This window comes from Dermochelys coriacea, chromosome 25, assembly GCF_009764565.3.
Source record: "Dermochelys coriacea isolate rDerCor1 chromosome 25, rDerCor1.pri.v4, whole genome shotgun sequence".
In the NCBI taxonomy this organism is placed as follows: domain Eukaryota; kingdom Metazoa; phylum Chordata; order Testudines; family Dermochelyidae; genus Dermochelys; species Dermochelys coriacea.
This window is the reverse complement of record NC_050092.1, coordinates 5,252,166-5,374,061: the sequence shown is the minus strand read 5'-3', so window position 1 is coordinate 5,374,061 and position 121,896 is coordinate 5,252,166. Positions and strand designations below refer to the sequence as shown.

Genomic DNA, 121,896 nt, shown 5'->3' with positions numbered 1-121,896 from the left:
CTTCTTGGCTGCAGAGAAAAGCTTGAAAATGTGGCTCTCTAAAGGCCCAGAAACTATAAAAGACTAAAAAAAAAAAAAAAAAGCTTTTTTTTTTTTTAAATCGTGTAATTTTTTAGGCCTGACTCATGAATTTTTAACACTTGGGGTTGGCCATACCCTGAATCAGCTCGACACTTTTAAGAGTGATCAATAGCGTAAGTGACAAGTTAGTTTTTCAACATGGAAGAAAATCTAATTTACTTTTTGATGGTTGATTAAATTTTTGCAGGTTGCTCAACTTGAACCATCATTGATTATTATTAGGGCTGTTGATTAATCGCAGTTAACTCAAGCGATTAACTCAAAATATTATTTGTGATTGAAAAAATTAATCGTGCTTAATCGCACTGTTAAACAATGGAATACCAATTAAAAATTAAATATTTTTTCTACATTTTCAAATGTATTGATTTCTATTACAACACAGAATACAAAGTGTACAGTGCTCACTTTATATTATTTTTTATTACAAATATTTGCACTGTAAAATTATAAACAAAAGTAATAGTATTTTTCAATTCACCTCATACAAGTATTGTAGTGCAATCTCTTTATCGTGAAAGTGTAACTTACAAATGTATTTTTTTTGTTACATAACTGCACTCAAAACCAAAACAATGTAAAACTTTAGAGCCTAAAAGTCCACTCAGTCCTACTTCTTCTTCAGCCAATCGCTAAGACAAACAAGTTTGTTTCAATTAACGGGAGATAATGCTACCTGTTTCTTATTTACAATGTCACCTGAAAGTGAGAACAGGCATTCATATGGCACTTTTGTAGTCAGCGTTGCAAGGTATTTACATGCCAGATATGCTAAACATTCGTATACCCCTTCACACTTCGGCCACCATTCCAGAAGACATGCTTCCATGCTGATGATGCTCATTAAAAAAATAATGCACTAATTTAATTTGTGACTGAACTCCTTGGGGGAGAATTGTATGCCCTGTTCTGTTTTACCTGCATTCTGCCCTATATTTCAAGTTACGGCAGTCTCGGATGATGACCCAGCATATGTTCGTTTTAAGAACACTTTCAAAGCAGATTTGACAAAACACAAAGGTACCAATGTGAGATTCCTAAAAATAGCTATAACATGCAACCCAAGGTTTAAGAATCTGAAGTGTTGTCCAAAATCTGAGAGGGACGAGGTGTGGAGCATGCTTTCAGAATTCTTAAAAGAGCAACACTCCAATGCCAAAACTAAGAACCCAAACAACCAAAAGAGAAAATCAACCTTCTGCTGGTAATATCTGACTCAGATGATTAAATGAACATGTGTTGATTTGCACTGCTTTGGATTGTTATCGAGCAGAACCCGTCATCAGCATGGACGCATGACTTCTGGAATGGTGGTTGAAGCATGAAGAGACATATGAATCTTTAGTGCATCTGGCACGTAAATATTTTCCGACGCAAGCTACAACAATGTCATGCGAATGCCTGTTCTCACTTTTAGGTGACACTGTAAACAAGTAGAGGGCAGCATTATCTCCTTCAAATTGTAGCCAAACTTGTTTGAGCGATTAAGTGAAGTAGGAATGAGTGGACTTGTAGGCTCAAAAGTTTTACATTTTTTATGCTGTTTTTTTTTGTACATAATTCTACATTTGTAAGTTCAACTTTCATGATAAAGAGATTGCACTACAGTATTTGTATTAGGTGAATTGAAAAATACTGTTTCTTTTGTTTTTTACAGTGCAAATATTTGTAATAAAAATAAATATAAAGTGACAACTGTACACTTTGTATGCTGTGTTGTAACTGAATTCAATATATTTGAAAATGTAGAAAACATCCAAAAATATTTAAATAAATGGTATTCTAGTATTAACAGTGCGATTAATTGTGATTCATTTTTTTTTTACTCGCTTGACAGCCCTAATTATTATCTGTCTTGTGGTTGGGGCTAGAGATCCCAACAAGGCAGGGCCATCCAGAGGATTCAGGGGGCCTGGAGTCTTCGATGAAAGGGGTCCTTCCGCTCCGGGTCTTCGGGGCATTTCGAGGAAGACATGGCGTGGAAGGACCCCTGCTGCTGAAAACTCTCCTGGGGGTCCCTGTGGGGCCTGGGGCAAATTGCCCCACTTGCCCCCACCCTGGGCAGCCCTGCAACAAGGTGAGGACTCTACTGTGCTAGGCGCTATCCAGACATGTAGTAAGTGACAGTCGCAGCCCCAAAGAGCTTCCAGAACACAGCATGAATAACTGAGTGTACTAAGATCCAGCAGAAACTTTTTAGAGGTCCTCATGGCAATTCACTGCTCGTCAATTTTGTAGTTTGTTTCTAGTCAGTTTCAAGAACCGTTTCTCATGCACAAACCCGCTCTTATCTGGGTTTTCAACACTTCAGGCATCATTTAACCTCCCACAACACTGCTGTCTCTGTCTATTTTACATTTAGTAGAGAAGATTTCTGTTCATATTTGGGTCAGCAAAACATTTGGCTTTTCAAAATCTAATTTTATGACCTAAGCCACTTGACATTGTCCCTGAAAGCTTGAATATTTATACTACTGCAATTTTGCATGTGTAGATTTCAAGGCAGCTTCCCCAGGTGGGTCAGCGCTCTGGGGGGCAGGGCTGCCCGGTCTGGCAGATCAGCGCGATGCGTGTCTGGCTCAGACATACTGCCCTGAGTGGCGCGTTAAGGGTGCCGGGCCAGGGCCGAGGGGTTTGATAAGGGGCAGAGGGTCTCGGGGGGCAGTCAGGGGACAGGGAGCAGGAGGGATTGGATGATTCAGACGTTCTGGGGGTGGGGTGGTCAGAGGACGGGGAACAGGGACGTTGGATAGGGCATGGGAGTCCAGGGGGGCCTGTCAGGGGGCAGGGGTGTGGGGTCCTGGGGGTGATTAGGGATGGGGGGGGTGTCTGGAGGGGTTAGTCAGGGGACAAGGAATGTGGGAGGTTGGATGGGTCGGGAGTTCTGAGGGGTCAGTCAGTGAGCAGGAAGTAGGTGGGAGTCGGATAGGGGGCAGGGCCAGGCTGTTTGGGGAGGTACAGCCTTCTGTACCTGGCAAGTTTGATATAACGCGGTTTCACCTATAACACGGTAAGATTTTTTGGCTCCCGAGGACCGTGTTATATCGGGATAGAGGTGTAGTATGAGACAGTTCCTTTCCCAAAGAACGAACAATATAAATTGGCAAAGCATGCAAAGGTCAGAGGGGAAACAGGCAGGAAGGGACTTGCCCAAGGTCAAACAGACGGTCAATGATGGAGTCGTGGGAAAGAAAATGTTGCCCCAATTAGATTATTATACACTCCACCACCCTGACTGTATTTGGCCCCATCACACGTGCTGAAGGTCAGGAAGGCCTGAAAAATATTAGAGCCATAACCTGTTAAGCAGATGCAAGACCCTCCTGGCAGTAAAAGGCGATAGTTCGCCCAGTCCTCAAGAAGCCAACACTCCACCCAGAGGATCTCTCCAATTACTGTCTCGTCTCCAACTTCCTGCTCCCGAGCAAAATAACTGAGAAAATAGTAACCACCAAGCTCCAGCAACTTGACTTCAGCCAACATCCTGGACACCTCATGATCAGGTTTCAGACAAGAGCCAGCTCTAGTGCCAGTAAACATGACGTCCTCATGGCCGTGGACACCGTTAAGACCTCCATGCTCACACAGTTGGAGCTCTCTGCAGCCTTTGACAGTACACCGAAGGTACTGCTAAACATGACATAGCAAGAGCAGACAGCCCAGCACTGCAGACTCCATTTGTTCCTCTCCTGCATAACTGATGTGGTGACGGGTGACTGCTCCTCCTCTCCAAAGGGATCCTGCAGAGATCTAAACTATCCCCGTTTCTCTTTGATATCTGTATGAGATCACTGGCAGAAACAGTGAGACATGGGCCTAGCTGACAACAGGTTTCTGATGACACTCCACTGTCTCATTCTTACCTGATGCAACCACCGCCACTGGTAAAATCTTGGAAAGACTAGAGGAGATCAGGTCTTGGATGAAGAGCAGCTAGCTCAAGCTGAACCCAGGCAAAACCAAAGCAATGCCGGTTAGAAAGGGGGAACACTTCAATGAACTGGTGACAACGTTATCTCCACCTTCCATTGAAGGTGCAGAGCCCCCATTTGTCAAAGTGGGGTGAAGTCTCAGGGTCCTGTAGGACTCATTGCTAAGCTTGGATGACCAGGCAGCATCAAATACCTTCTTTCAAGTCCAGCATGTTAGGAAACCTCATCCCTTTCTCCCAGCTGAGGGCCTGCCCACGCTGATCCATGCATTCATTACCTCCAGGCTCCAGCAGGTACAGAATGTGACTGCCTGCCTTCTCCATGACTCCAGCTGCCACGAGCACATCAGACCTCTGCTCTGATCCCTCCATTGGCTCTCAGTCAGTTTCTGATGCCAGTTTAAGGCCTTGGTCCTAATCTTCAAAGCAATTAATGGATCAAGCCCCAGCTACCTCAGAGACAGAATTTAGTTCTATTAACCACTGTGACAGCTGCGCTCTTCCAGGACAATGCGGATCTCAAAGCCCAGAGGACGCATGTGAGAGTTGGGGACCTGGACTCCAGAGTCTGATTAGCTTTAGGAACCAAGGGTATCCTCTGAGAGAGTCTTTCCACCATCAGTGACGCTCACAATTTGGACACCCCTTTTATTCCTAAAACCCTCCCAACTCTTCCCTGGGAAAAAAAACACCCTATCCCAAGCAGAGTTTGATCTTGAAAAGTTGCCAGGGCCTACGACTCCATGAAGTCTGCTTGAGACTTCTCTATTGCTATTGATATTACATGGAGGTGCTCAGCCACTATGGGGACGGGTGGCAGTAGAAAACCCTAAAATGAATAGACAGAAACAGAACCCAAGTCTCCTAAATCCCAGGCCACTGCTCTATCCACTAGGCTACCCTACCTCGGGATCATACACTGTGTCAGTGGCAGAGCTGGGAAATAGAAGGCAGAACTCATGACTCCAGTCTTGTGTAAAGTCTAAATGATCACAAATAGTCCTGTTTTATTGTGTAATCAAGACATTGTGCCTGTTTTATTATGTAACTCACACACTCTGACTCTCTCTTATACACCCATCAATCAGTTTCAGAGTTTACTCTTGATGGAGGTCATCAACTATTATGCAAAATATCCAGTTTATGGAAGGAATACTTTAGGGACATAAACATGGCTACTAAGAAATATCCTACTGAAGACTCACTCTAGGCCATGCCAAGCTGTTAGAAAATTCTGAATGTTCTGGGTGCTCCTGTAGCTCATTAACTGTTAACATGTTGCAAGTGGGATCAGTAATCTATTTGTGAAATTCCTACAGGGGGTGGAAGCCACACAGAGGACTGAGGTCAATCGTGTAATATATTTAGTGAATAATCATAATGTAAATGGAAAAAAAGAGAGGAGGAGAAAATCCATTCCCTGGCTAGGAAGTTGATAGATGCTTTAGAGCTAGGGAACAGACAGCAGAGTTGAGTGTGGGATTGAAAGGCGTTTTTATCGTTATTTTCCATTTGTTGCAGATACTATGCTCAGTGAATAAAAGTCTGTAGGGAACTCTGATGGTAGGTGTGAAGGACTGGGGCAGTAGGCAGACGAAAGAAGACAAAAGGATCTGGTCCATACATCACTGAAAAGCCAGATACAGCTTCCAGGCCATACAGTCATAGTGCTGTACCCTTGAACACTGATTTAAAAAAAAATGCTGATTCACAAGAGCAGGGATCAAAAACAACAATTAAAAGATGCCAATTCCTGAAAGTGAGGCTCCAGAATGCAAAAGGCTGATTCACGAGAGCGAGGGTATAAACAGCTGATCCATTACAATGGAGACTCCAGAACAAAAACCACAACAAATTGTTCAAAATTAGGTTCTGGAACAAATAACACTGATTCATTAAAGGAGGGTCCGGAATACAAAATGGTGAATCATTTGGAATTGCCTTTGGTTCACTTGGAAGACCAGAAGCCCCTAACGTCAGTTCTCCCCCTGCCCTTCCCTGCTGGGTATCTTGTCTCCTGTTTTGGCCTTTTCAGTCCTTGCACCTTGCTGCTGCCGCCCAGCAAATGGATTTGGAACGGAGACCTGGAGTGGACGAGAGCTTTAAGCACCAGGTTCAGAATACTCTAAATGCTGGCGGGACTGACTCAGAACGTCATCCGTCTCAGGGAAATTAGCTGAGTTCCAGGCAGTTTAAAGATCCAATGGCATTTTTTGCCCCAGAAGCCTTAGCTAAATTCACCCCTCCCACTCATGCTGGTTGTTTGGAGGAGTAGATGCAAAGTGATCTCTTTGTGCATACGGTTTGTAAGGCCCCACTGGAAGGAACTATGGGGTTAATCCAACTCCTGCTGAAGTCTAATGATCAGTTAGTGTATTACTGTAGAACCTAGGAACCCGGCCATGGACTTGGACCCTACTGTGTCAGGGGCTGTACAAACACAGAAAACAGGAGTCTTTCCACTCACTTCAGGGAAGCTAGTTCGGGCCCTGTGGTGCTATATATTAAATGGAATTTCCACATACATCATCATGGATTACTTTCAATGGGATGTATGTTCCTAAATTCTTTAGGTGCTTTTGAAAGTCCCCCCTGAAATACCCACTGTAAATGAGGTTGTGTCCTGGATAAGAGGTACATTTTGTACACAGCCCCACGGGTGCTGCAGTGGTGAGAGATGCCCAGATTAGGCAAGTTGGCATTTTTCCTGTTTGAAAGGCTTGCTCAGAAGGATGATATTTTTCATATCCTTTGTCTCTATAAATAATTCCATGTGCCCACCATTACAGCAAAATCCGCTTGCACTGCAATAAGGCACGGACGGGATATTTCCATTATTTCCTTGGCCTTGCAAGAGGTTTATCAGGAAGGAAGGAGAGGCTTGTGGATAATGCCCAGAACAGGTACTTAGATATAGTCTATCCCTGATGCTCCCGCAGACTGGCTGTGTGACTTGGCGAGTCTTTTCACCTCACTGACTCTCACATTCAGAGCAGGTCAGGAAATTATTTTTCCCATGAAAGAAACTGAAAAAGTTCTCTTAAGTTTTTGATTTAATCAGAAATGTTCACTGAAAAACCTAAATCCTGACAATGGAAATTTTACTTTCAGCAACTGGAATAAAGATGCTGAAATCCAGTATTTCCATTTGGCCACAAAAGGCTTTATTTTTTGTAACAAAGTTCCAAATGAAGCCTTTCAACCAGCTCTCCCCTGTTTTCCCATCTGCACAATGGGCCTGGCAGCACTCATCACTGGGAACTTCTGAGGCTTAACTCAGGTCTGCTAGAGATGAACACTATGGAAATGACAACACACAAAAAAATAATTCAGCCATAAAAACTCCCTCCTTATGCTAACTTCGTAAATGAGATCACAGACTAGAGGAATGTTTCCTGTTTATCAATGATGCAAGAATCACTGTAGGCCTGTCATTTTAAAGCTGTATTTTGTACATTAACAGATTTCCAACAGATTTCCAAGGCCAGAAGGGACCATTATGATCATCTAGTCTGATCAAGGACAGAATCATCAAGGAAAATTTTCCATCAGTCCCACATTTAAAATATAATAACCGGATTCACTTGCTTTGATTTAAAAAAACAGAACCAGCTTCTCCCCCAAATGGATCTTTCCAAATGGCACTCTACTCATTATTGATTAATTTTAATAAATTAAATCTCCCCACGGTAGGACTGTTCTTCAAAGGAAAATTGGGTTTTCCATTAACTGAGTTTTTTCATGAAAAGTGTCTGCTTTTGAAAGAAAATTTCCATTTTTTGTTAAAAAATTAAAATATTCAGGTTTGGCTATTCTGCTGCAGTGCCTCATGGGATTTGTAGTTCAGCCACTTCATGTTCCCATTCTCCTCTATGGTTCCGGATCCCCAGTCGTACTCTCTCTCTCATGAGACACCATGACCAGGAACTCCCAGGATGCAATGGTATCCCTCCCCATGAGGGCAGATAGTGGTGCATCATGGAAGGTGTAGTCTGACTAGTCAGATGTACTCAGGCTCACATGAGGCACCATAGCCACATTCTCAAACAGAAATACTTTGGAGGTTTTTTTTGCCAGAAAGTTGCAATTTTTCATGGGGGAATAAAACCCCATTTTTCAACAAGCTCATTTTTTAAAAGGTCTAGCACACATATTAAGCACTTACTTTTCCAAAGATTCTTTTTGTAATTACAGTAATCAACTCACATAAAGGGTCTTTTATCCAATGATCTCAAACCATTTTACAAAGGGGGGTAGATATCTGCATTGTCCAGTTGGCGGAACCGAGATCTAGGGGAAGGGACTTGCATGAGGACCTCAGCAGGTCAGCGGCAGGGCTAGAAATAGAACCCAGAGGTCCTGTGCCCCCCAGTGATATGCCTGCTGGGTCATGCCTCCTTTACTAAAAATTTGCCCAAATACGTAGTCTCAAAATGGAGCTTTAAGACTCCCAATGACAGTTACAAGTATATTACCTTCTTAAACTGATGGAACTGGCCAACAGCTCTGGCACAGCACTTCCCTTGCCGCTTGCAATAGTGCTTGTTTCTCTGCTCCCTGGACTTGTCTTGAGCAGAATTTGCCACAAGCCTTAAATCACCTCAGTCCTGGTTATGGTTTCCAGCTGGGACAACTGTCTAGCTGTGACCAGGCTGAGAGGCCAAACTCATTCCTGTGTTTCTTGACACTGCAAGCCTACAGTCCTCAGACAGCAAACACTCCCACTGACATGACTCTTGCCCATGCCCATGTAAGGTATGTCTACACCTGCCCCTGGCCTGTGTCAGTTGACTGGGGACTTGGGCTACAGGGCTGTTTTAACTGCAGCAAAGACCCATGGGGACCCAGAGCCTGGCTCCAGCCTGAGCCTGAATGGTCTACACCTCAGTTAAACAGCCCGAGCTTGTCAGCTGATACAGCCCAGCTGTGGGGTTTTAACTGCCGTGTAGACACACCCCCTAATCATCACCTGCTCCAGAGATCAACAGGGAAAGGCCAGCCTGAGACACTGTGTGAACTCCTCTCTCCCCCAGATTGGGGAGGCCCATTGGAGTTGCCTGGTGGGTGGGAGCATCTACCTGATTTTTAGCTGAACCCAGACAGCAGTTTGGAGCTGACTGCAGGACCTAATTCCCTGGCTCAGGTCTCCACCAAGCCAGCCTTCCCCAGCCTTCCTCACTTTTAGCAGGTGCCCATCCCTGGGTCTTCACCCACAGGCTTCAGCTGACGGATTCCTTCCCCTGCTTCCACCAGAGCACCTGCTAGATAAGGCCACCACTCTCTCATGCTGTGGACTCTCTTGAGTGTGAGTGGTAGCCTGAACCACTCCACCACACGTGATACAAGGGTGGCCAGTCCCAGTTGTTTGCCTAGGGTGCACCAGTTTTTTCATAGAGGAAGGGCACATTGCTGACTCTGCTCCCTTCCCTGGCTCCAGGTCTTGGGAGGAGGGTGATAGGTCTATTCTCATACCAAATCTCCTCTGCTCTTCAACAGCATCTCTCCAAAGTGGGACAGATGCTGCTCCTTCTCTTCTCCTCCCCAGTTCTTGAAAGCAAATGCAACATATGACTGGGGTCAGGGAGTGTCTAAGCAGAATCCAGCGAGTTATGTCTGCAGTGGACACTGCACTCCCATGTCTCTGCCTGGCCTGCTGAACAGGGACTCCTGTTTCCCATGGAGCTTTGTTCATTCTGCCCCAGGAGATGGTTTCTGCAGCCATTGCTGTAGCCAAGCAAGCTCAGTCCCTGTTTAATTTATTATTATAGATATGCATGCTGAGTAATCAAATCTCATCCCCCAGGGCATAAGAAGATTGGTGCATGGGGTGGAAAGGATGTCCCTCTGTCCCTGTACAGTACTGCACAACTAGCCCTCTCCCTGTTCCTTTGAGTATCATGACACCCCAGAATACTACTGCAAGCACCTCCCATCCAGCCAAATGTCCACCGTCTTCAGCAGGTGTTCCTGCAGGCTCCTCATGTGCACCAGGCCCCCACCCAGGGCACTGGAGGAGATGGACTAGTGCTCTGAGCTGATACCACAAAACATCCACTACGTTCAGACACTTGGCTCGAGAGCTTAGACTGTTCACTGGAGTTGAAGACAGGAAAAGCAACACAGTTTGACTTTTATTCAACTAGAATGCTCCAGCATGCTGTAATTCAGTATCAAATACAGTAGCGTGAAAGGGCAGCACACAGACACATAGTGTAGAGATCAATACAATTCATGCTCTATATCCAGCGTAGCATTAGTAAGCTAGTTATAAAAGCTACTGTATTACTGTTGAAAAACATACATCTGCTAACCCTCTACTCATCCCGGGGTGGGGAGAACGAAGTAGGGCTAGTTCATAAGCAGAGAATACAAAATCCACCAATTTAAAAGCAGAGGGAAAAAGCAAACTGCTCAGCCAAGTTTAATCTTTCTGTTACAAAGCATTCATGTTCTGGGCTCAAGGAAGATGCACACAGGCATTGAGAACATGGCAGCAGTGAGGCAAACAAGCAGGTACACATTTTCACATGAGCCAGGCCCACACAGAGAGGCTTGATCTTCCCCAGCTGTAGGGCATGAGTGTAATGTAACCACCGCTGAGAGGGAGAGTTAGTTGGGAACCCCGATCCCACAGGCAAGCTCCTTGGGGCAGGGACTTTTAGTTCTCTGTTTGTACACACCTAGCACAATGGGGTCCTGGTCCATGCCTAGAGCTCCTAGGCACAACTGCAACACAAATAACAGGAGCATGACTGGGTGGGTACCAAGTCACACCTGCCCCAGCTGGAGGGAGACCTGAAGGGGGAGCATCTGAGTTCATCAGTAGCACAATGAAGGCCATGGTCATGCCTGCCTCTCAAGACACTGCCATCTTCTGCCCACACACGACCCTCTGCTCTTGTGTACTAGGGAGTGAGTGCACAGTGGTGCCTGCTGCAATACCACTCATTGCAAGGGACTATGACAATCTATGCTTGGCTTGGGGAGCGGCCTCCTTGTGACACTTGTGTTCCACGCAAGGATTCGCAAGATCGATGCCCGAGAGGAGAGTTTATCCCTGTACACTGAACCAAGACCTGTGAATGAAAGTCCACCTCACAGCAGCAAGCCACCATATGAAGCAGCTGCCATTTACTACCATTAACAAATTGCTAACAGTGCAAAGAATGCACTAGGAGCAATATTCCCTACACCCCCATGCAGGTAGTTCACACAAGGCCCCACATGCTATTTACACCCCACTTAAATGGTGCCTATGGCCTTGTGCGAGTCCCCCAGACCACAGTGAATTTCACCCTGGGGCCAAATCCTGCTTCCACTAAGTCAACTAGAATTGCAAAGCTGTCACTGACCTCCTGAGGCCAGAATGTAGGCCTAGTGACACACCAAATGGGTCTGCACTGTTGACAGAAGACATCCACTTTCATCTGCTCTGCTAAGTGCTTTTCTGGCTCTGAGTGAAACGGCTAAAAGTTAAGCAACCTTGAGGAGGAGCCATTCATTTCAGGATAATATTAAGAGGTGTGTGTAGGGAAACTTGACTGAATTCAGCATAAGCCTGTTTAACCCAAGGCTTATCAATACCCCTCCGCCCCCAGCCGTAACTCATACCAGGTGAAATTCATCTACGTGCAGAGGACCAGCTTGAATCCTAAGTGCTACATAGGAAAGGCAGTGCTATCCAGTGGAGAGAGCTCTGGACTGGGACTCAGAAGATCTTGGTTCTTTTCCCAGCCATGCTACTGGGCTTCTGGGTGATCCAGGCACAGAGAGAAGTGTCTTGTCCAGTTTCCCCATTTGCACAATGGGGATAACAATACCTCCTTTGTAAAGAACTTTGCAAAGATCTAGATTTGAAAAGCGCTAAAAGAGGATAAATTAATAGTGAATATGCCTTGCACTAGCTTCCAGCAAAGGGGTGAATTTCACCCACAATGCATTGTTCCTTTACTTGTCCAAACCCCCATTTCCCAGAAGCTTTGGAGTTTTCTAAGAGAGGAAAATACTGAACAGGATAATTAAATCTCGCTATTTTCTTCCAACCATTATGACTACATACACACCTCCAAGGTAGCCAGGCTCTTCTCATTGAGCATAGAATGAGGATTTATTTGACCCCTGCAAGGAAACAACAAAGAACTCCACAGATGACACAAAGCATCCCACATAACATGATGCAGACAAAAATTAAAGTTGGCTAAGTCCAGGTTAACAATTCTCCAAAACATTGATAGTTCCTTAGAAATCTAATGTAAACATTACATTTATAAAATATAGCTATGATTCCAAAAATAAGCCACAACATTCTGGCAGCACATTGATAGAGTCAACTTTCTGGAATTACGACTCACCCGCAGTCACCCCATATTGAAAAGAATGGCCAAGAGGAGCAGAAGATATTCCACACTTTCAAGGATGAGGTTAGGCAGGCATGCTATGTTTAGGCTTCCCAGCGTGGCAAATTACAGGCAGGACTCCAGTTTTCGTTAACAGGATCCAAGCACTGGGAATTTTGACCCATCCCCTGGGCAGCATGTTCATATTTCCAGGGAGTTAAATGACAGGCAGATCTCTTTCACCACCCTTTCGATGGCAAGAATGCAAAGAAATCCACACAACACATTGCACAAGATGAAGGCAACTAAAAGTTTGGTAACATGATTGGACTGTATTCTGTTAGCAAAGCTCCAAGCATCTGTCCTTGTATTTATGAGCAAATCTCTCACACACACACCCCCCCCCCCCCCGTGTTAGGAATGTGATAGAAAGATATTTTGAGAGGCCCAGTAAAGGGCTGGCTTTGCAGCAATGGGAAATGTTGCTTTTAAACTGAAGTTCAAGGAGGCTTTGGTCTCCAGTGTTAATTAGTTGCTTTGGTTCACCTGATAAAGATGTCACACAAATCCCATGGTACATTTCACTTACTTAATATTTACAATATATGCATATAGGGAAAAATTAAGACTAAACAAAATGGGGCACTGGGGAAGAAGAACTCTCCCCCAGGAGCTAATATATTATTGAATAGGCACTTGTATATTGAGACCATTTTCAAAAGATCATTTGCAAATGGATTCCATCCAGCTTGGAGACCTTTTTTAAGCCTTTCAGGAGCAGATTCCGTTTCCAGTTACTCAGTGTAAATTTGGCATAACTCCACTGTTAGCTATGGAGTTACTCTGGATTCACATCAACACAACAGAGCAGAATCCAGCACTAGTCTGCAGATCTGAACAAATACCAAACCTCCCTCATGTCTCTTTCCAAAATTGAAGGCTTTTAGCACCTCACAGGATCTTTAGCAGAGACTTTCAAAGCTGCTGAAGGGTTTTGGAGGTTCAATTCCCATAAAATTAATGGAAATCGGGCATCCAAATCTCACAGCTGATTGGAAAAAAATCTCAACATTGAGTAGCAGATTTTTAAGGAGAAACGAGAAACTGTAGCTTGTACTGCGTGGGTTTATAGTAAAAATGGAAAGGAATTAGACTGTTCTGCCTACAGATTCCAGTACTTGTGACATGAAAATCAATCAAAAGGATGTGAAGTCAGCACTATGACACATACTATGGCCAGTCTACACTACAAAGTTTTGCCAGCACAGCTAAGCTGATGAAGATGTGAAACAAAACAATTCAACATCCCCCCTAGCCAACATAGCTAAGTCAGCACCGCCCCCCCCCCCCCAAGTACAGACACAGCTCATCAGCTTAAGAGTGCTTCTGTCGATATAGCCGATGTCATTCAGCGAGGTGGTGTTACTGGCCACAGAAAACTTCTGTCACCATATGCTACGTCTACACTTGGGTGCTCTGGTTGTTACAGCTATACCAGAAAGCATTTGTAGTGTAGACAAAGCCTAGTTCTCAGCAGGAAAAGACCCTCTCAACAGAACCCCTCTCTTCCCCTCAACCAACTTCTTAGGGAAAGACAATATCACCTCTCTCTGCCTGCATGCTGCAGTAGAGAGAAGAGCTGTACAGCTGGCTATATACCAGGGGAGTGGTCCTGCATGACTAAATAAAGGATCGTTTACAAGACTATTAAGCATTTTGTATAACAGGTGACATATTGGAGGAGAACAATTCACAAGCATATAAGAAACTTTATCGATTCGATCTAATTTATGCCAGAATAATCAGGGATTAATCCATCCATTTTAACGGAGTTACTCCCATCATTCTTAGTATTCAGATTTAGAGTTATCTACCACCTAGCTACAGAACTGTAGCCGGAAGATTATTTACATTTTTAGGGTTTGTCAGTGGGGTGAGATTCATCAGGAGGAGGTGATACGTGGGGCCAGCACAAAATCTAGACATTGCATAAGCGGGACTTAAATGGTGCCTACGTCCTGTGTTGCTGTCTACATAAGAGTGACTATAACTGATGCAGTCTGAGCCAAAGCCCACTGAAGTCAGTGATTCCACTGGGCTTTCAATCAGCCACAAGCAAGCAAGGGTTATAGACAAGTGAGATGAAGTGTTACTTTCAAAGCATGTAGATTCTATCATAGAAAAAACCTTTGGGGGTGGGGAAAATGAATTGTAACAGTATAATACCTCACCAGCTGAATAGAGGTTCTGCTCATCGATGCAACGTCCAGCAATTACTCACTGTGAGCAAGTTATCTAAAGCATTTTCTCACTACAGAGATTCAGAGAAGGTTTAGACCTTCAAGGGCTTTATGAACAAAAAGGGAGCCCTGGCTGCCAATTTCAATCTTATGGAGGCACAAAATAAAATAGATGGAGACATTTCCCTTCGAGAACAGAAATTCCAGAAAACTCATCAGGAGATACCAGTTGATGCCCATTTCCATTGCGTCCCCTGCTTAGTAACAGGAAGATGGTGGTGGTGTACTGTACATCTGATAAGAATGAAGAGGGCAGGGAAGAGCATCTTAAAGTGTTCTTCGCAGAGGGCAAATCAGCCTTTTCCACGTACTGATCATTGAGGATTCCCCCAAGCAAGGCAGCGAATAGTTCCTCGGTATGCAGCAAGGCAAATACTGGCAACTGTGCACAAAATAAAATGTTCCAACGAGACGGGCAAATCCCTGAGGCAGTACATGCTGAGTGCACAGATTTTCTGCAGTCATGGGAGAAGGGAATTAAAAAACCCCAAAAATGACGGGGGAAAAAAAAAACCAAAAAAACCAAATTATAGTAAACAATTTATTTCAAATAATAAAACTAATATGATGAAGCAAAAAAAAAAAAAAAGATAATCCGGCAGTTTGACAGCTGTTGCTGCTTAAGGCCATTGATTTCCTGTGGGATAGTTGGGCACCGTGGGATACTGTGGCAGACTGTTTCCAGAAAAGTTATTGTACTGAGCTTCCCTGCTCGGGGGGTCCCTCCATGCCGCTGTTCCATTCATCCTGGGCTTTCTGAAAGCTTCCGCCAGCCCCTCGGTAAATTTTATGTACCTAATAGGTAATCAAGAGAGCACGGAAGAATCAGCAGCAAGTATCTAGTTCCCTTTCCAACAGGAGCTACCGTCACTTTGTTAATGCCCAATATACTAGACACTTCCTAGTGCCGTCCCATGTATCTGGTAACATCTCTGTTAAAGTGTCCACATTCCAAAGGAACAAGGGCACTATAACAGAAGTGCAGCAGATGGCAACAGAGACAGCTAGATAAGATCTACATAGATCTTTTAACCTACTGCAGCATTATGACTAACTCAGGTTGGGGAATTGCATAGTAATGATGTTAGAAGCAATTCATCCAAATTAGGTCATTTACCTATAATTCAGTATTACTGAAATTGCTGCATCCCAGACTGGCAAAGCTTGGGTACGCAATAGGAGAATTATATAGCTGGGCATATAGATGCAGGAGGAGCGACTTTCTTCAGCCACCCTACCACACAGATGCCACCAACGTGTGATCTCAAAGAAAGCAGTATGGTCCCATGTTCCAGAGGTAACCGTCCTGATGGCAGCTGCTTTGTGGGTAGAGAACTTTGCTGGACTGGTCAGCTTTGGCATCTTCTTATGTGACATATGCAACAGAATACTGTGGTGAAGTCTCTCCTGTTTATTCCCTAGGACAGTGGCTCTCCACTTTTTCTTTCTGCACCTCACTTTAAGGAAAAGATCCTCCCATGAATCTCCCTCCCCTACCCAAATTTGTAATTGTGGGTCTCAAAGATTTAATTCTCAAATCATGGTTGTCCTGGATTCATGCTGGGAGGACACGGTTGCATTGCATGGAGAGAACTCCATTGTGCATTCAACCTTTCATCTAGATTTGTCTTGGTCATCTTGGCAGGGGGATAACCCCCCCTCACAGTTTATACTCTCAACTTTATAGGATGCGAGTGGTTACAGTGATCACTGAGCGGATGATTCACTTTGCTTTGATGCACAGAACTGACAGATACTCCATGTCAGAAACGCAATTGAATCACTTACCCTTAGGAGTAGAAGGACATCGCAACCGCTGACATCGTAAACATTATGGCTGGAAACAGCATGAACACAGCACGCAACATTGGTAGTGAAAAAGTAGTGGCTGCCAACCATCCACTGGAAGAAAGCGAAACACACACGTCACTGTTTGTTTTTTACCGCCACCTGAAACATTTGCAAGATTGTAAAGTTCCGGATATGCACGGAAACTAGGGCAAGAACCAGCTGCAGCACAGTAGGTACTGCCCCCTGCACATCTCTGTTAAGGCACATCAAGTCTTGACCTGCAACATCCCCTGCTATTTGAATTCCAGCACTAGAGAAAGCCAGTTGAATGGTGAGGTTTTAGGAGGTAACAAATGTCCATAAGGGAACCAATTATTTTCACTTGTGCAGTAGGTCGGCTAGTGTAATAAATCTGGGGTTTAAGAACCAGGAATCAGAGTCCCCTTGACCTAGCTCTGAGTCTCCATTCTCCCACAGGTCTTCATACTGTACCTCACTGGTTACCCTGAGGAGCAGTGTTTAAACAAAGCACTCTGTGTAGCACTTTTTCCCCCCGTATTCTAGCTTCAGGAGGATTTGCATACCAGGGCTCCTAAAGATGGCGAGTTAAATCATCAAACTTTCTGTGACCCTAAACAGGGAAGGTCAATAACATACCCTCCAATTATTATATTAAGGATGAATGTTGGGACTCTAGCTTTGTAGACTGAGATGAAGTGAAACTTATGTGCACGGGAAAGATGGGTAAGAAAGAATAAGATGTCTTGATCTCCTCACTCACACCCCCACGAAGCTAGGTTGGAACGTCGCTGCAAACTCACGGGTGGCTTCTCCACTGCAAGGTGCGGTCATATGGAGGGAGAAATGGTTATTTATTGATAGGGTCCTACCAAATTCATGGTCCATTTGGTCAAATTTCACAGTCATATGATTTAAAAATAATAAATTAACAATTTCAGTTATTTAAATCTGAATTTCATGGTAGTGTAATTGTTGGGGGTCCTGACCCAAAACAGGAGTTTGTGGGGGGTCACAAGGTTATTGGGGGGGCCCTGCGGTTCTGCTACCCTTACTTCTGTGCTGCTGCTGGCGGTGGCAACTTCCTTCAGAACTGGGTAGCTGAAGAACAGCAGCTGCTGGCTGTGAGCCCAGCACTGAAGGGCAGTTTGCTGCCAGCAGCAGCTTAGAAATAAGGGTGGTCTGGTCATGGTCTTTGCCATCCTTACTTCTGCACTGCTTGCTGGCAGGGTTCTGCCTTGAGACCTGGGTGCCCAGCCAACAGCTGCCGTTCTGCAGCCACCCCGGCTCTGAAGGCAGTGCAGAAGTAAGGATGTCATATTGTGACCCCTCCCCCCATTCCAAATAACCTTGAGACTCCCATGCAACTCCCTTTTGAGTCAGGACCCTCAATTTGAGAAACGCTCATCTCCCCCGTGAAATCTGTATAGTGTAGGGATTCAATAAGCACTACAAAAGACCAGATTTCACAGTCCATGGTTGTGAAACTGGTAGGGCCCTATTTATTAGGGTGGGGAAAACATGTAGCCCTGAGGAACAGAAGGATGAAAATCCTATGCTGGCTCAAATCATGTAACATATTCAGTCATTACACTTAGCAAGGGTGAGAGGAGTGGAGACCATGCCCTCACTCCAACCAGGAACCTTTCTTCGCCAACCCCTTCCCCTATCATCTCCCCCAACCTCTCCACATTTTCACTCATTAAATGTGGATGTTTGGGGGTGGGGAACATAGGCTGAATCTATGGGACAAAAAAATCTCTGCAGGCTAGACAGAGAAGACACGGACTGAGTGCTCCATTCAAAGACAATGGGAGCATACTGCTTACCATGCACCCCAGCTGGAGATACCGATCGCTTGTATGACAGTCAGAATAAACTGGGCACCAAAGATGAAGAAAAAAGCCATGAAATTAAAAGAGCTGTCAGACCTGTGAAATAAGAGGGATTTAGGGAGAATGCATGGGGTTTATCACCTTGTACTGTACCATGTTACTGTGTCCTCACTCCCTCCATACACACTTTATCATGAAACAATGGATCCCCACTCAGTTTTGTACCTTGAAGACTAATATTCCCCGCCCCCCTTTCTCAAGGGCTGGAAACTCACAGGTCTCTGCATCATCAGGACTTATCTCCCTCAATAAACCTAGATCCTGAAATTGATCTAAAACTAATACATGTATGACTATCTTCAGAGATGCATGTTTCCACCATACCTCAGCAGCCTCTTGCAGAAGAAAAAGCACTTGCTGCGTTATCCTGACTGCATGTCTAAACTCAAAGCAGTTTGGACACCTGTGCTTTCATAATGCAAACCCATCTGTTTGTGAGCAGGCACAAGACCATGGGAACACATAGGTACAAGTGCTGGCAGCCAGACAATCCTGTTTTGTGCATTACATGCATTATTGAGAACAAGAATCCTAGCTGTGAATATCCCAGTGGCTGTTTGGTCAGCAATTACACACCTGTGGTTAAGTGAGCGAGCCACTGATACCCAGCTCGGGATGGATTAGGAAGAAAAACAGCTCTGACCAGCCATGTACAGAGTGCATTTGAGCCTCATGAGCTGGGTGGAATGCTGCCTGGGGAAAGAAAGTGTGTTCAGAGGCAACACTGCTTTTTGTAACTCCACAGCACCTCTGCCTTTTGGCTGGCTAGTCGAGGCAAGGTGCAAACTACTGAACAAGGTCAGTAGAGTTATGTTCATGGTCCAGGTATGCATGGTGGCTACCAAAACTAGGTATGGTCAATGGCCTCTCCATCACAAGTATGTACTGGGGGTCAGCATAGCTCTAGCCATACCATGCAGCAATAGTAGCACAGATGGGTAACACATCAGATGCAGTGTCTTCATCTACCACCCCCCATATTAGTCAGCCATTCTTTGGCAAGGAATACTGGTATTTTAAACGGAAGTTTAGCTCTGGACCCACTCATACCTGATGACATTAATAGTGCAAATTATTGACATCAAATCCATTGAATCACAAACAGGGAGGTGGTGTGTTCAGGGCCAGATGTACAAAGGTATTTAGGCACCTAGAGATGCACAGAGGAGCTTTTTAAAATCCCCAAGGTGCCTAAGCAGGATAGGTACATAACTCGCATTGAAAGTCAACTAAATGAGTTAGATTCTTAACTCCCCTTGAGTATGTAATTCCTCTTAGGTGCCTATCTGCACATTTAAGCACCTAAATACTGCTGTAAATCTGGTACTTAATGACGAGAGCAAATGAACGGGACTGACCTTGGGCAGTTGGAAACCCTCAGGGACTTGATTCTCTCTTGCTCTTGCACCTTCTGCAGTCATTTACACCAGTGCAAAATGGGTGTAAAGTTGCATGAATACCGACACAAAGGGCAGGTCAATGGAAGATGTGGCCTCTGTCTCCAATAGTATCGTTACCTCACAGGGGTTGTGGTGAAGAGACTGGACATCCTGGGTTGAACAATGCTACAGAATAGCAAAATGCTACCATCATGGCATTGTCCTTTGAATACTGGATCTGAGTATAGCACATTTACTGTGATAGAATTACCTTAACCATGGACTATTTGTCCAGTACTGAAACCAATCACAGTGAAAGAACAACGTTCCAGGCAGGACCTTTAAATGGACTCTCATGACAATGACCTGGCATAGTGAAGAAATCTCAATTTGAAGGGGTGTATGGGAATCAGCTAGAGTGGTTTCAGCCTGTGGTCTGTGGACCCTGGGGATCTGCAGGACTATACCATTCTAAAGGGTCCAAACCTCCATTTGAAATTGTTTAGGGATCTGCAAATGAAAAAAGGTTGAATACCACTCAGCTAGAACATGTGGAAAAGGTGAATTCTGATCCACCTTTCCGCTGGAAGTTTGCCACAACTCCGCTCTCATGCCAAGTCTCTGCACCTAATTTAACTTTGGACGTGGACATATGGTGAATGTTTCACAAAAACATCCATGGAGTATGCTATCCCAATATCTACCATGGCTGTAACATCTGGGAATAAGCATAGCAAGTGGGTCTAACCTGACTCTCTAGAAGTCAGACTGACTGTAATGAATCTGGCTACAGTATTCCTTTCCCATAAAAAGATTTCCCCAATTACACCGCTATTTTCTTTAAAGTCTCCTCCAAACTAATTGCTCTGTGGCTGGCTGGCCTGTCCCTCAGGTATTTATTTTATAGAGAAGTATTTACACAGGGTAATCTCAAGGGCCTTTCAGCATTCTGTTGCACAAACATATACAAACAGCATTAAAGAAATAATTAGAATCTTAGTCCACAAAGCCCAGAGGAAAGCATTGTGGAGGAGTAATTTTCCCCAGACTTTGAAATAGAAAGTGCTCTTTGAACAGAGTTCTGCTTGTGACTTGGAAACCCCTGGGACTTCTGAATTAGGAAAGGGGAAAAAAACCCACAGCCCAACAGAGTAACACTTCTCAGATTTCATTTTTCACTTCCTTTAAGAATTTCAGATGATTCAATTGCTTTGCTTTTCATATCCTTTTAGAAGTTCTCCTTTGAATTCTATAACCGTAATTAATTTAGATGCCTATGGTTTTAATCATCTCCACTACATTAGCACACATTTTGTTAGTATTTGAGGTGAGCATTTAGATGCAGATTCAGGAAAGCACTTGAGCACATGCTTAGAGTTAAGCACTTGCGTAAGTCCCATGGCACACGCTTAAAATTTAGCATATACTTGAGTGCTTTCTAGAATCAGGGCCTTAGTCTGTCTGCTTCTATTCCTGTCAGCTGCTTCTGCTTTTTTCTAAATTAACTTCTTACCACAGAATTTGATGATTAACCAATTAAAAAAATACACTGGTTGTGAAAGAAGGGAGAGAGGGTTTCTAGGAAACTGGAATGAAAGAGTCCTGTCAGCTCTGCTAGTGACTTGCTGCATGACCTCGGGAAAATAACTTCTCTTCTCTACGCCTCAGTTTCCCTATGCAAAATGGAGATTAAACACAAGTCCCTCAAAGAGATGCGAGTCTCAATGCACTAATGTTTGCAAAGTGCTTTGCAACTCCCAGCAGGCACTAGAGACAGGCAAATGATTACTACTTAAAAAAAAAAAGTAGGATTTTAAATATATTTGTGCAGTTTGAGAAGAGACCTGGTCTTTGCGGGCTGCTTTTATTTAAATACTCCCTCCCCGTCCCCATATGCGTAACTAGATGCTATGCCTAGAGACAAAAAACAGAACAGTTCTTAGCAAGCTCTTTCTGTACAGTTTTCCCATAAAGAACCGAGAAACCAAAAAATCACAACAAGCTTTTTGAAGAATGTCTCCCATACCATTAGTGATGTGAAGCTTAGGTAAATCCCAGGGATATTTAATAATCAGCAATACATTAACAATTTTAAATTTTTAAAATATGGATTTCATGCTTGTGAAAGTGCCAAACCAATCAGTGCTGCAATGACCACAGAACAGGTCAAAAAACCGCATGGTCATCAGCAATGCAATATCTTGTTGCAAGCCCCCCTTCACCAATGTGAATCAGCCTGGTTCTGAAGGAACCCTTTATGCGGACAAAGAGAGACTAAGTTTCTGTGCCTTTTCAGGCCTGGACCTCTCTGCAACAGGGGCCAGTTTGTGTCAAGGGTGGTGTTTTGTGGGCATGGATCTTCTCACTAGTCATTGTATTCTTCACTGAGCTCATATGTACTTGTAGACTGTATCCTTCCCCACTACCTCCATCCTTTGTCTATCTTGTCTATTTCAACTGTAAGCTCTTCAGGGCAGAGACTAGTTTTTAGTCCATATCTGTATAGCACTAGAACAATCGGATCCCTTTAACCACTATCATAATGCAAACAACAAGAAGCAGACCAAACAGATGAGCAGCAACTTTGAGTCACTCTCTACCTGGGCTGGATTCAAACCAGCCACCCAGAGATGGGAAGCCCTATAGCTTCATCTATAAGCGCCTGAGCTTGCCAAACTTTCTTAATCAAATATTGTTGTACTGATATTCCATTTACTTTCTCCTTAATCTTTGCCCTGACAGATAACAGCTTGCGGGCATTGTCTTCTGATCACGTTACTGAACGAACCTCTCAGAGGAAACCCTTTGATCAAAGGAAGAAGGTAAGCGTCTACTTACCGAAAACCTTGTTATGCAGGCCGGAACCAGCATATGTAACTGCAGGGGCTGAAGAGAAAAAGCCAAAGGATGCCAAGCCAAAATTAACGCCATAACCACCACCAATCCACCAGGCCAGCAGCCAATTAGATTCACCACTAGTGTGATGCAGTAAACTATAAAGAGAGAACAGGAGAGGGCATAAGTAGTGCTGTTTGCTGCCTTCAGAAAAAGAAGCAAACTGTTTGTATTACAATACAAGGGAGACCTGTTATGGGAGGAATTATTAGCACAACGAAGTGATTGGGGTGGACGTTATCAACACGCTGACCACGAGGCATGGCTTCTGCTGTAACTTGGAAGAACGCTGCTAGGGATCGTCAGTTTTGGAAATGGGGCAGATATCAGTAGAGGAATCAAGGGACTCATCTGTGAGCATACGTTAGTGGAAGGAAAACTGGGTGGATAATTCTGCAAGTGAAGGGATCAGTTGGAAGATCAGGATTTGGACCTCTATTGTTACAAAGAGAAATTGAGTTGCCAGATTTTTATTACATCAAGGTCCCTTTATGCCCCAAGAATGGTACAGAAGGGTCTTTAAAGAAGTGGAATCATCCCATTGAAAAAAAAAAACACCCCCTGCACAAGTAGTCTTCCCTGGCTAGCACATGGAGTCCAAGTAAGGGCTCTAGGGTGGGTTTCCCCCACACCATTGTCCCCCATCATGCCAGGGGTCTGGGCACCCTATTATCCTATACCAGGATCTCCCAATTGCCCTCCATGGCAGGACTCTGTGTGCCCCTCTTTCCCCCAACTCCTGTAACAGGATTCCACATCCCTCAATGCAGGGTCTGCACAGGTCATCTCCCACCTGCCTCAAACATTATTTTACTTCTTCCTGCCTAGGAGATGCATCATTCAAGGTTTCAACATGTTTAACTCTATTGGGAGGATGAGCAGAGATGAGATAAGGTATTAAGCTGGAAAGTTTTAATAGCTTCCATCAAGTGGCTCTTCAATCTAAAGACAATTACAGAGGGGCTTGAAGCTGTGGCTATGCTAAACTGATGCCAGGAACTCAGTGTGATGCCATTTCCACCTTCCTGTTTTCCGATTCCCCCCCACAATATCATTGAGTTCTGCACATTGATACCTGGGGAAAATTCCCAGAAATTTTAGAATGGATAGGATGGAGCATTAAAAAGTTATGTAGAATCATAGGACTGGGTAGGGACCTAGAGAGGTCATCAAGTCCAGTCCCCTGCACTCATGGCAGGGCTAAGTATATCTAGACCTCCCTGGGCAATTCATGTCCAATGCTTAACCATCCAAAAAGAGATACCTTATACCATCAAGTTGAGTGTCTCTCAAGCTCAGCCAATTATATGCCACCTTCCTAACCCACTTTGGGGACACTGAGTAATTAATAAAATGATTGTGTACTAACATCATACTGGAAGATAAACAGCTGAATCTTTATACGAGAGATTTCTGATTATTCAGGGCATTTAAGTTAATGGGGGTTAACATCAAAAAACAGTTTTAATTAAAAAAATCCATCAGTTATATCATGGAAGTGAAACCTGCATAAGTTAACTGTAAAAGGTTAACAAAAGACTTGCTTTAAATGCCCTGGTTTGCAGATGCCTTAAGATTTAGCAAAGGGAAAACTCACTTTTAAAGTTAAATCCTATTTAAAGTGAATAACTGGAGAGTCTAGAATTTTTAGTTTGATAACTCGTGGGCTTTTAAATCAATGGTGCCTATAAAGCTGTAATGCAAAAGAGGTTTGTCATGTGATTTACACAGGCATTTGTTCTCCAGTAGTGGGAGCTCTGGTACAGGATTCCCCAAATCTCAATACACCTTTTGTTATTAAATGTTCAAATCCAATTAAAATAATGACCCCTCAGCCTTCTAGTATGTATTTATTTTAAATGTTGTCATCTTCTCTTTGGATCCGTTTCTCTCACCTTTATCCCCCACCCACCCAAAAACCAGAATGACCCAAACAGAAAACGTGCAGCAGATGGAAATCTAAAATGCCCAGTGGAAAGCCCAGGACTGCTCAGACACACATGTGGCCCAGTTGCCTAAATGGCTGGCACCTTTCCATTTTTCTACTAAATTGAATGAGGGACGCTTTGTTTAAAAAAAAAAAAAAAAACAAAAACACACACCCCCAAAAAACCCACGCACAAACAAAAGCAGCTTTACAGCATGCAACATTTAACTAGTCAGTCTGGAGGAAACAAGCAGTTTCTTCAGGAAAGAAAATTAGAGCTTTTTTCAGCATCTCTGAATAACGAAACAATGAAGTGACAGATCATCCTATTGTTTACACACACAAATCTCACACTCGCAATACATTTGGAATAAAACCTACAGCATCAAGTGTGTATTGTGTCCCTCAGTGAGAAGTTATTCCCATAACTGGAAGGGAAGCTGGGATGACAGGTATTTTGGGAGGAAAGGGTTGGTAGGGCAAAGGGATTTTCTTCATCTTCAGGAGCAGGGTTTCTCAAACCGGGGGTCCTGACAAGGGGGAGGGTGTTGCAAGGCTATTGTAAGGGGGGGGGGGGTTGTGAAAGTGGTAGCTGCTGACCGGGCACCCAGCTCTGAAGGCAGCGTGGCCACCAGCAGCAGCAATGGTGGTTGAAGCATGAAGGGACATATGAATCTTTAGCGCATCTGGCATGTAAATATCCTGCGACACCAGCTACAACATTGCCATGAGAAAGCCTGTTCTCACATTCAAGTGACATTGTAAACAAGTAGTGGGCAGCATTATGTCCTGCAAATGTAAACAAACTTGTATGTCTGAGCGATTGGCTGAACAAGAAATAGGACTGAGTGGACTTGCAGGCTCTAAAATTTTACATTGTTTTATTTTTGAATGCAGTTTTTTTTTTTTAACATAGTTCTACACTTGTAAGTTCAACTTTCATGATAAAGAGATTGCACTACAGTACTTGTAATAGGGGAAAAATACTATTTCTTGCTTTTTTACAGTGCAAATACTTGTCATCAAAAATATAAAGTGAGCACTATACACTTTGTATTCTGTGTTGTAACTGAAATCAGTATATTTGAAAATGTAGAAAACATCAAAATATTTAAATAAATTATATTCTATTATTAACAGTGCAACTAATCGCTTGACTGCCCTAGTTACTTTTGAAGTAAGCTTTATGGGACAACAGATTAAAATTCAGGCACAAACTACATCACAGCATCCTAGAAGGAGGTTTTTGTTCTTGATAAGTGAACAGAAGTGAAACTCTAAAATGTGTAATACATGGGGATCTCCTCTTTATAGGTTGTTGAGTCCAATATGTAAAATTTCTCAAAAAATTTCACTTACAGATCCATAAATGGTAAATTCTCTTCACCAGACTCTGATAGTCTATGGGAATTTCATCGGCAAAGTTCTGGTAGAAGCACGGTTTCAGAGGAATAAACTTGGGGAGCGGAGGGAAGTTATTCACTTTCTCTACAAAAACAAAAACATACACAGTTTAGCTAACTCAGACGTATTCTCTTAAATTAATGAATCATCATCATGACATGCCCCCTCACCCGCACTTTCCCAGCATGGAAATACTCAGAGGAAGCACAGAGAAGAGTGTGGAAGCCTGGAACTATCCTGAAAAACATGCCCACCATTAGGACAGAAGAGGATCCCTAGTTCATGGTATCCAGTTTATTTACTCAAATGGGCCAATATCAGCACTTATTTTCACCCTAGATATTTAGGGCTCATTCTCTGTTGCTTTGTAGCCTGTGTAGTCATTTACCCCAGTGCAAGCCAGGGGAAAAGCACCACCATTCTGATTCAGTTGTGTTTCACTAGCATAAAAGACCACAAAAGGTACAGCGAAACAGACTCCAGACTCAGCTCACATAGATAGTAGCTTAGATAGGGTAAGAGAGGCCAGCTAAGCAGGTCACTAGCGGCATCTAGTGGTGGCAGCCCTTGCAGGAGGATTTTATCTAATCCATTAGGGCACAAAAGCAGTGGTGGATATTGGTTTCCCAGACCAATCAAATCAGATGAAAAGCAGGGATTCTCCTCTCCCACAGGGCAGAGAGACAGATGGAGGTTTGCTTGCAGAAGAGCCTACATTCTCAGTGGAGTTCTTTCTGGGTACAGCGATCAGGCCTTGTGGCCTGCAGCTGATATGGTCTCATGACAATGAAAGCGGTGACTTTAGGAGAACAGTCCTCTAGAAATATGTTATACTAAAAGGATGCCATCCAGTCAAAGGGGAAAATGAGTCCATGAAGAGTTAGTGTGACTATCTGCCCTGCAGATATCAGGGAAGTTTTTACTGTTATGAATTTCATAAGTCATGGCCTTCTTGCCTTCCAAATCCAACATTACTATTTTCATTCAGCCCTGCCCCTAGCAAACCAAGCCATAAATTCAGACACCGTTATACAGACAGTAGGGACAGCCACATGACAAGGAGCAGAGAGATACCTACCTTCTTATATGCATTTTATTTTTTAAACCTCTGATTTTTAAAATTTTTTAAATAAGTAATAGGACTCTTTAAATTGTGTAATCCAAACTGCTGTTAGCTGCTGGGAAGATACGCACATGTGAATATCTAATATAACCATGTGTGCATTTTTACATATTTGGGAATATTTGTTCTTGCCTTTGAGTGCTGATTAAAGTTTGATTCCAGGGCACTGTGACTAATTGTTTCAAGTCTTCAGCTTCAGTAAAACAGAATTAAAAACAATCAGAGGAAGAGAAGAAAAATGTCCTGCGAAAACTTCCAAATGACACAGAAGATAAGGCAAGTGTCTTAACATGATCTTTCAGGCCCAGAGAGTTCCCCCTCTCTTGCCATCATCTCTGTGTGAGAAGATAAAAAGCTGCTCTGGCAAAATTAACTGCCCTCTATAGAAACACCAGCAGTAAGAGCAGCCACGCTGTGATGCTAAACGAACAGTCTGGCCACAGCCTCTTTATCAGGGTGCTGCTAGCCCCTTCTTTGTCCCCCCTCCAAAAATGTAGTTGCAGCCACTTTATGTTACTGCAGATCCCTCTCTCCTTCCCTCCCCTCAAGGGGGTCTCATTCACCAGTATTTCCGTGACTGCAAGCCACCAGTTCATCTGGCCTATAGATTTCCTAGAAGCACAGGTTCAAAACCTGGCACATTCAGATAAGCCCTCCAGCTCTCTAAGGTAGATACATTTAGTACCATAATGTTTGCTTTGAATTTTGCACTGCCTGGAAATTAATGATCCCATGGTAACTGGCGAAAGGCATTTGTCAGTGGCCAAAATTTTCTCTTCTATTGTTGTGTACCAAGCTGTGTGCCAGTTGGCTGCTAACCGCCCACCCCAGAGTTGGCTGCATTTTAGGATTGCTGTGCATATACAATTTTAAACTGTTTGTGGTTTCTTTGGCGGAAAGACAATAGAAATGTAAGAAAATATTCTCTCTTAGATCTGATCACGTGCCCCAGAGATTTCTACAATACTCACTTTTGCTCTAGGACAAGACTGTTAGACTACAGCAAGCACAATGTTTGCTAAAAAACACTGTCAATTTTAGAGGATGTATAAACTGAGGACTCGTTCCAGCTCGCAGTGAAGTCAATGGGAGTTTTGCTATTGTTTTCAATGGGAGCAGAATTAAACCCTTGATTAAAGTTCATAATGCAGGTAGGAGTGCTGTGGAAGCAGACGTTTAATTTCTGTAGGAAGGGACTGCAGTGACCAATTTCCTCCACACAAGCATCTAAGTCACATCCAGCCTTCTATGACCAGGATGGGGACCTAAGTTAATGACCTTGAGGACAAACAGTGTAAAATAGGAGTATCTGGAAGGGAGGAAAAGGGAAGCAGCCAGAAGGCTCTACAAGGGATGCAAAGGGCCGATGGAGAGAAGAAGAAAAGCTTGTCATGCCTAATCCACTATGCTGATCACTGTACATTGTTGAAACATTATCTGCCATCATTTTTGTTTCTCCATATTTAGTACTGCTCTTTACCTGCCATTTCTGCTAGAAATGTTCCTTGGAGAAATTTTGAAATCAGACAGCAATGAATCTATTAAAGAAAGAAAGAAAAAGAAATCAGATCAATAGCATACAATTATAACCCATATTCACAGAAACTACAATTTTAAAGGCATTTTTACAATATTCAACAAAGTCCACATTTTTTCAAAAATTCATTATACTAGCTCTGGACTGTCAGCGTAGCCTTTCCAGTGCAAACTGTTTCTAACTGTACAGAGTAGGCAGGCTCAAACAGTATCATTAAGAGAAATATGAATTTGTATTAATGGGATGCTACATTTGAAGGCTTAATTACAACCTCACGGTCAACAACTTTAGCAGCTTTACTACTAAATGTACCTGGCACAGTCAGAGGTTGCACAGGAAACTGCTGCCAGAACACACGCACATTCCAGCTGAAAGCAGACAACAAGTTGAAACAAATGAGCCTGGTTTGGACTCAGGTCCAAGCAAAAAAAAACCCCTCAGAGGGGAAGAAACTGGTGCCAGACCAGCAGACAATGATTTGACTGTTCCCCAGCTGACCATGGCTCTTTCAAAACTGAGTATGCTTAAAACGCTACAGCAGCACTTCACCACCGCAGTGCTTTGATGTAGACACCACCTACGCCGATGGGAGAGGTTCTCCCATTGGAATAGGTAGTCCACCTCCCCAAGAAGTGGTAGCTAGGTTGATGGAAGAATTCTTCTATTGATCTAGTAATGTCTACACCAGGGGGTTAGGTCAGTATACCTACCTCTCTTGGAGGCGTGAAAATTTTTTCACACACAGAGAGGTAGTAATTATACGGATACAATTTCCCACTAGTAGGCCTTAATTATTAACCCATTGTTTGCTAGGAAAAACATTCTCCCCCCCCAAAATAAAAGTCACAGATGCAACACAAACTGACAACATAGTTTATCTTCACAGAGAATTATTTTACATAACAGTTTGGCAGGGAACCAGACTGCAATACAGAACTCCCATGGAATTCACATATCCATCATTAATTTTTTTTTTTAAAAAATCATGCAAAAATATTCAGAGACTTTACAAATAAAGATTTAATAGAGAGAGAGGGTGGAGAACCATTCTTATTATTGCAATTCTTGGAGGACTCAATCATGCAATCCTTATTCTGCTCAGCAATTCCACTGACTTCAGTGGAATTAACCATGTGAGTACAAGCTGCAGGTTTGAATCCTGAACCACAGATAGCTGATTCTATCTCCTTGATATTTAAAGACAGAAAATGTGTGCCAATGCTTTCAGTAAATCCCAAACTGAAAACAAAGAATCCTTTAAAAAAAAAAAAAAAAAACACCGTTGTTTTGGCCACAGTTCTAAACCAGAATTTTAAGTACCAACAAAAATAACTAGTAAAATGAAAGAAAAAAAAAAGTCAGCCCTTACTTTAATCTGACAAAAAGACACGTACGAAGTTCCACCTCACACTGCAGCATGATCTCGAGACTAGGAAACTGAACTTGTGAGTAAGAACCACCACTAAATTGTTGTGGCTTGAGGCAATTCACTTTACATCTCTGACCCTCTGTTACTTCTCCCACCCTTTGTCTTGTCTACCACTTGGTCTGCACACATTTTGCACCAAAAACAACGAGAAGTCCTTGTGGCACCTTAGAGACTAAGAAATTTATTTGGGCATAAGCTTTTGTGGGCTAAAACCCACTTCATCAGATACATGGAGTGGAAAATATAGTAGCAAGTATATATACATAGTACATGAAAAGATGGGAGCTGCATTACAAAGTGGCGGGGCGGGGGAAGGGGGGGGTCAGTCTAACGAGACAATTCAATTAACAGACTACCAAGGGAGGAAAAAATCACTTTTGTAGTGGTAATGAGGATGGCCCATTTCAAACAATTGACAAGAAAGTGTGAGTAATAGTAGGGGGAAATTCGGTTTTGTAATGTCCCGGTCATTAGAAAAACCTAATTTCCCCATATTAAGGTGCCACAAGGACTCCTCGTTGTTTTTGCTGATACAGACTATCATGGCTACCACTCTGAAACCTGTCATTTTGCACCAGTATATCAATTTTGCTTAATGATATGATTTTTTTTGGAGGGGGGAAAACTGATCTAGTTATACTGGTACAATCCTTAGGCTATGTCTACAGTAAACACCTTACAGTAACGATGCAGCTGCACTGCAGTAAGATCTCCCATATAGCCGCTCTATGCTAACGGGAGAGAGCTCTCCCATTGACATAATTAAACCATCCCACCCCCATCTCCTGCCAACAGAGCGCTGTCCACACCAACACTTCTGTCGGTGTAATTTATGTCGGTTGGGGTCACACCCCTGAGCAACATAAGTTTTAACGACGAAAGTTAAAGCTAGTGCTGACATAGCTTTAATGTGGACAGTTATACTGGTACAAAGATGACTCGTACTGGTATAGCTTATTCCTCTTCCCATCCAGGAAGAGAGCTATGGGGTATAAGGCACCTTTATACTGGTGTAACTGCATCCTCACTAGGGAGGTTGCATCACTAACTATACTGGTTAAGTTTAGCGTAGATGAGACCTATATAAATTGTAAGTCTTTCAAGACCTGACCTGTCTCTTACTATGTGTTTGCACAGTGCCTGGCACAATGGGACCCCAATCTCAGTTGGGGCCCTAAGGACTATCACAATACAAACAACCAGCCACTACTGCCTTTTCACACTCTGACAGGCATTTTAAACTTAAAATATGATTCATAAATTGAGGCTTATTTTTTTGCTTTGCCTTGTTCCTTTTGTACTGTTTAAACAGGAAATAAAGCATGAAGACAGAAGTTCAAATTAAATTTGGCCCTACCACACACAGCTGCTTTTGACAAAGAACATAACATTTTTTGGAAAGAACAAGTTACATAATTCAACCAATTACATTAAAATGTCAATAGAAAGAAAAATCTATTACCGAAAGAAAGATCAGTAAACAAAGGGGGTCATTTTTTCAGGCTAGAGGGATGCAGATAGTGTGCTCCCACTCTAATCAGTCCTTAAAAGTCCTAACGGGAGGGGGAACAGTATAGTGCTTAGAGCATGCAACCGAGGAGAATTCCTGGATTATATCCTTGGCATTGCAGAGAGCCATGTCACAACATCCCAGAGTTTCAGTTTCCCCATATATTGTTTTCACTAAAAAGTGTTATAATTAATTAAAAGTATCTAAGAGAAGACAACTCTTCATCCTCATTAACCTTCCTAAGGTATATCTGCACTATGGGGACTATACCAGCATAGCTATGTCATTATAGCTATGCCAGCGTAACCCCCTAGTGTACACATTGTACGCTGTTGGATGGGCTTTTACCATTAGCATAGAGTAGACCACCCCCTCCCTGAGCGAGGTCAATAGAAGCAGTCTTCTGTTAACACAGCAGCATCTACACTGGGCATTAGGTCGGCATAGCTATTACACTCAAGGGGCGGGAATTTTTCATACCCCTGATTGAGGTAGCTATGTCAATCTAAATTTTAAGTGTAGACCAGGCTCAAATTCTTACTAAATCTCGCATATGATTTTATACCACTGCACATGAATGAATACAGCGGCCTGCCCTGTTCTGCAACACTTACTTACTTGGTAATCTCACTGAAGTCAGTGTTTTCACTCCAAAAAGGGTGTTTTTTTGAAATAGTAATTTCAATATAAAAAAAAACAAAATAAAAAAAAACCACCACCTTTTTGCAAGGAGGACAAAGCCAATGAGCAAGTTAAGCGTTGCAGGATCAGGTTCCACAATTTATTTAGATTCCTCTCATTTGTTCGCTTTGCCATGGACTTCAGTAGAAGCAAGTTCAAACTCTTTGTATGAGGATATGCACTTACATTGTTGGCTTGGACCTTGAAGTATTTTTCTTTAGTGCTCTGAAATGGCTTGGTAATTGAGTCGTTATTACACACTCCCAACTTGTCATTTATTTTGCCAGGGACTCCTGCAAATACATGATTGCATGTTAGAGGAGAAGACACCTTAGATTTATGATAAAACATTAGAAAGATCCTGCTCCTGCAAGATGACGTTACTCAGTTCCCATTGACTTGAACATATTATATATATATATATATATATATATATATATAGCCCATAAATGTTATATTTCTATTTGAAGAAGTCTTAGCCATCAGTGAACTCCAGCTGCAAGATACAAATGTAGTGAAACAGCTGCACTGCAAATATTGATAAGCAGTTAAGCAAGAAGAGATACGGATGAGCAGTTAAGTCAGTTACAATATCTATGTGCAGATGCAAGTCTTGTGATGCAGTTGTACGAAAGATACTAACAAACATAAGTTCTATTGTACATTCATGTAGAAACTTTAAGTCAACTGAAAAGAGCAGATTAAAAATGCATCACCCCACCACTCTCTGCAGCCAAGACTTTTTAATTAAAATCCATCTTGCTGGGGGGAAACTAAAGGAAACCTGGATGTAAAATGCACTTTCCTTTTCCACTATGCTCATAAGCAAACATGAATAACTCAGTTTACAGTCCAATTCACATGACTCACAAAACCAAGATGGGGTTCAATGAAAGCTGCTACTGTCTCCATTTCAAAAATACAAAATGCCCTTGTATCTTGTTGAGGGCAACATTTTCTGTTTTAAAAATGCAAGAAACAGGACACTTGTCTGCACTGGAAGCAGGCAACAAACTACATTAAAGGGATACATCACGTTTAAAATCATATGTCATAAATACATATGAACAGCATATGAAACACACAGGGGTGTTGAGTGGATAAATACATTAAAGATTGTGAGGCACTCAGATAATGGGGGCCATATGAGTACCTAGAAGAGAAACAGAAAAATGGACAATCAAAATAAATGAATTCAGGTTCACTTTTGATTATAGCCAGTTTCACTGTCAGGCTAGAGAGGGAGCATAGTCTTAACGGACAGGCTTTCACCTTTGCACTCTCCTAATCCTGAGTTGCTGGAAAGATGGGACAAAAACACCCTCTCTCTTCTGTCAATTAGCCTAGGGACTGCTCTATGTTAATTAGATTTCCAAGGATGTCTATAGCTAAAAATCGCATCCTTCCCAGCTTGATTGTACTGATAAATGTCAATTTCACCACACACGGCCAAACTGACAAAAAATATTTCCATCAAAAATAAGCAAAATTTACAGATCGGCAAAGAAAGAAAAATGGTGCTTGAGAACTTATTAGAATTTGATTGAAGAATATTTATTTTGATATGCGATATTGACAATTTGTGTTTTAACAGTTATAAAACTTCAACGTTTTGAATCTTGATGTTTACAGTCAATTATTGCCTGCCCCCCATAATTTCCTGCAACTGTAAAAATTTAAATTGATACAAAGATTTAAAATGCTTAAAATAGACATTAATATTATCTGTCAAAATTATAAAAAAAAAAAAATAAAAAACAAGTTTTGCCAAGCCTACTTACAACATATGCTACTGCTATGCTCCCTCTCAATGCCTATCTGGCACTTGCAGAAGGCAGTTTATGGAAGCCCAACACAATGCCTGTTCTGGGGGAATTTACAGCCCCATATCCTACCGGGAAAAGAAAAAGGAGTACTTGTAGCACCTTAGAGACTAACAAATTTATTTGAGCATAAGCTTTCATGAGCTACAGCTCACTTCATCAGATGCATTTTCCGCATCCGATAAACTATCACAGTAGTTCGAGTAAGATCCCGCACTACAAAAACATGATAGACAGACATTGGCTTCAGTGGGATTACTCCTGTGAATAAGCCTTACTCACAGGAGTAAGAGATTGCAGGAGAGGGCCCCAGAGGAAAGAAAGACTTGCTTTTCAACATGTGTGTTTCTTTGCTATCACGCTGCATTACAACTGCTACTCCCGGGGAAACTCTGTGCTAAAAAATTAAAAATTCTATTCACAATATTTTAACATTATGCACATTTTATTTGTCAAAACAACACAATATAATCATGTTGGTTTCAATTATTTAGGTAATTTATTTAAAGTACAATACAATGGATGGAGCATGGGAGAAAATCCCCAAACCTCCTTGCCTAACAGTAATGTGGCTAGGTTTGACTCTATTTCTAGTTAGTCAAATATATGTAGCCAAAAGCTCAGTGTTACATCACAGGCAACTGAAGAGCAAGTGAGGGCTGGGGAATCAAACTCACAATTTGTATTGGCTACTGACCATCTCCAGAAGAGTCAGTAGCAAACAGTTCACAGAGCACATTTTGATAAGAATTCTTTTCAGCCCAAAAATTTAGACCAGCTGTAATCAGTAAAGCACCATACGCATTTATAAGGCCATACTGTCCTTTACACCACTCTCACCATGTAAAGAAGCCTTACAACTTTTACACCCGTTTTATACTCCTGGGAGAATTCACAAAGACAACGGGAACAATTCACTAAGCGGGTAGGCTGCTATGTTCTGCTCTTTCTGAGGGGACAGTCTGCGCCACGCCTACCGCCTCAGACACACCCTGAAGCCTTGCTCCTCCATGCCAAGAGTGTCGCAATAGGGAGTGAGAAGGACAGTGTCTCTCTCTCACAACTGCCCACCCCATCACACACAGCTGGTGGTGATTTACGTCTCTATTGGCTGCTCCAGGCACTGAACAGACCTGCCTGTGCTGCCAGGGAGGTGTGCGTGACTGCTCTGATGGGGGAGCAAAGGGAAGCCACAAGAAGTCATTTTTCTGCAGGAAAGAAAAGAAATCTGCAGGGGGCGGGAACATAAATTCTGTGCACATGCAGTGAAGCGGAATTCCCCCAAGAGTAAACTACTCAGATTGGCATAGCTACAAATGGGACCTCTGCAGCAGACAACACTAACACCCCAAGTAAAATTAAAAACACACAAAAATAATCAATCATCAATTATTTACATGTCAAATGTCTACAGCACAGATAAATACCACAAAGGTCTAACCACTACAGCATGAGAGAAACCCTTTTTGCTAAATATATTCTGAAAGCGTATCGCAGTCAAGAACAAAAAGGGAGGGGGGGGAACCATTCCTCTTAGAACTACTAGTGCCCAAGATACGCTTTGGAAAAACTTCCATCCTTCTTGCAATCACCATATGTGCAAAACCCCTACGCATTACAGATGTAACTTTCCCTTACATTCACCGTACAGCCAGCCTCTCCTTGCACCTGCACCACATTCAAGACAGCACTCCCACCCTTCTTACTTGCTGTACATTCATAATACAGAATTACCTCAATTGCCACACATGCAAACTGATCATTTTCATCCAGAAACCAGGAAGTTACACACCCAACTCACCACAAATCACAATGCAACAAGGTGCAAAACTTGGCAGAGAAAATATGGGCAGGAACCTGCCACTGACAGCTTGTTGCTGAATAATCAGACTTGGGGGACAGAGCATGGGGGGGGGGCACAGAAACGTTTCCAATCCAATCAGTCCCCAGTGCCGGGGATGGGGGGGGGGGAGAAGAGGTCTGCCTGGTTACACCCCCATTAATTGCTCGCCTGGGCTGGCTACAGCCCCTCCCCCATTAATTGTTCATCTGGGCTGGGGGGGAGGGGCTGGCCTGGCTACAGCCCCTCCCCCATTAATTGCTCGCCTGGACTGAGGGGAGGAGGGGCTGGCCTGGCTACTTCCCCCTCCCCCATTCATTGTTCACCTGGGCTGGGGGGGAGGGGCTGGCCTGGCTACTTCCCCCTCCCCCATTCATTGTTCACCTGGGCTGGGGGGGAGGGGCTGGCCTGGCTACCTCCCCCTCCCCCATTAATTGCTCGGCAACGCGGGGGGCCCGGTTACCCTCCCCCCCCCGTTACTAACCGGGGCGAGGGGCCGCTCCTCGCAGGGGGTAGCGACCCGCTCGGCTGTTTATCGCCCTCACCTCCGCACCAGCCGCCGGTGCGCTCGGCTCCCTTACGGCCTTAGCAACAGCCGCGGGGCACGCCGGGAGTTGTAGTTCCAGGACGGCTTATCCCCGCCGCCGCCGGCCGCGAGGATGACTACCTCTCCCAACATGCCCCGCCGTCATGTGACCAAGGAGCGGGCTAAGGGGCGTGGCCTGAAGCCGGGGGGCGCGGCAGGCGGATATTGGCCTACGGCGGCCGGCGGGGGACAATTTTATAAGGGCGGGAAGGGGCGGGGGTGCGAACGGCGAAGCCAGGGCTGGCCTGAGCCTGCCAGGGGCAGCGTGGAGGCTGCTGGCCACCGCCTGGGGTCAGGGCTGGCCTTACCCTGAGGCGGCCGCCTTAGGTGCCAGTAGGGGGACCAGACAGCAAATGTGAAAAATCGGGACGGGGGGGGGGATAGGATCCTATGTAAGAAAAAGACCCCAAAATTGGGACTGTCCCCTATAAAATCGGGACATCTGGTCACCTTAGGTCCCCCCGAGTTTACAAGTTTTGGCCCAAGCGAGGGGACCTGGGGGCAGGGCGGCCTGGGGGGAGGGGTGGGCAAGTGGGGCAATTTGCCACAGACCCCCAGGAGAGTTTTCAGGGGCCCCCAGGAGAGTTTTCAGGGGCCCCCAGGAGAGTTTTCGGCAGCACTTTGGCGGCGGGTCCTTCAGTGCCGCCAAATACACCCAGAGTGAAGGACTCGCCGCCGCTTCTTCCGCTCCGGGTCTTCGGCGGCAATTTGGCGGCGGGGGTCCTTCCGCTCCATGTGTTCGGCGAAGTGCCCCGATGACCCGTAGCGGAAGGACCCCCGCCGCCGAAGACCCCAGGCCCCCTGAATCCTCTGGGCAGCCCTGCGTGGGGGCGTCATTTGAGCTCCCTGTCTCAGGTGCCAAAATGTTGTGGGCTGGCCCTGCCTGGGGTCACTGATGGGGCTGGCATCTGCACCCCGCCACGCACACCTTAGGCCTCTGCCCTTTAGCATCCCCACCTGGTCTTCAAAAGAAAGGAGTACTTGTGGCACCTTAGAGACTAACAAATGTATTTAAGCACCTGGTCTTGGCAGCCTGCCGCTTCGGGGCCGCCACACCCCTGAGCCAACAAGTTGGAGCACTTTAAAATGTAAATGTAGCCAAGCCCTGAGTTTATGAAAAGAGCTGTTGACATTGAGGGAAATAACTTTGCAGTATTTCAGGTTTCCTGTGTACCCTCAGTTGTGGGGCTCTGGCACATGCTGTGTCTCACATTTGGGCCTTGGTAGACTGACAGGCTTGGGCTGGCCTGATCTCACTGCCCTTCGGCAGCAGCAGGCAATGCACCAACTCCCCTCTGGCACCATGAAAGGAGGGTCTGGCAATTAGTGGCCACTTAAGATCCCTTTTCTTCTCCAGCAGTGGCACCTGCCCAGGACCAGTCGTAGGCTTGTTCTTAATTCAGGTTAGCTAACTCAGGTTAAAATAGCAGTGAAAACACTGCAACTTGCCCTTTAACTCAGGTTAGCTGCTCAAGCTGCCAACCCAAATTGCAGTGTCTTCACTGCTATTTTATCTGAGTAAACTAACACAGGTTAGCTAACCTGAGTTAAGAATACTCCTTTTTTTGTAGTGTAGAAATACCCAGTGAAGCTACTCCAAGGTTAACAAGTACGCAAGGCAGAGGAGAATCACGTCCAATGTCTCACGTCCCTCTGTGAGAATGGCTGAAGCAAAGTCAGGATTTCATCTCTAAGCCAACAGAGCTCATTCTGTCTCTAGTGCAGAGGTCCCCAAACCAGCCAGCCCCTCCCCACCCCCAGCTCTGCTCCGGTCCGCCTCCAGCCACGTCCCTGTCCCCAGCCTCGGCATGGTTCCACTTCTGGTCCTGCACCAGCTGCGGCCCCAGCCCCAACCCTCAGCTGTGGCCCCAGCCTCGACCCCCTTACTCCTGTCCATTTTCCCGCTCCTCCCACGGAGCTGTGGCCCTGATCCTGCCCTGGCTCTGCGGACGTGTGACCCTCAAAAATTTGGGGACTGCTGTTCTAGTGAAGCATCCAAAAACCCAGCAAGGCTGGAAGCTTGACTGGGCTACAACTGAGGAAGAAGGGGAGTTACATTGCACAAAACCTATCACCACCTTTTAATGTGTCCCTGTTTATTGAGGAGCATTTCCAATATAATTGAATTCTTAGCCAGTTTACGCACATCTGTGGATATTAAACATTCATAATGGATTTCCAGCTTGTTATATGTAGAGCTGGCTGGCAAAAAAAAATTTCAACACTTCCTTTTTGATGAAAAAGATTATTTCAAATGGGAATGAAGATTTTCTGATTTTGAATGTATTGAAATTTCCTGACAGTGTCCATGAAAAATCAGAAACTGAGCAATTTCGATATAAAGTTTCAGTTTTGTAAAACTGAACATTTTTGTCAAAATCATTTTGTACAAAAAAAGCCCCCAAAACAAACAAACCCCAAACAAACAAGAATGAGAGTTGCTCACTTAGTTGTTTAAAAGATGGCTTACTCTAAGTGCTCTAAAATCCATGTGCCAACTCAGAGTGTCTCAAAACGTGCTGTGCTTCATGTGGGCATGGGGTAGAGCAAGTGGTTCAAATTTGGGCTTATTTGAGCCAGGTGTTTGTGAGATATAGCCCCCTAAAAAGCACATGTACAAAAATCGCCTGGTGTGAGGGAGGTATTGTTCAAAGAGGGCACAGTTAAGGCTGTTTTGCAGTGGTGAAACGATGTGCTAGGAGTTTTGGACTGACCCAATATAGACAAATCCCAGCTCAGACCTTGTCCCTGGGCAGCCCCTGCTTGAGCACCCTCCAGCCCCACAACAGACATGCCTGCCTTAGCTCCTCTTTGATTCTCCTCTCTAAGGAATATTGTCTCTCAGTAGGAAATTCAAACCGTTTTTATTCATGGGAAGTGGCACAGCCTGCAGATCCCTCATAGGAAAACAGTTCCTCCCCAAAACAAAGTGACAAATAAAACAAAGTGACAAGGCAGCAGCTCCTCAATCCCATTCAAAGATCACTTTTCCCAGGTCACCCACCCTACAGTCATTAATCACTCTGTCCCTGTACCTTTAGCCCCTGTTCCAGGGCCCCACTCTCCAGGGCATCCACCTGAGAGTTCCCAGACTTGCTTCTTTCCCACAAGTCTTCTCCTGTAGTCCCGAATCAGGTCTCCCATGTGAGGGCTCCCTGCAATATTTCACTCCCCCAGGCCTCCTCCCCTTTGATTACTACCCCCTGCTCAGGGGAACCTCCCTTCAGACCTTGTTCCTGGGCTCCTCCCACAACCCTCCACTCATGTCTTCTGCCAGAGGGCTCCTTGCAGTGTTTATACTCCCCAAACCTGGCAATCCTCCTACCCCTGCTCCTGGGTCTCTCTCTCTGGAGTCAACCCCTTGCTTCGGGGCCTGCCTTACACTGACCATGCAGGTTCTTCTGCTCAATCCTAGGGGCCCTGCACAAGCCTCCCTACCATCTGGCAGGGTTCCCCAGCTCTATCCAGGCCTCCTTGCAAGTTTCCTCAGAACTCAGCAGCAGCTCATCCGATGAAGTGAGCTGTAGCTCACGAAAGCTTATGCTCTAATAAATTTGTTAGTCTCTAAGGTGCCACAAGTACTCCTTTTCTTTAAGGGAGGATTGTGATCATCTAAGTCTGACTTCCTGCGTAGCCCAGGCCAGAGAACTGCCCCCAAATCATTCCTAGAGCAGATCTGTTAGAAAAACAGCCACTCTTGATTTTCAGCGATGGAGACCATGACCCTTGGTAAACTGCTAATTAAAAACATACACATTATTTCCTGTCTGAATTTGTCTGGCTTTCAACTTCCAGCCCTTGGATTGTATTGGACCTATCTCTGAAAGATTGAAGAGCCCATTATTAAATATTTATTCCCCAGGCAGGTACTTAGGACGGTAATCAAGTCACTCCTTAGTCTTCTCTTTGTTAAGCTAAATACGTTGAGCTCCGTGCATGTGTCACTCTAAGGCAGGTTTTCTAGTCCTTTAATATTTCTCATGGCTCTTCTCGTCTCTCTCCAATTTATCAAAATTCTTCTTGAATTGTGGGTACCAGAAATGGACAGTAACTCACCACGTACAACTTTCCTTCAGCGCTTTCCCTCAGGCAACTTGCCAATTCAACCAGGCACGTAAGCATATGCCTAACTGTAAGCATGTGAATAGTTCCATAGGTACTTAAAGTCAGGCATTGAGTACCTTGTGAATGGGGCTTCAGTGACAACCTGTCCCAAAAAGCCCCTTGAAATCCATGAAAAGACTCTCCCTGGATTCAAGTGGGCTTTGGGCTTTCTGCTAAGAAACAGGAGTCAAATTCAATACTTCCAACACATTTTCCTCCTGTAAAACAGATTTTATTTTTCTTTCCATAAATCTTGTGCAATATACATCTATATCTCTATAGAATCCACCCCATTAAAAGGTCGCCCCCATACATTATAGTACTTTTATGAAAAATCCAAACAAAGTCCCCTCCCGCTCCTTAAATTAACGTTTCCCCTCCCCCACCCACCTCTTCCTAGCTGGCCAATTCATAAGAGGAAGTTTCATTATTTTCTAAGATTTTTTTTTTCCTTTAAAAAAATAGAAATTACAATCTTACAAGACAGGACATTCAATGAGAACAGAAGTGTTTTTCTAAGTCTAAAAAGTAAAACATTTCCATAAAACCTGTCTGAACCTACAGGTGGTGGTGGTGGTGGTGGAGGTGGTGTGTGTGTGTTGTGTTAGATGGAAAAATGCTTTGCATTTCTTCGTTTCATTCATATAGATAAAAAATAACATAAAACTGACTGCAATGTTCTGTATTTTCTCTTTTGCACCAACATTCTCAAGAATATATATTAGCCATTTCTTCTCTTTATACACAGTGTGAGGGGTCTAGAGGTGGAAAAACACACTCAGTTAAATGTTCATATAAAACTAATATATATATATATATATATATATATATATACACACACATATATATATTAGATCTTCATCTGGGAAAGAGTGAGTTCTCACTTTTTGTTTGGTTCCGCAATTCAACTTTTTTTTTTTTAAATAAAAAAGGAAAGCAAATGAATGAAACCAATCCAAGTCTCTAAAGCCTGCTCAGCATGGAGCTATGAGTCAGAGAGATATGGTGTGAAATTTTCAAAAGCACCTGACTTAGGCCCTTAAGAGTCATTGTCAAAAATGACATAGGAGCCTAAGACTCATTGAAAGTTAGAGGCTCCTAAGTGCCCAAGTTTCTTTTGAAAACAGCACTTAGGTTCCTAAGTCCCCATTCTCAAAGGGATGTAGATGTCCGATTTCCACCAAAATCTGTAGTATTCAGACCAAGAGCCTCAAAGATGTTTAAGTGCCTAAGTCACATAGGCACTTTTGAAAATGTTACCTGTGATCTTATCTTTATATAGCTTGGTGTGTGTATATGTGCATGTATCTACCAGGTCTGATTCCCACTTACACTGAGCCTCATTTAATCCAGTCTGACAGCATAAAGGGGCCTTAAACTGTGCGTAATTGCACTTTAAGATCGCTTCATATTGCCAGAGTGGTGTAAAAAGGCCTTAATCTCATTTACACTAAGGCCCACCATGTATACTGGCATATAAACTGAGAAATGTATGTATACCCCATTGGTACAGCATATGTTACAGGCCTTGCCTCTAATCTCTTACCCACATAAGTGGATAAGAGCCCATTACTGCTACCAGCCTTTAGCCTTTAGCTCAAGCAATAGAGGTCCCTATTTTTGGCCCTGCAAGTCCCAGTTTCCTTCCCATATAGGGGAAGGGGTGCATTCATTACATCTGTTAGAATGCCAAGACAATGCAGGTAGGTGACACACTCCTATGCCACTCTAGTACAGTGATTGAACCTGGGGCCCAATCCCGCAAGGTGCAGAGCAAGTGGCATACAAGTCAGTGGGAGATGAGGGTGCTCAGCAGCTAGGCGTATCAGGCCCCACTGGCAAAACTACCCTTGAATACACTGGGAATAATATTGAACAGAAAGGGCAAAGGTGAGAGGAGAAGCAGAGGGAAAGGTGTATAAGGGTTCGGAAAGCTTAGGGTGGGGGGTGGAGGTAGACAGTGCAGCCAGAACAAAAGTATATGGAAACTGGCCTATGTGGGACACTGAGCTTTGCAGTGCTAAATTAGGGAGTGATTTATACAAGGGGTTAGTTTATATGCAAGTATATATGGTACACATGTAGGTGGAGATTTGCAACAGCACCTAGAGGAGTTAGATGCCCAACTCCCATTAATTTCAACATGTCTAAATCCCCTAGGTGGCTTTGAAGATCTCAGCTGTAACAGGTTGTTTTAAATAATCATGCATGCCCTACTTTCGTTCAGCTGTTGGAGGTTGATGTCACTTGAGAAAAGGGCCAAAACTCCATGAGTTTTGACAAACTGGTTTATTTAAAAAAAAAAATTCATTTCACCAACAATTCGGTGCCTTTAAAAAGAAAAAGAAAAAGAAAAAAGTGCTGGTTGGGTTACAATGTCTTATGTTTCCAGTCTCTTCCTTAAATTTCTGTGTGGGCTTTTATTGCTCAGAATCAAAAATTTCTCCCATTTGACATACGCTGCGTTGCAAGCAGGGAAATTGCAATTTCAGTGGCGAGGGCTCAGTCTTTCCAGATTTAAGGTGCTCTCTTGGCCTTTTCGCTGATGAAATGAAAATGGCAACTTTCAACCTAGTGCACATTGTCCGGAGAACATCAAAGACACAAAATGGGAGGGGGAATTGTGCCTTTTTTTCCCAAACATTTCGGAACACCTGTGGCTATTGCCTTTAAGAAAGGGATTTCTGTCCTCTTGCAGAAACTGACAAAAACCTCTTTAACAAAACACATTCCTTCCTCGCTCTGCTAGCCCCCTAAGGTCTGCCTTCCATCAAGGAAGATAGCCGATAAGCAATTGGTGCTGTCGGAAATGAGTTTTTAAAAGGCACAACCCCATGTATGAAAAAGGCAATACTGACTTTCAAGTCCACAAAGCTCTGAGATCGGAGGGTGTAGCAAAAAAAGTAATATTACTTCCCCACCTTGGCTAACGCTGCCTTGGAGAACAATATATGGCACTCAATACTGAAAGGGGCTACTGGGAAAGCCAGCAGCCTTCTTCTGAAAAATGAGTGAATTTGGGAACTTTCTCATCAGTGGAGAAAAGTGCCATAAACGGAGGTGGAGAATTCTGATATGCCCCACTACAGACATCTAACAGTGATTAACAAGAAAAGAAATAATGTTCAGCTTTAGTTTGTGTATGGTGGCTTTAAGGAAAAATAAAAGTCCCAAGTTCTTATTCCATTTTTACTCCACCTTTATTCAGGCAGAGTTCCCACTGACTCCATGGGGAGGTTTGCCTGAAAAAGTGCAAAGCATGTTCCTCTCCAGGAGCTGGGCCACACGCAGAAGAAAAACCAATGACTAGTGCTGGCTAATGGAGTTACTTGTTCACCTCAGGAGATGGAGCAGGCTGGACTATAGATATGAAGATAGTAGGTTCAAACCTTCTTGGTGACTTATAGGGTGGGGGGGAGGGTTAATTATGTAAGGAATAAGTAAGAAAAAGGGCAAGGAGTTGGAAGTTTGATTATTTATCAGTAGGAACCACTCTTCCTCTGGCAACCAGGTTTTCTCCTTGTACGATTTGGCATTGACAACAATGGGAGCAGGAGCAGGAACTAAAAAATAATCCACAGCAGGTGACTGTTTAATCTCTCCAGCAGTATAACTAACCTATGGGCTGTGCCTCAGCGTGGAAGGAGATGGTATCCCTCCACCCAAATGATTGCACAAGTATAGTCCCTCTTTTTCCTCAGAGGCATCACCTTCTTCCAAAACTGCAACTCTGGGGAGGAGAAGATGCTAGAGGAGGGAATAATAACCTCTGCCCCCATCCCCGCCTAGTAACTTTCAGTGGCTCTTTTTAGCAACTGCAGAGAGAACCCTGATTTCTGTTCAACTCAGAGAGCGAATCGGAAAAGCCAGGATCCGAAAAGCTAAAAGCTCCTGAAAAATGGGGTCAAGGATGATTCAACCTCCAGGAACAGAGCAGGCAGAGAGCGCCCCATGCTCTGTTTTTTCCTAATACTGTTACACTTGGTAGGTTCCGCGCTTTGCAGCATATGTTGAGTGGAGAACGAGAACATTTACTGCCCTTACAGGGAGGTACAAGGCTTTGTGTGGGAACCAGCACCAAAGGAGGCCCGGGATGCCTTGGTAACACTGCATTTCCAGCTGAGTGGGTTGCACTGAGTGGGTTACACCTCTGGGAGAAGAAGGATTAACATGGCAGCGCTGGATGCAGTTAGGGAGAAGAAAAAGTCACCGGACCTGATCTGAGATGGGGAATTTCATGGGAGAGCTTTAAAAGGGGACTCTATACAAATAAATAAATACGGCAGCCGTGGCTTGAACGAACGACTGCTTACAATACCAACAGTGACAGCGGTGCTTGGCGCCCCAAAGCACAGACACTATGTACACACAGCACCTCTAAAATGCAGCTGCTTCCGGGGAGGACCACGGGGTATACAGCAGCACTGCACAGGAACCGGAGAGTGGTATTTGGCCACAGGTAGAACGGCAAACCCCTTCTCTTAGAGAAAGTGCCTGGGATTGTACAGGGCAGACAGGGACTTCCCTGAAAGACTCACATGTATGGCATTCAGAGGGGTGAGAGGAACAGCTGACCCTGCATTCAAATCACTGATCACAGGGAGTCCACCCCTGTGCAGACCCCACTAAAGCATCCCTTCTGGTTAGGTTTGGACACTTACCCTGCTAGATTCTTCAGAAGGAGATACGATGTTGAATTTCTACTTCCCTGTTTTCCACAGAGCAGCCCAGTCATTACAGGCCTGGTTCTGTCCCCCTGCTCCTTGGGTAGTCATTAACCCCAGTGCACATTAAGAGTAAGATGCTATTTTTGTCTTCTTTTCCCCCATGCTTCAGTCCAATTCAACTCCGGACTTTATTTCTCTTCCCAACCCCTGCCTGTTTTTGGATAGCCACCTATCCCACCAAGTCTGTATTGCCCCTTTTTCATTCCATCTTTCGGGTGTTTATTTAATTTAAAATGAACAAATACATATGAAACAAGAGGGGAACAAGGGCTGGTCCTGGGATGAGTGCTGGCGGCTGGGCTCCTTTGCTGTGTTGCATGGGTGTGTGTGTGCCCCATGGTGATTCATGCATTAAGGAAAAGTATTGGTACGGTACTGGAGTGTCTCCTCGAGGGAGTGGAGGTTTCACATTCATTTCACCGGTATGGCAAAGTAAGTTCACTTGTCCTTCAAGGTGCATTACATTCAAGAGCTATTGCAAACCACAGTGAGGAGGTGGGCAGAGGGACAGATCACCTCACCCCGTAGGGTCTCTCGGGTTTGGTTATTTGAGTTAAATGAACCTCCTCATGGCTCCCAATGTTTCTGTTCCTCTCCAGACTTTGGGAAACGAAACAGGGTCTGGCGGCTCCGAGTCTTAGCTCTCTCGCGGGTCGCTGTACTGGAGCTCCGAGTTGAATACTTCCTTGTACAGGGGCGGAAAGTTCACAGCTGTCTCCGGATGCAGGATCCGGAAAAACTCCAACTTGTCCAAGTGCAGGTTGCAGATGGTTTTCATCAAGGGCAGCTTGGAAATCAACTACAGAGGAGAGAAGCAGGGGAAGGAAGTGAGATTTGGGCTTGAGATCGGCATTGCTATGCACCGGTCATGCCCAAGCTTTGCGGTCACTGGATGGGGCTTTGCTAGCTGTGGCGTGGTGTCATGACTGTGATGCGGCGACAGCAGCGTGAAACCTTGAAGATGGCGTGCTGTGTCTGGGTGACTGCCCCTGGGAATGGACCAGGGCTGAGAGGCACCAGGTCAAGCCCCGTTTTGAACCGGTGCAATGCATCTATCCTAGGGGCTTGCTGTTTTCAGGGGGAAATGATTTGGCTCCCCCTGGATAACCATGCCTAGGAGAATAAAGGGAGCAGCTGGGCCGGTTTTCAACACCCTGAAAATTCAAGGCTGAGGTTCCCCCTCTTGCTCACTGTCGCGCCTGCCTGATGGTACCATAATCCCTCAATCCTAAGAGTAACAAATGAGCCCTTGCGCTACAGATGGCTGATACATAAACCTCACCCACACCTAGTACTCGAACCGTAACCCCTCCGTTCTTAACACACAGGCCTCTTGCACTTGAGTGAGAGGAGAACTTCCTTGGCCAGTCCCTGCAGCAGGTTCCACTATAATTAAGCAACAAAACTCACCCCAGGCTGTGGGAGAAGAACTCTGTGGTGATGCTCTGCCCCCTCCCAGCCCAGGCTGTATGTCATGCCAGAATAAAGCCTCGATGAAGCACTGTTAGCCCTTTCACTCAATGCTAGAGGCCTTGTGCTATGCAGAAAGTCAGGTTAGAAGATTCTAATGGCCTTAACATTTATGGAGTGAGACCTATTCCCGTAGGACCTAGTGAATCCAGCCAATGCAGGAGGACCCCTACGGTCTATCCACGAGGGGCTTTGTCCAGTTTAGTTGTAAATGTCCCCAGGAGTAAGGCTACCCTCCCCCACTGAGAGCCAATCCCACAATACAACGGTCTTCGGTATCAGGACCATTTCCCCTTGACGTTCAGCCCTTGTTTTTCCTTAGTGCAATTCCACCCCTGTTCCGCCTGGCTGCTCCCAGTCAGCTCCATTACCTTCGAGAGCTTATCCTCGCTGGAGTGTTTCTTCTGGATCTCATGCTGCAGGGCTATGTAGATCTTGTCCTGGAGCTTCTGCACCTTCTTGGATTCCGTGAGCCAAGGGCGATCTGCGAATTGATAGCCAAAACTCACGTCAGCCCTGGGAAATGGATTTGAATCCTGCATAGCATGGCAACGCTGTGGGGGAGGGGGATTTCCTTAACTGATTTTCCTGCCCTTCGTATGCAGGGAGCTACAGGTCAACACTTTGCTTTGTGGTCATTTCCCACCCCCAGTGATGTGTCTTGGCTGGAGAGGGCTCCAAATTCCAGACCTGGATCTGGTGGGAAGTGGAGAAAAGGGAGTGGGTGGGGCGCTCAGTACAGCATTTAAGGTTACAAGGATTTTCCACTGGGACGCTGGTCTGACATGCTGCTCTGTTGGTGGCGAATGCCTGATGCTTGAGAACAGTTTAGCCCCCATTAGTGCCCAATTGTGTACAAGGGCAGTTATTTCCTGACCCCAGCAGCCATTAGTTTCTCATTAGTCACCCTGACAAATGAGAGTTAATTACCCTTGTATACCAGGCATTGAGGCTTGAAAGAGGAGAGCAAAGTTGAAGAAGGTCAGGCAGCTCTCCCTGGATTTTGGAGTGGGATTTCTGTTTAGTACAAGCCTCTTCAACTAAAGGGCTCAGTTCCTCCAGCAAAGAGCTGAATGATATGCTACATGCAAGTAACTTCCCAAGCAACTGCTTTGCTCCTTGAGGGCTACCTCTGCTACCCCTAAAAGCAGCAGAAGCTCACGCTTCAGTCCTGCTCTCCCTGGGGAGTTTTGCCATGGACTCCATCAGCAGCCAGCTCAGATCCATGCACTTCATTTGCTTCACTTGACAATGATCTAGTGGGTCTTCAATTTCTCTAATAAGGTTTAGGGTTAACTCGTCCCAGAATCACAGCCAAAACCCTCTCTCCTGGAGCTCGTGGCTCTGCGAGCTCCTTGAATGCAGAACGGACATTGCCGTTCACCTGTTCCCCTCTGCACCTACCTGGAGCGAGTAGGACGGCTGCAGTGAACAGCGCAATCTCCTCGTCCGAGAGCTGTAGCCGGCACAGGTTCCTCCCCAGCTCGAAGACAGCATTGATAAGGTCGTCGCAGCCTAAAGAGAAGACATGGGAACGAGAAGCACATTACGTCCCAATGCCGCAGACCCCTTCACTGCAAGAAATTTGCCTCTGTCCACACAGGGCCACTCCTGCTCACAATGACAGCCAAGTCTCCGGGCTCCTCTCCTGAAGCAGGATGGGGAAGGGAGTCACTTAGAAGGTTCCCGGAGACTAAGCAGGCAAATGGCGAGGAACCCAGCAGATCTTCAGTAAAAGAATCCCTGCATCACAAGCCAAAGGCACTGGGGTGAATGCCGCCACCACCACATGGCTGGAGCTCATACCCCAGCCCATCCTCTTTGTTAGTAGAAATAAGACAAGAAGCGTTCTTCCCCAATGCAAGCCGCAAATGCCCTTCTGACAGCAGCCCAAGGACAGCCGGCGAGCTCCCATCCAAGTTCTGGCCCAGCCTAGCTCAGGAAAGCCAGTAAGAGCTCAGCCCCACATAGGACATGTCTTCTGCAGCACTAGCTCTTCTGAGAATTCAGCCTTTCAAGACCCACCCACCCCTTCACCAGGCGTGCAAGAAGCGCACAGCACCCTGCAGGGCCACTGAGACCAGTAAGGGAAAAGCGCCCTCTAGTGAGCCCCAGTGCCACTTTCTGTAGCACCCTGAAGGTCTTCCCCTCTCCCCCTGGGGATTATAGCCCAAGGATGTACGGCTGCAGGCTTTCTGTACCATTGCCCAGGACAGCTCATAATCTGCCTCCCCGCTCCTATTTGCTATGACCCTGTGAATTCCCCCAAGTTAAGCAGGTGCAGGCTAGATCAGTAGCTGGCGGGGAGACCTGCGAGGACACGGAATGGCTGTGCTCCAGCAAGTGATATTGCCCCATTTGCTCCAGAACAGAACTAGCAGCCCAGGGGGACGCTGCGCTCTATTTTGAATGATTCTAACTCCGCGGACCTGCCCAGCATTAGTTGTCTAATGATCCCCTGGCACTTTTTGCAAGAGTTGGGGTGTCAATGCTGACTTGGCTGAAGTCCAACGTCCCTGGTGTCCCTAACCTCTCCTGGGGGTTCAGGCAGAGCCAGCGCTGTTCACTGCCCACTCTAAGATCTGTAGCGTTGCTGGGGGTTGTTCTACCTCAGAGGGAGTGGCATTGCAGGGTTGGGTTAAATAATCCCGAGATATCTGAACCTTGTAAGGGTGTCTAAGGGATCAGAGAACTAGGGCCCGATCTGTCATTGCCCTACATCAGATCAGAACGGTAGCATTTTAAACCCACGGGTTTAATTGACCATCCAGGCTGGGGTTTGCATAGGCACATAAGGGAGCTCAACGTCCAACTCCCAGTAACTGAACTCTCCGATGCATCTTCGAAAATCCCAGCCAGAGTGTGCAGGGGAATGGGGAATCAGGCCTGGCTGTCTGCGAAGTACTTGGAGATCCACAGATGGAAGATGCTAGAGGACTGCTTTGAGCAGGGGGTTGGACTAGATGACCTCCTGAAGTCTCTTCCAACCCTAATTTTCTATGATTCTATGACTGCAAAAGAGCTCGTTTCATTTGCTCCTGGAACTTTGCAATTAGGTGCGGAGCCACAAACTGAACATTACGGGGCACATGAGAGAGAAGCAGCAGGTGAACTTGAAGTGACCAATGTCGTGGTTTATCTCCAACCTCCCCACCAGTAAAGAATGGGAGAGAAGGGGAAGATCCCAGGAAGCAGACATGACCTAGGAGCAGCACAGAAGCAGTTACCATGGGTGAGAGGACTCAGGGCTCTTTGGGTTGTGCCTTCTCCTTCTGCCTCATCCGTCGGACCAGGTGCTGCCCAGGAGCCATGCTGCTGCTGACGTCAGTGGGAGATCCTGGGAGGGGAGTCAAGGCCAAAGGGTGGCCCACGGACAATATTTCCCCTTAACTGTGTTTAGTGCACCGAGCAGTCAGCCCCGGAGGACAAAGGGCTCCTTCCCCAGCACGCTGCAGCATGGGCAGCGGCAGATGGGTTTTTCTGGACACTGCTCCGCTGATGTACCTGAAGGGACTGCCTCTCAGGGCTGCGGGGTTTGGCCTCTGCCACCTGTTTGTGAGATTGCCAACGAGGGAAGCCAGCATGGCTCCCGACCCTGCAATGGCATGCACCGAGGCGGAAGCCCTGCACCGCTGCCAATGCCCATTGAAATCAATGGGTACAGGGACCACCCATGTGGATCCCATTGCAGGATCGGGGCCTACACATTGTTAGCACACGTCCACTAGGACCCAAACTGAGATCCATCAGCTTGTGGCACAAAGAACAACCAGCCATTAGCTGGAGGCACCCAATCTAGGCTGGGGTCAGAATACAGCCTAGAGCCCATTAGCCATTGTCCCATATGCTAGCCAGCCTCTGAGAATATATACCATGGGATTCTGCAAAAAGAAGCACTAGACAGTTACGGGGAAACAGGAGGACAAGACTCAGTGACTTTCATTGTGTTCCTAAATCCCCTAGGTGCTTCTGATGCTCTCCCCCTTACTCCTTGCCATGAAGTTAATGCAGTGACTGGGACCCTTCCTGTAGGATTCACTGCTGTGTTTTCACCAGAAGAAGCTTTAAAGAAGAGTCATAAATCCACCCCCATCACCCTATGAGGACAAAAGCAAACAAACCAGCTCTTACCAAGCGACTTGAATATCTGCATGCCACCGTATTTCCCCTCGAAGAGCACCGTGTTATTTAAAGGGTTGAATGCCCGAATCATTCGGATCAGAAGCACTTCCAGGCAACCTAATGCAGGCAGAAAGACAACAGACCATGAGGATGAAGAGGATAAGGGAGCATTTCCATCATCCAAGGATCAAAAAAAAAAAAAAAAAATCCAGACCAACAACCCCACCATCCGCAATTCAAGTGTAAATTCCAAATGATTTTTTAAAAAGTGTTTAAAAAAATCCCAATTTTGTTTTTTAAAGAGCAATGTGATCATGATATTTCAACAAAGGGAAATATGACCTAGTCAGTTAGCAATGGAAAGCAGAGAGATCAAATGGTCATTGTAATGGTGGATTACAAAGAAAGGAGAAGTTTAAAAAAAAATTAAAAATGGAAGGAAGAAATTAAGAGGTCGGTTAGATTCCATGCACTAAGACATATAAACTAGGCAGCATTTGGTTTTAAGTGTAGCAACCTGCATGGAACTTGGAGGGAGGAACATGGGTTGCAGGAGGGAAGACATTGGGGGAGGAACCAATGCAGGTTGCTATATAAACAGATGTAGCCAGGAAGTGCCCAGCTATCTGTATTATCTCTCTCAACCATGCACAGCGCCAGGGTGGATGTGGGGTGTGACAGCAGTGTGCAGTACTAGATAGTATGGCTGTGCTCTAGGAAGCTGGGTTACTGTGAGATGACTAACCCAGGATTGCCCAGCTTGCAGTTAGCCTGCACTGAATACATGGCCTGATTCTCCATCACACCTCCATCACCTTGTGTGGTGGGTTATATTTGGGCGAAATGGACAATGCTTTTCCCTGGTGTAAATGGCAGTGCAATTGAGAATCAGACCCAGGGAGCTTAACCCCAAATTTTGGCTCCCCAATTCCGCAGTCTGATCTGCTAGCATGGACCTGACTGTAGGATCGGGGCCTTCATGTGTGAAAATCTCCCAGGAAGGGAGCGTCCGAGACAGTACAAGGGGGGGGGGGGGAGCTCTCAATGGTAAATGACCATCAGTACGCAATCAGAAAGCACACTGGATTGGCTGCAGGCCCCAGGGTCAGAGGCTCCTCTTTCACCTTTTCTCTTCAGTAGCAAAAGTGCACAGATGTTCCTGTACTTCTGCTATAGTTTATAAATGGCAGTGAAAGCAGGGTTTGCCTTTTTAGCCAGTCCCGATGTGCTGGGATTGTACCAGCACTTGACACAAACAAAAAACTAATTTGGGACTTCGGAGTGGAACACAAAAGTGAAATAGATTAATCTGTCCCCCCCTCCCGCCCCAAGAGCTGAATATAGCACAGAAAGCCCAATGAATACCATCCAGTCTCTTAAATGCACCAAGGGGTTGTTAGAAACCTAGGGGATTTGTTTCTCTGTTTGCTGGTTCTTAAAAAGAACAACTTTTAACTTGGCACTTTCCCAGTAAGATTCACTGCCCTTAAAACAAAAACAACAACAAAACAATGGAGAGCTGGAGGTAAGCTAGCATCCAGCCATAAGGAAGCGCCCCCACCAATTCAAACTGGCTGCTAAGAGTCCATCAACAGTTTTTGTGTGCCACGAGGGACCTGTAACATTGGCTGAATGAACAACTGCAGCTTCATCATTTGAACCTGATCCCATTCGAGTCAATGGCAAAACTCTCCTTGACTTCAGTGGGTGCAGGACTTCCCTTCAAGGGAGTGACCTTGCTGATGCAATGCAGACCAGGGCCAGCTTTGTGATCTGAGAACCTGAAGGCTTGGAGACAATTATTGTGGCACTATTGCTGCTTTGACCTCTGCCTCTTTGGGGCAGGACAACATCTTGCACAGGGGGGACCCGATCTGTGAGTGGGGCTCGAAGGCCCTCCTGCAACCCACATCAGAAATAAAAGTAGTTTCTACGCTTGGCTTTGGCTGCTGGGATATTTCTAGAGGGGAGAAGGTCAGAGCAGTCGCTTTAGAGTTCAGAGCGGAGCAGTACTTGCAGTAACGGGAAATCTGACCCACCAGCGTGGGGTTAGTGTCTGAGCCGGTGAGGAAAGGCGTCTTAATTCCCAGGTAGACAAGAACAAAGAACGTGTCATTTTCACTGATATTTTTCTTCAAAAGTTTCTGGGTTTTCAATTAAAAATTTCAGTAACATCCAACAATTCCTAGGGAAATTTCCACTTTGACGAAAAAGCCATTTTTTGTTGGCAACACCCCCTTCCGCCATTGCGAAGGAAAAATTCCAACCAGCTTTAGTTAGTGCCTGAGAGCTGGAAGGTGAAACTGACTAGAAACCCAGGGCCTGATTCTTTCCTACTTCCGGACAGTTATTTATATCAGTGCCAAGTGCTGCCGGATCACAGCGGGATCATTCTATACCCGCTGTGCGCTGGCAAGAGAGAATCCGTGCTATGCAGGCCTAAAAGTGTATAAAACAGCCAGCATTGTCACTACGACATTTATACAGTGCTGCAGATGTGTAAAGCACTGCTCGGACGTTCACTAAGTTACCCTCACAACACCCCTGGGAGGTAGGTATGGGAAACTGAGGCACAGAGAGGGGACGCAATTTGCCCTGTGAGTCATTGGCTGAATCAGTATTAGAACTCAGGTCCTTTCGGACTCTATGAGGACAAAGATACCAAAGAGATGGATGCTGTGAGAACAAGCTAGATTCACAGGGGTTTTCAGAAGGGCTGAGGATCTTCAGCACCCATTGACAGAGCTGGAGTTGGAGCACTGCTGAAGATCAGGCCCCTAGGAGGCAGAGATGGAAGAGACTTATCAGGTCTCATCCAGGATTATCGGGGCAGGATTGTTCCCTTCTGTCTATTCCTCAATGGTCGTGGGATGCGAGGGGGATCCCCAGGGGTTAAGAGGTTGGAGCTGGAAGCCACAGTGAGACACACCTGGTGCCCCCCAAGATCCCAACACCCCTGTACTTGTGGGGATTGTGGGGGGGGGGCATTGAAAACCAGACCTGGATCCAAAATCTGCCACTTTCTCTGAGCTTCCTAATGAGCCAAAGCGAAACTCTGGATCTGAACCCCTCCAAACCTGGTGGGGCTGAACTCCAGACCTGGACATTAATGGTTGAGCCCATCTACATGCAGGACCTTTAATAAAGGTGGGCCTGCGAAGGGGGGAAGCTGGGTGAGCAGGGGGAAATGTGCTTTCCCCTGACTCTGCTAATCCTGGAGCATTCCCAGCCTGGCGCCCTGGGGCGTGTTACCTCTGGAGGTTAAGGACCATCAAGGCTGTGGCTCTACATGATCCTTCGCGTTTCCTGTTCTCTCTCCCTTATCCAGCACCACCAGCTGCTGGTTGTGATCAGGAAGAGGCCAGGCAGGAAGATGCGTCTCCAAGCTGCCCAGGCCACTGGGCTGATGGCAGAGAGGCTGCTCCTGGCATGGCCCACTCTATGTGTGCGAGACACACCTCGGGGGGCCTCCATCTCTACAGGAAGGGGAGGGTGCTGGGAGATGCCCCTGCTCCGTAGCTCCTCCTAAGCAGGAGAGCCAGGGAGGAGGCTCTTGAGCTGGGTGCCCCATGCTGTGAGATGCCCCCTGGGCCTCCCACCATTACCAGTGTGATCTGAGGGGCTCCCCCATTGGCTCTGGGCTCCAGCTCCTGCTAGTTCTTTGGATCCTCCTCCCCACCCACTCCACCTGCCCACAGTGGAAAGTGGGACCTGCATGTGTCATGGGGTGGGAGATTCGGAGGGGCAGCGGGGCTCAGTGTGTGCCAAGAAGGTGAGCCAGACCCACCTCAGTCTGGAGATAAGAGTGAGGAAGAAGGAGGGATGCAGACGGCAGGGGAAGGAGGAGGGTGGGGGTGAGGAAGAGGGAGAAGCGTTGGTGGGGGAGAGAGAGATAGGAGGAAGAGAAAGGCAGAGCAGAAAAGGGAAGGAACGAGGAAGTGGCCCTGTGGAGCCCCCCTGTTGAAATCCAAGGCTGAGCCTCCAGGAGGTTGGACTAGATGACCTCCTGAGGTCTCTTCCAACCCTAATCTTCTATGAGGTGCAGCATGGTGGGGAGAAGGCGGCTTTCAGCCATTCTTCAATGTGGGCTGCTCTGGGAATGGCCCGGATGTAAATCAGAACAGCCCCAAGGGGCTCGAACATACAGCAGCCTCTGGAGAGCAGCTTATGGGCTTCTCCATAGACCAGAGCAGCCCAGCATCTCCATAGTGCCCTGTGCTAAATGGCCCTGAAGCCTCCTACATTGGCTCCACCCCCTCCCAACCTAGCCCCGCCCACACCCAGCGCTGAGGTTCCAATGGGGGCATGTAAGAGGACCTGTGCTGTCTGGGGACCAGGCCAGGGGCCAGACTGTCTATCAGTGCCTAGAAGGCTGGGGGGGTGGTATTTTGCCACCCCAGCAGGGTGCGGGGAGGAACCTGTCTGCATGGTGGGGTCCGTCTCCCCGCTTTCTCACCTGCTTTGAGGAGGATGATCTGGTCGTTCTGGCAGAGCTCCATGAAGCCATCGATGCGCTTGGCGAACTCCACCACGTACTGAATGGCATTGGAGATCTGCAGGGAGCACTGCTGCCACATGGTCTCGCAGCTCTGTGAGCACAACGGGGGTGCATCAGGCACAGCCAGCTCCTTTCCACGCAACACCCCTGCCCACGCACAGGGGACCAAGCACGGGGGCTCCTTTTTGTACAGTGCCATCCTGCGGGCTGCGCTGTGTGGGGTTCTGCACCGCGGGCCACAGAATGCACACCCCCACCCGCAAATCTTCATGCATCTCCCTTCCCATGCTGTTCAACTCCCACTGAAATACAAGGCGTCCCTGGGCCATTTGCTCCACCCAAAGACTGAATAGAAGTGGGGGTGAGAAAATTAGTAGTGGTTCTCTTCCAGGTGCCACTCACTAACTAAGCTCCACCCACTGGTCACCAAAATGAGACTCCACTCACAGTGGATCTTCATAATATGATGGATCTGTCTCTTTTTTGCTTTGATCAGCCATTTAAAAATTGGCCATCATTAAACTTCAGAGTGAATGACCCCTTGAAATAGACAGGGGTTTCACAGACTCCTTAAAGGCAGTCTTTCACGCTGCCTGCAGACTCAGGCAGACATGGCTTCAGCCATTACACTCGGTTCTGGGATATTACGTCTATTTCACAAGATTAAGTCTAACGGCATCTGGTTCCCTCCCCTCCCCAAAACGGTAGCTTGGATTTTGGAGCTCAAGGAGATGGCTTCCGGAAAGAGCCCTGCCTTGCTGTGACCCAACCTGGTTCATCCCTGTCTCCACTCTCCTGCCCCACTAGGTGATGGTCTGGAACGCCAGGGTAAGTGGCCTGGGGATTCTGCCCCACCAACCCTAGGGCATGTGTACCTCCAGCCACAAAGCTGTGCTCCTCCATCTGCAGATCCACACCAGGGGCTTCTGCCCCTAACCGCAGGGCGTGCTCAGCCCCATGCGGCCGTGACAGCATCCTCATCACAGCCGATATCCCTTCCCCAACCCCATCCCCATCCCACTCCCGGGGCACCACGTATGATGCAGCTGGCACCATGACGAACTCCCGTACGTGTGCCCTGACCCGGGAGAGATTAGTGCCGGGGATTGGATATCTAGAGCAGCCTGTTGTGTGGGGCAGTGAGGCACAGACCCCAGGGACTGGTAGGAAGCAAGGGGAAGTTACCTTGTTCTGCAAGCTCCTGATCTCCTCCTGGGTGTACAGCATCCACGCTAGCCTCTTGAGCTCCTCCGTCGTGTACTGGCAGGTCTCCAGGTGGGACTTGACCACGTTCTGAGCGATGCGGTCTGCCGAAGCAAGCACAAAGCACAGCTGAGACTCAGGGCCTGGGAGACAGGGCATTGGCTCCTACGGGGGCAGACAGGCTTCCTCGAAGACAGAGCAGCCCCAGGGCTCCTAGCGCATTGCCAGCATGGCCTCACAGCTACGGACGTGTTGTGATGAGCTGTCAGATGTCTATATGTGCCACTGCCTTCTCCTGGGTGGAATCAGAACTGATCAATCTGTGTGTCTTAGGCCCTATACTGACAGTGGGGATTCTCCTTAGCTCAGGTGCAAGGAGCCTTGTGCTTTCAGAGCAGGAGGATCTGGGGTCTATCCCTGCTACAAAGTTCTTAGCTGCCTGGGGCTTGTTACAGGATTTGTGTGTTGTGAGTGAGCTGGAATTCAGGCAGTTGGCTGACCAGGGGAGTACGGGCTGGACTGCAGCTTAGCAGGGTGTGGGGCATGTTCTGGGTCTCAAGAACACTAGGAGCTGAGTTTGGGGGGACTATTTTCCTCCTGCCGCTGCTCAGTTCTGGTGGGAGAGGACAGTTCCTGCCATAGCTGCCCTATCCCCCCCAAGGGCTTTCCTGCCCCTTGGGGGGACAGGGAAAGGGGTTGAGGGGCTGCAGGCCAGTCTTAGAGCCTCTTCTCCATCCTTGTAGTTGGGGCTGCACTAGCCCTGCATGGACACACACTCCCAGAGTGGGACGCTTTAGGTGGGTGGGTGCCAGACTCACAGGGAGGGGACTGCAGGAGGCTCCAGGAGAGAGCAGGACCAGAGACTGGGAGTCCCCACTTTATCTTCTGCTATCAGCATATATCCCCCTGTTTAGGGGCAGGCCCACATGAGATGATAGCCTACTACGGTTCCCCACTAGAAGAAATACTCCTTTAGCTCAAGCAGTAGAGACCTGTGCTTTCAGTGCTGAAGTTCTGGGGTTCAGCCCTACCTATGGGTGGTTGCTCTGAGCCCTGCAAAATTCAGCTCATGCCTTCCCTTATGTCTGGGGTTGGGGGGGGCAGGTACTGACCGATCTCGAGCATCGAAATGTCCGAGGCGAGCTGGCTGCCCTCCAGGGTGCTGTGGGCAAAGAGGCCGGGCTCCAGCATCAGCTCGTAGATGGACTCCTGCTTGATGAGCTTGGCATCGCTGACATCCATGCTGGACTGGTCGGGCGAGGGCTGGGCTGAGGTCAGGAGGTCGAGGTTGTAGTAGGTGCTGCCTCCGTCGGGGGTGAGGGGGAAGTCGAAGAGGAGCCCGTCTGACAGTGGGGAGATGTCGTCCAGGTCCGAGACCCTGCTGCTAACGCTGGTGGGGTAGACCCGGGCCAGGGCCTCGGAGTTGTCTTTGGAGACGCCGTTCTGCTCCTGGCTCTGCTGGTGCTTCTGCACCTCCGCATACAGGCTGTCCCGCTGTTTCTTGGACATGCGGCCGAACTTCACCGCTGGGGAGAAGGAAGCAGAGCCAGTGGGCTTGGGCGCATGGATGGGGTGCAGTGGCAAACGAAGGGTTAACAACAACTCCACTGCCCCCAGGCAGGGGCCAAAGGAGTGGGGCGGGGGCAGGGCAATGCCCCTGAGGCTCCAGGGCTGGGGTGATTATTTTGATACATTCCGATGATGGGATTTTTCCCTCCTTTCGTAAGCAGCAGCGAGCAGAACCCCCAGCTGGGATCAGGGCCCCCACCTTGGTAAGCGCTGAGCACAGACTGGGGGACAGTCCCTGCTCCAAGGAGCTTACAGCTGAAATGGACGAGACTTACCCCAGGTCCCTGGCACTGCCAGGGGATTCAGGAGTCCTGGCTCACAGCCCTATTACTATTTTCCACTGAGCGGCCCAGCCTGCAACTCCCTGATCCCCTAGGGGTCCCGCCGACCCCCAGGCCTTGGGAGCAGACTCACCATCACGTGACATGCCCAGCGCCAGACATTTCTGCAGGCGGCAGTGCTGGCATCGGTTCCGGTTGGTCCGGTCGATCAGGCAGTTCCTCTGGCGCGAGCAGGAGTAGCTGGCGTTATTCTGCTGGCTTCTCCGGAAGAAACCCTGCGTGGGAAGGAGGACGGTTCAAAACTGGAGGGGCAGAGAATCCCCCACATGGTTTCCACCTGCCCGGGGAGTGACTGGAGGAGGGGTCTTCTGAGGGTGGGGATGGAAAAGGCCCAGCGGGGGCACCTGGCCCAGCCCAGCCTAAGCTCGTTCCTGGGGAGAACGAGGCTGCTTTGTCCAGCCTTGGCCCACACAACGGAACCAGGGGTTGTTACAGAGTGCGGAGGGAGCAATGCCGGACCCAGGGAAGGGGCGAATGGGTGGGGGGGGCACTAGGCCAGCAATGGTGCTGGTAGGATGGTGACCAGAGCCAGGGAGGTGCCATGAGATTTGTCCCCAAGCAGCTCAACCAGGGTATCCGGCTCCTGCCCGGCAATGTGCCTAGGCTGGGACCTTCAATGGGAGCTGGCGTCTAGCTGGCATTGGCACCTTTGGAAACCTCTGCCCCAGTGCTGGGCGTGCAGACGGCACATGCCAAAGAGGTGTGTAAACCAAGGCCACCATCCCCTGAATCATCGGGCTGAGAATGCCCAACTCATTACACTTGCTGAGTGCCAGGGTCGGACATAGCCCATCGCTTACCTTACAGCCTTCGCAGGTGATGACGCCATAGTGAATCCCTGAAGACTTGTCTCCACAGATCTTACATGGGATCACTTCGATTTGGGCTGCAGCAGGGAGGGAAACAAAACAGACAAGCCCAGGTCAGTTCACTGCGGCGTCTCTCTCTAGGGACCAGAGCAGTTAAGACACTTGGCCCTTGTGCAGAGACAGGGTCCTCACAGAGCTTTACAAACAGTCATTGATGAAACTTTCTGGGAGGTGGGTAGCATCATCCCCATCTTGAGGGAAACTGAGGCTCACAGCAGGGCTGTGACTTGCCCAAGGTCACCCAGCAGGCCAGTAATGGAGCTGGGAAGAGAACCCAGGTCTGCCAACCCTGTGATCTAGTCAGTAGTTCCCACTCTCTACACCAGGGTTGGCCAACCTGGGGCTCCGGAGCCACACGCGGCTCTTCAGATGTTAATATGCGGCTCCTTGTCTAGATACCGACTCTGGGGCTGGAGCTACAGGCACCAACTTTCCAATGTGCTCAACCCTTGGCTCTGCCCCAGGCCCTGCCCCCACTCCCCCCCTTCCCGCCCCCTCCCCTGAGATTGCCGTGCCCTCGCTCCTCCCCCCAGCGCCGCCTGCACACCACAAAACAGCTGATCAGGAGATGCGGGGAGGGAGGGGCAGGCGCTGATCAGCGGGGCTGCCAGTGGGCGGGAGGCACTGGGAGGTGGAGCTGGTGGGGGGCTGCTGACGTATTACTGTGGCTCTTTGGCAATGTCCATTGGTAAATTCTGGCTCCTTCTCAGGCTCAGGCTGGCTACCCCTGGTTTAAACCCTCTGAAATGATCCTCTTAAGAGTCCAGCCGTCCTGCTCCGTGCACCTGGGAAACGAGCAACACCATCTACTCAGCTGGGCAAGCAACCGCTCTCTTCCCAGCCTCACTCCAAGCACCGCAAGACCCCGCCTAGGCCCTGTTCCAAGTGGCCACAGAATCCTCTCCAGGTTTTCCTCTTCCTTATTCCTGATGGTGAGTGAGGAGGCTGAGGGACTCATTGACGCTTGGCTTGATTCTGTACCTGTACTGGCTGCACTTATAGTCATGGGTGGATCTGAGCACTCAGAAGGAACAGATCTCTGCCTGCCTGGATCCCACACACCTGCCCTGGCTGGGTCTCTTTGCAGGGACTGAACTCTGGAACCTCTGGATCTAAAAGCCCATATTAAACATTCAGACCTGCTCCACCTCCTAGTGGGAGACAAAGCCGCCATTGTGCTAGCTGGAGGTACACACCCAGGTGCTGTCTGTCTGCAGCTCTTAAATAGCCATTTTTCTCCATCTTTTTTTATGGCCGGCTGGCAGCCTTTCAAGTATCTGAAGACCTCTTAATCTCCTCTTTTCCAAACTAAACATACCCAGTTCCTTCAGCCTTTGCTCATCTGGCTTGTGTTCCCTCTCTTTGATCATCTTGGTCATTCACCTCTGGATCCTCTCCCGTTTCTCTCCGTCCTTTCTATACACTGGTGACCAAAACTGGACACACTTCTCCAGCGGAGACCTAACCTGTGCCAAGCAGAGCGGTGCCATCACCTCCCGTGGCTTGCATGCTATGCCTCTGTTAATGCAACCTAAAATTGCATTTGCTTTTTTTGCAACGGCATCGCATGGCTGGCTCCGGTTGAGGTAGTGACCCACCCCAACTCCCAGGGCCTTGCGCAGCCCTTGCCCTCAACAGTCCCGAGTGGCGCCGATGGACATGCATTACAGACTATTGGGGCAGTGTTCTTGGTAGCGGGGATGGAAGGGGATCCAGAACCTGGGTTACCTGCCTATGCAATTCCCCACGTGCTCAGGAGATGGCAGTGAAGTGCTATTCCCAGCCATTAGGAGCCCTAGGGTGTATTACAGCTGGGTGGGCGTGTGAAGGGAAAGGTCTTGCACTCTTAGCAGCAGCCGCAAGGCAAGGGCAAGGATTTCACAGCTCAGCTGCACAGACACTCCCTGTTCCCGGACCTCCAACACCCACCCCTCCAGAGCCACATCTGCCTGTGCTGAAACTGGTTCCCCAACCCTCCCCATAGCTACTAGTTCCCGGCACAGGGCTGCCTTGCATGTCCCGGACACGGGGTAGCGTGCTAGGTGTGCCAGGAAGCACTGGTGGTGCTTCAAACCCTAGGCCTCTTTATCGTGGGTGGGCTCCCATTGTATGCACACGCAGCTAGCAGGGAAGGGTCTGGCAGGGGAGAAATGGGGCAGGTCCCAAAGGCCATGAGTGTAGTTAGTTGGAGGCACCCAGGGACTGGATATCATCAGTCAAAGGCAACAGAGAATGCAGCAGGGTGCTGCAGTTTCATGGCTCTAAAATGTCCCATGGAGCAGGAATTCCCACGTCCCCTGTAAGCGTCCCCAGTGTTACAAGAGGGAGGGCTGGGCTGGGCTGGATCTAAAAGAGCTTGGCTTGTTTAGCCTAAGTAAAAGGAGGCCGAGGGGAGAGCTGATTGCTCTCTATAAATACATCAGAGGGATAAATACTACGCAGGGAGAGGATTATTTAAGTTAAGCGCCAATGTGGACACAAGAATAAATGGAGATAAACTGGCCATCAACAAGTTTAGGCTCGAAATCAGGTGAAGGTTTCTAACCATCAGAGGAGTGAAGTCCTGGAACAGCCTTCCCAGAGGGGCAGTGGGGGAAAAAATACCTTAACTGGCTTCAAGCCTGAGCTTGATAAGTTTCTGGAGGGGATGGTCTGAAGGGACTGCCTACAATGGCGTGTGGCCCATCAGCGACGACCAGTAGCAAAAATCCCCAGCGGCTGGAGATGGGGCACTAGATGGGGAGGGCTCTGAGTTACTGCAGATAATTCTCTCCCAGGTGTCTGCCTGGCGGGTCTTGCCCACATGCTCAGGGTCTAACCGATCACCATATGTGGGGTGGGGAAGGAATTTCCCCCCAGGTAAGATTGACAGAGACCCTGGGGGTTTTTCGCCTTCCTTTGCACCATGGGGCCTGGGTTACTTGCAGGTTTAAACTAAGGTAAGTGGTGGATTCTCTGTAACGTAAAGTCTTTTAACCATGATTTGAGGACGTCAGTAACTCAGCCAGAGGCTGGGGGTCTCTTCCAGGAGGTTCTATAGTCTGCAATGTGCAGGAGATCAGACTAGGTGATCATGATCGTCCCTCTGACCTACAGGGGAGCCTGGACTGAGGCTGCTGGACACAGACAGACCCTGTGATCCTCTCTGGCTGTCCAGCTGGCAGCCTAGGGTCACTACACAGGGCAGCCCTAAGGCCCAGCCTGGATTCGGCAGCCACGGATTGGGATTGCTGACTGCACTGTAGTTCCGGGGGGCACTGCCAGCGAGCCTGGTCCCCACCGTACGTCAAACTACCCCTTCAAGCCCTTTCTACCTGCAGCCCTTAGTGTCCTGGGGCACCACCTAGCGTTCGTGGGCATGACGCCTTTCACGCCATCTCTGCCGGTTTGCTCGTCTCGTGGGTAGAGCACTCGGACTCAAGTGACCTGGGTTCTAGCCCCAGCTCTGCTGCTGGGTGACCTTGGGCAAGCCACCTCCCCTCCCCCTGCCTCAGTTTCCTCATGTGCAAAATGGGGAGAATGATACTGCCCTCCTTGGTAAAGCGCTTTCAGATCTAGAGATGAGAAGTGCTATGAGGTATTTATTTGCACTACAGTAACACCAGGGACCCTAGTCACAAACCAGGACTCCACTGTGCTAGGCGCTGTATAAACACAAGGAAAAGATGGTCCCTGCCCCAAAGAGATTCTGGTTGAAGTATAAGACAAGAGACAATACATTCAGACAGACAGACAGACAGGGAAGCACAAGGAAACAATGAGCCAACAACAACAAGTCATCTCTGCAGCAGCTGGAGTCATTCGCATTTCCCTGGTGAGGTCGCTGGCCTGCCCGTCGGATGAGCATCGGGATGGGGACTGGTTGCAAAGGGGATGCCGAACAGGCCTGATTCTGCTTTGTACCTCCTGCGCTGATTTCCATGACACTCTTCAGGATTGGGGCCCGCTGCAGTGGGGGTGCACATCGACCCGCCAAGGCTTTGGTTGTGTGGTTTTAAAACCAAAAGCCCAGGCAGGAGGCGACACGAGGCAGGTACCAAGGCAGCCAGTCAGCAGACTGGCCCGGCTGGGCAGGCCCAGGGCACCACAGTCATGGCAATAATGGCTGGAGGGGTAGAGGCAGGGATCTGGCATGCAGGAGAGACACCTGGAACTCCCAGTGCCGGGGCCAGTGGGGCCCAGCTGTGTCTAGGGCAGGCTTGGGCTTGTTGCCAAGATACTGTATGGGAGGAGGCTGGGAGTCTTTGGCCAGAACGACTGGGCCAGATTCTGACCTCACACTGGTGTTAAATCCAAAGTATGGTCAACGGAGTCCCACCAGTGTGAGACTCAGCGTCTCTGTGGGCTCGCCCTGTCTATAGCACCTCTGTGTCCTGGGCCACGCATTGTGTGGGGTCATGTAGCGGGGAAAGGAATGGAGTGTCCTACCTGCACATCTCCTCTGCACTCATTCCCCCACCCCCAAAACTGCCAGGGTGGGGGGCACCCCAGATGAGGGACATCGGGGGTTTGGAAACATTCCTTTCACACAGCTCTGTCTTTGCAAACATCCATGCACTGGGAGACGGGGCCGAAACGGGCCTCCAGATGGGCTTATCAGAACCTGATTAACAGCTGCATAATAAACAGGCTTTTCATTAGAGCTAAGGCATTGCTGCAGGGAACAGCAGTGGGTAGAGAGGACGGCTGCCTTCAAAGTGTCCTGTGCCTTGGAATAAACCTCTCAGCAAATGCTCAGCTTTGCTCCCTCCTTCCCTTCAGCGCAAAGTAACATCCTCTGTTCCTAGCAGGATTTCTGAATGCTTTACATGCCACTAGAAAAGCGATCTCTTCACCCAGCACTGCAATGCAGCCAGCTCTGTGACAGAACATGGCAGCTGTTTAACAATGCACAGCACTGGTTTAACGCAGGAAGTAAAGAAAAACTCTGAATCCGCCAAAGGGAATTTCTAGAGGGAGACTGAATGGAATGAGCCAAGCTGGCATCTGGCCACAATGGCGGGGTTGTCTCTAGCAGAAAGAGCCATGGGATCCTGAGAGATTATAGTGGTTAGAACCTGGGTTTTACACCTCACTTGTGCAAATGCCTGGCAGAGAAAGGAGCCATGCCAGAGGGAGTGTAAAGAGAAATCCAGGCCAGAGCTTGCTTACAACTGTCCCAGGTGGCACAAGTGAGCTCCAGCCTAGTTTAGAATGGAATAAATAACTGGGGGTGGATTCCCCTGCCCACCTGCAATGGCCTTGGGGGGGAAATACCCTGGAGTGGCTCTCTCTTCTCCCCTGGGGCCCGATCCAGTGGAAAGTCTCTCACTGACATCAGTGGCCTTTGGAACCAGCCCCTCGAATGGCTCTCTGCCACTAAAGCCCCATGCAGCAGCATGGAAGTACTGAGTCCGGGCTAGAGAGTGCCTCCCGGCAGCTGGAGCAGGGCCCTCTTCCCTGCGGCTGTTGCAGTGGCTGGGTTCCCAACCACGGAAACAACTTGCCAGTTGGATTCTCCATCCCTGCAAATCTGGCAGCATTGCTAGAAGAGCCACTGTAGTTCACACAGGACAGAACCCAGGGAAGCCACATTGGTCCCTTCTGGCTTGGAAATGATGACCCTAAGGGGTCTGCTTGCAGCCCCTTCCCTGTAGCAGGCAGCCACCTGGGACCGATATGGAAAACCGCCTTGGCGTTAGGCCCCCCAGCAGCACTGTCCTGCATCCGCTCTGGAGGGGAGGGCTTGGCAGCCGTTCTCTGCTCTGCTTGAGCTGAGCTGCTAACAGTCTTCAGCTCCTCCTTCTTCCTCAGATCCGGGAGGTGATCTGCAGCCCCCTCACCCAGGCAGCCCTTGGCCTTCCTGGCAGGTATTACATGGGTCCTGGTGCCTGGGAAATAGTACATGCCATTTGGATCAGGCCTTGCCCATTAAATCGCTAGTGACTCAACACCCTGTTGTGGCACTAGGGGGCGCTAGGCTGCCATCTTTTACATGAGACTTAAAACCAAGGTCCTGGTCATTCACGGTCATTACAGATCCCAGGGTGCTTTGGGCTCCACCATGGTCATGCTTAAATCCCCAGCTCAAGTAATTCCATTCTGCCTCCCTACATTCCCCTCCGCATTTCCAATGGATTCTTCTTTACCTGCTGTTGCATGGTGTTGCCCCGAGCTGTTTCCACCCCAGAGGAGGCTGCATTTCAGTGGCAGGTTCAGCGCTGTGTATAGTTATCCGGGGTGTTTTGGGGTCCATTGAGATGAATGACACTAGAGAAATCTAAGGTGCCACAAGTACTCCTTTTCTTTTTGCGAATACAGACCAACATGGCTGCTACTCTGAAACTAGGGAAATCATCACCTTTATTGTAATTGTTATTCTCCAGCTCCAGAGGCTGATTTTGTACAGCTATTTGTTCTCCCTCATCTAACCCATGTTTTCATGTTTCACCTTTCATCTTAAAGGACCCCAAAGAAATTCAGAAACTAGAAGCCTGATTTTCGGAAGTGCTGAGCACCCCCCAGTCCACTTGAAGGCAATGGGAGCTGTGGGGGCTCAGCACCTCCCAAAAATCAGACATTATATTCAGGGATTCCTTCATCCACTGCTGACATGCAGCCACCTCTGGGGTGGAATGAAGCAGCCATCCTGCCTGTAAGGAGGACAAGGTTTTACATCTCATCCACAAGACAGATCCCCTTGTGTCACAGTGCCTCCTAACCCCACCTTCGGACAGAGGCTCAGCTCTCACACGGGGGGAAGAGCGCCCCCTAGTAAGTGTGCCATCTGCATGCTCCTTGGAGGTCTCATTTAAGGACTGACCCCACTAATGCCAGCTGAACCTCACAAGATCATATCTCCAGGTAGTATCATTCCTGGCCTGTGCTGTTTGCACCCAGCTGTGGTTAGATGTTCTGCTGCGTGTATGTTTTCTCCCTGTGTGCTGCCCCAGCTCTGCATAGACAGCCGGCACAGCAGAGCTCGAGCAAAACGCCCAATGACCACAAGAACCGTTAAGGTACGAAGGTGCCAGGCCAGGTTTATTGTCGACAAAGTACAGTAATAGCACCTGGCAGACTCTATGAGGTACTAAGACATGTATGCCTGTGACAAAGGACACAGCTCAGTGAATGGCAGGACTTTCCATTCCCCCCTCGGCTGGACAAAGGTACTCCCTCTGAGATACCTCTGTATACATTCCAGTGTCCCCCACCAGCTGCCCGGGACCCTGAGAAATGTAACTAGCATCCAGTCCAGTGTCCTGAAGGGAGGCTCTGGAATTCCTGCATGACCACCTGAGAGGAGGTGACCCAGCTATGCAGCTCTCCGGGGTCACTGGCAGGCAATGGGGCACCCTCTGTCATTCAGCCCTGCTAGGAAAGAGATGGACAGTAACCAGTGCCTGGCTGCTGCTGCCGGATGCTGGGGATGTCTCCGAGAAAAGCTGCTGCGAGCCACGGCTAGATTTGCATCTGCTCCGGTGACCCGCTTGGGACACAAGGTGCTCAGGAGATGCTCAAGGAGAGCCGGGGGTGAGGACCCACCTTCCTGCTGACCCTGCGGCTTCCCGTCCACTGCCAGAGCCCAGCCTCTTGGACAAAGACGGAGCCCAAAACACAAACAGAGATGCTAGGGGATCCCACAGTCAATTACCTCAACGCCTCCGGCTGAGTAGGGGGGAGCGGGAGACGGGGCGGGGGCTCAGCGGGTGGAAGTGAGTCCAAGTAGGAAGAATGGGTGGGACAGAAGGGGGGGAGTACAGCAGGCAAGGAAGCAGAATGGGGGCAGGGCAGGTGATGACATACCAAAGTGATGGGCGTGTTATAAACACAAGGCACTGGGTGGGTGGAAGGGTGTGTACAGAGGGCGAGAGAGAGAGAGAAGAGTTGTACACTGCGTAACAATCCTGCAATCGTGGGTTGTCGCCGCTCTATTTTCTATATGAATACAGCCCAATAACAGCAAACCAATCAATCAATAAGAATTCACCCAGCACGGAATCTCAGGGCAACTTGCCAACCATCATTGACCAAGCCACACAACTGCAACGCTCGACGGAGAGGAAACTGAGGCACATGCTCATGTCCAGCCAGGGCCTCAAGTGTCAGCAGTGGAAATGGGTTTCTGGAGTCTGATCTCCCTCTCGCCTGCCTCCCCACCAACTGCGCACAGGTGTGTGGAGCTCCTGTTATTTAAAGCTCCGGCAGCAGGGGGCCCTGGCACAAAAGCCCAGCGGTAAGCCTCTTGGTGCAGTTCGTCATGCAGCGATATCAGTGAGTGGAGAATCTCCCTCACAGTAATAGTATGGGGAGAATGATCTTTTTCCTTCAGAAAGATCGAGTGACTTACCCCAGGAGCCCGGCCTTGAACCCAGATCTCCTGAGTCACTGGCCCAGGCCCCACTCACAAGAGCATCCTTCCTCCCTACAGCACAGCATTAACCTTGTTACTTGTGCCTTTCTCACGAGTGGCCAAGAAGCAGCTTTGGAGACTTCCCCTTGTAAAAAGAACACGGCTAGGACCATACAGTATGGTGCAGCGGATGGGTGCCTGGCTTATTATACCAACCCCTGGCTCTTCCACTGCACTTTCCACCAGGAGATCTGAAAGCACGTTACCCAGGAGCCCAGTAGCATTATCCCCATTTCACAGATGGGGAAACTGAGGCACAGAGAGGCGCAATGAGTTGCCCAAGGTCCCCCAGCAAGCTAGTAGCAGAGGCAGGACTAGACCCCAGGGCTCCCCAGTGCAGTGTTCCACTCACCAGGATACCTGCGCCTCTGAGGCCAGCACTAAGCAAAGATAACACAGCACTGCAAAAGACAGAGCAGTCCACCGATTCCTTCTGTATGTTCTGTGAGAGGGAGACGCCCCACAATGCTCATTTCCCACTGCAGGGAGCCCCATTCCCAGAATACAATGCTCCTATCATCTGTGTCTCCTGTCACCCTGATTCTCATCTCACCTCTGATTTCCGATGACCAGAAAGATTCTCTTCTCATGTGCACGTGTGCATGTGTTTGTGTGTGTACATACATTTGTGCATGTGTTTGAGCACACGGATTTGTGCATGTGCATTGGTGTGTGTACATGCATTTGTCTGTGTTTGTGTGTACATGTGTTTGTGCGCATGCGTTGGTGTGTGTACATGTGTTTGCTGATGTGTTGGCGCACACCCCTTCTTTTAGGTGAGGGTTGTTTTGGGCGAGGACAGGGCTGGGCTGGGTATGGGCAGGAAGTGGCACAGGTGTGCCATGTGGGCACGACAACAATGGGATGGGAATGCTGAGGGAGGGATGCACATTTGAACCTTGCTCCCTACCTCAGCCCCTATAAAAGGGGGTGCATTCCCCCAACCCCAGCATCCCCTCCTCTTCCCTTCCACCAGCAATTCAAAAGGAATTGAGTTTGTCTGAGGACCAAGGTGGGAGACCTGGAAGAGCACCCTGGGCCCAGCTGTGTGGTGAGCGAGGGCACATCTGAATGGAAGGGGTTGGGAACTCCGAGAGAGACAGACCCTGTGTACTTGTGTGAGCACACATGGGAGTGCGCAGCTGGAGCTGGGGGACTCTCTGTCACCCTGGGGGTGCTGGCAGGAGGAACATGCTGGACAACGGCTGAGACTCGGTGCATATAACATTTGAGCCACGAAGGAGTTATTGGGGAAGCATTTCATTCCCTTTTATATCTCTTCTCTTCCCCTATGCCTGGCCCTGCCCCACTGGCAGGTCAGTCAGAAGATCACAGAGCTTGTTTCCAAAGCATCACCCATTCATACGTGACCCAGGCCCTGATCCTGAGCCCACACCTCCCACTGGGCCCAGCTTGGCAGGTTCGGTACCTCCGGGGCCCAAAGTAAGCGGAGCCAAAGAACAAGAAAACCCACCTTTGCCAAACTGAACACTGTCAGATCTTTTGTCTTCTAGAATTGCTGTGATGGCAGGGCAGGAAACCCAGCAACTGGAACAGATTCCAGCAGGCCCAGCCTGTGACATCACAGCCCCACTGCCATGGAGACAGGTATGACTGCACAGTATATGTGGATACAGTTACGACTGTACATCGATACAGGAGTACATAAGTTCGGCCATCTGCAACAGATCAGACTCTGAAGGCACTTTGATTTCATGGTGTAAAACATGGACAAAGAAGAAGCTATATTGTCCAAAAAGACCTATAAACAATCCACTTCCCGGAAGAAACGGGGACGATAATACTAGGTCAGAGTTAAGGTTATTGAGGGAATTATACATTTCCAGACTTTCAATCTTTTTTTAAACTTGAATCCTAGCTGAGAATTTTTTGCCTTTCGAGCAGCTATGAAGAAAAAACAAATCAAATGTATTTGTATTACGGTAGCTTTTTCGGGTCCTAAACAGGATCGCAGCCCCATTGCGCTAGGACACAAGGGGACAGTCTAATGAGATACTCTTCTTCGGTAACCAAGGTAGAGATACAAGCTCAACTCAAACTTTGTGGCACTGTGTGTGGAAATGGCTTTTAATTGCAATCCTGTTTATAACTTATCACAGAATCATTTTAATGCAATCCAGAGCAGAACTTGTCCCAATTATCCCCACGTATCCTGTTAACCCACAATTGAGAGTAAACAAAAGGAGGGAATGAAACCAACAGCTGGAGCTGGTGACTTCTTGGAAAGGAAAGGGCTCATCTTTAGTATAAATATCAAATCCGACTTTCCCGCAGTGTCAGTTCTGCTGCAGATGCTACAGCCATGGGAGATTTAGCGTGACCAACGGGCCCGATCCACGACAGCGGGAGCTGGATCGGTGCGTTCTCCTGTGGATGTTTAGAGCTCCACTGTGCTTTGAGCCCCTCTCCAGTTGTCAGGTCTTGTCTCCTAATGAGGTATAGAGGAAAATTGTTCTTTGGTCTTTACCTCCCCTCCCCTTACTCCCTCCCCAAGCTCTTCGCTTTCAAATCAACAGAAACATTTGGAAAATTTTACTCTGCAAGGAAAGAGAAGGCAGTGAGGAAGGCTGGCATTGCACAGAGACAGAGTGTGTGGCCTCATGTCCAGCACTGCAGTGCTAGACAACAACGAGACTCGTGACTCTGCTGTACGGAGGCACGGAGCCCTCCAACGCAGGATGGCCCAGTGGGTAGGGTGCTAGCCAAGGACTCAGGAAAGCTGGGTTGAGTTCCCGGCTCTGCTACCCTGGGCAAATCTTTTAGCTTTTCTGTGAGTCTGTTCTCCATGTGTGAACTGGGCATAGTGGCCCTGCCTGACCTCATCGGGACACTGGGAGGAGAAATACATCATGTTCAGACCGTGATGGCAGCCAGTGGCTAAACCAAGGGGTTTTATGTAACGTAGAGCAGATAGGCGACACCCGTCACCCGTCACACTGGCTGTCCTCCCCAGCCTTGGCAGTGAATGAGGGGGCCGGTGCCCATGAAGTGGGCCCCATTAGCCCCTAAACAGAGCATGAGGCGGTCACATGACACACCCAAGGCCAATGGCAATGAATTTCCTGCGCTAACTACTAGGCAACACCATTGTAGCATTTATTCCATGCTTTATACCCCGTGTGAATCTAAGGTTTCCCATGTGTCCAAAGCCAGAGGACAAGAGCTGGGCATGTGCAGATTCGTTAGCCATTCTCTGTGCTGACGAACATGGATTCCTTACAGCAGGAATTTAGGGACCGAAACCTGATTTCTATTTGGAGCAAGCAGCCTGCCTATTGTGGGCTAAGGGCCCTTAACCAGAGATAGATACTCAGAGCCCCCAGCTATCCTGCAAGGCACTTACCTAGCCTTCACCATCCTGCTATCTGAGCAGCTCAGCGAAGGATTGTAACTCTCCCCTTCCAGCCCCCTGAGAGGTAGAGAAATTTTACCCCCTTTCATAGATGGTGATCTGAGACTCACAGGGGCTGTGGATCAAGGGCTGCACCCCACTCGATTCCCAGGCCAGCACCCTACCCACCTAACTGGTCAAGGAGGGAATCTGAGACTGGTGCATCCTCTGGGTCAGTTCCTGCTCTGCCACAGACATCTCAGGTGACCCTGGGAAAGTTACTTAGAACCAGATCCTCAAAGCATTAAGGGCCTAAATATCCCAGCGGAGCTGATCCTTAGCCGCTCTGTGCCTCAGTTTCCCCTCTGTGCCATGGGGAAAATAGCCCACCCCTGCCTGCCAGGGAGTGGTGACGATCAACACACCGATGATCAAGAAGCACTCGGGGATGGGGGCCAGATAGGTGCCTAGGACTGACAGCTGGAGCCTCTTCCAAACACCCGACTGGCGGTGTGTTGACGCAATGAATTATCCTGGTTTTTAACGAGGTGTTTATAGAACAGCAGGCCCTTCCCCGTCAGTGGGGAAAGAAGGGGTCAGAGTTAAAAAAACAAAACAAAACAAACCCAGCCAGCAATTAAAATGTCCCAGCCCTGGGATTTGCTCCTTCCCATTGTCAATACCTCTTGCCTAACTCCCCGCCCCACCGGCACCGTGGGCCTGAAACCGCACGGGTTATATAACTAGCCTGAGCTAAACGTAATGCTGACGACACCAGCCAGGGCCTGCCCCGCTTCCGTAGGCCGACTGGGCCAAGTGGCTTGTTTGTTGACTCTGTGCGGGCCACAGTTGGTCCCTGGACCTATCAGTCAGGCTTGTGCCGAGCTCATGAAGTCATGCTGTCCTACTAACACACTTTCAGCTTCTAATACCACTTAACAATATGCTTGTATAAGCAGGGCCGCTCTGGATTAACCCTTCCGAAGCCAGGGGCGCTTTCACTGCTTCCTGCTCGCCTTGCCTTGGCGGACTGGGTCTCTCTCCAGCCTGCCCCTCGCACCAGGGCTGAGCCGTGGAGAATCAGAGTTATTTGGGGACTGGGAATCTCTGGCACCCAACTGCTCCCTGGCAAGGAACTGGAAATCAATGTCTTTCAGGCCTGGTCCACCTCCAATGGCTTCTGCAGGGCGACTCCTGATTTACAGTGGCGTAGCGTAGGGGAGAAGCAGGCCCTGTCTGTTGTTGCCCGCTCACACCTTGTTCCTATCATTTTATATCCCCCGAGTAAGAGTGCCAGAATCTGATCTCACCTGCACCAGTGTAAATCGGGAGTCACTCCACTGACACATAGGGAGTTACTCCAGGTTCTTACCCACATGTGACCCAGACCAGACTCTGTCCCAGAGTCTATATGCCTAACAGGGAAGCGGCCCCAGAGAAGCGTACTCACAGCTGAATGCAAAGCGGGGTCCCTGCTATGGTGCAGACAGGCTGGGATCTCCTGGGTGCCTTTCTCTAGGCAAGAGATGTAGGAAATGTGGATATAGGGTTGCCAACAGTCCCTTATTACAAGGGACATCCCTTATTTTTTCATCTCTACAACAAGATCGGGAGTTGCCGAGTACTACAAAAAGCAGCAAGAAAAACCCCTGCAAATCTCACTGAACTAGGTGACTGGGCAACAAAATGGCAGATGAAATTCAATGTTGATAAATGCAAAGTAATGCACATTGGAAATGATAATTCCAACTCTACAAATACAATGATAGGATCTAAATTAGCTGTTAACACTCAAGAAAGTGATCTTGGAGTCATTGTGGATAGTTCTCTGAACACATCCACTCAGTGTACAGTGGCCATCAAAAAAATGAACAGAATGTTAGAAATCATTAAGAAAGGGGTAGATAATGAGACAGAAAATATCCTCTTGCCTCTATAGAACTCCAGGGTTCGCCCACATCTTAATACTGCATGGAGATGTGGTCGTCCCAACTCAAAAAAGATATTTTGGAATTGGAAAAGGTTCAGAAAAGGGCAACAAAAATGATTAAGGGTATGGAGCGGCTGCCATATTATTAGAGATTAATAAGATTGAGACTTTTCAGCTTGGAAAAGAAATGACTAAGGGGAGATATGATAGAGGTCTATAAAATCATGACTGGTGTGGAGAAAGTAAATAAGGAAGTGTTATTTACTCATTCTCATAACACAAGAACTAGGGATCAGCAAATGAAATTAATAGACAGCAGGTTTAAAACAAACAAAAGGAAGTATTTTTTCACACAACGCACAGTCAACCTGTGGAACTCCTTGCCAGAGGATGTTGTGAAGGCCAAGACTATAACAGGGTTCAAAAAAGAAGTAGATAAAATCATGGAGGATAGATCCATCAATGGCTATTAGCCAGGATGGGCAGGGATGGTGTCCCTAGCCTCTGTTTGCCAGAAGCTGGGAATGGGCAACAGGGGATGGATCACTTGATGATTCCCTGTTCTGTTTATTCCCTCTGGGGCACCTGGCATTGGCCACTGTTGGAAGACAGGATACTGAGCTAGATGGACCTTTGGTCTGACCTAGTACAGCCGTTCTTACGTTAAATGTAGGTGAATACTGGTTATTATTATTAATAATAATTAATAATAAGGAGGCGGGGTGGGGGTGAAGTACAACGTTGGTAATCCTGTGTGGATACTTTTGCAGGCTAGGAAACCCAACTATGTGTCTACGCAACAGGCCCAAGGCCTAGCTAGGAAAGAACCTCTCCTTTCCTGTCCAGAAGAGGTCCCCAGTCTAGGTAACTCTCCCCCCAGCATTCGTACATGGCATTTCTCCCTGCACTTCCCAGAACCCTGAAGCCAAGAAATCGCCACCCTTCCCAATCCCGGTTCCAAGCGGCTGGGGATGAGGCCCCACTGAATGGGGATGTGCTGCTTGCAGGAGACAACTCCCAAGGTTTCAGCAGAGCGGGCAACACCCTCATCCAGGCAGGAATTGGCACCGGCACGGGCGACCCAACTGCATTCCTCCCAGGCTGGCAAAGACAGCAGGGTGTGCCCTCCACTTCATCCTCTTCCTCCACCCGCTCCCGCCCCCCCGGCTAAACATCCCCACTCATTGCTGGGATACTGCTGTAAACAAACAGGGCGGGGGCCTCTCTCTCCGCGGTGCCCATCCAGAAGTCCCAGAGCCCCACCCTTGGAGCGACCGTGATGCACACACATGCCAGTGCTTTGCTACCCGGCAGGGAACGCTTGCCTCCCTGGAAGCGGTGAGCTAGTCCTTGCTTGTCTCACTCTAACAGGGAACAGGAACGGAGACACAGCCCCATGGAGAAGGGCAAAGTTCCCTCCAGGAGTTCCAAAGAGTCATCTCCCTGGAGTTGGGACTGTGCTGGTAGAACAAGTACAGCCTGGCCTATCTGTCACCCTTAGGGACACAGTAATGTGGGCGACCAGCCTTCATGCTTCAGGGCATGAGCTGATGGCTGGCTGGGGTCAGAAAGGAACTCGCTCTGCCCAATGTACAGAACAATGGAGTGTAGCACAGAGGTCATCCTGTAGCAGTGTCCAAAGCAGGATACTGGGCACAATGGAGTATCAGTGTGTTATGGCAGGATCTCATGCTACATGGAACTTGCCTGGGGGAGGCCATGGTAGAGGGTCCATTGATTTCTGCTGGCAAGGTAGGAGGGGCTCCTCATAATTAATCTTACATTACTGAAGCGTGTGGAGGCCCCGACAAAGGTCACGGCCCAGTTGTGCTAAGCGCTGTACGCACACATTGGGAGACACAGTCCCTGCCCCCAGGAGCTTACAATCGCTACTGGCCCAAGGGTGGGAGGGGAAACGCAAAGAGAGAAAGGGCTCTGCCGACAATCTGGGCTGGAGCTGGGACAAAGCTCCCTGGCAAAGCCTATGGCCCAGCTCCTCAAAGGGGTTTAGGCACCTTTGATTTCACTGGGAGTTAGGTGCCGAGATCTCCGCGAGGAAGAGCTGGGCCTGTAATTCCTTCCTGGGCCCTGTGCATTCCCGCTCTCTGGGCTGAAGTAGCTCCTCCTGCTGTCAGTCATGGTGTCCTGCTCTGAGCAGCGTGGCTGGCGACGGGCTGTGATTGTGTGAGGATGGAGGGTGAGGAACCAGAGAGGAAAGAAGGGGAGGGAGAGCGCCCATTCCCTTCCTGCTTGGGTGGCTGCATTGCTGAGCAGTCAGAACAGAGGGCTAGGAATCAGGGCTCCCAGCTTGACCATTGATTCACAGCAGGACTGGTGACAAGTTGCTTCCCTGCCTCAGTTTCCCCTTTGGCCTGCTTTGAGATCACTGGGGAGGGGAGTTGTGTGCATTGTGCTATTGCTTCCCCCTGTGCTCCTGTATCCTCTCTCCCTTCTGCCCCCTGCCCCGCTGTAGGCGCAGCACCCCTCAACTCAAGCACTGCACCTCCCTGCATCCTCCAACAGTGGTGGAGCAAGAACCAGAAATCCCCCAAAGGAAATCCCCCACAGGCTGGCTGGCCAATCTTCCCACAGACGTTGCGGGAGCTGCTTTGCCATTGCAGGGCTGGCTGGGGAATCAGATGAGGGGGAGACAATCCCAGCAGCTGGGCCCCAGCTGACTCCCTTTCCCATTTAAATCCCAGCAGAAGTAGCAATATGTCAGAGGGTTTTGTAAAGATTTGGGTCCCCCTGCCTCTCCCCCCGTCACCTCTCCATGTCCCCCATATTTTGTCACTGCCCCACCAGGAATCAATTTCATAAATCCCAGCCACCTGCATGAGGCTTAGACAACCCCAGCGGTCCCGTGGCCAGACAAGACCCTTTCAAATTGAATCCCGACTCTCTGTTGTTATTTCATAACTGAAAGCCCAGATTGCATGGAGCGGGGCTGGGGTTAATTAAATCAGATGGTGTCTCCGGGGATGATGTAATTACGAAACATCTGGTGGGTGAACAGAAAGGAGGAAAGTTTGTAATCTAGCCCCAGACTCCCTATTGGTTATGAGACACGCATGTAGCGGAGGGGTGCTGGAGGCAACGGCTGTGTGGTCTAGTGGTTGCAGAAGGTGACAGGGAGGCTGGAGGTCTGGTTTATTGTCCTAGCTCTGCCACGGGGCTGCTCTGGGATTATGGGGGAGGGAAGCAGAAATCAGGACTCCTAGGTACTGCCCCTAGCGCAGGATCCTCGGCCAGTGCAGTGCTGATTTACAGCAGCTGAGGATCCAGCCCCTGGGACACGTCACTGCCCTGTTCTGTGCCTCATCTTCCCCATCTGTAAAATAGTAGTTATTCACCTTTCAAAAGCGCTTTGAGAGCCTTGGATGGAAGGTGCTAATAATACCACCAGAGCCTCCAGCGTGGGGGATCCCCACTACTCTCTGATCGCAGGCAGGCCCTATGGGCCCTGTCCTAACTGCTAGACCACACAGCTGCCCCTTTGCACAGGATCGGTTGCCCTCGGCCCAGCTCCCCCCTTTGCAAGTGCAGTGCCCTGCACGGATGCGGGGTTTCTCTCAGGTGCGGGATGCATCATTGCAGGGGCTTTGGGCAGCACGGAGCAGACACTGACATTATCAAACCCTGACCCTCCCTGGCCTCGTTTCCTACTGGAGAAGTCTGGTTAGGGCATCATGAGCAAACAGCGCCACAGGGCTGAGGTACCAGCTCCGGTGCTGGGGGAGCCGGTGCCCAGGCCCCCCGGGAAGTATTATCCTTCCACCCACCGTGGGGACAAGCAGCTTTGTGGAGCTGCAGCTAATTACCCAGCAGGCCTGTGGGGAAAGTAGGTCCCTGCCCCATCCTGCTGCGGGGAATCAATGCCTCCGAACAGGGCAGGGGAAGCGAGTGGCAATTAGTGTCTGTTCCCCCCCTTGCCTTCATGGATCCCACTGCTGCATAACGGGGCACAGCTCCAGCCAAGAAGACAGCGGGGGCAGGGGAGAAATTGGCTTTAATGAGGAAGATGATGGAGCAGCTCAGCGAGCTCCCTGGGGACGAAGGCTATTCCATGGAGGGTGCTGTTAGCTTCAGCCCCACGAGGGAGCTTTGCTCCCTGGAGGAGGATGGGGTCTGGGATGTTGGGTACAAGAGGCCATGACCAGCCTCCTCTGCTGGCTGGCTCGTCCAGGGTAAATCTTGGAGGCTTAGGTGTGTGGGAAGCTGGCTGGCTGGGTCACCCCGCTGGAAAGCCCAGCTGAGATTCCCCAGGTCCCAAGAGGTAACTTCCTCGGCTTCCCTGCTGCCAAGAAGGAGCCCCAGGCTCTTTGCAATCCCACCAGCCAGCCTGGGGAATGCAAATCTGGCTCAGCTCATGCCAAGAGGAAACGGGCCAGGGCCGTGGTGGTGGAGGGCAGGGAGAGAGAGCAAGTTCGTTAGCGAGAGGTGGAGGGGAAGCACTGGCATGGGCTTTGGCTGAGGGGAAAATTGGCTTTAATGAGGAAGCCCCTGTGAGCTGGGGGACCGGGAGATCCACACACCTCACTAGCAGAGCCAGGGCCAGCACTCAGCACCTGCTGCCCAGTGCTCCACCGCTCTAAGCATTAGCCCCTGCTCCCTTCCCAGTGCTGGGAGCAGCGTGCTAGCGTCCTCAGCCTCACTTCACAGACCACGAGATCACAGCCCTCTCCCAGCCCCGGAAACAGAGCCCAAGCATTGGGATTCCAAGCCACCGCTTTGAACCACTGGAAATCAGGACAGGTGAGGAGTCCTGGCTCCTAGCCCCCTCTGCTATAAGTACTAGACCCACCTCTTACCCAGAGCTGGAAACAGCACCCAGTATCCTGACTCCCTCTCCCCCACTCTAACCACTACACCATACTGCCTTCCCAGGGCCAGGGCTGCTGCCTAGGAGTTGTGTTTCCCAGTCCCCTTTTTTAATCCACTAGACCCTCCCAGAACCGGCACTAGAACCCAGGCAGCCTGACTCCCAGGACTAACCACAGCACTTGCATCCCTAGTGTGCACGTTGACAGCCATGGGTCCTGTCCTTCGCTGGCAATTGCATCCCAAGAAAATGGAGAGAGTCTGAAACCCGCCCTTAATTCTCTGCTCTTTGCTCCTCCTTAGATCACGTGGGCCTTTTTCGCTGCAATTATCGTTTATCATCATTTGCTGAGGAGCCCAGTGGCCTCAGGGCATAGACGTCCAAGAAAAAATTAAAGTGGCTCTGATTAAATATGTTGTTGTTTGTATCTTCTAGGAACCCGATATAGGGGAACTCTGTGATCCCGCATCGGCTCCTCTACACTGCATTCCCTATGGTCTCTGAGCATCTGCCTCTGGCGGCTTTCAAGGCTCAGCTGCCCACCCGAGATATCCAATTACATACTAAGAGCAGACTAATGTGTACAATCCCCACTGTCTTCTGTTGGGTGGGGACTGGACTTCTCAGATGTGTGTCATAGCCCCTATACTGCTACCCCTGCCCTAAGATTCTCCTTTAGCTCAAGTAGTAGGGCCCTGGGCCTTTGGATCAGCAGGGTCTGGGTTCTATCCCTACTGTTGCTGGGAAGTTCTGTGTAACAGCCACAAAGTTACTGCTGTAGGCGGGCAAGGCTCTGTAGACCCCTTGGCCTGTATCTCCACTATCCCACCGCACCAGTGGCCAGATGTGGGGCCATCCGGAGATTAGGCTACAGTTCAGCAAGGTAGGGGGCATCTTTCCCCCCAAAGGCTGGTAGTCACCCACCAGGTTCCTGGGGTCCCACCTTCATGCTCAGAGCCAGCAAATTCGCCCCCAGCGGTTCCATCCCTCCCCAGTTCTACATGTGTCTTTGAGCTGAGATGTTCCAGGTTGTTACAGATCAATGGGCCATCTACTCCAGCACCCTGCTCCAGGCCAGATGTTCCCTCCAGAAGAGCTCTTAATACAGCTAAGTGCTCGGTTAATTTTTAATAGCCGGGTCATGGGGGAAGAGCAATGCTGCACCCCAGTGGAACTCCATTGCCTTCCACTGGAGATGATTCAGGCTGTTTGGGGACTCTTCGCTTGCCATTCAAACTTCAGGCACGGTTAATAATGAAGGCTCGTCCCAGCTGGTTGGGTGGCTGGGGTGGTCGTCATCAGCCTGACAAAGTGCAGGAGGAAAACAAAACCTCGAAGAGATGTGGGGGCTGATTCTGAGATGTGCTGTTGCACATCCCCAGCGACTTGAGCACCCCCTAGTGCAGGCTGGGATCCCGCCAGCCAACGGGAGCCTCCCAATCCAAGGGTGCCTCATGCATTCAGGAGCAGCAGGGGCTTAGGGCTTAATGTAAGATCTTCCTGCTCCAGGCCTGTCTTCCTGCTCCACGAGACCGGACTGAGCTGCTGCTCACAGACCTGTGGCAGGTGCTTCTTTGCCTTGAACAGTCCAGGTCAGAACCAGGGGGTGCTACTATGAGCAGGCAAGAGCAGCTCGTTTGCACTGCAGCAGTGACCTCCCTAAGCGGTTTAACTAAGTCTGGTTAGAAACCGGTTTAATTTAATCGGTGCCACCTCTCTGTGTGCATGCGGTTTCCAAGTGCCCAATACCGATTTAGCATCAGTTGGTTTCTTCCCAGCTTACGTGAAGTATATCTCAGGTGTTCTTCAATCCCTAGAAGACCTCCCTGCTCTGGTGGGGCATTCGATGTAGCTAAGTCAGTTTCCAAGTCAGTTTAGTCACATTGGTACCATTTTCTCGTGTAGACAAGGCCTTCGATTGGAAACTCCTGGGGGCAGGGACTGTCTTTTCAACACCCACATCTGTGCAGCACCTGGCACAATGGGGTTCAACTCACGGCTGAAGGAGAGGACTCAGAGGCAGAGTTGTGTCTGCGCATGTGAGGACAGAACTGAGCCCAGCTGATGTAAATTCACAGCAGAGGGAATCTTTCCCCTTCCCTACTTGGGGTGCCAAGAGGACTGGCTGCCTAGGAATCATCAGTTCATGTTGCCGCCGTACTGAAGCTCTGACGCAGTTTGTGAGTCACGCCCTGCAGCGGGATTGTCAGCTTTTCCCATCTGTTTGGCTGGTATCGCTCCAACCTCCTTGACACCCTGAGTGGAGTTTGGGAGGGACTCTGGAGAGAGTGTTGCTCAGAGGCTAGAGCAGGGGGGACTGGTGATCAGGACTCCTGGGTTCAATTCCAATGACTCGCGCCATGATATTGGACAAGCCGCTTCCCTTCTCTCTGCTTCAGTTCCTCCCTGGGGAATGAAGGGCCCAGTTCACCTCTCACACTGGTAAGGAGCCACTCTGCTGAAGTTAACAGAACTACACTGGCATAAGCGAGCTGATATGAGGTTCAACAGGTCTCACCAAGGGGAAGCCAGGGTTCAAGAATGTGCTTTGAGATCCTCGGCTAAATGTGCTAGAACAGTGGTTCTCAACCAAGGGTATGCAGAGCTCTTCCGGAGGTCTATCAACTCATCTAGATATTTGACTAGTTTTATAACAGGCTACATAAAAAGCACTAGCCGAGCTGGTACAGACTAAAATTTCACACAGACAATGACTTGTTCATACTGCTCTATGTACTATCCACTGAACTGTAAGGACAGTATTTATATCCCAATTGATTTATTTTATAATTACATGGTAAAAATGAGAAAGAAGCCACTGTTCAGTGCCTAGTGCGTTGTGACACTTGTCTTTTTCTGTCTGATTTTATGAGCAAGTCGTTTAAGTGAGGTGAAGCTTGTGCGGGACACAAGACGAATCAGACTCCTGAATGGGGGACAGCGGTCTGGAAAGGGTGAGAGCCACAGGGCTAGAACAGAGTCCAGCTGCTGACAGCAGCTCTGGAGCTCAGACGGGACTCATTCATCTCCTGAGCTCACTAAGCAACGCGGTCTCCTTTAATAACAGAACGGTGCAGCTGTCTCCCGTCAGGGCTCACAATGCTGGGGCAATCGCTGCAGTACAAGGTGTGACCCCCCCATGCCATATCCCCCCATCTCAGTTAGCCATATGGGAAGGGCAGGGTGGCTGTGACCCCCTGAGAGCTCTTTGTGATGCCCAGGTGGAGGGGCCCTGGGATAAGGGACAGCAGCTCCCTCCTTATGAGCCTCTGCTGGGAAGGGTCTGTGCAGCTCGCCAAGCAAACCTTTGTTCAGCTAACAGTGCCGGAGGTTCGGGGCAGGGGGTGGGGGACGCCGGCTCAGATGTTCCATAAGGCACCTGGATGCAGGTGCACTGGTGCTGGCTCCCTGACTTGTTTCCAGCGAGGCGGTGCCCGGCCAGAACGAAGACCATGATGCCGTGCCTGACTCGCTGATAGGTGGGTGAAAAAACCACTTGTGGTATGGCAGGAACTCTGCATGGGGGGCTGGCAAATACGCATCCAGGCATTGCCATGTGGGGGGCTGGGCAGGCATCACATCAGGTGCAGCAGCCTGGTTCTGAGCACAGCTTCCCCACCTGTCGGCCGCTCAGAGGTCCCCTGCACTGTGCTAGCCAGGGCATGAGTCACTCTGCCCATTAGAGGCAGGCTGTGGGGTCAGACCCTGTGTGCCTGGGTCACCAGTGCCAACACTTTCCCCACTCTAGACGACAGGGATCTGAGGCAAAGGGAAGCCCCAGGGTGCAACATACAGAAATGGTCTGTCCTCTGTATCGCGGATTCAGTCAGATCCCTGGCACAGGGCTATCGGTTGGAGAGGGAAGCACGGTCCTGTTTATTTTGCTGCAGCGCAACCTGCTATTACATTAGGCCCAGATCCAAATTCACCGCAGGGCGAGAGTGAAGCGCATGGGGCCTTTTCAACTCGTCCCAGATTTTACGTAAGAGAATCAAGAGGGAGTGTTCAGCTAGGCAGCGTCTCAAGAGCCAGGTGTGCTTACGTATAGTGCACGTGGCTATAAAATGACTCTCACAGAACTGCAAGGGCCCGCACATACTAGACAGCGCTCAGAGATACTGACAAGGTGCCATCCTTGCATGGACACACACACACACACACACACACACAGAGTCTGGATCAGATACCAGCTGGCTGCCAAGGTCAGCCAGTTACATTTCAACCGGGGCCACTGAAACCTTAAATCTGGAGTCCATTTTCCCAGTGGCTCAGCATTAGCCGAGGAGATATAAACTGCATTCCAGCCCATATAATCCTAACACACACAGACACCCAAATTATACACACACACACATATTATGTATGCACTGACACACTATACAAATGCACCCGGCTCTCATGTGAACACACCCTTTTTATACATAAGCTCAGGGCCTGATCTTGACACCTTTACTCATGGGGGTAAGGATGACGCAGCTGGGCCCTTCAGATGTAAGCGGCTTGGGGCAGGGACTTGAGTCCCGTTATTTGTCTGTACAGCCCCATACACACCAGCCGGGGTCTAGAATCACTACTGTTATCTGACATAGTATACTTGTGGGTAGGGGTGTACGGGCTCTTTTGCAAATCCCAGCCTAAGGGAGTTAGACACTCAAGTCCTGCTGTATTGCAATAGGAGTTGGGTGCTGAATTCTCTTCAGATATTTTGAAACTTCCAAGCCATCATCATCATCTTTGCACCCCACATCTCCTGGGTGAGTTTTAAGCCTCATTTGGTGCTGCCCTAACTGGGTCCATGGCTATTACCCAGTGGGGAGAGTTACTTTCCCACCCTGGTCAGCACTGGGGTCCCAACACTCAAGATCTCTTTCCCAGCACACGGTTGGTGTGTTGGCTGAAGCATGCCCTTCGTAGCTCCAGGAAGGCCGAGACTACCGACTACTCCACATTGCGTGCAATGCCGGAGTAACTCGAGCTAGGTCCCTTCTCACCCAGATGAGTGTACACATGCTGTATAAATGGGAAAGGAAGCTCCTCCTACCTCCCCCCCCCCTTTTCTGATTTTCCAATGACAGATCTAGGTCACTAGGACAACTTCTAATACTTGCCAAGCCCACAGCACTCTCTTAGCCATGCTGGCTTTCAAAACAAGAGGCCAGGAGCTTTATAAAACCAATAGGATTATACAATGTGAGCCTCGCGCGTCTCAGTCTGCACAGAATGCCGTCCTAGCTAGTTGAAACAGGGAAGGGTGGGGAAAGCCACAGAGAGAACAAACAGCTGAGTATAATTAATAGGGAAGGGTATCTGTACATAGGAGGTGGTAAAAAGGCAATTCAGATCAAGACAATTTTTGGTTTGAATTCGAACGGAGAACCCAACCTGCGCTCGCCAGGTATATCGGGCCACCCATCCTCCATTGGCGTAAATCGGTGTCGCTCCAGACAGCCGAGACAACTAACAACCCCCCAAAAATGCAAAGGAAGGAAACTTCACCCACCTGCTAATTAATTGCTCAGTGTTTATGCTGTGCTTTGGCCATGCGAAGCGCTACCTAACGGCTAGGCGTTGTTATTAATTGGGAGGGTGTTAACACTCTCTTCGCCGTCAACAAGCCTGGACGTCAGGCTGAGAAAGAAAAGGCAATCGATGGCCACACGGGCCCAATTCCCCAACATCCTGCGTCCCGTGCTGTCAACGTACCCCCCTGCGTGTAGAACGCCATTGCTCTGATGTGGCGACATTTTCCATCCACCTCACGCTGGTGCCAATGACGACATGGGGCGCAGGGAGATGGAGAAAATGAAGACCTCTGCGGCAAGAGGAAAATCAGGCCAATATGTATCTCTGTAAGGAGTTGTGTGAGGTTGGTCTCACACACACACACACACACTAACATCCAACAGCTTCTCAGATAGCCACCCAGGGAACACCGATCCCAGGAAAGTCACCAGAACGTGATGGAAACAGAAAATCACTTGAAAGGAGGAAAGAAATCGGCACAACACGACTACCGCGGGGGGACCAGCAGGAAGGGTCCAATCCTCAGCCAATGGCCATCGGAGCCTTTCTACGCTTCGGGGGCAGAATCAGTCCCGAGCTTTACCACTGTATCCATTACTTCCTGCAGGATCGTTCCCAATGCAATCTCTCAATCTTCCCCCCTTCCACCTAATTCGTTTGATTCCTATTTTCATTGTTTTAAAAAAAGAAAGGTCGGGAATAATCTCTAATAAGAACAGAAGGGGGATCCAAATGGTCAGATCGTCATGCCAGTGGCTTCTGACCAAGTCAGATATTACCAGACGAGTGTACCCCCAGATGACGACCAGCTCTCTCCTCGTACGAAATCACTTGCTTCAAAACACTTTTTCAACCTCCCCTTCCATCCCTCCCGTAAAGGAAAATAATCAAAATCCTTAATAATCACCAAAAAAATCAAATTAGAACAGGAGCAACATATTGAAAAGGAGCTTAAGAGCTTTTCCTAGCAGTGAAATCCTAAATGGGGTGTAAGCTGATGCATAAAATGGAACAAAACAAATAAGAATTGGATTCATAATCACAAACGATTCAAACCTCTCCCCCCCACAAAAGTCAGATTTACCCATATGCATCTCCACGCAAATGGACAGTCAGTTTCAAACCCCTCCTAGCAACAAACAACTTTAGCAGTGGAAAAATATTTTCCCTTGTCTGCTTTGTCCAGAGCCTAAAATACTGTGCAGCTCTTTTGGAGCATAGAAGAAAAAACCCCACGATTCTGTGTGTGTTCTGAGCGCCAAGCGATGGGTGACTGTATCTTTTGTCCAAATACCACAAAAACAACCGTACTGTCAGGGAAATGTGCACCCTAACTTACAAAAAAAATTACAAGAAATTCCACCCCCCCTACCCTCAGGAACATACAGAACAGGCTAAATCTCTCCAAGAGCTCTCCACACACAGAGACCAAACAATATACATCACAAGTCACAATCTGCGTTGTGCTTTTTCAAATGCACTTTTTAAAAAAAAAAAATCTTCCAGACTTTTTAACAGTCATAAAGGATACAGTTCTTGGACTTGGCTATCCAAGTTGAAGTGATGCACAGCTCACTATCTCCGAGCTGGTAATAAGAGAAAAAGGCTCATCTGTGTGACCAAGCGAAAGTTGTCTGCACTGTAGATACGCATGCATCATAATAATCTTACCTCGCATCTTGGGGCTTTCTGGTATTAGTACTGTATTGAGAATATCATGAAAACAGGCAGCACAGGTGCCTAGGACAGCAGCAATTCCTTCGATAAATCAAGTCTCCAGGATTGGGTCCTTGTTCTGTGGTGGTGTTTTGCTCTCCTAATTATGGGTAAGTGACTGGATCTTCCTCTTCAGCCACTCTAAGTACCTGCCCCTCTCTCTCCCTCTCCTGGGCTGCTAGTCCCTGCTACAGCTCTGTTAACCTACTTTCCGCTGGAGCCTATGGAGCATGTGGAAATTCACATGACAAACCCTGCTCAGACCCCGCCCACCTCAAGTCAGTTTCACTTTGCGCCCCGCCCCCTTTTCTCTCTCTCTCTCTCCCCCCTACCTGCATCCTCAGCTCCCTGTATCCACTTTCTTAGACATATTTCCTCTTCTCACGCCCTCCCCTCTGATACGAATCAGGCCTGGTGGCTGGCTTCTTTTTTAAAGCAGGGGAAATGAATGAACAGGACAACCGGGGAAAGCCAGTGGACCTGGGCAAGGGCTTGTCATACCAGCCCTGCATCACCGGCCACCCACGCGTACCCTTGGATTACATGGAAGGGCCTGATCCTTCTGGCAGTTTCCCCCATAAGTAGGTTTATTCCAGTAGGTAGCCCTGCTGAAGTCTAGGGCCTGTCCTGGGCTTCTCAACTTCTTTTGATGTCACTGCGCCTGATCCCTGCCCCATTGGAGCGGAAGGTACTGGGTACGTGTAAAATGGTGTGCCAGCCCTGTAAGTGCCTCCTGCTGGCTGGGCATGGCTCTGCAGAGACCTGCCTCAGTTTCCCCTTCTCTCAGGGCCCTTTAAGAACTCCACACAGCCCACAGGTGTAAGGCAAAATTCCCCTGCAGGGGTTTTACTCTATTAAGTCCTAATAAAGTCTCTTCCGCCCAGACTCAAAATAAAGTCTCCCTGGCCTGTCAGGAGGCTGCACAGCTCTGCTTTCTTGGGGCCTGTGTTTCTGTGTTCTCAGCAGCTTCCCCACCTGCTTCCTTCAGGACTCTCCCAGCCGCTCTCTATGTCATTCTTTCCCTGACCTCCTGGGGCTGAGAGAATGCCACCAGTAGCTGGCCTTGCCTTGCTCCTCTCTTGCCATGTATAAGGCGCAGCTGCCTTCCTGCAAGCCTAGCTAAGCAGCAGGTGATTACTTCAGGTGCTCTCCTCCCACTCTCTCTTAAAGGGTCCTCCACCCTCTGATAGTGTCTCTCAGGATCAGCTTTTCAGCATGGAGCCGCACATGTCAGCACGAGTGTTTTCAGCTCCAGGCTCTGTAACATGCATGCAAGCATCTGCCATCATCAATTTCTCCCTTCACCTTAAAACCCATGAGGGGGAACTGTCCAACATTAACCCCTGAGACTGACAAAAAAGGGAAAGTTATATTTAAAAAAGACATGGATCGAGGGCTAATGAGTGCATCTGTGCCTGAGTGTTAGCGGCTACAGTTGTCTTTCTACAAGCTGTGCTCTAGCTCAGCCACAAGTGATGGGCTCGAGGGAGGAATCAGCTGTGAGATTCTCAGGCCTGTGCCACCGGGTCGGACTAGACCAGTGGTTCTCAACCTATTTACCATTGTGCACCGCATATGCAGCTCTCTGTGTGTTGTGTGGGCTGCATCCACACAATATATACACTACCTGGATGGCCCAGAGGATGTCACACGGGCTGCAGCTGTGTGCTGATTGGGCCACTGATGGGCCATGGGTTCAGAACCACCAGACTAAATGATCAGAATGGTCCTTTCTGGCCATAGTACCTAGAAACTGTTTATTATTCCATAACGCTTAAGAATGAAACGTTAAGAGATTATAATGAAACATTGCTTCCCTGTACTCCCCATCTGTTGTCTTTTGTCTTACACTTAGATTGGAAGCTCTCTGGGGCAGGGACTGTCTGTGTTTGTACAGCACTTAGCACAGGGGGGTCCCGGTCTGGGGCTAGGGATCCTAGGTGCTACGGTCATACAAACAATAAATAATCCTAATCATGAATCTGGGCCTGTATAATTAGTATCTTTACAAGAGCCGAGGCTAGCTGCTGTTTCCTAGAGCCGAGAGTGAATGTTGCAGGGTGGAGGTCACTGCTCTGTGTCCTCCGCAGCTTCGGAAAAGGCCCTGACGTGTGTGAGCCTGCAATGCATCACTGCAGCAGAGGGTACAAGACCAATGGGATCCCATGCTGCATGCACAATGGCATTGCTCCAAGTTTTGTTTCTGTGTGACCTGGTGGGGGTAGCCTCTGGCATCAGTGGCTACTGCCCCAGGCCATTTCCTGAGCATGACCTTTTTATAACCCCGACCCATGCCAGCTGACTGGGACCTGGACATAAAGACCAGACTTTTATTAGTGCTCCTGTGTGCCATGCCTTAAAACAGTGGTGTCAGTAGTGGGATAGCAGAGCGTGAGCAGTCATGTTAAATAGAAACTTGTCATCTAAAGTCCCTGGCAGGCTTGGAAGTTCTGCTGATGTGCTTTGCCATGCTGGGGAGTGAAGTGGGGGGATAAAGACTGAAGGATGAGTTTAATATGCCCTATTCCCCTTGACTCGCTGTACTTTGCTGGGTGCAATGCAAAAATGCTGGTTCCAATGGCAAAACAAGGTGGGACCATGGAAGGCTGGGCTTCATGGCCTGGCCCCAGGTTCATTGCAAAGCCCTAGTAGATTCTGGGGAGCCATTCTTCAAATGCTGCAATGCTCACCCTAGTTTATTAGATCACGGGCAGGGGCAGGGGTCAATAGACGTTGAAACAGAAAGGGAGACTGAATTGCACCAGCCAGGACAGGTGGGGGAGCTGTGAGGGATGCCAGGGCAGGTGGGAGAGTTCCCATCTCCCTGCTCCCCCTACTTCAACTCCCAGACAGAAAGACGAACACTGTAGTGCCAGCATCTGAGAAGCTTCTTTAGCCAAAGGATGACTCACCTGGAAGCTACGCGGCAGGAAACCAGAGCCAAAGAATAACCACATCAAGAGGGACCAGCAGCTCCGCCCAGTGCGAGGGAGAGGGAATGACAGATCCCAGAAGGTGCCAGGCAACCTGCCCAGGTAACAATCCCGGCATCCAGCATAACCGCCCAAGGGCCATTCCTGCAGGAGGGAGAGAAGACACCTGAACAGTCTCAAGAAGGGGGTTGGGGGAAGCTCTGCCACTGACCCTGCAGGTGACCTTGGACAACTCCCTTGTCCACTCTGTGCTTGTTTCCCCTCCTGCCCTTTGTCTATGTCGACGAGAAGCTCGCTGGGACCAGGGCTGTCTCTTGCTATGTGTTTGCCCCATGCATTGCTGGTTGCAAATCCATCTGAGCTCCTCCAACAGAAGGGCAAACTACTAGCCCAGAACTGGGGGGTGAGGGTTGGGATGGCTTGGGGCCTGAGCCAAAGCCCACTGAGGTCGACATGAGTATTACCACTGGAACAGGCCTTTGGAGCACTGGAAAATGTACTTTGGAGCCAGGAAGCAATGAGACCTAGGAATAATCTCCGTGGAGAAGTGCTGAAAGCTCCACAAGATTGGACAAAGCAGTGGAGAATATGGTGCATGGAACAATCCTGGTAGGGAATAAGTGTCTGAGTCTCTACTATGGCCGTAGGTCTTTCACAGCCCTGGTTTCCGTAACTCTGGTGGCTGAGGACTTTACGTTATACCAGCCTCAGTGCGAACCCTGCCCCAGCTCAGGCAGCCAGGGCTGTCTCCATTCCTTATATAATCTGTTCCACACAGATTTATTTCACCCGTGACAGTAAAGTCTTACCCAACGCGCTCATCAGCTAAGTACAGCCTGGAATGGGTTTGCCAGATGATCATGTGCAGTTCCTGTGCAAAGGCCCTGGGCGTGGCAGGGTGCCGAGGCTTGGAGGGGATAATACCCGAGATAGTTTCCTTGGTCAATGGAAGGGAGAGAGAGGAGATTTGGGGAGGAAAGGAACTTGGGGGCAAAGTGGCTGGTGGAGAGGGGGGAGAGAGAGGGATGTGGTGGGTGCATAGGAGGTACAGGCTTGGACCTGGGTTCAAATGTTGGTCTAGGTCACAAGGTGAGTTTGGTACATGAACCTCAAACAGCAAACAGCCCCCTTCCCACGCTCAGTTTGACATGGTGAGGACTATGGTCCTAATTCAGCAGAGCACATGCTTTAAGTTAATCTGTCCTGAGTGAGCACAGGATGGGATTATTCGAGGGCAAGCAATGTGGCCTAGATTAGGACTCAGGAGCCCCCAGTCCTGGTTTTTCAGATGGGTGACATGGAGCTAGTCACTACCTGGCTCTGTGCCTCAATTTCCACTTCTGTGAAATGGGGGTGATGATACTGACCTCCCTTTGTACAGTGCATTGAGATCGCCCGAAGAAAAGAGCTAGGCAGTATTATCACTAAAATGATACATATTCTTTGCAGAATCGGGCCCCCCGCAGCCCTCAGACACCCATATAAACACATATGGGCAATTAACTATCCCCTGACTCCTCACCGGACCTGTAGGGTTTCCAGGACAGGGAGTGAAACACCAAGTAATGGAAGTTGTGCTGTCCTGGGTGAGTGGAATATACAGTAGCTCCCAAACAAGCAGAGCCAGCGCAGTGGAGGGAGGCGAATCGCGCCCTGCTGTCCTCGGATGCTGCTGCCTGGCATGATTTTGCTGATGGCAAATAGGATCCGATTAATTTCTAATGCTGTTCAAATTCGCTCTTTTCCTCCCTCCCTTTCGCCTCCTCCTCAGAGCCTTCTCCGCATGGATAGACACAGACGTAGATGGAGGCTGACACATCCGCTCGGTATTTATAGACTATGCTTCCACCAGAGTCCTGAGAGTGTGTCTCGTGATTCTGGCAAGCTCAGAGAGAGGGGCATTCCCGCCATGGAAAAGCAGTGCTTAGAGCTTTTTAAACTCCCAACCCACCCTAAGAAAAAGCAGGTGATGATCTTCGCCTCTGTTCTGAGAACAAACAACAGGAGAGTCTAAGAGAACAACAAGGAACCAAAGCAGACTCCATAAGAGAGAGCACAGTGTGTTTGCCTTAGCACAAAGTGGCCACGGACAGCAGAGTCCTTAATTACACCTAGCTCTTACATAGCGCTGTCCAGCTGTAGGGCTCAAAGGGCTTTATCTAGGAGGTCCGTATAATTTATCCCCATTGTACAGATGGGCAAACTGAGGCCCAGAGAGAGGAAGTGGCTTGCCTAAGTAGGCCAGTGCCAGAGCCAGGAATAGACCTCAGCTCTCTTAGGCCAGTGCTTTATCCACTAGACCATGATTATTGTTAATTATTATTAGGGTGGCACCTAAGAGCCTCAGTCACTAACCTAGACCTCATTGTGCCAAGCTTTAGAGATGTAAAAGTACAGTAGACAGAAAACAAAAGCATGAGGGTTATATAACTAAACACACCACACCTGTAATTAAAAATGCCTATTACTGCTAAGCCATTGCATGGTGACCCGGAACTGAAATTTCTATAGCACACTGCACCCTATTGGCATTAAGAGCACCACACTGAGGAAGCCACTTGCAGTAAGAACATCGGAATGGCCATACTGGGTCAGACCAACGGTTCGTCTAGCCCAATATCCTGTCTTCTGACAGTGGTCAATGCCAGGTACCTCAGAGGGAATGAACAGAACAGGGAATCATCAAGTGATCCATCCCCTGTCACCCATTCCCAGCTTCTGGCAAACAGAAGTTAGGGACACCACCCTGCCCATCCTGGCTAATAGCCATTGATGGACCTAGCCTCCATGAACTTATCTAGTTCTTTTTTGAACCGTGTTATAGTCTTGGCCTTCACAACATCCTCTGGCAAGGAGTTCCACAGATTGACTGTGCGTTGTGTGAAAAAGTACTTCTTTTTGTTTGTTTTAAACCTGCTGCCTATTAATTTCATTTGGTGACTCCCAGTTCTTGCGTTATGAGGAGTAAATAACACTTCCTTATTTACTTTCTCCACACCAGTCATGATTTTATAGACCTCAATCATATCCCCCCTTAGTCATCTCTTTTCCAAGATGAAAAGTCCCAGTCTTATTGTCAGGGTTCCCTCTCCACTCTGAATTCTGGAGTACAGATGTGGGGACCCACATGAAAGACCCCCTAAGCTTATTTCTACCAGCTTAGGTTGAAAACTTCCCCAAGGCACAAATCCTTCCTTGTCCTTGGATGGTACTACTGCCACCACCAAGTGAGCTAGACAAAGATTCAGGAAAAGGACCACTTGGAGTTCCTGTTTCCCCCAAATATCCCCCCAAGCCCCTTCACCCCCTTTCCTGGAGAGGCTTTAGAATCATATACCAACCAAATAGGTAAACCAGGTGAGCACAGACCAGACCAGTGGGTTTTTAGGATACTAAAAACCAATCAATCAGATTCTTAAAAACAGAACTTTATTATAAAAAAAAAGTAAATGAAGCACCTCTGTAAAATCAGGATGGAAGGTAATTTACAGGGTAATAAGTTTTAAAACACAGAGGATTCCCCTCTAGGCAAAACTTTAAAGTTACAAAACACCAGGAATAAACCTCCCTCTTAGCATAGGGAAAATTCACAAGCTAAAACAAAAGATAAGCTAATGCATTTCCTTGCTATTACTTACAATTTTTGTAATCTTAGATGCTTAGTTCAGGTAGGATTTTAGGAGATGGTATTTCCTACCCTGGTCCCTCTCTGTCCAAGAGAGAACAACAAAGAGAGCACAAAACAAAACCTCCCCCCACAGATTTGAAAGGATCTTCTTCCCTTATTGGTCCTTTTGGTCAGGTGCCAACCAGGTTATTTGAGCTTCTTAACCCCTTACAGGTAAAGGAGGGATTTTATGCTGCCCTTAGCTATACGTTTATGACACTTATTAATCGCTCCTCATGCGGAAGCCGTTCCATACCCCTCATGGGTTTTTTTTCCCTTTTCTGAACCTTTTCCAATTTCAAAATATCTTTTTTGAGTTGGGATGACCACGTCTGCACGCAGTATTTAAGATGTGGGCATACCATGGAGTTCTATAGAGGCAAGAGGATATTTTCTGTCTCATTATCCATCCCTTTCTTGATGATTCCCAACGTTCTGTTCCCTTTTTTGACTGCCGCTGCACACTGACCTCAGCTGAGTTTTCAGAGAACTGTCCACATGACTCTAACATCTCTTTCTTGAGTGGTAGTCCCCGTTTCTGAAATTAAATGCTACAGTTTTGGGCTGCTGTGATGTTTTCCCCGCCACAGGGATGTTAAATTTAATTACATTATGGTCACTATTACCAAGTCGTCCAGCTATATTCACCTCTTGGACCAGATCCTGTGCTCCACTTAGGACTAAATCAATAATTGCCTTTCCTCGTGTGGGTTCCAGGACCAGCTGCTCCAAGAAGCAGTCATTTAAGGTGTCAAGAAACTTTATCTCTGAATCCTATCCTGAGGTGACATATGCCCAGTCAATATGGGGACAGATGAAATCCCCCATTATTATGGAGTGTTTTATTTTTATAGTTTTTCTAATCTCTCTGAGCATTTCACAGTCACTATCACCATCCTGGTCAGGTGGTCTGTAATATATCCCTACTGCTATATTCTTATTATTTGAGCATGGAATTACTATCCATAGGGATTCTATGGTACAGTTTGGTTCATTTAAGATTTTTACTTCATTTGATTCCATGCTTTCTTTCACATATAGTGCCACTCCCCCACCAGCACGACCTGTTCTGTCCTTCCGATATATTTTGTACCCTGGTATTACTGTGTCCCATTGATTATCCTCATTCCACAATGCACAACAAACTATGTTGATCCTACAAAAACCAGGAACTATGAGGGATATTCTTGAGCGTCACCTACTGGCACCTTATCTAGTCATTGACACTTACCTATGTACAGCTATAGAGCACTCCTGCTATAGTTGGAGCCCTAAAAGCAGTACTGATTTATACATTTTTAATCACAGACTATACACAGAGACTCCTTCACTCAGCACTGAAATGTAGCCACTTCTGGGGTGGAACACAGCCACTGCTTGGAAGCTCACAGCAATGCTGTCAAAAGGAGACAACTGCAGTATCCAATGGAAAGAGCAGGGGTGAACTTTAAGGAGGCAGAACAGAACTGGGATTTGGCTGGGATACAGGAGTTAAAAACCTGATTCCTGCTAAAAGGACCATAATGACCACAAGGGACCATGCCCTTTGGTATTGTGGCTTGGCTTAAAGATGGTGTCTCCATCATGTCTCAGAGACAGTTTCTCCTAGAGCGTGCTGATGTACTAGGACAGTGTTGGGTCAAATGAAAGAATATCATCTGTACCAAGCCCACCAACCAGCACCTGCGCTCTTCCTCTGTACAGCCCCCATCCCTAGATCCTATCCCAGATAATCTCTGGTTAACATGGGAGGGATGACAAGCCACCACCCAGGTGTATCTTGCCCAACTCTGAAGAGGGTTTATGAAGCTGAGACCACCCTTGTCATTTCTCCTCTGGGTCACTGGACAGCAAGGAGATGGGTAACACCTCTTGGTTCCTACAGACTTGGACTGGATGGAAATGGGAGACGTACGACTAACTTCTGCTCCTAGTGACGCTGGTGTCAATGTGGAGTCACTCCACTGGCTTCCAGGGAACCGCTCTGGATTGACGAAGGCATCACAGAGGGTAGGGTTTGCTTCCTAGATGTGAAAGGTTCCAATCCCCCTACTAGCCCCTGGAACCATTTCAATCCAAACACACACTGATGGTCAGTGAGGCTATTGTCAATGGTGTCAGAGCAAAGCCCGGCAGGTCTTTCCCCTTTAGAGCTGCGTGGGAGTCCCTGCTAGGCACAGGAGCTGATGCTGAAGGAATCCGGCTTCCCCCCTTGGTGTATATTTCAATTGCTCATCCCCACACTCTCTGAGGTGTCCTGTCCACCATCTAAAAACAACATTGAAGCAAAGACTGGCATGCTACCGCTCTGGTTTCCAAGGGCACACCCAGTCCCATGGGGCCCAGCAGGAACTTCTTCCCATGCTGGTCATCTGCCAACATTTCGAGGCATTAATGTTCTTGGCTGGCCTGCTGCCAGCCGTGTAACCCAGCGGATCCCTCTGGATGCGGTAATTCAACCATTGATCAGAACTTCCCTAGCCTCACTGAAAATCATTTGAATGATCGGAGCTGGCGGGGCAGGTGGGGCATGGGGGGCTGGCTGTGATTCAGAGGGAGATTTCTTGTTTGGGTCCAACAGAGACCGTGGCTTTGGTTGATGTGCGTTTGGGGTGCAGTTCCTGGGTGCCAGTCTGAGTCAAAACAAGAAAGATGCCCACTAGCAAATACCCGCTCTCCGCAAGCACTCAGAGCCTATGCTGAAGGGATACCTTGAGAGACAGAACTTGGGTGTGAGGCAGCACGCTAGGATGTCTTGCCCTCGGAAAGGGCACCTGCTGTGCCCTTTGAGGCAATTTGGGGAATCATATATAACCAAGTAATGCCAACAGCAGGGTATGGATCGATCCATATCACAGAAGGGAACAGACAGCTCTAGAAATCAGCAATGAGGTCAAGCTCACCCAGCTGGGGAGGAAGTAATTATTCAGAAGCAGAGAAGTAGAGAAATAAAAACTTTACAACGTTGGAATAGAGCAAACCAAAACAAGAGCTGCCCTCCTGGCCAAATTCCATCTTGGCTAATTACATTCTGCTGACCTAAATTCCCCTTGCATTTTCCACTGGATACAATTTTTTTCTTTCCTTTTAATCAGGAGTTGGACATATTAGCCTGTTCGGTTGTGGAGGGCTTATCAGCTCCCTTGTTCCACCCCAGAGTTGGTTGCATTTCAGTGCCTGACCCCTGTGCATAATTTGTATTTCGTTTCTGACATGCTCTGGCTGCAAGATTCTATGTGATTCTGCAGGTCTGTCTGGGTTTCAGTTATTCTTTGTGCGTGTTAACAGAATCTTTTTTATTAAAATAAATCTCCGAAGCAGGTTGGCTGCAAAACTAAAAGAATGGGTGCAAACAAACAGGTGAATTACAAACAGTATTTGCAAACAGTGAGATGGATCTTAAAGTGTCTTGGATGTACAGCACATGTCTAAAGTGCATTTAACAGGGGTAGGGAGTAGCTTCAATCAGGTTGTCTAGACTAAGGAAATTCGGACTGAGGTAACTACATCCATGTAATTACGCTGATGGAAATCTCTCGTGGATACATGCTTGTGCAAAAGGAGTTTGCACATTAATCACACTTAGTGCAAGCCCCATGTACTGCATCTGCACTGCAGGTTTGCACAGGTGAAACTACATTGGCTTAGCCCTACCTGTGCAACCCCACCAGCAGAGACAGAGTGTCCACCCCATTCTCCAGTGGCTTCTGTGGAGGGGCACAAGCTGAGGAGCCTCCAAAGGAAAAAAAAACCTAAGGAGGGGAGCCTCAGTCTAAGCTCACTGGGACAGCGAGCTACCCCCACCTCTGGACAGCACCTAGCACATATGGGTCTTGTCCCTGACCAGGCCCTCTGGGCACAACCTTAAGAGAACAATGCATATGTAAGTGGGAGAATGGATCCACTATCGTAAGGAACTTTCCTGGCTTATACACAACCCCGGTGAAATGGGCTAGCGAAAAGATCTGAGTCCTCGCTCCCACTCCCTTTACCCAGACACTGCCTGACCTCGAGGGCTCCCCTTCCTCTTTCCCGTGCAGCAAAGCCCTTGTAACCCCGACAAGGCTGGGCCTAGGTTTCTGGGGGGGGGGCTCGACCCCCAACCTTGTCGTGGTCACTTAGGGCAGGGGCTAGGGTGACCCCACTCCAAGGTGCTCTCTCTGTACTAGATGCTTCCCTGATCCACTGATCATTCCATACAATTCAAAGCACGTACAATTTATTAAACAGAAATCAACTTTAAAAAATAAGGAGAAATAGGAAAGGCTAAAGGAAAACCCTTCACCCTGCTCTGTGGCCCGGGGACGTCACAGCCAGCGTCTCTGGGATGTCAGGGCAGTTCAGTCTGTTCCTCATGTGTCCCAGGCCCCTGCCGAGCCCCCAGCTGAGTTGCAGGGATGCTGCGGGTCAGACACTTGCTTTGGTGGTGGCCACACGCCCTCAGGCTCTGGGTGGCAGGGCCCTTCGCCTGCCCCCGTTGGGGTTACAATCCCTCTCCCAGTGCCACCTGCAAGGGCTCTTGGCTGGGGGCGTCTCCCTGCACTGGGCCTGCTGCCCAGGATCCCCCTCGCTCTTCCCAGCTGCTCACCGCACCTGGCTCCGGACTGCTCCAGCTCCAGCCTCTGCCCCAGCACCAGCCCCACTCTGCCCCAGAGCTGCTGCTGCCCTCACACATACTAAATTGGAGTCACACATGCCTGTCCCCCAGCAACCTCCTGCCTTATGTCAGCTCAGACACCCCCACACCCAGCTGCGCCACCTCTGACTTGGGCCCCTGGTGAGGAAAGTTACGTGCAGTCGGCAGAATGCATCCCTCTGTGGGCTGGGCACAGGCACTGAGGGGAGATGGCCTGAGCTTCCCCTAGCCAGAGGCTGCCCATGGCTGGCTTGGCCCCTAGAACATAAGAGCGGTCACACTGGATCAGAGCAAAGGTCCATCTAGCCCAGTGTCCTGTCTTCCAACAGTGGCCAGTGCCAGGTGCCCCAGAGGGAATGAACAGAACAGGGAATCATCAAATGATCCATCCCCTGTCGCCCATTCCCAGCTTCTGGCAAACAGAAGCTAGGGACACCCTCCCTGCCCATCCTGGCTAATAGCCCTTGATGGACCTGTCCTCCAGGAACTTAGCTGGGGGAGGATGTCTGGCCTGTGCTAGGCAGCCTGGATGGACCCTTCTGGCCTTAACAATCTACCTTCACCTCGGGGGCTTGCAGCAGCTGGGGATGGCCAAGGCCTGGAACTATTCTAGCAACAGCTCCTCTCGCCCCAACATGCCTCCGTCCCACCCCGGAATGTCCGTGTCAGGGGCTCCTGCTGGAAAAGCACCTGGAGAGGGGTTCGGCACTGGAGCACATCCCTGCAGCTCAGCCACAGGCCTGGGTTGGAGCCCTCCCAGCCGCCCCTTCGACTGGTGGGTGACAGAGTCGGACTCCAGGCTGGAGGAGCTGATCTGAAATGGGGTTGCAAGAAGGTGAAGATCAAGGGGCTGCTTTCACTCGCCAATCAGTCTGCTGTACTCCTGTCTCGTGGCCCCTCCGTGCGTAACATATACAGAACTAGAGGGGCTTGCGCCTGGAAATTACACTTCCCCTCAGACTGTGGACTGGGGAGACCTGTGGGAGAAGGACGCTGGCAAATGTACCTGCTCAGACCAAGAAATATTCTGTGCAGGCAAGCAATGCCCAGGCTGTTCTCAACGTAATATGTTGTTTGCAGTGTCGGTTGCAGGATATGAGAGATAAGGTGCTGAGGTCTTTTACTGGACCACCTTCTTCTGGTGGGAAGGGACAAGCTTTCTGGCTATGTCTCCACTGCAATTAAACACCCACAACTGGCCTGTGTCACCTGACTCGGGCTACGGGGAGTGCAGGCGTTTGGGGGTGGGCCTCAGCCCAGGCTCTGAGACCCTTCCCCTTCTTGGGGTCCCAGAGCCCGGGGTCCAGCCCGAGCTTGAATGTCTGCACTGGAATTAAAGAACCCTGGAGCCCGAGTCAGCTGACATGGGCCAGCCCTGGGTTTAATTGAAGTGCTGACATCCTCTCTGTGACCTGACAGAGAGCTCTGTGTAAGCTCAAAAGATTGTCCCTTCCACCAACAGAAGTTGGTCCAATAAAAGAAATCACCTGCCCCGCCTTGTCTCTCTCCCCAGTAATAGGAACTTGGTATTATGCCATCTCCCCTGGCTAGTCGGGCTAATTATGAATTGTTTGCTCTTGTTAGACCCCTCCCAAGAACAGGTTAAAAAGCTAAGCCTGTTATTAGGAATTTTCCATGAGGCTCATCCCAGTTTCTGGATCAAGCCTCTCCTATTGACACTCCTGGAACCAAGAAAAACCAGCCCATCCATGCAAAGGCCTGCTGTTGGTGTATGCGAGTGGCTCAAGAGGTCATGCTGTGGTTGCTGAACTCCTGCCTTGTGAGCTGGCAGGTTTCTGAGAACGTGTCAGAGGAAGGATGGTCCAGCAGTCAGAGTGACAGCCTAGCACTGGGCTCAGTCCCCTTCTCTGCCACACGCTTCCTGAGGGTCCTTGGGCATGTCACTTAGCCCCAGATCATCCACGGTATTTAGGCACCTAACTTCCATTGATCACCCAATGTATTTAGAAGTGCCTAACTCTCATTGACCTAAATACCTTTGAGGATCTGGGCCTTAGTCACTTTCTGTCTCAGTTTCCCCATCTATGCAATGGGGATAATGGCACTTCCTTACCTCTCGGGGAGGCAGGCGGGCTGTGAGACTGAACACATTAAAGATGACAAGGTGCTCAGAAGCTCTGGTAATGAGGACTGGGCTGATACCTAAAATGGATGGGTTGTGGGGATGGGGTGGCTGAGCGGTCAGAAATGAACCTTTGCCCTGGCCGGGTCAGATTTCCAAAAGGATTTAGGTGCTAAAGATGCAGTTAAGCGCCTAGTGAGATTTTCAGAAGTACCCAGGCACCTCTCTGCATCTTTAGGTTCCTAAATACCTTAAAAATCTGGCCCAAAGCCCCTGGTGCGAAGTGGCTGCATCCCGCTAGCCTATGAGACCTGGGCGGTGGCCTGGTGAAATGACCTGCTGGTCTCAGTCTCCAGTGCCCGACCTCGCCAGGCCAGGGCTGGCCCAGCTCGGTGAAATCTGCACTCGAGTGACTCCGATGCAGTGTGCACCCACTGCCGGTTTGCCCGGCAGTTGCCAAGGTCCCCAGCAGAGGCGGGACCAGGGCCTTGACCCTATAGCTCATTCTAAAGTGTCACTAGCCCAACCTTGACCTCTCCTGCAGATAAAGAGAGGCTCCCTCTGGCCGGCAGTGTGCGGGCAGCCTCTGCTGCCATGGGCTGAACACTCCCTCCCGAAGCCTGGCTGCAGCAGTCCTCCTAGGGGAGCCTTCCCCAGCCGGGCTGGCTCCATCGGCTGCTCTGGCCGGGGGAAATCCTGCTCTCTGGATTCCTAATGGCTGAAGCCCAGCCCCTGGGAGCCACAGATGGCGTCATGATGCAATCGATGGCCCTGGCAGTTGGCGATGGGCTCTCGGGGTGAGCCAGAGGGAAGCTTTCTCTCTGTCAGGCTAGCCATGGAGAAACAGCCTGGTCCAGGAAGCCAGGGTTCAAACCTTAGCTCTACCACTGACCCCCTGTGTGACCCTCTCTCCTTACCCGTTGTCTGTGTTGACTCTTTAGATTGTATGTGCTTTGGGGCAGGCTCTGTGTCTGTGCAGCACCCAGCACCGGAGGGCCCTGGTTTCTGTTAGGGCCATCCCTGTGAGCCTGCGGGGTCTCCATCTAGCCTGGGTTTAGTTAGGAATTTCCTTACTCCCCTGATTTGTTCTAAGGAAAGATGATTCCTTCACTCACTATTGAAAAGCAGCCACCTCTGAGGCAACACAGGGCCCCTCTTTAACAGCACACAGCAACAGTGGAAGGCGGGGAGCTGAGAAGAAGCCCGGCCATGAATGAAACTGCAGCGCCAGTTAGGGAGGCCGAATAGAGTTGCATGAGTCACGCTTTGGCCAGAGAGAGGGTAACATTCCTTTTCTCACTCAAAAAGACAGCCTTGGTGGACCTCAGTTTTACCTCGTTTGGCATATGGCAACTCTGGCAGTGCCGTTCCTGCAACAACACTGCTGGACATGTGCCCCGTACTGGACAGACACGGTCAAACCTCTCAGGTCACACTCCTATTGCAGGAGCCCCGTCATCTCACACCTGCTCACTCTGACCTTTGTCAGGCTCCATCTTCAGACTCATTAGAATGTTTGCCTCCACCAGGCTGTTCCAGGGCCTCCGTCCTCTGACGGTTAGAAATCTTCTTCTCTTTTCCAGGCTGTGTTTATTCCTGGCCGGTTGATCCTCATTTGTTCTTGTGCCAACATCGGCCCTTAGTGTCAATAGCTCTTCTCCTTGCCTGGGTTTGCCTCCCGATGTGTTTATGGACAGCCATCGCCTCCTTCTCCCCTGTTGTCTGGCCATGCTAACCAAGCCCAGCTCTTTTAGTCTCTTCCGGTAAGATCGGCCTCCGTTCCCCTGCTCATCCTGAGAGCCCTTCTCAGCACCAGCTCTAGCCTGACTTCAGCTTCTTTGACGTGGGTGACCACAGCTGTGCGCGGGATTCCAGATGAGGTCTCACCCGGGCCTTGTCCAATGGCATGAAACCGTCCCTCTCTCTACTGGAAATGCCTCCCCTGATACACCTTAGGCTCCTCTTTGATCAGTTGCAGGAGACTGTGCAGTGAACCCTCTTAAACCCAGATCCCCACGTACTAGTAATGCCTTAAACAGAGGGAGACTTTTTATTTTGCTTCTTTCTTGAATCATCTACCAGACCTGAGATATCTGTGGAGGCTCCAAAAAGCCAGTGGGGAGCCCAAGTGTGTGTTGGATGGAAGGAAAAGGAAAGCAGGCTAAAGAGGATTACCCAGAACACCATGGGAACACAAATCTGAGGACAGGATTAAGGAGGCTGAGGTTTACAGACTGGAGATCCTGTTTTTTTCCCGGGTGAAGTTCAGCATGCCCCCGGTCAATACCTATGCTCATCTATTGGCATTGCTAAAGCAAAGCACTTGTCACTCAAGTACATAGACACCTGCTAGGGCCCTGGGAGCACCCAGTGGGCTGACTCCTGCATGCAAAGGGCAGCACTGGCTAGCAGACTTGTGTTCTAGACCTGGCTGGCACTAGCCAGCTGCATGACCTTGGGCAAGTCATTGCCCCTCTTGGGGTCTTTTCTGGAGCTCAGTGGCAGAGCTGGGAACAGAGCTCAGGTCACCTGACTCCCCAGGCAGGGGGCCTATCCACTAGACCACACTGCCTCTGTCATGCAGCTGAAAATGTCATCCCAGTGGGCACTTTGGGCCTGACCCAAAGCTCATTCAAGTTAATGGAATGACATCTATTGCATCAGAGAGCACTGGTTCAGGCCTGATCACCAGCTAATACCAGAGATGGCCCCAAGCCAACCACCTCCAAGCCTCTCCATGAACTTTGGAGGCATCCACACCTGGACCCAGCTCCAAACCTTCTCACAGGGGCCCAAGTCTGGCTAATGAACCTGAAATCCTTAGCAGGATTCACGCCCTGAACCACCCTGGATCATGGTCCAGGAGAGCAGTTCATTGGTCAGTGGCTCCTTGTAGCTAGAAGCAACCTCCATCTCCAAGAGCCAGAGGTAGCTATGGAAGCCACCTAAATATAGATCCCCATGGCTCAGAACCTGGCACCAGGCTTTAAATCCCACCCCAAATCTAGGACAATGGGATCAACCCAAGACCTAACGGCCTGTGTTCCAGTCCTAATAATATTGCTGTTGGCTCCTCCCATGTGGTGCCCCCTGCCAACTCAAGGTGGTGGATGGGATCCAAGACATTTTTGGCACTAAGAAAACCATCAAGCCTTGACCCTATACTCATTCTAAAGTGTCACCAGCCCAACTTTGACCTCCCCTAATTTGCTTTCCATCATCCATCACCAGGGGGAAGCGCTGGCTGCATCTAGATTCCATGGCCAGACGGGACCAATGGGATCATCTGGTCTGACCTCCTGTATCATACAGGTCAGAGCACTGCCCCAAAATCATTTCTAAATCAGACCTGTTAGAAAAACATCCCGTCTTGATTTAAAAACTGTCGGTGATGGAGAATCCACTGGGACCCTTGGGAAATTGTTCCACTGTTACAAATTTACGCTTTATTTCCAGTCTGAATCTGTCTAGTTTCAACTTCCAGCCATTGATCGCGGTAGACCTTTCTCTGCTAGACTGAAGAGCTCATTATTAAATATTTATTCCCCACGTAGGTACTCATGGACTGCAATCAAGTCCCCCCTTATCCTTCTCGCTGATAAATTGAACATCTCCCTCCTCAGTCCACGAGCTGAAAGCTGCAGCTCCCAGCAGAGTTTTAATCTCCAAACAACGTTATTTGCCCTTATCCTTTTATGTAGAAAAGAAGTACCTTTGCCAGCAAGGACACCTTGCTGTCAAGCCCACACCGGAGACAGATAGACACAAGCCAGGCTTGCACCCAAGGAATGAAGGATATAGAGACAGCTCACCTACCCCATCGCTCGGGCCTGTAGTCCAGAGAGGGAAGAGGAGCACGGTTCATTTATCCTAGAAAGTGTGCAGGAACGGAAGCACACTTGGGTCTGTCCCACATAGGGAGTTTGTTGTTCTCTAAAGAAATCGCTTCCCTTGCTTCTCGTCAGCTCTCTTCAGTCTCCAAAGCCACTGGTGCTTCTGCAGCTCAATTGCCCTTGTCACAGGACCCTGCTGGGAAAATGCTCTTCAGATGTAGGATTAGGTCGGTCCAGATGGTCCCCCACCCCACCTCTCCAGGGCGAGGCCGGTTTTCCCTTCAGGATTCCTGCCAGAGCAGACCCATTATTGCTGCAGCTATAGACAAATCATTCCCAGATTGGTCATGCTAACCTTGGGAAGGCAGCCGATTCCCAGGTGACTCTAGGGAGGTGGGGAACGAGCTAGTCTCCAGGATGTTGGTAAGCCAGCAGGGGGTGCTGTATGGTGTGGGAGAGAGGGAGGGCTGCTGGTCTCTGGGAGGCAGAGCTGATCAGAGCTGGTGTCTGCAGGAGGGGTCTACCTTGTGGATCTTTGGGAATCCCCTCTCCCCATAGCCTGCCCTCCAGGCCTGGCCACCCCGCTCCTGGAGCAGGATGGAACCTCCTGAGTCAGGCCCAGAGTGGGGAAGGACCCAGCAAGGAGCCATCGGGGCAGCAGAGTGGGGAGACATGCTATAGGGCAAGTGGGAAGCAAGGAAGCTGTCAGCCCACCGGGTTGGGGGGGGAGAGACCTTGCGGGGTGGGGGAGAGTAAAAGGACAGACTAGGGAGGCAGCAGGGGTCTTTGCTGATGTGGGCCGGCGCCAGGAGGTGTACAGGGATCCCCTTGGGCTCGTCAGGGCAGAGCACAGGGGCCAGGCGCACTTGGCCTCAGTGCGCTGGCTGGGGGCAGCTCTGTGAAGCAGCTGGTGGGCCCATCCAGCTCCCTTTCCCCGTCTCTGCTGGGCTCTGGAAAGCATCTGGCCATGCTGGCTGCTAAGGGCCCTACAGAAAAAGAATACACCTTCGGCAACCAGGGGGTTCCCTGCCACCGCGAGAGCTTCCTGAGCTGGTAGGGGGCGAGGGGGAGGTAAAGCATCGGCCCCTCCCTTCACTCCCCCCTCCCTGTTCCTCCTGGATGTGCAGCCCTGCATGGCCCCTGGAGACAGGTGGGGCACCATGCTGCAGGAGCTCGGGAAGCTCTCTACCTGGGAAGGGGGCAACTGGGCTTCAGACCTGGGATGCTTGGGAAGCGAGCTTCAGCAACGGGACTTAGGGAGCCTGGCTGCGCAGACTAGGCATGGGGCTTCCAGCACCAACCCCCGGCTCCGGCTGCAGAGTTTTGGGTGCTGACCCCCAGCTCTGGCCATGTGGCCCTGGCCTTCAGCCATGGGGCTTCAGTTCAGTCTCCAACTCCTGGCCACGTAGCAGCAAGCTCCAATCCCCGTCTCTGGCCTTGGGCCCCGATCCTGGCGGCAGCTGCTGGCACCGACCCCGGCGGCAGCCACTGGCCCCAGGCACCGACCTCCAGCCTCATGCTCCAACCCCCAGTCCTGCCCGCTGACCTGGGGCACCAACCTGTAGTCCCAGCTGCATGGCAGCAGGCTCCAGGCGCTGATCCCCGGACCCGAGCACATGGCAGCAGGTGCTGATCCCCAGCCCCGGATGCGTGGCAGTGGGTGCTGGCTTCAGCCTAGTGGTGGTGGGCACTGAGCCCCGGATCCAGCCACACGGACCCCGGATCCAGCACCCAGCTCCAGGCTCTGGCCGTGTGGCGATGGGCAATGGCCCTGCTCTCCAACTTCCTGCCCTGGCCATGCAGCTCCTGCTCCAGGTGCTGGCACTGGTCCCCTCACTGGCTGTGCAGCTCCTGCCCCCAGCTCCGGGCTCTGGTCACAGGCACCGGGCACTGACCCCCAGCCGCATGGCAGCGGGCACCAAGCCCTGGCTCCAGTCACGCAGCTGCGAGGCTCACCACCCACCCTCCTCTCTCTTGGCCCCGCATCTATGTTCCCCTCCCCATCGTCCCTGGCCCTGCATCATCCCACCATGTCCCCCACTGCCTCCGCCTCCCCCCACCCTTCAGTCCAGGGCTTAATTTGTCCTGGGACTTGCTGAGACAAGTGATATTGTCAAACATGCAAGTATCACTTTTCACATCTTTGGAGATAGCTACTAAGTGTCCTGTGAAAAGTGATTGATATTAACAAACATACAAATTTCAGAGTAGCAGCCGTGTTAGTCTGTATTCGCAAAAAGAAAAGGAGTACTTGTGGCACCTTAGAGACTAACAAATTTATTAGAGCATAAGCTTTCGTGAGCTACAGCTCACTTCATCCGAATGCATCCAATGAAGTGAGCTGTAGCTCACGAAAGCTTATGCTCTAATAAATTTGTTAGTCTCTAAGGTGCCACAAGTACTCCTTTTCTTTTTGCAAACATACAAATATCACTTTTCACAGTAATATTTGTATTATTGAGTCTGCAAAAAAAAAAAAAAAAAAACACCCTACATAAATAAATGACAAGGATGTGTTTGTGTGTATTTGTTTTTCCTAAAATTAATCAAGTATTTTAGGGAAACATGTCAGTGCGGCCACCAGCAAGAGTTAGTGGCCGCACTCTGAGGCCACCAAAACACCTGTTGCAAGAGCCCCTGTGCTAGAACACATGGGACCAGTGTGTGGGCATGTCTCCCCCTAGTGGCTGGCCCCAGGGACTGGAACAGCCTACTACTACTGCCTGAGAGATACTGGAGGGCTCTGGGCTGCTCAAGCGTTAGGGGCTTATGCTTTTGGGGCTTACTGTCAGGGGATTTGGTGAACGTGGCCAAGACATGATACAAATCCCCCTCTTTGTGTAGCGTAGCTACTAGGGAACAATATGGCCTAAGCTTTCGTGAGTAAAAGATGCATCTGAGGAAGTGGGTTTTTTACCCACGAAAGTTTATGCCCAAATAAATCTGTTAGTCTTTAAGGTGTCACCGGACTCCTCGTTGTTTTTGTGGATACAGACTAACACGACTACCCCCTAATACTTGAGTATGGCCTAGTGGATAGAGCACCAAACCAACCTTGTGCTTAGGAAATCTGGGTTGCATTCTTAGCTCTCCCACTGGGGGACCTTAGACTATGGCCTTCCCTATTCTGTGCCCCATCTGTAAAATGGGGCTAATGATCCTTTGATGAAGAGGTGGGTATTGTTAGGCTTAGTTAGCAGCATATGAGCAGTGTGAGAGCAAGGATCCCTGAGTCCCAACCATCCTGGGCAAGGGGTTTGGGGCCCGGCAGGTGAGCAGAGGTGGAGCTTGGGTGGTACCTCCCCAGGATTGTGCAGCACCGTGAGGCATGTAATCCAGCTGCTCAGTGCCAGGTGAGAGAGGCTAGAATGCTGTCTTTTATTTTCCAGTCATCCTTGAGTAGCTACTGTCGCACTGAAGAGATGAGTCTCCTAGATCGGGGTTCTCAACCTTTTTCTTTCTGAGTCCCCCCCACCAACAAGCTATAAGGGGGGAGCGGAGCTCTGGGCTTCAGTCACCAAACCAGGGAAGGGGCTCAGGGCTACACCAAGGCTTATACCTTCTGCTCTGCAGGGCGCTGGGGCTCAGGGCTTGGGCTTTAGCCCTGCGCGGTGTCAGGGCTCGGGGCTTCTGCCCATGAGGCGCAGGGGCTTGGGGCTCCAACCTTTAGCTCCACAGGGTGGGGGGCTCAGAGCTCATGACCATCTGAAACGGCTCGTGAACCCACAGTTGAGAACTGCTATCCTAGATCACAGACACTGGCCCAGACTGAAATCAAGGGGAGTTAGGTGCCTAAATAGCTTTGAAGATTTGGGCCATTCTTTGCTGCACAGACTGGCCCAATCCAAAGCCTGGCTCTGAGCAGCCCAAAAGTCCAGCTCTGAACTTGGACTGTGTGGGCTGGCTCCATTGCTCCTCCAGATGCATATTATGAGCCCCATCAAATGGCGGGGGGGCGAGGGGAAGCTTTATGCTGCATTGTGGATAAAGGGCAGGGTTCCGTTGAAAGGAGCTGACGGCTACACTCAAGTGAGTCTTTGATCCAAAAATAATCTCAGACCTTGTTAAAGCCAAGGGCGTGCCACGTGCTCTGCGTCAGGCCCCATGGAAGGTGCAATGAAGCCTTTTTATGGAATAGAGACAGCTGCAGACAATGGAGGCGACTGCCCAAGGCACATGGCAAATGAGAGCTGAGCCATGTGGACTGATGGGTTTTCTTGGTTGCAAACAGAAAGGTTAGGATGCTGGTTTGAGGCAGGAAGGCCAGGAGAGGGAGTTGTGAGTGTGTCTTCTTCAGCACAGAGCTCACTGGGGGCAGACGGGGGATTTCAGCGCAAGGAAACTGCCCTTTGTCATTTGTTTCTACTGCATTCAGAGAAATACCTGACTCATATCATTGATTTCTCTTGCTAAGCAGGGGTTCTCAAACTGGGGGTCGTAACCCCTCAGGGACTCACGAGGTTATATCGTGGGGGGGTCGTGAGCTGCCATCCCAAATCCCACTTCACCTCCAGCATTTATAATCGTGTTAAATTTAAAAAAAAGGGGGTTTAATATATAAAGGCGGTTGCACACATAGGCTTGCCGTGTGAAAGGGGTCACCTTTCACACAGCAAGTTTGAGAACCGCTGTGCTAACAGAAACAAGCCAGCAAGGCCCTGAATACTGGCTAACTGCTCAGCCGAAAGGGGCAATGGGAGGTAGAGATTCCAGTTCCCTTAGACTGGGTCACTGAATGGCAGGATAGGACAGGCAGAATCTGGCACCGACTCTGATGCCTGCAAACCATTCCCATCTTGCTCCACCTTTATTCAGGTGACTCCAGAGCTCTCGTCTGTATGGAACAGCTGACCACCAGGCTGCCTTGAATGACAAGGCTCTTATGTGTCTGGAAGGTGATATCAATGGCGAAAAGGAGGCTCAAGTGTGCTGGGTTGGACATGTCATTGAAACCCCTTCGCGAACAGCTGAAAATACAGCCAGTTAATAGGTGCCATTTGGGTGGATTTTATATTTCAGAGTGCTGGGCTGCCACTCCGGGAAGTGAGACTACAGAAGCTGGCAAATGCCCCCTGTGAAGTTGACCGTGATTGCCAGTTGGCAATGTCAGCCGAAACACAGTAATTTGTCTGTTATTATAGCGGATCAGTTACAAATCTCTTGGGCCCTGGTAGTACGGAACCCAGTTCTGCCAACCTAATGATTGGTACTTAACTGTGCCAATAAATCCCCTAATTCCCTCATTTCTCTTCACAGCAGCATGGCCTAGTGGACAGAGCACTGGCCTGGGACTCTGGAGACAAAGGTTCCATTCCTGGCTTGGCCTCCTGGATGACCTTAGGTACACCACTTTCCCTGCTCTCTGCATCAGTTTCCCCATCTGTAAAATGGGGATAATGATACTGACTTCCTTTGAACAGAGCTTTGCGAGCTAGTGAATGAAAGTGCTGTATAACAACTAGGGATTATTATTTAACAAAACATAAGAACGGCCATTCTGAGACAGACCAATGGTCCATCTAGCCCAGTATCCTGTCTTTTGACAGGATACTGGCTCGTGCCAAATGCCTTAGAGGGAATGAACATCAGAGGGCAATTATCAAGTGATCCGCCCCCTATCATCCAGGCAGTCAGAGTCTGAGGGATATCCAGACTATTGGGTTGTATCCCTGACCATCTTGGCCAATAGCCATTGATAGACCCGAACCTCTGTCAACTTATCTAATTCTTTTTTGAACCCAGTTATACTTTTGGCCTTCACAGCATCCCCTGCCAACTTTCATGAGCTGAGCCATGGGATTTGGGTGCCTGCAGGAGGCGCTGTTGCAGTGACATGAGAAGCTCCTCTGATCCCTTGATTTTCAGGGCTGGGCACTCGGGTGGAGCTCTGTGCTGGGGCCTTGGGGCTAGAGTCACAGACCAGCTCTGCCACAGAACCCTGCCTTCATGTACGGCTCTATGGGAGAGAGATGGGGTCCTGGGGCAGCAGGAGATGTGTGTGTTGCAGAGCGGGAAGGTGGTCCTGCTGGGTCCCAGGCAGAGAAATCCTGTTGCTGCTGGGTCAGGACAGTAATAGGCAGGGCTGGCAGCTCCCTGTCTCTCAGGGGCAAGGTGAGGAGGATCTGAGGCATCTCCATCAGAGCATCCAGGGAGAGACGGGCATTTCTGTGCCCATTAAAGGTTGATGTTTCCACCTGAAATTCTCACCCGCCCACGGGCAGAGGCAAGTTAACAAGTCACAAGACAGACTAAAAACCATGATTTGATTGTTTAAATATAAACCTTATGATTTTGGGGGCCAATCTCCTGATTTCATGTTTTCCATCTCTTGACGGTGACAATACTGGCTTTGTATCAAAGCAACCAGAGCCAGCATTTAACAATTACATCTCCCTCTATGCCAACAGTCTAGCGCCCTGAATGCAGAACCTGCTGCAGGTCCCCGCTATGTCCCCTGCAGCCCGGCCTTCCAATATGGAGGGTGGCAATTCATCTCTGCAGCCACACCCGACATCCTTACACTGATACAGGGGCATCTGCCTTGTGTTGTTAAATGGACAATGAACCAACCTGGCAAGAGCATCTCGTCGGATTCTCTGCAGTGTTTTCCAATTAGGCAGGGGCAGCGTGGGATTTCTGTCTACTTCTGAAGCCTCGGTCATCATTGTCCACTGCCAGGATATTATTATGATGTGGGGATAGGAGGGAGGCTGGGGAGAGGGGCAGGGGGGATGCAAACATGGGATGTATCAGCAGGAGTGTTGTAAGCAAGGCACAAGAAGTAGTTTTTCTGCTCTACTCCACACTGATTAGGCCTCAACTGGAGTATTGTGTCCAGTTCTGGGGGCCACATTTCAGGAAGGATGTGGACAAATTGGAGAAAGTCCAGAGAAGAGCAACAAAAATGATGAAAGGTCTAGAAAACATGACCTCTGAGGGAAGATTGAAAACATTGGGTTTGTTTAGTCTGGAGAAGAGACTGAGAGGGGACATGAGAACAGTTTTCAAGTATGTAAAAGATTGTTACAAGGAGGAGGGAGAAAAATTGTTTTCGATAACCTCTGAGGATAGGGCAAGAAGCAATGGGGCTTAAATTGCAGCAAAGGCGGTTTAAGTTGGACATTAGGAAAAACTTCCTAACTGTCAGGGTGGTGAATCACTGGAATAAATTGTCTAGGGAGGTTGTGGAATCTCCATCATTGGAGGTTTTTAAGAATAGGTTAGACAAACACCTGTCAGGGATGGTCTAGTTACTACGGAGTCCTGTCTTGAATGCAGGGGACTGGATTAGATGATCTCTTGAGGTCCCTTCCAGTCCTACACTTCTATGATCTGTAATATAGTAGCACCTACAAACTCCAGCCAAGACTGTATTGTACCAAGCACTGTAAAGACCCACAGTGATGGATGGTCCCTGCCACAAAGAGTATCAGTCCAAATAGACAAGGAGTGGCAGGGGAAACTGAGGCACGGGGGTGTGCCCATGGTCACACAACAAGTTGAGGGCTGATCTGGGCTCAAAATCCAGCTCTCCTGACTCACATCGCATTGCTCACATCCCAACTGGATCACACAGATCCCCTAGCTGTTGGTCTGATCTGATCTGACAACCTCTGCATATTCCTTGTAGCAGGGGTAGCGGGGCTGAGACCCTGTTTAGGAGCCCAGGATGCAGGGACTCAGATCAGATGGCATCAGACAGTCCAGGCAGCATTGAGCTCACTGGTCCGTCATACTCCCTGTGCTACGTAAGGCCACATATGCTCCTCTTGGGGCTCTGAGCTAAAACTGGAGCATCCTTTGTTTGCACCACCTGGTCACGTAGCGCCCTTCCCTTATGTTATAGCCACACTGCAGCAACTCTGTAAGGGCCCTGTAACCACGGGGACAACCACCTGGCCCTTCACCATCAGTTCGCAGGGCAATCAGGGCAGACTAATTGGCGCCACGTAATGAAAAGCTAATGTCAGGTAGCTGAGCATGTGTGAACCATTAGCCAGGGCCTTTGATGCAGCCTGACTTACCCAACACTCTCCCTGCCCAGATCGTAGCACAGAGGGGGCTGAGGAGCAATTAGCAGCTGTGGATCCCCCACGAGGGGCTCCAGAGTTATGAAGCAGAGGGGCCCTGATTCTGCCTTGCATCTATGGGGAGCCAGCGAGGTCACAGCAGGCCCTCACCTGGGAGGGGATTTGCTTGGAGCATCTTTGTGGGTCGCACAGAGCAAAGCGAGGAGGGCTGATTGCACATTTCTTACCCACCGGACCGGCTTGTTGCTCTCGGTTGCTACAGGGACTATGCCACCCCCGGAGCTGTGGCTGTGAGCAGTCCCAGCTGCAGCATGACAGAGGTGACTCCGTGGTGCAAGGTATGGGGGTGCACTGACTCATGCTTTGGGGAGTCCAGCTCAATGGGGTTCCCTTTGTGTGAGGGTGTCAGGTCAGTGGGGAGGAAGATGGATGCCCCCACTACATGAACCCCACCCCAGACATGGTCCTCTGCATGGTTGGGCTCCTGCTGCTGCTGTCTTAGGACTGCAGCTTGGCTCTCACTCAGCAGCCCGGGACTGCACAAGGACAGCTGGGGAGAATTCTCCCGTCCTGCCAAGTTTGGTCAATCAAACTAGGGAGGGTGGGGAAGATCTGACCCCCATGTCTGGTCTTCATTTCATTCCAGGATTGTTCCCTTTCATCCCTTGGTCGACCATCACAAACAATAGCAGTTCAGTTGGACACACAAATGCTCTCCTGCCTTTGCCTCTGAATCATGGTCTGCAGGGAAAGCAAAGCCAGCAGCTGAAAAGCAAAACAACATACTTCCTGGTTCTGGGGCAGTGTTTAATTACCTAGTCCATACCTGCCTGATACGGACTGATGCTGTTAGCAGAGTAATGCCTCAGCATGCACCAAGCCTGACTCAGGCTTCATCTTCACTGCAGAGTTAACTCAGGTTAACCCAGGTCAGCCTAGCCCGGGGGTGAGCAGCCACACTCGAGTTACTGCATCCTCACTGGGGCTGCGCTCGGCTGTGTCACTTGCAGTTCTGAGGGCACATCCCATGGTTCTTAGCACAGCTGCAAACTGGACCACTCTGATTCTTTTCCAGTGAACAGTGGGAGAACTTGTCTGTCCTTCCGGGCACACAGGTGAATTGGGGTGGGGGTGGTTATGGGAAGTTTATCAGTGCTTGAGTGGTTTAAACCTGTCTCCTCACCTGGACTTTAACCTGTGGTAAAGGAGCAAATGCACTTCACTGGCATCTTCAATAGGTTCCGCACCTGGGGTGAGGAGAACAGCAGGCACCCAGCTGAATTAGGAAAGTCAAACCACACTCAGCACCTCATTCATCTCTCCAACTCTCCCTGTGGAGATGGATCAGCTGGTGAAGAGGGCCAGCAACAAATGGAAATGCCTCCCACCAATTACAGCTTCCTTTGGAGGTGTGGGATCGGCCTTCTGGTGCAAAAGAAGCCACCTTTCTTACAGAAACCGCGAGCTCAGCGTGCCCCAGGGATCAGCGCTCTCTCTCCCAGTGTTGGGACTGCCCATATCTGAATTGTTTGTAAAAAAAATCAGGATTGGATGTCTCTAAAAAATCATGTCCTAGCTCAACCAAAAGCTTTGCACACCCTTTGCACTGGTGTAAAGGAAAATGGGAGACTCAGGACAGCAGAGCCACACCCATGGCCAACTTCTGAGTGCTTATCCGAACGGGTGGCATGATCCTGCCCTGCCTTGCACTCTGCATCCTCATTGTCGCATGTGCAAAGTTCATAGAATCATCGATTCCAAGGCCAGAAGGGACCACTGTGATCAGGTAGCCTGCACTCTTGTCTGGCACAGGCCATACCACTCCTTGACTTCATTCCTGTTTCAATTAGAGCAGATCCTGTAGAAAAAATATCCTGTCTTGGTTTAAAAAGTGCCAGCGTTGGGGAATCCGCTCCAGCCATCGGTAAGTTGTTCCACTGGTTGATTCCCCGCCCTTTTACATATGCACTCCTTATTTCCAGTCAGATTTCCTGGACAAAGCTCTTCCAATGAGTGGAGTATTTGGCTGGGGCAGCGTTTTTACAGACACTTTGCACAGAGAAGACACAAGGTGCAGCATGTGGGAGAATCAGATCCAGGACCTCCAGAGCATCCCTCAGCATCTCTAGTTCATTTGTAGGGGAGGCGTATTTGAGCCGGATCCCAGTTTGTTTTCGTTTTGGTGGGAAATGTTGATGAAGACAAACAAACAGCTCATTTGGGGGGAAATTTCCCAATGACGTTTCTGATGTTGCTTCGGAAAAACGGAAACTTTTCAGGCCCAGAAACCGACTTTCGAGTCTGGCTGGTATTTCTAGGAGGTGGCAAAGGCTCGGGCGGTTCATGCTCTCGGCGACATACGGCCGGCGTGATAAGATCGGAGGTAGGAGAGGGATGTTGAAGAGCTCCAGCTGTGCTTCACCGGGAGTGAAAACAGACGGGAGGACAATGCCATGCTCAGTGGTTTCCTAGCACCCTGGCCCACTAACCTACTTTGAGCATAATCATAGTTAAGAGCTTGGAGATGGCCATAGCTGCAGGGCTATTATGTTTATAAAAACAGAGCGGCAGAGAGAGGGCCACGGAAGCGAGGAAGCGAGGGGTTGTTTTGTTAAAGCTGATACACTGATATCCTGCCTGCAGCTTTTGCAATAGACTGCCAGGGGGAAATTTAACCGGGCAGCAGGACAGAACGGAAGCAATAACAACAGGCCAGCAGGGCCTTTATCCAGGAGCTGGGATGAGCATGTCGTACTGCTAGAGCCAAGTGTCATAGTTGCAGGGTAACTGCAACTGTCTGTGGCCCACTCCAGGAATGCTCAGGTCTCCAGCCATCACCTGGATCTGACCAGGGGGTCTTGAAGTCACCCAGCTCCCTGCTGTACACTGTGACATCTCCAGCTAGTCTGTCTGCTTAACAGGCCAGCGCCCGTGCTTTGGTTTCTCCCCACCATCTCTGAGCGGTGTATTTCCAGAAATTACTCCTACCCAGCTCTTTCTAAGCAAGCACCTTTATTCTTAAGGTAAAAGCATTGCCGCGCAAATATAATCAACAGATCTGAACACACACGCAACATACCATAATGACAGGTTTCAGAGTAGCAGGCGTGTTAGTCTGTATTTGCAAAAAGAAAAGGAGGACTTGTGGCACCTTAGAGACTAACAAATTTATTTGAGCATAAGCTTTCGTGAGCTACAGCTCACTTCATGCATCCGATGAAGTGAACTGTAGCTCATAAAAGCTTATGCTCTAATAAATTTGTTAGTCTCTAAGGTGCCACAAGTACTCCTTTTCGCAACATACCAGGAGTCACCCATCAGGCTTAGGGGACTCTGAAGGGATCAACATCTTTCCAACCCTCCTACAAGGGTTGGGGCCCCCTTGAACAGCAGGTCCTGCCCATTGGCTGGATCAAAAAGAAAGCCTTGAGTCAATTTAAACCCAGCCTTTTGGTATCGAAAGCCAGGTCTTTGTCAGTTGGGCTCTGGAAAGCCCAGTTTGAAGCAGTCTGTGAAAGCCTCCCTGGGGGGCGGTCCATCTCTGGAGCTGTTTACAACCTGAGTAATTCCCCTTAATCACCCCCACCCACACCACTGCTTTTGGTTCCTGGAGGAGCTGCAGTAACCTTCCCTCCCCTGAGCTGCATACATCCCTGGTTCACAGCGATACAGGCACTTAATCCAACATGGTACCCAACGATACTGCCTGGGGTTGCAATATCTTCCCCCTAACAGTTGCAGCTATGCAAAGGGGCACCGTGGGGGATGCTGTCCTCTTCCCCAAACACACTGTAGGCAAGGCCAGACTGATCCTTCTCAGGAGCAGGCTGAGCTCAGGTGTTGTCACATACAGCGAACCAGGGATCTGATCCAGCTCCCAGCAAAGGGGTCAGCGGCTTTCCGTGGAGGCGGGTCTGAACCAAAACCACAGTTCCACATGTCTTTGGGGAAGTTTGGGTCTGGATCCAGCTGAGAATTGTGCAGGCCAGGCTCATCTCTAGCTCTCAAGAATACATCGGTCTTCAGGCCAGAAGGGACTGTTCTGATCATCTTCTAGACCAACCTCCTGCCTAGCACAGGCCAGAGAACCCCACCCAGTCATTCCTGAGTCCATTGTCTTGGATGCTCACCAGAAGGGTCTGCAACCTCCCGGAGATGGTAGGACGGGGCAGGATGGTATTTACTATTCCTGAGGTGTGTTCCTTGCTGGACACAAGAGACACGGCTGTGACTCAGGAGCTGGCAGTGAACAAAGATGGGCTGAGCAAAACCGAGTGGGTGACCCAGAGCGCGTGTGTGGATATAAAACGGTTCCAGTGTTCTGGGCCCTCAGCCAGGTGGTGACAAAGCCAGGCCAGGCAGACATTGATGCGCTAGGTTTGACGGCACTGTTTTCACTAAGCTGGCCTCGTGGAAGAAATGAGTTTTGACGAGTGGGAGTTGGACGAAGAGAGGCTGGCGCCTCGTGCCCAGAGAGAGAGGCGAGGTACCCAGAGGGAGGCAGTGCCATAAAGGTGGGCGTGGCAGGAGGTGGAGGAGAAGCAGGGTTCGCTGCGGCAAGAGGGAGGCAAGAGTCCATCTGGGAGTGAGCCTGATCAGACCAGTTTGCCATGGGTGGTCGTGGACATTTTGCATGAGGTGGAGGGGCCCGGGGTGGTAGCTGCTTGGGCACCGCTGAACCCTGATCCAGGGCTGAGGCGGATGCTCACAGGCTGGCCAGGGAGGCAGAAACCACCCCAGCTCTGGGCTTTCCGAGAAGCGGTTGCAGTAAAAGGCTGATGGAACCGAGCAGGAGGGAGACCCCCCACCCCCCAGGAGCACTACAGGGAGCTCGGGCAAGGGAGTCAACGGAGGAAGCCAGGGATAAAACAAGACAGTGGAGCCACTGCCCCAGCCTGGACAGAGGTGCCAGGTGGGTTCCTCGGCTGGGCCCAGGAAGGGCAGACGCTGCCAGGTTAAGACAAACAGCAGTGAAGGGACTAGGGGGCTGGGGGCCGGGGGAGTTACCCAGACTTTTCTGAGCTGCAGGAATGGTTTGGGGGAGGGTATGGGGGTGCAGCTTCAGTACTGGGCGGGGGAGGACAAATTCAGCTTAAAGTCTGGAGCAAAGATTCAGTTCGAGGCTGGGGCTGAGCTTGGCTCAGTTTGGTATTTGAAGAAGGCTCCTCCTGGGGGCTGGGTCAGGATTGGGGTTGGATCAGGGATAAGGTTTGGAAGCATCAATTCAGTCTGACGTTTGATTCGAGATTTGGGATGACAGTTGGGCTTAGGTCCTGTTTTATACAAGTCCCTTCTTTTGCCCCCCTCCCCCCAGTATGCCCTGTTCACATATTATATTTTAGAGACATTATTGATGGTTTCTCTATTCTGCTTTGGTCCATCTCTTGCTCTTTGTTAAGAGACTCCTCTCGCTATTATCTCGAGCTGAAAGCTTTTTACCTATTGATTTTCTGGGGGATGATGTGTTTTCGCCCCCAGCCGCAAATTGGTTTTGCAGCTTCACAGGTACAGAAGCTATTTTGGGGCTGTCCGTTCTCGGTAGTGCTAAGGTCGCGGCAGTAAATGTCATGGCCGTCCAGGGAAAGATGGGAGCCGGGACGCATCACCAAACTTCAGCAAATGGGAAGGGGCTGGACGAGGGATTTGGCGTAACTAGGTAACTCTCACACCAAAAACATCACCTCTCCTCCTGGTGACCCCTCTGCCCCACCTCCTGCATTCAGTTGGGGAGGGCACAAACCCTAATCCTCATCCAGGAGCTGCACCTCAAGGGCAGTTCATGACACGTTAGCAGTACAGCGGAAGGGAAGGGTTGGTTCACCCCAGCACCTGGCCTTCCCCTCACGAAACCATTTCCCAGCTGCCTCAGAGGGCCCGTGTGGCAGCTGTCAGGGGTAGCACAAGGATTGGATTGTCACCTGGATAAACTGCGCTGGAATGGTTTCTCCAGGGAGCTTGGAACAAACAAGCTCCCCCTTGCCCCCAGGAGTCATGCTCGGAGCAAAGCCCGGGCAGCGTTTCTGTAACGGTGCTGACTGTGGTTTGTCCTGGTCTATACCTGCAGTTAAACCACACCCAGCTGCGCCTGTTGCTGATGTCACCCACACACCTGCTGGGGGTGGGGTTCTGTCCCATCTAGTGGCACCGAGACCACTTAGAGCGAGAGAGAAAATGAGTCTGCTCTACAGCCTTAGCTAACAGCCAGCTGGCTTTTAGCTCATGTGGTAGAGGCTCATGCCCTAAGCTCCAGAGGTCCCAGGTTCGATCCCACCCGCCGAGGACCAGGGTCTGGCGGCGTTACACTGACACCTATTGTCAGTGACGGGTAAATTTGCCAGTGTAAACAGAACTCTCAGGACCAACCTGAGAGACCACCTCTCCTTGCCACCATGAGCTCCCACGAAAGGATGTTCCACTTGGACAAAGACGCTGCTAACCAGTAGAGGGAGCCAGGTGAATGAGGGAGACAGAAAGTTTGTGGGAGCTGGAGCTGGACTACGGAACTCCTCCCCACAAGAAAAAAAAGACCACGGGCCTCCCCACATTCAGAGCTAAACAAAACTCTCAACTGTCTGGTGTAGTTTTCCCACAAGAACTTCATCCCTAACCCACTCACAGACACACCGTGCACACACTCACACACCGAAACAAACATAATAAAAATAAACCCTTTAAATTCATCATGTTATTGCTCCTCCTGGATGGGAAGGAAGAAAGAGATAGATGGTGATTGCTGTTTCTATTGTGAGAAGGTACAGAGCTACTAAAGTAATGAGGGTTGGGGGGAGATTAGTAGATAGATGGGAGTGGTTGGGGAAAGAGAAAGAAAGAAAGAAAGAGTTTTATTGATGATAGATAGATAGATTAGATAGAGGGGGTATATGGAGATAGATAGATAGATAGATAGACATGTATGGGCATAGAAAGAATGGGCATAGAAAGATGAGTTCTAAATACTATTTCTTTAAGTGTTTTCTCTGCACAGTATGTCAAAGATGTCTGATTACTGCCCTTCGTCTGAATGGTGCTTTTCTTCCATATTCTGACAGACCCTCTCCAGATAATTGTGCTTTCTATATTTCAAACGGAACTGGAAAGAACAACACCAGGGGTTTTGTTTGTTTGTTTTTAAACTGCATGCAGTGTTTGTATCCCACCATATCCTCCCCTCTGCAAGTCAGCCCTCCGCGGGGAGGTGAGATTAATAATCATAATAGTTTTAGCCGTGAGGCTGAAGATCAATGAGCCCCCTAACAAAGTATAATTAAAACGTATTCCAAGCATCCCGGAATATACTCAGAATAACACTTAATTAGCTCGTTTCACCCATAGATTTCAAAGCACTGCACAAGCATAATTATCCTGATTTTACAGATGAGGAAACTGAGGCATGGAGCAGGGTTGGAACTGAATTCCTAAAGGTCTCGCAGCAAGTCAGTGACCGAGCCAGTACTGGAACCCAAGAGTCCTGACTCACCAACAGCTGCTGGGATGAAAACCCACCTCCTGCCCTACCAAAACACAATACAAATACCAACATGCATCAGAATTAATTACTAGTTAATTACCGCACCAGAGCCAACAGGTGGCTCTCACATATTGGGTTTTTGCTGGTCACACAAATAATGGATCTGGATTACTTAAAAATGTTTCTTCACTTCTCAGTGGAGAATCTAAAAACCAAATGAATTAGGATATTTGGAATGTGGAAATCTTTCCTTGGCAATTCTAGGTCCAATTTTGGGCCCCCAGATCTTTGACTGTGTTTCTTGTAATGGTTCTTTGTAACGTAGCCACACATGCAGGGTCAGATTACCAAAACATCTCAGGGAGTCAAGTCAGGGGAGGCAATCTCTTTTAGTGGACCAGCTTCAGTTGGTGAGAGAGACAAGCTTTCGAGCTTCAGGATGTGAAGAAGAACTGAGTGTGCTGTACTCTTCTGAACATTTTATGCTTATTTAGATGCCTCAGTGGGAGCTGAAAATCTAGCACTGATCTCAAGAGGGCTTTGCAAACATTAACAAATTACACCCCACAATAACCCCTAAGACACAGGGAGGAATAATATCATGGCTATTTTACAGGGGGATACCGAGACACAGAGTAGGAATAGAACCCAGGAGTCCTCACTCATAAGCTCCTGTCCTAACCATTAGACAATACTTCTTCAAAGCAAACTCCACCACTCACCCCCTTTTGTACACCTAGCGAGGAGCTATGGCCATGCGCTAGGCCCCACGCCTGCTGAGTTTGATTGCTAGCTCTGCTTTGGCCAAGTCTCTTTACTCTCCCACCATTGCCTGTCTTGTCTCTTTAGACTGTAAACTTTCCAGGGCAGGGACTGCCTCTCACCATGTATTTGTGCAGCACCCGGCACCACATGGCTCTGATTTTGATTAGGGCTTCTGTGCAGAGCTGTAATGTTAATAAAAAGTCCAATGATTGTTATCAGCCCTCTCCAACAGCTGCTTTCCAGGAAGTTCTAGCTACACGTGCTTATTCTGTGCTTTAACAGCCACCCACCTACAGCCCCAGATAAAGATTTTTATTTGTATGTATCCAGTCCTGTAAGCAATTGTCCCAGGGGAAGGCCCGTGCCGCTGTATTTGCTGTTCCCAGCACGCCTCTGCATCTGTCTGGGGATCAGGGCTCGCACGCTCAGATGGAACGCAGCGAAATGAACTCTCCAAGGAGGAGCTGATGCCCAGGGCCCAGATTTCGCAGAGTTCACCAAAAGCAGGGCCAGTTTCTCAAAAGGCTCTGATTTACAAAAGTGCCTGCACCGCACCTCCCAGCGTGACACTTGCAGTTGGATTTTCAAGAGCTGAGCATTGGAAGTTCTTCATGGTGGGGCCTCTCCGCTCCACTGGGTTTGTATAGCGCCCGTCTCTAGGCACAGCTGTAATAGACGTGTGATTAATAATAATGGGGGCTGAGCACTTTGGAAAATCTACTCCCAGTTGTGGAGGTTGAGCCATTCTGACCATTTTCATCCTTAACTGTTAAGTGCCTGGCACTTTCTAGGCTACCATCCATAGGTACGCCATATTTTACATCTATCTTCTCTTCATGGACAAACTTTTTTTTTTTTTTGCTTCATTATGATGGATAGCACAGAAGCCTGAAAGGTGGGAAGAGGCTGGGTTTTTTCTTTCCTGCCTGGCTTATAACTTCAGGTCTTGACCAGTCTGTCTTGGAAGACTCTAGAGATAACTGGAGAACTAGTTCATAAACCTTGGGTCTTATTCATCTGAAAGCACTTGTAGGGAAACATATAAGAACAGCAGGATTCCCCTCACTGGGTTGAACCATTGGTTCTCCTAGGCCCACCTCCTGAAGTGATTGGACCTGGTGCTTCAAATGCAGCCCAAATCCCACATACGTAGGGCCCTACCAACTTCACGGCTATGAAAAATGCATCACGGACTGTGAAATCTGGTCTCCCCCCATGAAATCTGATCTTTTGTGTGCTTTTACCTATACTATATAGATTTCATGGGGGAGACCAGTGTTTCTCAAACTGGAGGTCCTGACCCAAAAGGGAGTTGCAGCGGGTTGCAAGGTTATTTTAGGGGGGTGGCGGTATTGCCACCCTTACTTCTGCACTGCCTTCAGAGCTGAGCGGCCAGAGAGCGGTGGCTGTTGGCCAGGCGCCCAGCTCTGAAGGCAGCGCCCTGCCAGCAGCAGCACAGATGTAAGGATAGCAGTACCGCAGGCCCCCCACCACACACAATAACCTTGCAACGCCCCCACAACTCTGTTTTGGGTCAGGAGCCCTACAATAACAACACCGTGAAATTTCAGATTTAAATAGCTGAAATCATGAAATTTACGATTTACAAAATCCTATGACCGTGAAATTGACCAAAATAGACCGTGAATTTGGTAGGGCCCTACGCATATGTGAAGTGCCTGGTCACTCATACCGGGTTGTAGGAGCCCCGAAGGGTCACAAACCCCACCTTTGGGGGACAGTTCCACCCTCCCAGAAGAAAGGCAGAAGCCCTGTATGGTCCCAATCCTGCACCCCTCAATCCTGTCAATAATCCTGACTCGCCAAAGCCAACAGAAGTGCTAATACGAGTAAGGGGCTATGAATGTGGATAAGGACACAAGATCAGAGACAGTGGGAACAGGAAATGACCGGGCTACGGGCTCGGATCTCCTCTCTGACTGCCCTCAGCACCTCATAACATCCCTCCCACTCTGACACCTTCTCAGCCTTGTCTCGCTCCCTTCCCTTGTGCTGGATGTTGTGCAGATCCCAAGGGGAAGCAGGTCCCTCCTGGGAAGTGCTGCACTCCTGCCTTATTATTTTACCTTGTAAATGAGACACATTCAAAGGAAGCTATTTAGCCCCTTCCCTGCTCCCTGTAGCATTTGCTACAGCAGTCCAAGCCTTTCCCATTAATTTGCTAGAGCCAGCCCCCCAGCTGGAATCCAGCCACCCCCAGGGATTCCCCACAATCAGGCCCTTCCGAGCACTAGACAGCTCTCCAGCTCCAGCGCGCACCAGCCTCGGCTCACCAGCCAGCATCTAAAAGTGCCTCTCTGATGCTCAACCGCACACCTGGCAGGGAGGGAGCGGCTTATGTAACTCCCTTTCCTTTGCCACAATCTGTCCACTTTAGGTGCAGCGCAGAGGAAAACAGCTAAGCCACAGTCTCTGTTGTCACAACACGGTGTTGACTGCCAGCTGCAATTGCCTTGGTCAGGGGTGAGCTGAGGACATCCCAGAAAGGGGGCCGGGCTGGCCAGGCACTGGCTGGGTGTCACCTATGTACCAAGCAACATTTAAGGGAATGACAGAGAAACTTTTCCAGGGCTTACAGCAAATGTCTCATCTCCGTCCCATGTCTTAACTTTACCCACAAGTCTGTCCCCCTTTCCCTTCCCAGCAAGCCCCTGGCCAGGCCTGTATTTTAGGCCTGGACTGGTTCTAGGTGATGACAGCTCTGGATGGGGATTTCCAAGGGAGTTGGACCAGGGCATCACATGCTCCTTAGGGCAGGGATGGCATACAGGTGGTATCCTGCATTGTCAGCACCTTGGGAAGGAATGGCGCCATCTGAGACTCGCTCACTCCACAGACCTTCCAGTGATGCCGGGATTGTTCCTCGAGGGGACCCCTATGGCAGCAGCGATCCCCATGGGGAAAAGGTGGCTCCCAGGGGAGACCATTGGCCTGTGCTCCCAGATGGGCCTTGGAGAGAAAATAACCCTTGCCTCTTTTTTGATGGGTGCGGCCATTCCCCCCCGCATGGGAACATATGCAGTAACTGTCACCAGGCCAGGGGCTGTCCCAACACCCCGCCAGTTTGGGCACGCATCGTAGTGCCAGCCTATGCCAGTGCTTAGCATGCCCCGGAGGGATGGCTCTGAGTGCTGTTCTTCTTAGCAGTTGGGTGCTTCTCTGTTGGGAAAGTGAAAAATAAAGCACGGGAGGCGGGGGCGTTGTTTAATGTTGGATCCCCGGCCTTTACCTTTCTTCAAAAAAGACCTGACACTGAAATGTTATTTTTCTCCATTACAGATTGGGAAACCGAGGCACGGAGCAGGGCCATGACTCACCCACGGCAGAGCTGGGAAT

At 49.0% G+C, this 121,896-nt stretch overlaps 2 protein-coding genes across 2 annotated transcripts; both read right to left on the bottom strand.

The window, feature by feature from the left end:
- Positions 1–12,100: 12,100 nt before the first annotated feature.
- Positions 12,101–39,645, bottom strand: SCAMP4 (secretory carrier membrane protein 4). Its single transcript, XM_043502881.1, is given in 11 exon segments — positions 12,101–15,377; positions 15,379–15,443; positions 16,442–16,550; positions 18,287–18,388; positions 22,570–22,639; positions 22,642–22,686; positions 22,689–22,724; positions 25,913–26,041; positions 28,561–28,618; positions 32,424–32,530; positions 39,522–39,645. Coding segments are annotated over 11 exon segments (939 nt in total). The 5' UTR covers positions 39,631–39,645; the 3' UTR covers positions 12,101–15,268.
- Positions 39,646–45,512: 5,867 nt separating this feature from the next.
- LOC119848330 (nuclear receptor ROR-beta-like) lies at positions 45,513–86,263 on the bottom strand. The gene is made up of 10 exons (XM_038384017.1): positions 85,080–86,263; positions 59,321–59,406; positions 58,594–58,735; positions 57,723–58,136; positions 56,593–56,714; positions 55,366–55,498; positions 50,919–51,026; positions 48,192–48,302; positions 47,159–47,271; positions 45,513–46,116 (listed from the first exon to the last, which is right to left on the bottom strand). Exons 1-10 carry the CDS (start codon positions 85,084–85,086, stop codon positions 45,955–45,957), a joined length of 1,398 nt encoding a protein of 465 aa, XP_038239945.1. The 5' UTR covers positions 85,087–86,263; the 3' UTR covers positions 45,513–45,954.
- Positions 86,264–121,896: the final 35,633 nt, after the last annotated feature.

Excerpts from the sequence above, each read along its gene's own strand:
- LOC119848330 (XM_038384017.1), bottom strand. Across the intron at positions 48,303-50,918 it reads GCAGATATTCAAGTCGCTTG|GCTGCGACGACCTTATCAAT; the intron begins GTAAGAGCTGGT and ends TCTTCTCTTTAG. Across the intron at positions 46,117-47,158 it reads GCGAGGATAAGCTCTCGAAG|TTGATTTCCAAGCTGCCCTT; the intron begins GTAATGGAGCTG and ends TCTCCTCTGTAG.